Source organism: Mus musculus, chromosome 1 (assembly GCF_000001635.26).
Source record: "Mus musculus strain C57BL/6J chromosome 1, GRCm38.p6 C57BL/6J".
Classification (NCBI taxonomy): Eukaryota; Metazoa; Chordata; class Mammalia; order Rodentia; family Muridae; genus Mus; species Mus musculus.
This window is the reverse complement of record NC_000067.6, coordinates 158104465-158226360: the sequence shown is the minus strand read 5'-3', so window position 1 is coordinate 158226360 and position 121896 is coordinate 158104465. Positions and strand designations below refer to the sequence as shown.

At 41.5% G+C, this 121896-nt stretch overlaps 1 long non-coding RNA gene across 1 annotated transcript; it reads right to left on the bottom strand.

Annotated features, from left to right (window-relative positions):
• Positions 1-1082: 1082 nt before the first annotated feature.
• Gm39686 lies at positions 1083-78666 on the bottom strand. Its single transcript, XR_865666.2, has 3 exons — positions 78496-78666; positions 73047-73142; positions 1083-1161 (listed from the first exon to the last, which is right to left on the bottom strand). It is a non-coding gene; the product is annotated as a predicted gene, 39686 (long non-coding RNA).
• Positions 78667-121896: the final 43230 nt, after the last annotated feature.

Here is a 121896-nt window from a genome sequence, read left to right as displayed (position 1 = left end):
AGAAAGGATAAAATCAACCACCAATAAATGAAGTCTTGTCTGTGTGTTTGGAACACCACACACATACATACATACACACACACACACACACACACACACACCATCACCACCACCACCACCACCACAAACAAAGTGAAGACAATCTGCCCTTTCCCTGGCATCACCAAACATCTAATTTTGTTGGATATAAAAACACAACATCCATTAGATGGAACACAGGGTCCCCAATGGAGGAACTAGAGAAAGTACTCAAGGAGCTGAAGGGGTTTGCAGCCCCCTGGGAGGAACAACAATATGAACTAACCAGTAACCCTAGAGCTCCCTGGGACTAAACCACCAATCAAAGGAAACACATGGAGAGACTCATGGCTCTAGCTGCATATGTAGCAGAGGATGGCCTAGTCAGTCATCAATGAAAGGAGAAGCCATGTCCTTGAAGGTTCTATGCCCCAGTATAGGGGAATGCCAGGGCCAGGAAGTGGGAGTGGGTGGGTTGGGGAGCAGGGGTTGGGCGGAGAAGATAGGAGATTTTCAGAGAGGAAACTAGGAACGGGGATAACATTTGAAATGTAAATAAAGAAAATATCTAATTTAAAACAGAAAACAAAAAAAAACAAAAATCTCAAATGCTCTCCTGAAGACTGTCAATACTATTCCCAAAATCCATCTGATAGCAGAAGTCCCCATACTGAGGCCTTCCCTGGTGCCATACATCTCTTCTTTGACCCAGACAAGTATGCCTTAAGGAAGGCAGGGACACTTATTGTGGAAGGACAGAGCACAGAAAGACAGGGCATAATTTTGCTTTCAGGGATGACTTCAACTCTATGCTCAGCCTTGTTTTCTGACTACAGATCAAAGATATATAAGTCCACCACACACAGGAAGTGATTTTTGAGATGTCAGAAACACACCTGAGTACCAAGGGTCTAAGTTGAGAGGGCAGCAGTGGCAGGATGCCTGCAGCAGCTGTGCTCACATTCCAGAAGAGCCCAAAGTAGCTTTTGGAATGGTCCAGGGACCTACCTTCCAGCAAACATGGAGACTCTTGGTGACAAATGACTAGAGCATCACTGAAAAGAGGGGAGTGTGTGCAAGTAAGACAGACAGGAGAAGCAGGGCTCAGGCAAGAGGCTCTGAAAAAAGCGAGGTCTCATCCAGCTAGAAAAAAAAAAGTAGAGTAAACATTTTACTCATCTACCACTTAATAGATATTGGCTGGCTCACTTTGGAGCTTTGTGATATTTATTTATAAGTGTACACTGGTGAATATCAGATGTCAATAAGTAATTATGAGCTCTGCCAAAAAGAAAAAAAAATGCAGAAAGCAAACCCAGGCTATTCCTCAAGCTAAGCCAGAGCAAGATTTGAGGGGCGGCGTTTTTTGAAGTAGGAAAACATTGCTCTCATATATATTATTTCAAAATAAGGTTTTCTGAATAAATAAGGAGGTGGGAGATGAAGACTTAAACCTTGTGATTCTGAAAATCCGTTAATATTTCGGACTCTAGCTTTGTTCATTTGTAATTGAAGGAGGCAGGGGTGATGCTGTCTGTACTTCTGAACGCTGGGAACCCTAAGGCTCTTCCCAAAAGCATGATGGATGATTTTGAGGTGTTCAGTGCTTCATCATTTTAAGGGAAGAGAAATTTTTTATTCTCATGTTTGAGACATTCTTTGGGAAATGAAAACCACAAAACAAGCCAAAAGTAAGGCAAAAAGGCCAGTCACCACAAGCTCTACTCACTCAAGAAAAGAGAAGGGGGAAAAAAAGGTTTTTAAATCAGAGGGGCTATGAAGACAAAAGATCACCTAAGGAACACTGGTAAATTGGGGGATGTGAGTCATAACCATTTTTATAAACAGTTGTGAGTGCCTGACTCGCCAGCAAGAATGACGCCACAATAGGATCCTTCTGCACACGTTTATTGGGAGAGCATTGATTGCTTAGGCGAAAGACCCTGAGCCCAGAAATGGTGCTGCTTATATAGGCCTATGAGTGACGTGTCCATACCTGATTGGTTATGCTACCAGTACCTCATTAATATGCATCGGGCCAGGCAGTGACTCAGCAAAAAAACTCTTATGCACATGTGCACATTGGTTGTTTACCCATAATCGTGGGCGGTGGCCAGTGGTAGCCAGCGCCATCTTGTAATGGCGTTTGCGACTTCCCACAGTGGATGTTCTAACAAGGTTCTGGGACCCACAGCCCTGCACCTAGGACTTCCCTATTGAAGAATTCCTTGGAAGTTTGCTTTTTTTGTTTGTTTGTTTGTTTGTTTGTCTATAAGAAAGAACAGTCAGTGTGATGCACTAGGGGTGGCTCTATATAAGATGGCCAGAGAAGTTAGATCATTATACCAACCAGTATATAACACACCCAGAAACCCCTGTTGAAATCCAGATTCCCAGATGCCTCCTCAAACTCACTGAATCAGAACCCCCGGGGTGGTGCCCTGTAACCATGTTTAATGAGTGCCCTGGTCTTTATGTAGATGACCCTCTGCTATGACCTCAATGAACACTTGAGAATTTCTGGTCTAGGTGATATCATAAGCATCCCTCCATCCCAGGACTAGGAGAAGAAGATATCAGATGAGCAGAGAGCTGGACAAAGAGAGTCCATCCACTGTACCTTCATTGATTTTATGCTGAGCCCCTGGTATGGCAGCATAACAGCCAATAAGGAAGCATATGTGTGCATTTCTGAGCCATTTCAGAGCAAGAATGACTTGGTTTCCAATAGAAAGGCACCAATGCATCACCAAAACCATGAGAGACCAGACCTTTTTTTTTATCTTTGAAGTTCACACAATAAAAGAAATCCTTAGGTTACATATTTTAATAAAGCACTTTGCGCACAGCATCCATACAGCGCACGAGTTGGGCATCCTAACCATCTTAGTTCATAGATGGGGAAACTGATTATTATAAAAGTCAAATTAGTTCTCTAGGGTTACTTAATTTACATATAGGGGAGCAAGAAATAGAATTCAATGTTTGACATCCCTAATATGATCCTATCTCTCCCATTCTTTAGACGTATTTTACCTATTGAAGGCAGTATAAATGGCCCTGTGAGATTTCTGACAGAGTTTGATATTTTATCAAGGTGGCAGTATCTCCAGAGTTGAAGAAAGTGTCACCTTTATTAATACAAGGAAACCCAGGTCCCTGTGGAGAAGGGCTGGCGGAGTGCTCAACGCCCGTGATCCATCACTGATCATGAGCCCCATTGACCTAATTCCTTCAACTAGACCCCACCACCCTACAGCTTCTATCACCTAGAGATGGTCCATTTGGACATTATTCCATCAGTGACTTTTCATGGCAGTGAAGTGGGAGTGCTCATAATCCAATCACCCCCAAACATCACTGCACCAAGCAATCAATACCTATTTCTATAGGGCATTTCTTATGCAAACCACAAAACAAGGGGCTTTTATACAGACAGGAGGAATAGTATTATATATATATATATATATGTATGTATATGTGCCACCGTTCTTGGTTAATGTGGTGAGAGGACTTGAACTTGTGGCTTTGCGCATTCTGGTAAGATTTCTACCATTTGACCCATATTTCCAGCCCTACATTAAGCAGCAAGCTTGTTGCTGTTTCTTACAGCAGCCCCTGGAAGTGAAAGCAGCATGACTGAAAAGTCAGGTTAGGAATAAATGCAATTAAGTTGTTTAACACAACATTCCCCAAACTTGTTTGGCCACAACAGTATTTCCCTCGTACCACTTATTAATAGCAAAATAGGATTCACATGTGTGCATCAACTCTGGAAAATGATGCCTAAAGAAAATTCTTTGCTAATTATTAGGGCTGTCGCTGCTGGTTTTGGAACAAAGAAGAGATTCATTAATGTTCTGACCAAGCAGGAGCCAGAAGCCTGTCCTGGTGACTCTGTAGCCTCACTGAGACTAGAGAGTGTCTTCAAAGTACGTTTTCCTGAAATCTGTGGAAAGCGGAAAAAGCAAAGTTACATGAAGCAAAAAATAAGAGAAAAGTGGAAAATTGTGCTTGAATTTAGAAGATGAGTTGATTAACAGAGATCTGATCTACAGGAATCCCATTGGCTAGTCTTAGCCACTGTCATAGTGCCAAAAATATATACAAATGTTGGCACCCTAGACCATGCTAGATTGCCTCCAGGCTTCTCTACAGGGAGGAAAACCCATCTGTATCCATCAATGGCTCTTGTAAAATGACCAAGATCTGGACAATGGGCTTTCGGCTAGGGAGAGGGAGGTAACTCATTCATTAGTTCAAGAGACAAGAATAGAGACTTCACCCCTCACCATTCAGCTATCCTGATGCCTCACTGTCACCATGCAGCTATGTAGAATTGAGAACCACACAGGAGATGAACCCAGGTCAAAGCAGCCTTCCCATCCAGGCCGGGACACATCACCTTGTTCTGCAGGAGCCAATGTACTGCTCTAAGTACATTAATGGGAGAGACACATGTTATTACAAGCTCCATTTCCAGCCTCCATTCCCTAATATCTACTTGTTGTTATGGCTATTACTAGTGTCTACACACCTCTTTCACATGAACGAGCAGCCAGAAAGTAGCACTTGGTCTGCTTTATGGGCATTTGCGTTATGTAGGCCATTAAGACTTTACCGCCCAAGCAAAGAGGTTTAATTCCATCTTTAAATAAGAAGGCTCTGGCATTTGTCAACCTAAGCTGGGTAGTGTATGGCTTTTTCAAGGAAGGCAAAGAAACTGTGTCCTGGTCAATGAACAAAGAGGTCACAATGACATTTCAGAAATCCCTTTATAGGCTATTCTGGCTATGAATTCTTGGAAAAGAAACTCAGAAAGTCTCTCTCTCTCTCTCTCTCTCTCTCTCTCTCTCTCTCTCTCTCTCTCCCTCTCTCTCTCACACACACAGAGAGAGAGAGACAGAGAGACAGAGGCAGAGAGAGAGAGAGAGACAGAGAGAGACAAAGAGAGGGAGGGAGAGAGAGAGAGGTAGAGGGAGAGAGAGAGCCCTACAATCGAACATACATTTAGAGAAGAAGGAACAGAAAGACACGTGATACACAGTGATGCATGCACAAAACACTGACTGCCAGCTCAGGAGTCCAGGTTTCAGAGTAATTACTTCAAGCTAGGCTGCCCCCGCTCCTCACTGAGCTGATTCCTCTTGACAAGGAAGGGAAAGGGGCCACAGAGGGAGCTGGCTCATTGTCTCCACCACACTGGTAAATATTGTATGAAACCTGCTTTATGATAGGAAGAATGCAACGGAAAGCTATTGATATTCATAATGTGCCAAAGCCAGCCTCCCCTGTAACAGACTTTAAAAGCATTCACAAAAGCCTTAGCAAGGGGCACTGCTCTAGGTGTGCCCCTGTTCTGGGGATCTGAATGGAGTCTATTTTTTTCTGTGACCTCAGGCTCACATGGGCCACTTTCTTTCTCAGAGCCCAGGGAGCTGCTTTTTAATGGCTGAACCCATGAGCCCCAAGGAACAGCTTTAAGGAAGTTTCTATAATTTCCATGAATTGATGAGGAGCCTCCACCTCTCACTGGAGCAGAGGACCGCAAGCTCCCCAGGGAGCAGAGAAGAGGAAGGGGAATGAACGCATTCTTGGGGGTTGGCAAAGTGGTCAGAGGAGGGGAAATGTCAGTTTCAAAACTGAGCAGCAGGCTGCCCCTCCTGCCTGGCTGGGCATGCAGTAGCTTTGAGGATGTTCCTAGCACCATGACAGCTGGAAGCAGGTGAGCTGGTGCAGATAAAAGAACCCACCTCTGTCTCTGGAAGCATGAAAACAATCTCCACTAACCTTTATATGAGGCATTTAGTCTTTTCCAACCATTGTTTCTGCTTTTTCAAAAGCCCCAGATAGAGCCAGCCTTGTAAACACTAGTGCGCCAATTAAAAAAAAAATGCGAGCATGCTAGCCCAACGGTGCCAGAGCCCATTGGTCTGCAATGGGGCAGCAATCAAGGGGAAAGAATTGAAATCTAATGGACCCCCCTTGGGGATCACCTGCCTCCACACATTGTTCCCTGCAATCATCACTGACCCCAAATGGGACCATCTGATGGGGAATGGGCTGTGTAGCCTACAGACAGAGTCAGTGCCATATGGAACAGGCATTCCAATTGCCCATTACAATTCATAAAAACAATTCAGGATTCTAACTCTATTTCCCTGGCAATCGAGTTGAACCATCACTGGGCCTAGTATAATCGGATTCTGCTGCTCTATTTATTAAATATAAGTTGCTAAACACATGGCCCAAGAGATGGTAATAGGACTTAGACTCTAGCTTAGTGGGTCATCATTTCTCAGGTCTGCCTGTGGATATGAAAGGCAATTGTATATATGTAGCAATTGTCAGGCTATGGCTATGCCGAGCCTGTAAAGAATAGATTGTCATAGAAGTGGCTTTTCTTAATGGCATGTAGCTGGTAAGAAGGAATAACTTAAAGAGGTCAAGATTGTGGGTTCAAACCCAGTGCCAGGTAGCTCTGTGTCTTTAATTCAAAGTTCTAGTGAACACCTACTATACACCATTTCCAATGTTCCTTTTGGTAGTGAAGGATGAACAATATGTCTGCCTAGAGGCTGTGGCACAAGGCCAGACATGTATAAATTTAATGGGGATGGCATGTGGGGGACTCTCTAGAAAGTGCCAGTGACCTGGGATGTGGGAGACACCCAGGACTTGATGGCAGTGACCTTAGCCAAATTGCCCAACAGTAGAGATTGGAAACTCGAAGAGTCCACCTCCCATAGATATACAGGGCCTCAAGTTGGAGGGATGGGGTTACCAAACAAACCACAGTCAAAATTTCTAACTCGGAATTGTTCCTGTCTAAAAGAAATGCAGGGACAAAAATGGAGAAGAGACTGAAGGAAAGGCTGCCCAGTGACTGGCCCAACTTGGGCTATCTCATGGGGAGTCTTAGGGGCATCAAGGCCTGACACTATGACTGATGCTCTAATATACTTACAGAAAGGAGCCTAGCATGGCTGTCTTCTGAGAGGCCCTACCAGCAGATACTTACACCCAACCATTGGACTGAAGTCAGGGACCCCTGTGGAGGAATTAGTGGAAGGATTGAAGGAGCTGAAGGGGAGGGTGACCCCATAGAAAGACCAGCAGTCTCAACTAACCAGGACCCCTGGGAGCTCCCAGAGACTGAGCCATTAACCAGACACCATACATGGTCTGGTCCAAGGGCCCCAGCACATATATAACAGAAGACTACCTGGTCTGGCCTCAGTAGAAGAAGATGGGCCTAACTCTGGAAAGACTTGAGGCCCCAAGGAAGGGGGATGCTCTGTGGGGGGTGGAGTTGGGGGAGCATCCTCTTGGAGGCAAGGGGGAGGTGGACTGGGATGAAGAACTGGACAGGGAGGAGGGTGATAGCTGGAATGTAAGTAGATAAAATAACTAATAAAAATACAAATTTAAGTCCTTATCTGTTTGACACAGATTGCTATATGTGGGAGCCACAAAGGAGGAGTAGCTAAGCTACAACCACTCGTGTGTGTGTGTGTGTGTGTGTGTGTGTGTGTGTGTGTGTAGAACCTTACACTTTATAATGCCTGAACTTCAAACAAAGCTTCAAGATTTGCATTTTATTTTTAGCCTGGTGGAAGATGAAATCATAAAGTTCAACTGCCCAAGAGTTTTCAGCCCATGGATGGGAGTCATGGAAAAATACACTGCCTTCTGAGCCTCACTGGCTAGCTGTCAGTCACACATAAAGAGCCTGCTGACAGATAAAGGAAGTACCTCCCAAGCCCCAAGCTCAGACCCCTGACATGTGACCCAGCCAGAGCACTCTCTCTTTATTAATTATCTGGGTTGTGGTCTCCATTATCTATGGTTCACCACACAAGACTCAGAAGTACTGGAAATGCAGAGAGAAATACGTTGTAAACAGTGGTAGACTGAAGGCATCTGCATACCCTGCACTTCCCCAAAACTCTAGAAATAACAACTGTCCTTGTTGTTATTAATGCTTTCTATTGATAAAAACATTCGGACCAAACACAACTTGGGGGAGAAAAGGGTTTCTCTGGCTTGCACTTCATGTCACAGTCCATCATTGGGAGGAGTCAGGCCAAGAAGCACAGGCAGAAGCAGGAATCTGAGACTGAAGCAGAGACCATGGAGGAGTGATGCTTATTGGCTTGTTCCCCATGGCTTGCTCAGCCTGCTTTTTTGCACTACCTAAAGCTACCTGCCAAGAAGTAGCAAGACCCAGAGTGTGGTTCTTTCCCTCATCGGTCATTAATCAAGAAGATGCCCCACAGAGCTTACAGGCCATATGATCAGTGGCACTTCCTCAGTAAAGGTGTCTTCCTCCCAAATGACCCAAGTTTGTGTCAAGATTTAAAACAAACAAGCAATTAGTCAATGCAATAACAAAGGGGTTTCTTTAAAAATTGCCTATGTGTAGTTGGGTGTGGCTCAGTTAGTAACGGCCTACCTAGCACCCAAGAGACCCCAGGTTCTGTCCTCAGCATTGCAAAAACGAACAAAAGCTGGGCATGTTGTAATCCCTGCACAACACTGAGACAGGAGACTAGCTATATGTTTGAGACCAGCAAGGGCTATGATGAACTACAGGCTAACCTGGGCTACATAGCAAGCTCCTGTTTCAAAAACCTAAAGCATGCAAACAAAAACAGAGGCCAACAAGCATAGGGATTAGGTTAGCAACATGAGACTCCACTTGGCACCGGCTATAACCATATTCTCTTCTAAAAAGACACTCGGCAACCTAAGCCATTGCCTGCTTATACTATGTTCATATACCCCTCTCTAACCAAACAATGCATCTATCAACCTGCTAACAACCCCGAACCCCTTCCCATACTAGGCTGTATGCATACATGATTTAAACAATGAAAATACATCACTCCTCTACTAGGCTTTTGACAGCACCGTATTTCCATTCAAACATGTCCTAGAACATATCGTTAAAATAAGAGAGATGTGCCAGTCCAACCTAAACTTGTTTTGCATGGTGAACAATAGGCAAACCACGCACACTGAGCGGCTTATGGGGAGAATCCCCTATTTGCCTTCTTACAGCTAAGCATAATTGTTCACACATATGATTAAACCAGATGCATGATTGGAAGAAACAAGTACATGAAGAAAAGTCTTATGTATTCCAACGTATCAATCAAGAGAGAAACTTTCTCATGCTACATGGGTATCCCCATGTTAGGTGTGCATCCTTAGTGACCAAACTCCTTATTCTTTTGAGCATCATTGAAGGAATCCTCAAGCAGTAACCAGGGCCTTGAATGGCCTCCCATACGTGACTCACTGTCACTCTTGAAGATGTATTTGTTTCTGATCGGCACTATTGGTTTGCTTTGAATACATTTTCCTTATTACTTTGGAATCTGTGTGAGTCTTACTTTAAATTTTTTTTAACTAAGAGGCCATGGGGCTGGAAGCACTTGCCCCAGCCTCTGACCTTGGATAACAAAAATACCCACCAACAAATTTTAAAAGGTAGAAATTTATAAGAACAAATCAAAAATGAAGGGGGAATTTAGACACCGAATTCTGGAACTAGAAGCAAATGAACAAGTTTGCAGGCCTGTATCTCAGAAGCTTGAGCAATATAGACTCCAAACATGTCTAATTTAAGAGTGCAGAGAGAGACGGAAACAACAGCTCTGTTAAATGTCTGTATGAAGCATAGAAGTCCAAAGGCCCACAGTGCTGTCTGCCTCTCCACTGGTGGGAAACTAGACAGGATGTGTCTGGAGAACTCTAAATTGAGCAGCAGGAGCCTCTGTAGAGTGAGCAGAGGGTTTACATATGTGTGGTGTGTGTGTGTGTGTGTGTGTGTGTGTGTGTGTGTGTGTGTGTGTGTGTGTGATGGTGTGTGTATGTGGGAGGGGGAATTTGATGGTGGACCAAGGTCCACCCTGCCCTGTTCTGAGAACTCTGTCTTCTGGGTTTGCATCCATAAGCAAGAAATCTACAAATCTGAGACATTACAACACAATGCAAAGCAAAATATCTACAGGAAAACTATCTATCAGTAAATCAGGGGCAAACAGAGAGCATTCAGGCAGCATCTTAACTTCTGAGTGTTAACTGTTAGAATGCATATCTGGAAGGAGTATGGGGAACACTTGAGAGTTATGTGCAGGAGGATCAGGTTCAAGGTCAGCCTCAGCTATGCAGAGAGTTCAAAGCAGCTTGGAATACGAGTGAGAACCTGTCCTCAAATGAAATAACAACAACAAAAATGTTCTCACAGTTTACTATAGCATGAATTGTTTCAGGAAGCCATGAGGAGCACAGAACACAGAGCCCCAAACAAACTGCTAACCACAAACAGCAAAAGTCCAGAGAAAAGATGAAAAGAAGAATGTTTGCAAGAGAAATTCCTGTAATTATCATCTTCAGAGAGATGAAAGAAGATACCGCCTACATAACAATCACCGCTAATGTGGGCTGCCCACTCCTGCATGCAAGGCTCTGCTCCCAGTGCTATCAATCTATTAGAGTCCATAGAAAAAGCCGGCATGGAGGGAGGGCTGCAATTATCCCCATTTCAGAGTTTGGAAAACTGAGCTCCGTGGGGGTTAAGTATCATGTTGAGTGTTCCAAACGGGGTGAGGCATTGGTGCTGCGATTTGTACCAGAGCAAGCCACTCCCTCGGAATGCGACCTCGGCCAACACCACATTTTTCCTTCTCAAAAACAAAGAGACTTAAAAAAAAAATAAAATAAAGGACATTCAGAGAACAAACAGGGTGAAAACTGCAATCACAGATGAAATGCTATTGAGAAAGGAGATTGAGAAACTGGTTCAGAACGAGAGAGAACCTAAGAAAGGGTACAAGAAAAAGAAACGACACACACCAACAAGATGACTTAAAAAAAAAAAAAAAGTGCCAGAAAAGGTATAAAGGAGAGAAAAAGATGAAGGAGACAATTAGAAAATAATGCCAGGAGCTGCTGGATCTAAGTTTCTAGAATGAAAACACTTTGTATCTGTGAAGTATTATGAATGAGTCACGAGTCGTAGATACCTTCTTAGTAAGTGTGTGGGTGCCGGGGAAACTGAGTAAAAGCCACATTTTCTCGAGAGAACAAGACATTGAAGAGAAACCACTGGGCTACGAACAAACCCACTTTCTCAGCAATACATTGAGAGAGAGTGGAGGGCGATGAGGATTCTCTGCTGTCAGGGAGAAGAGACGAAGATTATCTAAAATTCGGTACCAACTCATGTACCCCTTCTTTTGAAAAACTACTGGGAGACTGAGAGTAAATCAATAAGGAAGGAGAAATGGAATCTAGAATATTAGAAAATCCAACCAAAAGTGGAGACCCAGAGGACTACAAAGGAAGTTGTCTGAGTGTGGCCGAGAAGCCAACCTCAATAGCGCCATCACATGGTCATAGACGGTAAAGGTCCTGGAAGGATGCAGGCAAAGAGAGCAGAGACCAGTAAGATATATGACAGAGAGCAGGTGACATAGGAGCTGAAGAAAAGGACAACAGGCAAATTATAAGCTAAATTTTATAAGTGAATTAGAAAAACAAAACTACTCCCTGGGATCCAGCAGTGTGAGATTATTACATTTGCTCTCAAAATAATAAAAGGGAGGCATAGCCACTTCCATAGAAATTGTGATTAATGAGACTGGAGATGTGTGTGTGTGTGTGTGTGTGTGTGTGTGTGTGCCTCGTGCGCGTGTGCGCGCATCAGATGGCCAAATGCTAGTAGGGTAATCAATAGATTATGCCTAAAATTGAAAAACTAGCTGTGTGAGCATGTTATTTAAAATTATTGAGGTAACTGCCAAAGGAAAGATTAAAATAATTGAATGTGATTGCCTCTAGGGAATATGAACCTAGATTTGGGATGGAGCATTAGGTTTCATTGCAAAATAGGTAGAACTCTTTGAATCTAATGAGCTATATATACCTTGTCAAAATTGAAACAATTTTACAAAGAATTATAATTATCTTTCTGAATGCATTAGCTAGTATATACTAAACAGTGCAGATAAAAGTAATGTATCCACTTACTTTATATGTATGGATGTTGTGAGAGATCAGGTAAGGGTGTCAAATCCCCTAGGGAGGATATCAGAAGATGTCAAATGCCTGGGATTAGAGTTACAGATATTTGTGAACCACCTTGTAGATGCTGGGAATTGAACCTGAATCCTCTAGAAGAGCAGATAGTGCTCTTAACCACCTAACCATCTTTCCAGCCCCTAAACACTTGTTTTTAACAGGGCAAGTTCAGTTCCTTTAGACTGGGAAATAGTCCTAACCGCTCAGCAGAGAATGGTACCCAGACTGCCTGGGCTGAAATTCAACCTTCAGTGGGCTGGAGCCTGTCTGGCCTGGGTGTTCCCACTTCCACTGGCCACAATCCAAAGAAAGCCACTGTAATAGGTCTTGGGGGATGCAACAGGAGAGACTGGTATAAACAGGGTTTCTCTGTGTGAGTCAGACTGAGCCGAGACTGCGTTCCCAAAGGATGAGAGGCTGTTTTCACATTAAGTGGGACTGTTTTCCTGCTGTTGTAGCTTATTTCCCAGCAACAACACAACCTAGGGACTGATGACAGAAAATGCGGGTGAAATGGAAGCGAGGCAACTTTTCTCACTGGTCTGAACTCCACAACCACTTTTTTCTCAGCCTTATGAATCAGGAATTCTAGGGACAAACAAACTTCATTTTTTGTGGAATCAGATGTGAGGTACAGACATAGAAATCAGCTACTGATATTTTCATACTGATGTAGAGAACAGGAACAGTAGGAAGTAGCTAAGACACTAGTTTAAGCCCTGAGTGAATGCTGGTTCCCTTTGGAAATCCAATTTGGTCCAACTGTGACCCAAATCCTATTTCATCCATCTCTGTTACAATTCCTGATGAGTGGTGGGGTTCTTTGGTATCTCCCTCTAGGATGCTTTGAATGAGAATGGCCCTTATAGGCTCTTATAGTTAATGGAACTGCTTGGAAAGAATTAGGAGGTGTGGCCTTGTTGGAGGTGGTCTGTCAGTTAGGATGGGCTTTAAGGTTACATATGCTAGCCAGGTGTGGTGGCACACGTCTTTAATCCCAGCACTTGGGAGGCAGAGGCAGGCAGATTTCTGAGTTCAAGGCCAGCCTGGTCTACAGAGTGAGTTTCAGGACAGCCAGGGCTACACAGCGAAAACCTGTCTCAAAAAAACCAAAAAACCAAAACACCAAACCAAACCAAAACAAACCAAAACCAAAACCAAAACAAAAAACCAATCAAAACAAAACAAAAACAAAAAACAAAAAAGGTTACATATGCTCACTCTAAGACTAGTCTCTCTTTCTCTCTCCCTCTCCCCGTCCCCCTCTCCCTCCCCTTTTCTTCCTCCCTTCCTCCTTCCCTCCCCCACCTCTCTGTGCATGTGTGTGTGTGCTTGCCTACAAATTATGAGTCAGATGTAATGTCTCACTCAGCTACTGCTTCAGCACCATTCCTCCCTACCTCCATGCTCCTTGCAAAGATATTTATGGACTAAACCCCCAGAAACTGTAAGCAAGCCCCCAAATTCTCCTTCTATAGGTTGCAATAGTCATGATGTCTCTTCACAGTAGAAGAACAGTAACTAAAACAATATGCAAAGGGGAAACATACTGGTGAGGATTGTAGGCGATTTCTTCCATCAAGGCCAAGGTGACTTCCATCCCACTGCTCTATCATTCCTATTCCTTCTGCTCTTCCTTGTTCTAACACATAGCAAGGCACAAACCTAAAGAGCTGTATTTTGGAGTTACCTTCTGTCTTGGCTTCTGGTTTCCCAAGGAAGGGACCGCTATTTGAGTCAGCTTCTTAGGGGAATAAGAATAACTCCTTTGATAGGGGAATTCCGGGTCAGTTTGGGAGGAAGAAGTGATTGTTTGTGATCTGTTTCTTATGTCCTTTTGAGTGGCAGCTTGCTCACTAAGAGAGTTCATTCACTTATTCTTCCTATGGCAACCAAACTTCAGGTATGGGTCCGCTGGGGAAGCAGAACCCTCTTGCCCCAAATATTCTGCCATGCTCTTTAATCTGGTTGGTTTTGACTCTTAGCAACAAAGCTGAAATTTTGATCTCATACTGCATCAGTATGACTTGAGTGTGCACATAGGCTATCTCCTAGCAGCTTCTAGAATATACCACACTGCTTCACTCTCTGGGGCCATCACATCTGCCTTCACTGAGTCTTCATTGATTTCATCCTCAGCTTCACAGTTCTGTAATGTTTCCTTACCTTTCTCCTCCCACTTTACATACGACTTCTTCAGAGAGATCTTTGCTGACCACTTTCCCTAGAGGAAACCCATCTCTGCTGTGATTTACCAACTACAGCCTCACTTGCTATTTTTATGTAATTAGATATGGTATATATCCTTGAAGATAATTCTCTGCTTCCTGTATGGTCATGTGTAGCATTTCTCCCTACAATGAATGTTTATTTGGAGGTAAGGACTTTGTCAGTTCCTGACTATATCTCCAGCACCTATAATAATATCTCATACAAGGTACATCCTCAATAAACACTTTTGATCAATCAGTGAGATTAACCCTTTCTACAAAAGACCTTAGGTCTAGTTTTGAAACATGGGACAGCTCTGTTGCTATTATTGAAAATGGCACCATGAGTGTTATTCCTTTGAAGGCTGATTTTCCTCTAGTTCACTTGTTGACCACTTGGCCCCTATAACAGTATATAGGATAGTATCCCATTTGCAGGCTAACATTTGTAACATTGTTATTTACACACTTTATTCAGTCTACCATTTCTCTCTTTCATGAAATGCAAGGCTTCAATGTAGACCAAAGCTGGTGCCTATTATAACCCAATGACCATATTAGTTTCCACTCATGTCCATTTAAATCTATCTCAGGGTCACTCCCATTTTCCTACTTTATTCTTACTTCCAATCTACAATTGATTTTACTTTCATAACTCACTACCTTTTTGTCCCAAGGGAATCTATACCGTTGTCACTTAGCTCTTCCAACCTGAAAATCATTTTTTCATTAGCACTTTTCTTTTGTGGCTTTATTTTGCATTGAAAAGTTAATATCTATATACCTTGAAGGATTTTTAAAAGTCGTGAAAACACTACATGAAACCATAAAAACACTACATTTATATTTTATTAGAAATAATTTCTTCTGTCTGGTTGGCCAACCAGGAGATCTCACCTGCAGTCATAGGATAATTCTATGCTGTCTCTCAAGGATGCATAAATGAAATTCCACCATAGTGTAGTAAGGTGTCCATGAAGCCATACATTTTAATGATATGATGCTGTCTTAGATGCTCTAGCCAAGACAAGGACAAGAAACAAGGCAAATCCTTGGAAATGTTCATTACTCCGTCCAAGTAACCGTGCCCTGTGTGGCTCTTGGGTAGTTCAACATTACTCTTAGGCAAACTAAAGCAAAACAAAAACCCCCAAACCAAACCAACCAAGAAAACAAAACCAAAAACCAATATCAAAACCTAGAGTGAGTTTATCCTTCTGCTTTTCTATATTTAAAGTGTATGGATGACTTGCCTTTGTGACTCATTCAGACACATGCAGCCATTCACTGTAAAATGACTTTTGAGTCAACAATGGAGCCAATATATTATGGTGACCCTGTAAGATTATAATGGAGCTGAAAAATGTCTGTCACCTAGATATGTCATAGCCATCATAACAGTATAACATAATGGGCTACTCAGGTGTCTGTAATGATGCTGGCATAAGAATCCCATTGCACTGCCAGTTATGGGAAAGCATCATGGATACAGTTGTATGCAGTATATAGTGCTTGCCAATGATAACAAATGACTGTGTTGTTGATTTATGTGCTTACTATAGTAGACTTTTTAAGCATTGTTTCAGCTTCATACTCTTTCCATGGAAATCATTTTTTTGTAAACAGTATGCAGATTTATCATACATCTTATGTATACTGCATTCTTGAGTATGCTGAATGACTGACCCAGAGATTTTATGCTTGTGTAGGCAGAGTCTGGCTTTCATAGTAACAAAATTGGCTAAGAATAGATTTCTCAGGATATATCCATATCCCATCATCAGTAAACATATGGCTATATATATGAATATATGTTCATATGTATATCCATATTATGTAAGAGAGAAGGGGTAGAGGGTTTTTGAAAACCCAGATATCTGGTATAAAACATGTTTTAAATCAGGAGATGCTTTCTTTGGGGCATATTCTTTGGTCTTTCCTCTGGAAGAAGATTGAGTAGTATTTTCTAGACGTCAAGGAAGATATTTGTCACACTCTAACTTCCTTGGATGGAACTTGGGAGCCCAGTGCCTAAGGAGGAAGTGTAGACTATTCTGACTTGCTACATAAATGGACTCATATGGTATATCTAGTCTTGCCCAGGTAGACTAGGAAAACCGTTAACTACTGGTTGAGTTAGTACACACCCTGCTTCAGAAAATTAAAAAAAAAAAAAGGAAAATGTAGCAAGACAAATATGATGGGCCATCTTCCCTTATTTTGGCTTAATTTGACAAAGCAGTATAAATGCTGCCTCATGTATTAAATTCATGATGTGTACACACATTTATAAACAGACATACACAGAGGGAGGGAGGGAGGGAGGGAGGGAGGAAGGGAGGGAGAGAGAGAGAGAGAGAGAGAGAACCCTAATCCTATAAAAGATGCTTAGATTCAGTAGAATGTCCCTCTAGGGACAGTTGTACCTGACACAATCCCTTTCAGCCTCATTTATTAGTATCCATTAAGCCTCTCCGTGTTACTCTTACCAGAGTCTTGTGTGGTGACTGACACAGGCTCTGGAAAACAAGTCTTAAAAGGAGAAGGCGTGCCTGATGATATGCTTAAACGGACACTGCTGCTAGAGGCAACCTGAGGCACAGAGCACAAGTACAGTATTGATCAGAAAGGCAGAGACGTGGAGGCCTTCCGAGGCCGAAGACAAGAGGCTGGCAGAGACAACTGTAAATACCAGGGCTGTGGTCTCAAGGCTCTGTCATCCGATGGCTGCTTTTTTGGTGTCATCCTAGCCTACGGCAGAGAAAGACGATTTCAGAATGAGCAGAGGGGGACCCAGAGAATTAAATGACACATGAAAGTTGGCCTGCGAGTTCAAAACGAAGTTGGGTCTGCAGATACAAAGCCTGGGATGTGTGGGTGAGGCACAGGTCTCTGACTCTCTTCAACCACCCGGCTACTTTCCCCACCAACTTTCCTCAGCTGATCAGAATCGAACTTGATGGACCATCTTGCTGCAGGTGTTCTCGGAGCAGAAAAGCGCTGTAACAGAAATCCTCTGAGAGGTTGCTTTAGTGTTGTTGACTTGACAGAATCTACAGTCGCCTGGGAGAAAGCCCTCTGGGCTTGCCTGTGGGGGATTATCCTGATTATCTTAATTGAGATGGGAACAAGCCACTACTGAGAGTCGCCTTTCTCAGTCTGAGTCCTGGACTGAATGAAAAAGAGAGAGGGGCCTGGGCCCAAGTATTCCCTCTTTTCTCTGCTCCTTGGCTATGAACTGGATAAAATCAGCTGTCTTGGGTTCCTGTCTCTGTGACTTCCCTACGGTGATGGACCTATGAGCTAAAATCAACCATTTTCCATTTAATTTGCTTCCATCAATATATTTTCTCAAAGCAACAAGAAACTAAGACAGGACATCAAAAGAAATATCTCCACAGACGCTTTCTCAGCACTTCAGAGCCGGGTAGTTACCCTTGACCTTAGGTCTCATCTGGTTATATGATTCCCATCTCAAGTGCACTGATCTAGGCGAAGGTGGGGCAAGAGAGGACAGAGACAGAAAGGACATATTGATGATCCAGTACCACAGATCAAAATTCCAAACAAGATGCTAATAATCAGGATGAAGATAAACATTTCCCTGGGTCTCTGGAAGCAGAGAAGAGTCCCTAGAGGGGATACTGTGGCTAACAGGCTAACCCGATGTCCCAACACAGAGGAGCACACAGTGGTGGGATCAACATTCCCAACAAAGGAAGGAGGTAATTTTAATCAAGGAATGAGGATAAGATGAGAATTAGATTACTATAATTGTGAGAAATGATCTACAAGAGCTTGTTCTTTCTGATTAGGAGCATCATCAATAAATTAGAAGTTGATAGCATAAGGCTTCTATATGAAAGTGGCAATAAAGATGTTTATTTTTATTTAAGGCAAAAATTCTAGTATGCAAGTTGTTTCACCTTGGAATGTTCTGGGCACATGAGAAGGCTGTGAAATATGTTGAATAAATGTATGAAATGAATAAACCATCCTGCCTGCCTGCCTGCCTGCCTGTCTGTCTGTCTGTCTATTTTATGTCTAAATGAGACTAGGTCTTGTTATATAGCCAAAGCAGGTCTCAAACTCATGGTCAGTCCTCCTGCCTCTGCCTCTCCCTTTTTAACCAGTTATAAAACTTTGTAATTAGACATTATATATTGCCATCTAGTGGATATGTTCTTAATTGTAAGCAAAGTACCAAAGTAAAAAAACAATTATGGACTATAAACAAAATGTTACCAAGGAGGAGTTTGTGGGGCTGGAGAGATGACTCAGCAGTAAAGAGCACTCGATGTTCTCCCAGAGACTCCACGTCCAACTGCCAGTACAATTGCCAATTCACTGACAGCTCACAACCTTCTGTTACTGATGTTATGGGAAACTAAACTCCCCTTTCTGGCTTCTGTAGGCACCAGCACACATAAGGGTCACAAACATACATGCAGAGAATACATATATTCACATACGATAAAAAAATTTAAATTTAAAAAGGAGTATGTATCGTTTTTTATTCTGTTTATATTTATAAAGGAATGTGCTAACAGTCGATTCTATGAATCTTTTTATCTCCATTCTAGATGGTTCAGGAAAGCCTATCTTAGAAGTTTCACATTCTTTTCCTGGACTTTACCTGCAGCTTTAGAGCATTTTCTCAGTCTTAAAACTCTGAAGCAGGCAAACTCTTTTAATGACTCTTGACTCATATGTCACAGGAGGAACCCAATACATTCCAATTTAAACTTTTCAAAAGAGTTTATGGAAACATTCACTCTCCAGCCATCCGCAGAGTACACAGGTCTGGGGCCTTTTGAGCCACTTCTCGCTGGCAGTGATGAACTTGATTTCTGTCGCAGGACATAGGGAGCTGACACAGGCCTTCTATTCTTTACTTTAATGAATGCTATTTTCATTTGCTTTACAGAGCAGTCCCTATGAAGACTAGCGACAAGATGAAGCGCCACTGGCTTCCTTTTTCCCTGACAGGTTCAAAAGTGCCATGCAGGTGGCAAATGAGACTTGGCTTCCCATTAATTGGTAAGAAGAAACTTTCTCTCCTGCAGTTCAGATTGTCATTGGCTTCTTTAGCGCCCATCGAGGGCTTGTGGATTTTACCATTGTTATATTTATCATTGCTGCTGCTAATGCTGGAGGCAATATTTCTGAGAAAATGATAAAGAGCAGATATCAGAAGCCTCCCTCAATAAGTATCTTAAAATAGCTAAAAACCTTAGGATAACTCTTAGGGTGAAGAGTGATACAAATTCTAACTTGGGCAGAGCTCTGGATCTGGGCAAAGAACTTACTCTCGAATTGTCTTAAAAGAGCTCTAGAAAGTGATGCGAGTGATCCGGATGTTGCTGATGATCTCCATGTAGCATCATCAGGCTGGTTAGATGGCTCAGAGGGCAGAGATCAAGACTGACAACGTGAGTTCAAGTCTGGGGAACCACATGGTGGAAAGAGAGAACCAGCTCCTACCAGCTGTCCTCTGACCTCCACACGAACCTGCACACACACACACCTGTACACACACACCTGCACACACACACACACCTGCACACACACACACCTGCACACACACACACCTGCACACACACACCTGCACACACACACACACATACACACCTGTACACACACATACTCACACACACACCTGCACACACACCTGTACACACACACACACACACACACACACACACACACACACAGGGTAGATAGATAGATTGATATATAGATAGATAAAATGTCACCTTACTTGTTAGAATATACCATCACTTAGCAAGCTCCTGGGACATAGGTTATTTTATCTTTGTTAATTTGGTCCATGGACTGAGTCTTTGGATTATTCTATAACCTTGGGCAAGTGAGAGATCTTCCCATCTTCCCATAGCACATGGATGGTAAAGCAAAGAGTCATTCCCGGATTATAATGGAAAGAATCAGAGTAAAGCAAGACACAATACAAATTTGATGTGGTCCTCCTTCCTAGGCATTCCAGCAAATAGATCCAAAGACGGACATGGTGACTGGATGAATTTGAATCCACGAAGGACAAAGAAGGAAAGAAGAGAATGTAGTTTTCTGAAGCCGGGAGGCCTTTCCATGGGTGTCCTCAGGGAGTTTTGTTGTTGCTGTTCTGTGTTTGACAGGCCCACCCCAGATATTTTATAGAACAAAACGATGACAGTAAAGTAGGAGTATTTGCTGGTATGATGACTGTCTTAGTCAGGGTTTCTATTCCTGCACAAACATCATGACCAAGAAGCAAATTGGGGAGGAAAGGGTTTATTCGGCTTACACTTCCATACTGCTGTTCATCACCAAGGAAGTCAGGACTGGAACTCAAGCAGGTCAGGAAGCAGGAGCTGATGCAGAGGCCATGGAGGGATGTTCTTTACTGGCTTGCCTCACCTGGCTTGCTCAGCCTGCTTTCTTATAGAACCAAGACTACCAGCCCAGAGATGGCACCACCCACAAGGGGCCTTTCCCCCTTGATCACTAATTGAGAAAATGCCTTACAGTTGGATCTCATGGAGGCATTTCCTCAACTGAAGCTCCTTTCTCTGTGATAACTCCAGCTGTGTCAAGTTGACACAAAACTAGCCAGTACAATGACTTTGTGATACGTCAATTGGCTAGCCTCAATGATAGTCCCCAAATTCCTGTTCTGGCACATCCCTGTCTAAAAAGAACTGCAAAGGGGGGTAATTCTAGGCGTATTAGCGTGGTCAGAGGATTTTCAGCCATTTGTCATATATGTACACCTCTCAATTATTCAAACACTATCAAAGGCACTACTGTGAAGGATGTCACAGACGTAATTTAAGCTCCAAATCAGTTGATTTTCAGCTAATCAAAATAAAAATTACCCTGGATGGATTATCCTGGTTTAATCAGGTGAAGGGGCTTTGAGGAGAGACCAAGCTCTCTCTGAATATGAAAGACTGCAAGTAACAGGGAAGACAGAAACCTATAAAATATCTCAGCAACCTGAGATCTCCAGCCATTGCTGAGAATCTGCTCACTCATGTTTTCAGGACGAGAGAGCAACTTCCACTCTTTCCCCCTGTATCCTCCCTGTATCCTCCCTGTATCCTCCCTGCATCCTCCCTGTGTCCTCCCTGAATGTCCTGCTGTCTTCGATGAGGAGGATTTGGGGCTGTGTGGCCTGGACTCACCTATCCTCTGGTTGTTGTCCACCTAGAGTCCTCTGTCAGATGCAAATGTGGGGTAGACTTGAAAAACCATCTCTGTCAAGCCAAGTAGTTTTACAAAAGGAATTCTCTTCCTGAATGGTAGCAGGCCCTGGCTTTGAACAGAATTGTTATGCTAAAAACATAGTCAGGGAAAAGTTCATATGCCTGACTGTGAAGAAGAGGTGATTCCTTGAAGGAGGCAGTACACTTGACCATTTGGGACATATAAAGGGAAATACCACACACCAAATGGCTTGATCGCAGACTTATGCAGTCTTGCTGTTGGAATCACAAAGCTCACGTTCACATGGAAAGCAAGGTCACAGGGAAGTCTATGGCAGAGCATCCCTTCTTAGCTTGTAGATGGTTTTCATTTGATTTTTGACTTGTTTGTCTTGTTGTTCAATGTATAAGTAGAGAGCCAGAGAGCTCTAGAGGCTCTCTGTCCTTCTTAGTCCTACTGGACGGTGGCTCCGTGCTCATGAACTCACATAATCACCACCAGAAAAAGATCCTAACTCGAAATAATATCACATAAGGAGTCAAGGTATCAACGCATGAATTCAGATGCTCATAGCTGAGTTGGCACCACCATGCAGTAAGAGGAAGAGGAAGATGAAGCTGAGATGAGGGATGCCGAAGTATAAGCCACTCCTGTAATGGGGCAAACATGGGAGCTCCTGAAGAGAGGTAGCCTTGTCCGGTAGCTCCCGAAGCTGCTGCATGCCTCAGCATCCAGTATTTCGCTTCCCCTTTCCATCCCCAGCCATACAGAATGTCTTCCTGAGTTCACCCAATAATAGGTCAGTCCTGGTCCATGCAATGGTTTCTGAAAGAAAGTTCTGTTAATATATTTTTACTGAAGAGCCACAAGGAAAACAAAGTTTCCACCACACACTCCAGAGCAAAGTACATCAAGTGTTCTTGCTAGTTGTAACTCTTCTCTGTTTCCACCGCTGTCCCCCCTGAGAATTCCCTAAAGTTATTCTTTCATTTTTCTATTTTCCCAAGCACTTCTGTCCCTAACCTCGGGCTCTTATTTAGTATAACATAAATTTTCCACCCCATCTACCAGGCTCAGTGATTTATCAGATAACACGTACTGATCTCCCATAGTGGAGTTCCACGGACACATTTTTCTCCATCTTGCTTCAAGAAAAGCAGAATTTCTAAAGGGATTGATGTCCCCACAGGACACATACACAGCAGCCAAGAGGATACCTCCAAGTGGAAGGTAGGCAAATTCAGGAAGAGGAGAAAAGGAAAAAGACCTGTAGGCTTGGAGTCACTCAAGATAAAGACACTTCATCTCCTAAAGGTTAGATTGTATTGTTCCAGAGAAAAGAATTGCAGCTCACATAGTGTGGGCTTCCTTAGTCACCCCCTCCCAATCAGCAAAGAGAAATAGGCATGATTACAGCAATCTGCTGGGACTTGGGTTCCTAGAACACAGAATGAGTGGCTACCCCTGAAGGAACTCCCTCTGCCACTCATAAAAATGGCTAATTTAACACACCATCAAATTAATAATGGAAAGTTGCTTTGCCACAGCACCGAGGGCCTCCCATTCATCTGCTCACTGTTGGGAAGTGTCCTCCCTGAGCCCTTTCCTCATCTCATTACAAAAGAGCCACTCTCAGGGACTCAGCAAGAATTGTTCCCTGTGGAACTCCCACAACTCTGCCTGGAAACAGTTTGGAGGTGATGTGTGCAAATGTGCTATGCTAATGGTGACGACAACAGAGGAATGTAAATGCTGCCTAGTGGGGTGGCAAATAACTATAATCCCAGCATTGGAGAGGTAGAGACAGGAAGGTCAGCTGTTCAAGAATATCCTCAGCTACATTGTAAGTTCAAAGCCTTTTTTTTTTTTTTTTTTGTAAAATCATTTAGCTAGGTACTCTTTAAATCTGTCTTGGGTGAACAATGACCATGATCATCTTGGTGCCTTGATAATTTTATATATGTTTAAGCCATACCTGGACACTCCTCTGACTTTTAAAATATGCATTATCTCATTTATTCCTTGCCACGTCAACCCTAGTTTTATGGTATTTCAATATTTCATTATTTATCTGATGTGTATGGGTGTTTTGCCTGTATGTTTGTCTGCACCATGTGCATATGGTACTCATGAAGTTCAGAAGGGGGTGTTAGAGACTCTAAGAGTGTAGTCTCAAATAATTGTAAGCTGCCATGTGGGTGCTGGGAAGTGAACCTGAGTCCTCTGGCAGAGCAGCTAGAGCTCTTAACCACGGAACCATCTCTCCAGGTCCAAACACCCCTAGTTTTTTATTTAAAATGTAAAGTAAGGCATAAGGAAATTTAGTAGGTTATCCAAATTCTGCAGTGAAGGGCTGGAGCTAGGACTTTAGCCAGGAAGTGTGCCACTGGTTCTGACATCTAGCTGTGAATGCCATGATGCCCCGAAAGCCCTTGAGATTGGCAACATGATAACCATTATTCAACTCCAGCCTTTTTAAAGTGTTGGTAGGGTTTGTGCTTGGATTTCTGATGACCAGATGAGAATGGCTGCCCCAAGGTGAGCACAGACAAGGAAGAAACAGGTAAAGGTATCTGACCCACCAAGGATTAAGCACTTGACCCTCTGCTCATGCCAGTGCTTGGAAACACCTCATTTCCCACATTGACCATATTTACATGTGAAGTACTGCAGTGGTTTGAATATGCTTGGCCCAGGGAGTGCCATTATTAGGAAGTGTGGCCTTTTGGAGTAGGCGTGGCCTTGTCGGAGGAAATGTGTCATTACGGGGGTGGGCTTTGAGGATCCTATGCTCAAGCTCTACCCAATGTGGAACAGACCCTCCTCCTGGTTGCCTTGGAAAGACAGTCCCCTCCTGGCTGTCTTCAAATCAGAATGTAGAACTCTCAGTTCCTTGATGTCATGCTTCCCAGCACGATGAAAACGGACTGAACCTCTGAAACTGTAAGCCATCCTTGTAGCTTTAATGTTTTTCAAAACCTACTTTTAATGATGGTTTTTCAACATTTTAACCTCTGTCTTAGGCTACCACCCACCAGAGATAGTGGAAAAGAAAGGATATAGGGGAAGTGGACCTGTTTAGAAATGGTTTGTTTTAGAGCAACTCCCATCTGTGTTGTCAGGAAATCAACAGTTCAGTTCACAGGTCAGCAGCGGCAGCTCAGTTCACTCATACATACTTCACAGATACACCAGCAGTCCAGTTTGGTAGAGTCAGGATAGCTAACATGAATCAGCAGTGGTGGCAGGTACTGCCTAGCAGAGACAGCCATGCCTCAGCCTTGCCATGAGTCAGCAAAAGGAAACAGGGACAACAGGAATGCCAGGGAAAGTTCTCTCAGCTGTGCTTCTTTCAGGAAAGTGAAAATCAGTGAACACTGGAGACCAAGAAGTGTCTAGCTATGTAAACAAGCCAAGCTTAGCCTTGGTCACTGTCTGAAGAGTCCTTTTTATACTCCCTCTGAACATCACATGTCTTCCACAGGTCTTGCCTCAGCACATGTCTTATCAGCACATGAATCTGTCTCAGTTGACATCACTCTACCAATCAGCTTGAGTCTGCAGAAGTAATAAGAAACTGGAGCACACTACCAGGGGTTTTTTGGTGCATTTCTTTCTATAGAGTCCCAGCAAATGGAGTTCAACTATGCAATGTAAGGCAGACCACATACATGGGTGTCACTAGTGAAGAATCCTTCATCAAATGTCCTTTCATGTGTTGACTTTGACAGAACATTCTTTCACCTGTTTCTGCTTTAGCAAAACATCCTTCATGTGTCTGCCTTAGCCTTCCACCTATGTCCATGTCAGCCATATGTTCCTTCACATGTTTGCCCCAACTAAACTGACTTTCCATAGAACCCTTAAGTTTCCACTTCACATCCCCAACTAAATGTTTGCTTTAATAAGAGTTGCCTTGGTCATGGTATCTCTTCACAGGAATAAAATCCTAAGACAAGTACCTATAGAACCAGGCTATAATGCAAGGAACATTGTCCACTGATCACCTGTGGGTGGGCAAGCTGTATTTTTCCACATAACTGTAGGACCCTAAGAGGGGAAAAACAACATTTAGAAGGCTGCCTTCCACTTAGGACTCAGAAATGGCTCATAGCAACAGCTTTAGGTTAGCTCTGATTTCTACTTGTGCTCAGCACATTTTCCACATGAGGAATGGCCTCCCCTTTCTCTTGCTAACTTCAGACTCAGCCTTCCAGAATAGGCATCCACACTGGCATCTTCTCTGACCTGGGAAACACTGTCAACTTTATCCTATTTTGTGTCTGTCTGTATCCACTTCCACCTCATTTGAACCAGTGAGAATATTGGAGAAAATGGAGCACAGTTTTTAGATTCTCTACTGTAATGGACTGAACTCATAGCTCTAGTACTATTGCACAGTTGATGAGTTGCATTTAAAAGAAAAGATGTCACATAGGGACCATGTTCTTCAGAAGCATTTTTGATATTTAGGATTTATAGAACAAGACCTCTTCTTACCCATGGCTAGAGTTTGGGCCCTTTGGAGCTTAGACCCACACTTGGCATCCCCAACTGATGTTCCTAGATCATAAACATTAGCAAAAGCATCTCAATAAGAAGTGTCATCTGGAAAGGACATCACAAACTGCCACTGACATCCAGTGACAACTTAATTCCAGATAGGTTTGCAGAAACCCACAAATGTTAATCTTTGTGACCTCAGTACTTGGGAATGAAAAAGATCAGGTCTAAACACTGGAAGTCAGTTTGTGAGCAAGAATGAGGAATGTACAGAAGAAAAATGAAGGAGAGGTAGGAATTCCTCAAAAAGAAAAGAAACAGGCAAGAAGGATGTCTTGATCTTAAGCCAGCCTTTGGGAGACCTCTTGAGTATATTCCTGTTAAGACATAAATATACATTCACACATTGGGAACATAGAGAATCATATCCCATCAGTTTACAATCCAAGGAAGCTACAAACTCTCCTTATGTTTTCCACATCTGATTTGACATTCTGAGCAGCGTGGGTTAGATGATTTTGATTGATATCTTATTCTGAAGAAACTGTCTTTGAATTATCCAGTTTTTTTTTTTTTTTTCTGTCAAGAGAGTTTAACCATAGTTTTCAAAGAGAACTTTTCATCTTCAAGTTCAGGAAGTTTGCTATGGTAGGTGGAGCACATACTATGTTCAACCAGTAAGTGTGCCGAGACTCTCTCCAGGGTATATGTTGAAGGCAGGGGGTGGAGCAGAAGAAGGAATATTTTATTATTGCCATCAGAGACTGTATGAGGGTAAAACAGAAACAGGTGACTCTGGGCCAACCCCTGCCACTGACCAAGGCATCTGCAAACCATGCTTATTTTCTGACTGTGAGAGAACAGGCTTAGATGTCTCTGCCTGTCCATTTAGCTCTCATATTCTGGGCCATAGGAAGGGGTGGCCATTGATATCTTTCCTAGGCATGGCTTGTTTTTCTTTGTTGACTTTATGCACTGGCAGCCCTGTGCCCTTACCCTAATCCTAGGATAAGGAGACGATCATTTAGCATCAACAAAACCCTTCTATTGTATGTGGCATTTACTCATATCAACAGCAGTCCTTCCAGACAAACTTGCCATTCACTGGTCATAGAACACCATGCCTGCACATATTTCCTGCCTGTAGACACTTCCACCATGTGTTGACCCCACGTTTTCACAGCAGGCTTGTCTGTCCTCTGGCTGAATTCCTTTTCCTGGGTCCTTCTGTCTTGTAGAAGGTCTTCGGTAGGCGTGAGGAGAAGGAGTGAGCTCCTTCTTCAGCTCCTTCATCTTCAGCTCCATCTTCAGTGATTTAGTTTGACTTTGATTTTGAATCTTTTATTTCTAAATATGTAGGGTTAAGTTAACTTTCATTTTTTTTTTACTAATAAAGAAAGAAGGGAGGCAAGAGAGGAACAGAGATAACCAAAAGTAAATAAAAGCTAACCCATGTTGTATTTTGTTGACTGTATTTAAAACTAGATTTTGTTGAGGATTGAATCTAGTCTGGCTACCTATTTAGAGTCTAAGACACCCAGCCAGGTGCCTGGAGAGGGACCTCCTGTCAAAGATCCCCCTCCCTTCTTTTAAGACTTATCATAGTTCATAAATTATTCCATTTGGATTTTTCCAGAATATGTTTGTAATCTGTTTTTCTCATGAGAAAATATATAGATGAAACATTGCCTTGAATCCAAGCTTAAATGGATTTGGAAGAGTCACAGGGTTGTTTCTGTATTTGTTTGGAGGGGAGGTAGTAAAGACTGGCCGGAGGAAGAAAGGCAGCATTCTCCCTTTTTCTCCCACTCTTTCCTGAATGGGTAAAGGTGTTGAAAGTGAAGAGCTGCTGCCAAGCTTTTCTCTTAAAACACGCATCTGACTCCACTGAGTAATGAGTGAAGAAGTTGATGATGTCACTGATTAGCATACTCAGTGTATCCAGACCAGACCAATGGATGACGTCACTGACTCGCCTAGTAGGTGTATCCTGACCAGTGGATGATGTCACTGATTACTCAGTGTATCCTGACCAGTGATTCCAAAAGCTGCTCTTCTGCTGCATGTTTGCTTACTGACTCTTAGGTTAGGGGATATTTAGGTTGCAACGGGAGAAGGTTGAAAATAAGCTCTTCCATTCTTCAGCAAAAATCAATGTGAATCTTTTTTACTATTTATTCAAAATATGTCATGTTTAAAAAAAAAAAAAAAAGAACCTTTGGAATTTTTCTATGATGTTGTCCTTGGGGTCCATAGTTCAGAACTGCTGTAGTCTAAAATAATTTCCTGGCTCTGATGTTAAGAGGACAGAGTATTCTGTCTGCAGTGGAGGGTTCTGAAGAAAGCCAGAATCCCTTTCAATATAGGGACTGCTGGTACATGACAGGGGGCAATGATACGATCCCTATATAAAGATAAGAAAATAAAGAAAATCAGAGTAAGCAAAATCTCTAGATAGATACAAAAAAACAAACAAACAAACAAAAAAAAACCCTACCAAACAAGGAAGCTTGATAGAACTGAGAGAAAATGGGGGGGGGGGGGACATGTATTTTTAGTTCTCCCCTCCTGAACATTGTTTTAGACTAGAATATACAAGTTGACTAGAGAACACTTATAAATAGGAAGTGGGTCTTGTCACCCACAAAATCAAAGCTCTCTCCTTTCCATGGAATTAGTACCATTGTTCACAAACACTACCAAAAAAAAAAAAAAAAAATCACCTGATACTTTTGTACAAAATGTAGTTACCATTGCCTGTTTCAAAAAGATTGGCATGGTACATTTGGGGTTGCATCTGGCAATCTGTATTGATTTTGTAGCATGTCGACTCTTGCAAAGCACAGAGGTAGTCTTAAAGCTTTTGATGAAGATGCCAGGAGCCTGGGTTCTTCCCGTAGTCTATCACTAATTCATTAAAGAGACTTGCCTAGCTGAAGCTTCCTAACCTGAAAAAACTCCACAAAAAAACCCTCCACTCTGCTCACCTGACTGGCTCTTCCAGCCTGAGATAGGAGATGGTGTAGGCTTCGTGTGAAGAACAGCACATTGCAACGTGACTGAAGAGTCCCTTTATCAAATTTTACACCCCTCATCAATCTCTCTCCCAAATTAGTCAGGAGAGACCCTGTCTTTTCCCAGCTAATTTTGCACATGACATTTCAAATCCTCAGATATTAATTAGGAGCCTGCCTTATACACAGAGCTGTGGTACTCTCGACCTCTGTAATCTTGGGCAAATTATTGAAATTGTCTAACATTTTATATCCACCCGTGAAATAGGATGCTTTTACCTACTGTCCATAAGGCTGGGTCTGGGGAATGACTGCCACTTTCTGTGAACCTGGTTCTTCTCATCCACAGTCGTTCATCCTCCTCACTCACCTTTCGATCTCTTACAGTAGAAACGACTTCTTTTGGTGGAGGCTAAAAAAAATCTCCATTGTACGGGGCATAAGGTAAGTTAGTAAAAACTTACCCAGCATGAAAAACAAGCTTTTACTTTGTCAAAATTCTCAACAGAGAGCTCGTTATAAAAAAACACCCAGAAGTGAGGTAACAATGTCTACTCCTAGGTGGGTGGTAAGAGCCATGGAGTTCCCAGGGCCTCTAGCAAATTATCTTTGTGAGCACTCACAGCCCCTCAGCAAACAAAACTCAGGAATTCCAGAGGTGCCTGTAACGATGTCAAAACAGCAAACAAGTTATATCCCATAGGGTCTTTTCTGGTCTCACCTATGGGAGGGGTTTTGTATTCATCTGGCAAAGAGACCCAGGAAAGCAAATGGGGGTTGGAGATGCAGGGTCATGTGGAAGAATAACTGACCCATGTTTTGGGTGGGATTTTCAGGAGTAACCATATGGGACATTTCATTCATAATTATCTCTGATATCCAAAGAGAGCCAATTTAGCTGGTGGCAGGCACCTCTGGGAACATGAGTTTTCTTTCTATTTTTCTTTTTTCCTGGGGAGTCCTTCTTGTTTAAAAATGTATCAGTGGGTCTGTAACAATCGCTATCAAAAGCATGTAACACTCAACTGGAAATTGTTCCTTTTTCTATTGTTGTTGTTGTTGTTGACAAGTTCAACAATACAGGGAAATGTCCATGAACCCTCAGCCCAGGAATGTGTTTAAAGGAGATAGGGACATGCTACCTGACAATCGGCTTAGTGTGTTGACAGTTGTGTTGAAGCCACCCTATAGCCCAAATGCCTGCTCATAGAAGAGACATTTCAGGCCACCAAAGGCTGACCAGTCACTTCCCTGAGTGTCTGCCTGGGAGAAATAATGAAACTTAAACCCAGGACTCTCTAGGTGTCCCATGAAGCCTTTACTAACTCCTACTCTTCAGCCAGGACATCACCTGCAAGTCTGTAGGGAGATTATAGAATCTCCCTTACTTCCCCATATATCCATCCTTGCCTCAAACCTTACTTGTTACCTCAGTGTCTCTTGAATACACTCCCTGGTCACCTCATTTTTCACTCCTCAACTGGGTAGGATACCTCTCCTCTGTACTCTGTTATAATGGCCTGCACATATATGGATTATTTTCCATCCATCCATCCATCCATACATACATACATACATACATACAACCATCTGGTCTTTCTCCCCCATAACATTGAAATCTCCTGAAGTCAGAGGATAAGCCTTACTCTTCTCTGTTTTTGGTATTACCCTCTGTACAAAAGAACTCAGTAACTGTTAACCGGCCAGTTCATTAGATGGGTAGATGAATAGATGGACTATGTCAAAGGTAAATATCCTACACTGAATTATTGCCTTCTGCTCAAAACTGTGCATTTTGAAAGGGGGACCTAACATACCTTACATTTTCCTCCATCTGAGATGCTTAGAGTGAGATGTTCTATTTACCAAGGATGCTGTGATGGTTTGATTGAAAGTGCCCCCAGCCCCATACAGGCTCATATGTTTAAATACTTTCTCCAAGTTGATAGAACTGTTTGGGAAGAATTAATGGTTACCATCTTGTTGGACAAAGCATGTCAATTAGGGAGGCTTCAAAGTTTCAAAAGTCTAGTGCCAAAACTCCTGCACCATCTCCATTATTCTCTCTCTGCCTCATACCTGTAGATCAAGTTGGGCCCTCTCAGCTGTCCCTGTCACCATGCCTTTGCTCCATCATGGACTCAACTATCTGAAACCATAAGCCCTCAAATTAATCACTTTCTTTTTCTAAGTTGCTTTGGTCATTGTGTCTCATCATAGCAATAGAAAATTAAGTAAGACAGATGCTTTGCATCTATTAGAACAAACAGTCTAACTCCATCAGGCACAGCAGTGCCTCTATCTCCCTTTGAAGGGTATGAGATCTGCTATATGAGCCCTTCAGACTGGAGGATGGGGTGGTGAGACATGCCTGCTGCTTGGCAAAGCCTGTATAGTGTAGGTTTTGGCTTTGAAAGACGAGAAGGCTTCTGGAAGGCAACCTAGTTATCCATTTGTAGTTTACAAAGTAGAAAAAAGGGAAGGGGTGGTGGATTGTAAACATGGTAAGGGATTGGTGCAGGGGATTGCAGTGGTAGAGAGTGACTGAATTGGTGGGACCCAACAGTTCACAAGGACAAGATGACAAGAGTTTCCTTTTCTGGCGATCCATTAGTACTAGGACTGAGAGCTGGGGGAGAGGCATTGATGAACCTAAGAATTCAAAGAACAGCCCACCCCTAGCATGCTACCTTGAAATTGGAGATTGTCAAATTGCCTCCCATTCCTGAAAAAGCCTAGGCAGGCAGCTCCCGCTGGGATGCACATGAACCCTAATGCTTCGATGCTAGAAACACAAGCTCATTCCAACTTGTCCGTCTGGGCTGCAGTCCTAGCAAGCGCGATGAAACTTTATGAGGCTTATTACAAGCAAATTACATGGGAAACTGCAAAGCACTGGAAGGAGGGGGGTGGCAGTGGGGTGCTGAGCACACTGCTGGAAATGGGAGCAGGTAAAGATACTGGGCATAGCCTGGACGAGGAGTGCACTGGAGCCCATCACGGAGCAGCTGGCACCTCCTCCCTCCAGGGCCCAATTTTCCAAGCAATGACTTGAGCGTTCACACCTGCACTGGCTGAGGCAGCGGGCCCCGGCTCTGCAGAGTTAATGGGGCAGACAGAACCCAGAGATGCTCTTGGCCATGACAATGACTGCTCTCCTCCTTGGCCCTACCTTCTGTACTGATGGAGCAGATTCCTCTCCAGCTGCATGTGGTCTCCTGACTGCTGGGCTGTGCAGAGGTTCTCCCAAAGATTGGCTCGGGGTCAGAAAAGAATGCCATCACTTTGCCGCCCCTCAGTTGAGAAACTTCATCTCACCTCCTTCTCGAGCTTCCTTTTTTCCTCCCCAGTTTGTGGACATTAACCACTTAAAGCTCAACTCTGTTTCCTGTGAAATGGAAGCTTTGCCAAGTCTCTATGCTTTTTTTGTTTTTGTTTTTGTTTTGTTTTTTGTTTTTTTTGTTTTTTGTTTTGGCTGATGCATTCAGCTGGAAACAAACCTGAGACAGAATAACTGGGAATCTCTATCCCAGAAGTTGAGATTCCTGTGGGTAGTTGTAGTTCCTAAACACACTAGGAAAAAAAAAATTACACAACTTTAAATCTAGAATTGATTATTCTTCTTAAATTCTTTCCTATAGCAATTGCTAATAGGAAGCCTCTATAACTAGACTTCTCTGTTTTCACCATAAACACGTGTACACACACACACACACACACACACACACACAAACATATGCTCACTCAGAACCTTCTGATTAGATGCCCAGAGAGGCCTTTCCCACTGTGGGCAATTTAGGAGAGGAATGCAGGGTGAGTTCAAGCCAGGGAGAGGTTAGGGCAGATGCCTTGGACCAATCCAAATGCAGGAAACCAAAGAAGCAAAGGGAAGATGCTCTGTGAATGCCATTACATAAATTTCCCTCCCAGCACAGCCTGAGGTGCTTTAGATGCAGTTTCCATCCAATGGGAGCTCCTTAAGCTCTGCTACTAATGCTGGAAAAACATTCACTTAACAGGCTTGTCCAAACAATTCCCGTTTTAATTCAGACATGATGAACTGCGGGGGAGAAGCAGAGCCCCAGGGCTGTCCGCCTCAATACCATCACTCCTGACAGGGCACAGAGCCACACACTCGCCTCAACGGCCCATTAAAAAGCCTGGTGGGGAAACGATGCTATGGTCAGGTTACAGAACTGGGCAGCGAGCAATTAAGGCCTTCCCAGTTGTCCTGTCTTCTCTTCTCTTTTCTTCACAATGCCCACACGGCACATGCACACAAACCCGGCTCTATCTCTTGCCTTCTCTTGAATGTTCCCCCACAAGCTCTTTCTATACCGCCTACCCACCTTCTTGCAGACGAGTTTGCAATGGTTTTTGCAGACTCCAACTTGCAAGAGAAACCAGAGTCACACAACTACTTTGTGCTCATCAGGTCACAGCTACACCCGCAACTTTCTTTGTCCATGCATGCTCATTCCAAATGCATTGCTTTGCTGTTTCTTCTCTCTGATCTTGAAGCTGCTCCATTTTTCCTCCCTCATGCAAGAAAGGCATTTGTGTGTGTGTGTCTTTCTTTTCTCAGATTCTATCTTCTACATTGCTCCTCCATCTCTTGGTAGCCAGATCCTCCCCCAACCCTCCCTGCAGGACGATTCTTGAGGCAGACTTATAACTATTTTATTGCTTCGTCTCACTTTTCAATTTCTGTCCTTCCAACTGAACTAGATTCCCCTGAGTTAAAAACCTGGCTTTGGATTATGTAACAAGTTCCTTGGGGGATACACGAAGATTCAGCCTGTCATGTAGCAGTAAGCAAACTGCCAAAAAAGTGTGTGTGTGTGTGTGTATATGTGTATGCCAGCTTACACAAAGTCCTAATTAAAAAGAGATCTAACTGATGGAAAGTAGTGGGAATAAAGGCAATTCAAGTCTGGCTAATGTTAGTTTCTTGTCCAACAGTCATTTTGAAAGTACTAACAGGATTAAAAACAAAAACAAAAAAAAGAACTACTATTGGGTAAAATATGCATCTATGAATTCCTAATATGTGCTTCCTGAGGTATGTGCTATGTCAACTACCGTAATATTCAATGCAGTGATATAAAACGTATTCCATGGGTGTAATTAATTAGCCAGTCTACCTAAACCGTGTGATGGGAAACATTTGCTATTATGAAGTTTAGTAACATTGTATATCGCACTGTGATTAATACCACTCAATTATCTAAATATGGCTGCTCTCTGCTTATAGTTTGAGAGATATGGAAATCATTGTAACACATTTCACACATATTTCCATATATAACACTTTTCTGTGATATTTCAAAAAATTTGGAAGCTGTCCGCATATGATTGCTCAAATGGAAGCTCATATATGTTGAGTTCAATTCACAGGCTGGCTTCCAAAAGGAGCAATAAGATGCACAGGGATTTGCAGGTGGCTGAAGGGCAAAACAGAGCTAGAGAAATAGCAGAGAGGATCTTTCCCCGCCTGTCTTTGTAGCTGTGGCCCTAGACATATCAAAAAATGAGAAGTTGTTCCAAATAGTTGCTAAGTGCTTCCTCTTGGGAGAAGTTTAGGAAGCTAAATGGGATTTACACAGCAATGTTTGAGATACTGTCGAGAGTAGAGGTCAAAAGATAATCTGATAGTGAAGGGGAGATTCATAGTAAATATTTTTTTTGTCTTTAGGGACCATATGGTCTGGGTTGCAAATGCTCAATCTGCCACTATAGCATGAAAGGCTCCGCAGGAAAAACCAGTGGGCGTGGCTCTGTCATAACACAAACCTTCAGTTTGGAACATTGGTATTTAAATTTCACTGATTTTTCACATGGAAAAAAAAAACCCAAAGAATAAAACCTCAGCTCATCATTAATACAAGTATAAACTTTAAGTTCTGCCTCACTCTCAGACACCTGCCCATCTCTGGAATACTAGCCACATGACTAGACTCTGGAGTCTCTGGCCTCATGGCTTCTCTGTCTTCTTTCCTTTCTTCACTGCCTAACTCTCTCCTGATACCACCTCCAATAATTTCCAGGCTCCTTGCTATGTAGAATGGCAGTTTCTTATCTTTCCTTCTGAAAAAGCCACAGAGGTTATGCCTTTCTGCATACCCTCATCAAAGAAGCTGCTGCTTGTCCATAAGAGAGGACCAGAGGCTTTGTTGTTGTTCCATTTACACAGTCCAGTGAAGAGAGTGGTATGGGGGGGGAAGCCTTCATATGACTGCTGTCAATGGCTGGGTTTCTTTGCATTTTCCTACAACACACCCAGAGTCAACCCTTTTGGAATCTGCAGTGACATTAGCACTTGCTAGTCACATGAGCACTTGAAGAAAGCACAGATACTAACAATGACCTGTACATCCCATTTCCCATGCCAGTTCCCTGTTGGAGACTCTAGAAAGCAGTACTTGGCAGTGGGAGATGCCGCAGCCCGTCTTTGCACTGCTGTAACAGAAGGCATGAAACTAGACAACTTCTAATAAACAGTCAGTTTTGCTTTATGGTTCTAGAGGCTGAGAAGTTTTGGATCATGGTGTTAATATCAGGACAAAAGTTTAGAGTGACTAGAACATGGCAGAAGGAAGAATGGCAAGGAACTGACAAAGAAAGAGAAGTCACTCTCCCAAAGTCTTTTAAAGAACGATATTAATTTACTCATGGTCTTAGAACCTTTATTATAGCCTAAACATCTCCCAATCCCTGTTTTGTTTTTTTGGTTTTTTTTTTGTTGTTGTTGTTTTTGTTTGTTTTTTGTTTTTTTGTTTTTTGTGGTTTTTTTTTTTGCATTTAGGATTCAAACACACACACTGTGGGAAATATATTCAAACCATACAGACAAAGCCAAAAACTCAGAAGCCTGCTGCATCTCTGTTTCCAATGTTTTTCTACAAACACAGAAATGACACAGAAAATTGACTCCCAAGAGTCATGAACATAGCATTGGGTCCAGTTTTGTCTCTAGTCAAACTTGACTTCAATCAGCTGTAACATTTAGCAAAGTTAAATAACATATAAGGGGTCAAGAAAAGTATCCTATTATCCCTAATTTACAGAGAATACTGAGATTCAAGTCAGGAGGGAATATGCCCCAAATCAGGGTGTGAAATCCAAACACAATAGAAAATCTAAGTATGTTACTCAGATTCCAGGCTTTTGCCTTTAATAACGGACTTTTGCATAAATGCAGCTACCTCTTGGTCTTTTGTGGAAAATCGCAAACTTCTACAACCAGAACCTTTGCCAAAATGCAGCCATACCCACTAATTGAATGTCATACTCCAGGGATCACCTCCTTCCACCGTGAAGTCCAATTAGTAGAGAAATTAGACTAGATCTTAAATAATCACAGCTACAGCACCATTAAATAGAACGAACTGAAAATAAGAGATGCAAAGTCTCCTTTCCTGCTCTGTCACAGTCCTTCTACATCACCCGTGTTGCTTGCTGAATGAGCCTTGCCTGCAAAGAAACCAGAAACAGGTTTCTGAGCTCTGCTTACCGTTTGAACATGCTATGGGATTTAACTTTGAAATCAATACAAGCCCCATACTCTCTCTACAACTTAGCTGTCTTTAACCATGCCAGCACAGTAGTAGTAGCATAGCTGTAGTAGCAGGCGGCTCTGGAGGGCTGTGCTGATGGCCTGTTACCCTTTCTCCCTGCTAGCAGACAAATAGCAGGTCAGTCTTCTGCCTAGAAAATGCATCCCTCTGGGAGACCAGAATCTATATCAGTATTAAACAATCGGTCAATTCTAAGAGCACTATTGGAAAAAACCACAATGTTGTACTGATCTGCATTACAATTGGAAAAAGGTCAGAACAGATTTACTAAAAGCTTGCATTACAGGGACAAAAGTCAGGAATCGATAGAAAAAATTTGATATGTGGAGAGAGATTCTGATGAGATAGTGTCAGTTACTATGAACCAAATAACTGTCATATGAACAGTAGCTGAGGCTGCCAAGGCCCATCCAAGAGAATTCTGGTCAGAGTATGTAATTATATCCCTCCAAAGTATGAATTATATATTAAGCAAAAGTTCTCAAGTGTTTTATGAACCAAATTATTAAAAACCAACTGCTGACTTTGTGTGTTTTCCTTTACAAAAAACCAGAATATATGATCTTGGCCTCTGAGGATGGGGCGAGTATGAAATACTGAAATAGATTTAAAAGACAGGCTTTGTGGACCATATGCAACATTGTATCTAACCAACTTTGCCACCATTTAAGACCCAAAGAATACTTTTTTTTTTCTCTTTTGGTTTTTCGAGACAGGGTTTCTCTGTGTGGCTCTGTCTGTCCTGGAACTCACTCTGTAGACCAGGCTGGCCTCGAACTCAGAAATTCACCTGCCTCTGCCTCCCAAGTGCTGAGATTAAAGGCGTGTGCCACCAGGCCTGCAAGAATACCTTTGAGTGCATTGTGATTACTAGTTGAATTGATCCCGATTCCTCCAGAGCGCAGTGAAGGAAACTTTGTAGTTAAAATCATCCACCACCTGCCCCAACCTCAGGAGGAACATATTATAGACGACTGCAGGCAGAATCCCTTTTATAAGTCCATGTATTCCTTCCCTAACACTTATTTAAACATTTACACTGTTGTGCCTTGTAATCCAGCTATCGTGGTAGCCTCCAATTTAGCAAGGGATTGACATCAAAATAAACTATTATAACACAGTCGGATAATTCATCTTAAAAAGAGGTGTAGAGAAGAAATAGTCACTACTTACAGCGGGCACACTAGGAGGTTTGTAACTACATTATATACAGACAATAGAAAAATGAGTGAGTGGGCCAGCAAGAGGGCTAAGTGGTAGAGGTGCTTGCTGCCGAGCCTGACTGACCTGAGTTCGATCACTGAGTTCCATCCAGTAGTAGCAAATAATAGATTTCTGCAAGTTGTCTTGTGACTTCCACACCTACACTGTGGCACACACATGAAGTAAATGTATACGGATTAATAAACAAATGTAACATTTTTTAAGTGAGTATAAGAGCCTGGATTAATTGTCTTCGTATTCCTGGAAAATCTCCTCAGAGCAGGTCATGTTTAACGTTTCCAGAAAATCTTTTAGGGAAGAGGGTATATCAGACAGAAGGGACAGCGTACATAAAGGCGTGAAGAATTGAGAAAGCATAGATTGGGTATATAAGAAAGTACCAGTGCACAAGAGGTGCCCTGAGAACCTCAGGGAGAAGATTCCCTAAACAACACCACCTGCTAGAACAGCAAGAGGTCCCGCTCCCCTTTGCTCTGATTGCTTTCCTCCAGCGGGAAGCAAGCGTTGCATCCCAGCTCATCCGGTGCAGATCCACACAGAACTCCCCGCACCTCTCTTTCCTTCCGTACAAGTTCCATGTGTCTACTTCTCTGATAACCTGTCCTAATAGGAGTGGCAGAGTGAACTCGATTTTGCCAACCAGTGGGCAGCAACAGCCCGCCAGGCAGCTCTGCATCAGGTCTCCATTTACAAACTGGACGGCAGCCAGCCTGGGGGAAACAGGCTGTGAGGTCTGAGGGTTCAGGCATATTTTACTTCTGCCATGACTTAGTTGTTCCCCTAAACCTCTGCTAGAACCTCTGACTAGCAAAACAACATTTCAAAATACAGTCCTTTTTTATTACTTCTTTATTTTTCACAATATAATTATAGCATTTCCCCCTTCCCTTTTCGAACTCCAACCTTTTCCATATACCCCTTCTTGCTCTATTTCAAGTTCATGCCCTCATTTTTTATTGTTGTTACTTACATATATGCTTATATATTGTTAAATAGATAAATGCAACCTGCTCAGTCTATCTAATGCTGCTCCTATATATGTTTTCACATCTGACCATTGGATATTGAATAGCCAGTTGGTGAGCTCTTCCTGGGGTAGACTAGATGGATTAAAAGAAAGGAGACTGTGGCTCTCTTTGGGTCTATCATTAACTAGCTACAGTACTTCTCTGTTACCTCTTATTCGCTCTAAGCCTCAGTTTTTACAGTTGTTTGAACAGCTAGATTAGAGTTGATAGCTTCCACAGATCTTTTCCAGGTTGGATTCTCTGGATATAATGGGTAGAAACTGTCAACATAATCACAGTTTGGGTAGCTCTTGTGTCACGGGAGATTATTTGAGAGCAAGAGTTGGCAAACTACATCCCGACAAGCTAGGAATACTCAGAATATCTTCTAATGGACTGACTGCAAATGGAACAAAGAAGAATGTGTGACAGGCATGAACCGGTGACTCACAGAAAAGGTGTGTTGTGCTCTGTGCTTAGGACAAAACTGTTCAAACTAGAGTTCTAGACTACTGAATACTCAAAAGCAAATCTGTATGTCCCAAGGTGCTTTAGCCTCTAGGACAATTGTCTTCAACCTTCCTAATGCTGTGGTCCCTTAGTACAGCTCCTCATGTTGTGGTGACCTCCAACCATAAAATTATTTTGTTGCTGTTTCATAACTGTCTTCTTTTTTACTATTACAGATTATAGTATAAACAAATGTCTGATATTGGACACACAAAGGAATCAAGGCACACAGGTTGAGAACCACACTGACTTATAGCATCATATAGAACCTAGCCAGGCACATGTCACACAAGGTAGCTGATCACTGTGTTTGTGACATGAAAGAAAATACAAATTGCTTCAGTGTGCATTCCATGATAGAACACAGTAGTAAATGCTTTATATGGCTTGTTTCACCTAATGTTCATAACTATTTCAAGACATTAATATCATAATTTTATTTTAGAGACAGTGAAGGTAAAGATGACTATGGTCAAGGTAGCAGGTATGTCATTTGACTCCAGTACTCTTAACAGTTCCATAGTATTCCATTTCAAAGTGAAAGCATTGTCATCTCGGCTCTCAAGGGTCTTCAAACATTCGTGAACCAGAAGACAGCCACACACCTGGGAACATTTTGCTGTATAGATTATGTATATGTCTTAGCTCTTCTGCAGACTGCTATAGAGATCCACTCAAGCTATACCAGATTACTATAGCAAGGCAGAAAATAATCTCAACTGATAGAAAAGAAACCTTGTCATGTTCAGACATGTTAGAGCTAGGTTCTTGCCTCACAGCTTCTCAATCCCAAATCAAGCTATTGGGCAGCCTGTTTTAATACCTAGGTTGCAAGCACTTCTTCTACATCCATAGTGTTGTGACAGAATTCAGTTCTTTATAGTGAAGCATTAGGGTCATCGTTCCCTTGTAGGCTGTAGCAGGGACTGTATTAGATGCTAGAAGCTACTCATATTTCTTATCCTGTAGGATCTCTATCTTCTATGCCACCCAGGAAAATTTTTCTTGCCATCAATCCCCTGTCACTTAGAAATCTTCAGAAAGAGAACAGTCTCACTTAAAGGCTCACTGGATTAGGTCAGTCTCAAACAGGCTATTCCCTTAAAGTCAACTGATCAGCCACCTCTCAACTGAACCCAGAAAATCCCCTCCCAGCTGCTGCCCAGTTAATGTTCCCCAGGCTGACTTAGGGAGGTGTGTGCAGGGGCTGGGACTCTAGGGGGAAAAAAAATCTTAGAATTCTACACACTAGGAGAGCAGAGGGGAAGGACAGACCAACACACTGGAGCTGCACCACGAGCTTCCCCTCTTGCAAAGACAGTATCTTTCTCTGTGCTGAAAGGCCCCAGCAGAGAAGACACCGTTCTGGAACCTTCTGGCAGAAGATGATTATACAGTAATTTTTAATCTGGGTTTGGAGAGGTGAGAGTAGGCGCTCATAAAACAACGACTCCGCATGTTAATGTGCTCTACAAAGGTAGAGAGGCTGCAAACACTGGTACCCCATGCTGGCTCCCCATCTTTCTCCCCTTAATAAGGTCTCTGTGGAGAAGGTTCACCCCAGAGGGTATGTGCTGGGCAGAGTCTGACTTTGTGATTTCCCCCACAGCCCTGTGTTCTCTGCAGAATATGCTGCTCTCACAGTTGAAGTTGATTATTGAATAATGAATTATCATTCTTTTTTAATTTCCCAGCCCTCTTCAGAAAGGCACTGCTACTTTTCTACTTACTGAAACCAAAAAATAATGGAAAGGGGGAGAAAAGGCTCGTTCACATAGAGAGAGCCAAACAATCTTACCTATCAACCCTGTTTTGATCCCAGAGATGATAGTAAAAATTGTTTTAATTAATTCTCTGATTTGGAGTAATTTCATTTCACAGTTGACCAGAGAATAGCATCATGAACAATGAGAAGCTTCACTAGGTAATCATAGGCAAGGCACGTGGCTGGACCCAGAAAACTCTTAAGTTGGAGGCAAAGCTTACAGCTTGTCTAGTATATGTAGGCTTCTGAGAGCAACCTGGAGGAAGAAGAGGAAGAAGAGGTGGGGGGACTATATAAGCAGCGCTTGTCAGTAGTGGTCTCAGCATTCCAGAGGCTGAATGGAGGAAGACTGTGAGTTCTAGGCCACCCTTGGCTACACAGAATAAGGGGAGGAAAGAAAGAAAGCTCTTGCCCTCTTGAAGTTGGAGAGCAGCTTGATCCCTATGGGGCAGGGACTAGGTATGAAGAGGTAATATTGGAATGGATACTCTACCCCACCAGACCTCCCACTCTCTCACGTCACATCCCCTTGTCCTTTTTAAATATTAAATAACCCACTGACTCATACTGCCCATGATCCATACTGCCCAGAATGGGTGTGGGGCCATTCCCTGGAGAAAGATCAACCTTCCTAATGTTACAACTCTTTAATACAGTTCCTCATGATGTGGGGAGCCCCAACTATAAAATTATTTTATTGCTACTTTATAACTATAGTTCTTCTACTGTTATAAATCCTAAGGCAAATATCTCATATGCAGGATATCTGATATGCAATCCCCATGAAAGGTTGTCTGACCCTCCAAAGGAGTTGTGACCCACAGGTTGAGAACTACTGATCCTAAAGCTACACCCCTAAAGGAAACTGACCCCTTATTCAGAAGTCATCAACTGTATATAGCTTCTGACTCAGGGTCTGTCCTCTCTTCTTATGAGGAAGATACTCTTTCTGACGTATCTATATGCCCTTATTTTCCACTAATCATTTCACTAAGGGCCTTGTTTCCAAATAAGGTCATATTTTGGAGGTATTCATGATAAGGACTTCTATGTGTGAGATTTGTGGTTGGAGTGTAGTGATAAGCTACCAAAGTTACTTACATGGGCGTCTGACTGAAGAAGGTTTGGATTTCTTAGCAACAAAATCAGACACAGCCTGAAAGTGACTTTGTGGAAACCAGTCTTGGAGACAAGGTCATTCATTAGGTTACTACCTTCAAGTATACCCAAGAAAGGATATGGGATGTTTCCAAAGTTTGACTTTGTGATAAGACTGCCTTGGTTGTCCTTCTGCAAGGGCTGAACACAGAACAAGTATCAGTGAGGCATTACTGGAAGGATGTGTGAATATATATGAGAATACAAGCTGATCATGAAGTTTATGAGCGTTTGCTATTGGGAGTGTGACTCTGAGTATGTTGTTGAATATAAATATGTCAAAGTAAGAATGTTTAATGTACAAGGAATAAGTGAGAGCATGCATGTGTGAGATCATCATGTGTGTGAATGAGTGTGTCTGTAATAATAGTATTATGAAGGTATAAGTGAATGAGAGTGCATACACATGTGAATGAAGTAGGTGACAGTGTATGTATCTGAGAGGTAAGTATGTGAGAGTGTATGTGTGAGAATGTGTGCCCATGTGAATAAAATAAGTGTGCATGTGTATGAGCGAATTGGAAGCACGTGTTCATTCGAATAGAGTGTATGAAGGAATGTGAGTTTTTATGTGTTTGGTGCTAGAAAGAATCAAAACACAAGCCATATTACCTGGGTCCTGAGTCACCTTTTTCACCCCTAAAATGTATTATAGGATTTTGTCTGAGGCAGGGAAAGAATCCTAAAATAAACAGGTTCTAAGGGTTTTGAGTGTGGAATAAGGCTAATAAAGCATGTAGTCCTATAAACAGAAAGTAATATGCAAGTTAAGATACCAACAGTCAGGTATAAGGTTCCAGAATTTGACAATGAAGTCAGTTTGTGCAATCATTTATTTTTATAGATACACATCTGCTTGGAATTTTTGCTCACAGACCATAGGTTTTTTTTTTCTTTGAGATGTCATATCACTGAATGGATCAAAACTGAATTTTAAAGTGTAATAATATGCAGCGTCCAGACCTCTGGATTTCTCCAAAATTTATTCACCTTAAGGGTATTTCTCTTTTTCTTTGTCCTAGAATTTTATAATGCTCCCCTTAGGGGAGGAACCAGCTCACTCATTCCATATATATTCTCCCACCCCTTCCTCTGGATAGACCTCTGTCTCCCTCTTGGCATTTATCATTTTGTAGCATGGAACAAATTTTCTTAAATTTTAACTCATTTATTCTTTGGCTCCTTAGCCAGAATGTAAACTCCAAGAGTGGAGAGAATTTTTGTTCCATTGTTTTTCACTTCTACACATCAGGGCCTTAACTATTACCTACCACAGCAGAGGACATGGAAATGTTTCTTGATGAATGACCACATTGGACCAAAGCCTACTATGCTCTAGGCAACCTGCTGAACACAAGAGATGATACAGGAAAGGAACTCTTGACTCTTTCTTCAATTCCCAGTTGTGTAGAAACGGACTTGCAGGCAAATGGTTAATGGTCAGGTAGTTGGCATCTAGCTGTAGTCTGGGAATGATATGGCAAGGGGAAGTACCCTACACTGGACCAAGTAGAAAGACATAGGTGAGACTTCATAAAAGGCAGACATTAGGAAGTTGATGTGCCCCAACTGTTACTGGGCAGATAACATGTAATGTGGACTCTCTAAACAAAGACATGAGTCGGTTGATAGAATGGGATTGGGCCAGGTTTCATCAAAAAGATAATTTAAAACTCATGGATTACTTTTTTTTTTCAGGGGCAATTTTGTTTACATTTTTAGATCATTCATTGTAGCATATGACTGGACTCACAGAAATATCTGCAGATACAGAGGATGACGGTATCCATCAGGGAGTAGAGAAGGTTAGGATACACTATGTACTGTGCAAGCTAAAGGCTGGGCTTTTGTTTGATCGGAAGTTGGGAAGTCCTTTTCAAAGACAGCAGAGAGATTCATAATGCGATCCAATTGGCAACTGTAGCAGAATACAGAAGAGACATAAAGGAGAAATAATAGAGACAAGAGAGTTAGGAAAGTCTGAAAAAGCCAGCTGGCCAGGTAGTCAGATGTGGGGACAGAGCTGGTACTTAAAATGACTAGAGGAAGCCGGGGAGACAGGAAGACAGCCTTTATTGGGAGGAATCTGACTTTCTGGTTTAAGCTGTTGGGTTAGTTGTTATACCAGTATTCCTAGGGCATAATTTGAAATGACCATCCCCTACAGAAACACTTATGAAATAATAAAAAAGCAAAACAAAACAACCAACCAACAACAACCAAACAGTTCTTTTAGCTTGATACCTGATTAGAAAGTTTAGGAACACCAAGAAATAAGTGCAAATAGAGATCCAAATACAAAAAAAAAAAAAAAAAAAAAAAGCTGCATCCTCTATCCTATGCTTGTGAAAGACCTTGTCCCATTGTCCCTCTGAGAGCATTTTTCATCCAACTAATTGCATCCTTACCTATCTTCCAAGTAAACTTTAAGTCCCTGGCAGTTGGGAACAAGAGATTGTATAGCATCCCTCTGCACCCTTAGAGATTTGGGGGAGAGGAGCAATGTACATGTCATAATAAGGTCACAGACCAAGAGGGTTGGTGTGGAAGCTTTTCTGAAGAGAATCCAGGCAAACTTGGCCCTGGCCAACAGGCATATGACACGCTTGCCATGTGTCCTAGGAAGCTCCCACTGAGAAAGAAACTGTCTTTTCAGATGGGCTATTACTATAGGGTTACAACAGGCAAAAAAAAAAATAGCATAGACCCCCTTATAAGAGGAAGCAGATTGAAGATAATCTGCCACCTACCTCTCTAGTTCTCTTCCATTGCAGACAAGGCTCTGAAAGGACGCTAAATCTCAAATTTTGCCAAAGAGAGCAGTGCAGTCTGGGAGGACAGGAAGCTCCTGTCATAAGTACAATGGGGATGCCACTAAAACCTGCAGGAAGGGGGTCCAGGTGACAGGAACTGGAGGGTGGAATGTTTTGAAGTAGACAAAGATTAAAGTGGAAATTCGAAGACTGAAGAAGACAGGAGGAGAAGTAGGAGTGTGGCCAGGACCATGACTTCTAAGTCCTTCTACATGTGACATAACATTAAGGAACAGGATTGGTCCCTGTACTGGGATGGCACAAGAAGGGTTTTGGCTTACACAGGCTACTTCCTTCTGGCAGCTAGATAATCTGCATCACACAGATGAGCAGAGATCTCAGCCTTCTGATAACTCAAGGTCACAAAAGTCAATTTCAAAGGGTTTATGTCAATCATGTTTTGAGCAAACCCCTACAGGTATAGGAAATGTCATTTACCTGCTACTGACAGGAATGTGGACATGGTTGGGGCTTCAAGGCAATGGAAGAAGCTGACAAAAGGCTGCTGACAGCCAACCTCCAGGCCACAACACAATAGGTGAGATGGGAGATGTGGTACCTGGGGGATTTGCAACAGACCAGTGTTGGTCATTAATCCTAAAATCCGCTGTTAGCATAAGGCACTAGGTGTCCAGTGGTTGCTGCATCAGATGTACAAGGAGGAGTATACTTTCTTCTTTCTGATGTCTACCAATCTTTAAACATGTTGCATTTAAATAAAACACAAATGAAACATGTGAACAGGCTGTGTTTATAGTACAATCAATCGCAAACCTCTGAGATGGTTTAATATTATCCCTGTCTAGGCCACAGAGAAGTAGCCGCTCCTCTCCTGCACTGTGAATTGGGGAAATGCTGTCTATAGAACCGAGTTCTCCACAGATTGTGTCTCCTCCCACTCCTATTATTTCAGGCAGTTTCTCTGCGTCTCTCTGCCTTTCTCATGACCTTGGAAGCTGGTTTGGTTTCATATTCTGCCACCTGGCTGTCAATGTCATCATTGCTCCATCTCATCCGGAAATGTTCCTTAAGCTTTGTATGCTCTCCCTGCTCAACTGAGAACTTACTCAACCCTTCAGGACAGAATCAGGCTCAATTTTGTCCCTTCTCCAAACATGTCCACATTCTAATCCTCAGAGCCTTTGAAGACTCTCTGGTTTGAAGGATGGATCTTTGCTGATGTTGTTGTTTGTGTGAAGGATGATGAAGGGAGGAGAGTACTCTTAGCTCTTCCACTGAGCCTGACATCTAAGAACAAGTGTCCATATAACAGAGAAAGTGAGGACAATCACATAGACAGAAGAGTGGGAGGCAGGGTGACATTGCCAGGGTAAATATTGGATGACAACCAGTTGTGTGCTGGGCGTGGAGAGTGTGGGGTGGGTGTGTTTTAAGCCTTCTAGGTTGTGCTATTTTGTTATAGAAGTCACAAGACTTCTTTCTGATCTAGGAAAAAATTCTTGTGATATTAATTATAAGAATGGAGATCTGTGTTGGGCATGTGTATACTCCAGTCTTCAAATCATTCTTTAGTATAGGAGTTATCAGCTCTCCCACCTGCTTCACCCACCTATCACACCAATGCAGAACCCATGACATTAAGAATTTACATGGGGGCTGGAGAGATGGCTCAGTGGGTTAGAGCACTGACTGCTCTTCCAGAGGTCCCAAGTTCAATTCCCAGCAACCACATTGTGGCTCACAACCACCCGTAATGAGGTCTGACACCCTCATCTGGTGTGTCTAAAGACAGCTACAGTGGACTCATATAAATAGAATAAATAAACCTTTTTTTAAAAAGAATTTACATGTTTTCTGGGCACTCTATACAGGATTTAAACCCCACGTTTTTCCATAATTCCAAGAAGTGGCTTTTATGGCACTTCATTACTACAACAGATAAATGGAGACATTTGTCCTACAACAATTATGACTGATTTCTGACATTTTTTTGAACATCCAAGTTGTATCAATCAACATTCACACACACACACACACACACACACACACACACGCACACGCACACGCACACGCACACACACACACACAATGTCCAGTGTACTGAGCTCAGACACAGTACCTGCCAATGCTGAGCAATATCCTGTGTGGAGCCATCATGAGGAAATGGTTGGTTGTATGTTAGTAACGTCATCATATCAGGTCTCTGGGGACTTCCATCACAAAGTCTAGGAAGGGGAGCATTGGGGCTCCATGGGAACTGGATAAACAGCTCACACTGTGGGCAGTCCAATAGTGGAAGAGGTTAAGGAGGGAGAAGAGAGGCTCCTGGAATCACACTAAGTGTGAGTAACTGGAAATACTTTGGCAAGTATATTCTGAGCTACAGAAATAAAATTGAAGCATGAATTTCAAATATTAAGCTTGAGTGCTTAGATAATTGAAGTTAATCTCTCTGAACTTCAATTTGCAACTGTAAAATATGAGGGTAGAATGACTGTATATATTATATGGAACAGTGTCTGGAACATATTTGGTCCTCCATAGACAATTATTAGATTAATATTGTTGTTTTAACTGTGAGTTGAATATGGTTTATCCTTTGCTTGAAGACACAAAATTTTGATTCAAATACTCTCTAAGAAGATATCATAAAATTATTCCAATCCTTCAGCTTAATTTATCTTTTTATAGTTATATAATGAATTGCAATTCTACACTAAAAATAAGCACCCTTTCAAATTATCTTTTAAAATAACTTATTGCAAGCAAACATAAATTCACCCCATGTATAATATTCTTTCAATTGACTTTGAGATATGGAAGCAGACTTGTTAGAGGAAGAAAATCTATAAAGGCTGTGCTCATTCATCCACCAGATATTTATGAAGAAACCTCTCTGGAATCAATGCAAAGTGCAGTAATTGCCCTAAGAGCTATGGATAAAGTGACGTGGGGTTATAAATAGAAATACAGAAAAGTTGGATAATTAAAAAATTAAGTGTGAATTCATAAGAGGGAGAATTCCTTTTCAATAACATGCAGAGTCAAAGGTAGAGGGATAGAATGACGGAGGCAGGAGTCCCACCCAAGAGGAAGGAGGTTCTGAAAAGGAGGTGTAGCCTGAGGGTTGAACCTTAAAGAGTGAAGTCTGGGTTTTATGAGCAATGGCCTTGTCGTGGAAGAAAGATTCAAAAGTCCTGGGTATCTGTGAGAAACAGCAGATGAGTCTGTGGTAAGGGGGCTAAATGCATCTAACACGTCAGACTGAACACGAAAGAGCAGATGGTTAAGAGGACTCCAGTATACTTGAACACTGGGAACCTTGTTTGTCACTATCAGGTGTTCTTAGGTCTTAGTGGAGGATGGTGGATGGCTCGAAGTTGGCATGCTGGAATTTTAGTGTACGGTGGTAAGAGGGGTCGAGAGTCTGTCTATAAAGCCTTTTCAGTAACAATGAAGTGAAAGACAAAAGGTAGTTAGTGGAGAGACAATCAATGAGATGGGATAAGTGTTTTAAAAACAAAACAAAACAAAACGAAGTGAAAAAAAAAAACAGGCATGACTTTACAGTTTTAAATCTAAAGGGCTCAAGAACACTCTTTCAGTGGCAACCTTAATAAAGAACAGAGGAAATGGCCAGTTTCTTGGAGGAAGGTATATGTTAGTTTGGTAGATTTCTATTTATTTATTCTTTTGTTTGTTTGTTTGTTTGTTTGTTTATTAGGTATTTATTTCATTTACATTTCCAATGCTATCCCAAAGTCACCCACAGGCTCCCCCACCCACTCCCCCACCCACCCACTCCCACTTCTTGGCCCTGGTGTTCCCCTGTACTGAGGCAGATAAAGTTTGCAAGACCAATGGACCTCTCTTTCCACTGATGGCCGACTAGGCCATCTTCTGATACATATGCAGCTAGAGTCAAGAGCTCAGGGGTACTGGTTAGTTCATATTGTTGTTCCACCTATAGGGTTGCAGATCCCTTTAGCTCCTTGGTTACTTTCTCTAGCTCCTCCATTGGGGGCCCTGTGATCCATCCAATAGCTGACTGTGAGCATCCACCTCTGTGTTTGCTAGGCCCCGGCATAGTCTCACAAGAGACAACTATATCTGGGTCCTTTCAGCAAAATCTTGCTAGTGTATGCAATGGTGTCAGTGTTTGGAAGCTGATTATGGGATGGATCCCAGATATGGCAGTCTCTAGATGGTCCATCCTTTCATCTCAGCTCCAAACTGTGTCTCTGTAACTCCTTCCATGGGTGTTTTGATCCCAATTCTAAGAAGGGGCAAAGTGTCTACACTTTGGTCTTAGTTTTTCTTGATTTCATGTGTTTAGTATCTTATATCTTATAAGATACTTAATCATATCTTAATTGTATCTTATATCTTGGGTATTCTAAGTTTCTGGGTTAATATCCACTTATCAGTGAGTACATATTGTGTGAGTTCTTTTGTGATTGGGTTACCTCACTCAGGATGATGCCCTCCAGGTCCATCCATTTGCCTAGGAATTTCATAAATTCATTCTTTTTAATAGCTGAGTAGTACTCCATTGTATAAATGTACCACATTTTTTGTATCCATTCCTCTGTTGAGGGGCATCTGGGTTCTTTCCAGCTTCTGGCTATTATAAATAAGACTGCTATGAACATAGTGGAGCATGTGTCCTTCTTACCAGTTGGAACATCTTCTGGATATATGCCCGGGAGAGGTATTGCGGGATCCTCCATTATTACTATGTCCAATTTTCTGAGGAACCACCAGACTGATTTCCAGAGTGGTTGTACAAGCTTGCAATCCCACCAACAATGGAGGAGTGTTCCTCTTTCTCCACATCCTTGCCAGCATCTGCTGTCACCTGAATTTTTGATCTTAGCCATTCTGACTGATTTGAGATGGAATCTCAGGGTTGATTTGATTTGCATTTCCCTGATGATTAAGGATGTTGAACATTTTTTCAGGTGCTTCTCAGCCATTCAGTATTCCTCAGGTGAGAATTCTTTGTTTAGCTTTGAGCCCCATTTTTAATGGGGTTATTTGATTTTCTGGAGTCTCCTTCTTGAGTTCTTTATATATATAAATGTATATATATATATTAGACATTAGTCCCCTATCTGACTTAGGATAGGTAAAGATCCTTTCCCAATCTGTTGGTGGCCTTTTTGTCTTATTGATGGTGTCTTTTGCCTTGCAGAAACTTCAAAAGGGGGAAAACATTGAGTTTATAAGAGACTTTGACCCCGGAGATTGAAGAGAGAGCTCTACACAGAGTGATGGGAAGAAGCCCTGAAAACCCTTGTGATCTCTAGGAAAGAACAGAAAAAGGAGAAGGAAAAGAATAAGATAAGCAGCCCCTGGAGGACACCATCCAATTTCACATGGTTTACAGGAATCGGTAACAGGTGGAAAAGAGACACTAAGAGTTTAGGAAGAAAAAATAGCCCAAGGTCTCTAAAGTCATTAGTGTTCTCCAGAGAGAAAAAAAATTGGAAGTAATGTGGATATACACATATTCTGATAAATATTAATAGATAGGTATAGATATCACTATAGATTGATATAGTTACAGATACTTATGAGAACAGGTTTATCATAAAATTGACTTAGGTGATTATGGAAGCAAGGGAGTCCATAGTATGTCATCCATGAACCGGAGAAACAGGAACATTGAATTTGACTCAGTTCTAGGCCAAAGGCCCATGAACCACAGGAGTCAAATAGTGAAACTCTGTTTTCTAAGCCAAAGGCCTGAGAAGCCAAGGGACCACTAGTGCAAGTCCGAGAGTTCAAAGGCAGGAGTTCTAATGCTCAAGAAGAAATGTGTCCCTGCTCTAGAACACACAAAGGATTCTGCTTTTCCATATCTTTCTGTTCTATCCAGGTCCTTGAGCGCTTAACAATTCCTACATACATTGGGTGACAGTGTGTCTTGTCTACATGATCCACATATTCAAAATGCTAATTTCTTCCAGAAACATTCCTAATAACAAGAAATGATACCTTACAGCATCATCTGGTATCCTTCACCCAGTCCAGTTGTGACTTAAAGTTGATACCACACTGTCATTGTTGGAGTCTCGCTTAGACAGCCATACTGTTGAGGTATCATGAATGTGACTTCTTTGTCATTTGAGAGAAGCATTCTCTCACAGCAGACTGAGACATGCTAACATGGAAAGGGAAAATAGCATGGGATAGCATCAGTAGACAAAGAACTACAGGCAACTAGTGATTTCTGAGAGAGGGAGAATTAGCCTAGCCCAGAGATGAGCCCTCTAATTGGTTATCCACTTGGAAATGATCATCCTTGAGATCATAGACATAAAAGCCATATGGACTCAGTAGGTTGTACTTATATATTATGTACATATGTATATGTATATGTATATGTATATGTATATGTATATGTGTGCATGTGTGTGTGTATGTGTGTATGTAATAAAAAAAATCCCATCAATTTGAAAGGGGGAGGCATGGGATGGATTAGAGTGAGGGAAGTAAAGGAGGAAGTGAAGTAGTATAACTATATTTAATTTAAAAATAACCTTAAAAGAGGTTAAGAATAACATCATAGCCTCTAATGTCTTTGAGAAATGTATAGATAATTCATAGAACAACATCTTAGAGAAAGTTGGGTGTTGGCCAAAGCTGTTTGCCTACTAGAGATGCCAACCTCACCTACCCCTTCACATCTTCTTAATTCTGATTCATCTCTGATGTTCTGAGAAGTCATTTCAAGACATGCCCACAGCAAAGTGTTTTCACATCACAGTTTCACTAAATTCAGTCCGACTATCCCTGTTATCCTATGGTAGACTCTATGTGATTGTTCTGGGCCTCAGGGCTGATACAAAGGCATAAAGGAAGTGGTCAGCTTCAGTCAGTATAATCCATACTTCTCTCCTCCAACAGGAAATAAATGAAGATCTTTAGTCTTAGTATCTAAAATCTGTTGCCATAGAACACAGGGTCTTTTTTTTTATAGGCTCTTAGTCTCATAGATAAAATAATTTAGCACAGACTTAGAATAAAACTCAGAGACAATTGTATTAGAGTGTGAACAAAAAGAAAGAACGGAGCAAGGTAGTTGGAGACTGTAGAGCTGCCAAGATTGCAAGGATGGATAAAGGAAGACAAAGTCACACTGCCTGAGTTAGAGGTTTAGAAATCAGGCTGGCTAAACAACAGTTTAGTTGCTTGTGTGTGGTGGGAGGGAGAGTGTCGTCAGAAAGAGAGAGAATGCCTGGAGAATTCTTAGGACTTGGGCCAATATCTGAATGAAAAAGAGTGTGTATGGGGGTGGGGTGGGGTCTGAAAGCAGGAGAAAGTGCTACTTTCTGCAGAGAGCATGCTGGCAGAGCAGCAAGCATCCCATGCAACTGTCAATGAGGGGCTGTTGGTGGATGTGCTTGCTGCATACACACGTCATTAAGGCAATGGTTCTCAACTTATAGGTCAAGACCCCAACTGAGGTCGAATGACCCTTTCACGGGGGTCACCTAAGACCATGGGGAAACCCAGATATTTACAGTATGATTCATAACAATAGAAAAATTACAGTTACAAAGTAGCAATGGAATAATTTTATGGTTTGGGGGGGTCATCACCACATGAGGAACTGTGCTAAAGGTCACAGGGTTAAGAAGAACCACTGCTTTAAGGGAATAGTTACTCTTCTCATTTCCTTAACAGAAAACCTCTCAGATGTTTTACATTTTTTAAAGGTTTTTAAGTTGCAATTATCCTTTGACTTATGGTTCTGGTAGCGTATGTCTCTGTGTGTGTGCGTGTGCATGTGTATTGTGTGCATGCATGTGTATATGCTGTGTATCTCTCTGTGTATGCAGGAATGTGTGCACATGTGTTTGGGCATCTGGGTGTGATATGTGTATATGTATGAGTAAGTGTAGGCTTATGTGTATATGTGTGAGTGTATGTATATGTGTGCATTCATGCATGTGTATATGCATGTGTGTGGTAAATGTGTATGTATGTGTATCTGTGAATATGTGAGTGTGTGTATGTGCCTGCCTATATGCTTGTGTGTGGTGTGTGTCTCTATATGTGAGTGTGTGTGTAAATGTGTGTGTGTGTTTGTGTGAGGTATGTGTTTACTTACAGACCATGATGCGTGTTTGAAGGTCAGAGGACATGAAACTTGTGCAAGTTGCTTCTCTCCTTCAACCATGTACATTTTAGGGATCCAACTCAAACAGTCAAGAGTCAAAAGCTGGTGGTACCTTTGTTCCCTGGGCAGTGTCCCTGGTCTGGTAACATATTTCTGGAAGTTTCTGGAACAAGAAATTTTCCTGAGTAACAACTTCGACTCACTCGATTGACTGGTGCCTTTAGAGTAAGTTTTTTGTTTGTTTTTGTTTGTTTGTTTGTTTGTTTGTTTGTTTTGAGACAGGGTTTCTCTGTGTAGCCCTGGCTGTCCTGAAACTCACTTTGTAGACCAGAAATCTGCCTGCCTTTGCTTCCCAAGTGCTGGGATTAAAGGCATGTGCCACCACTGCCTGGCTTTTGGAGTAAGTTTTAAGGAAACAGATAATAGCATATTTTTGTAATCTTATGCAGTATTTGTGTAGTTTGGAATGCTACATCTCTTCCTACGGTCAGAGTTATAACAGACGCCCCATTCTTTGCACCAAAAATCATATAACAAAGCAGATTAAAAGATCCAAAGGGAAAAAATTTAATTTGTAAAACAGCAGTGATTTACCAAGAGGTAAATCACTTCTCTCTGCAGTGTTTAACAAAGCTCTAACTACCTTCACCTTCCTCCCCTTTGTGCAGTGTTTGCAACCTAAAGAGGGAAAATGTGATCCTTCTTCTATCCTTTAACATGGAATTTCACTTAAAAGGAAATTGTGCTTCCTCCTTTTCCCTTAAAATTGGTGTGTTACCAAGGAAACAGGAGGTGGGGTCCACAGCTGATTCTGAGGGAGAAGTCCATCTTCCATAGTATTCAACCCTGCTATTGTCTGATAAACTACCTAGCAGGCTTCTCAGGCTTTATACAGGCCCCAAACTATTTGACATCTTAAGAAAATAAATGATCTTCCAAAATAAGAAATGGTTGGGAGGGGGCGCGGGAGACACTGTAAAAACAAAAAATACATATGTTTAAAATCTACAGGAGTAGTTATATTGAATATCAAACATAATTCAGATCAACCGAGTTTGATTTAATGTGGGTGGTATGTTCATTGTATAGGCACATGATATAGAAATTTGCTTTATGTTGTTTGAGGCTATGCATCCAATAGTGCATGTACCCAGAAGGTATGAAGGATTCAGTTCTCCCGAGAGAAGGCTACTCAAGGAATTTTGAGCTGATGACATCATGCACAGTTTACAGGTTTTCCTGCTGGTTTATCTAATAAAATAAGCACCAACAAAGTTAAGGCAAACTTCAAAGTTCACCTGGAATAAGTGTCTTTCTCAAGATGGATTATCCTATTAAATTCATCATTCTTTGATCTACATAGTGACTGATAGAGGCAGGTCTACCTTCATATTTTTAACCTTGGAGAACATGAGATACTCATCTTCTACCTTAGCATTTCTGTGATCTCAGCTCAACCCTCACAAATAAGTATTTGACCTTTATTGAAAGTTTAAGTATCTATCAATAGACAGATACATAAAAGCAGTATTTCTGCATTTTATTATCGAAAGTTTTCATAATGCTTTCAAAAACACGATGAGACTTTCCAGACAATTAAATGTTTTCACGTGGCAACTTGCAACCTACATCCCATCTTCATGCTTAGTTTTGTTGTCTTTGGAAACTGCATTAAGAAAGAACAGCAATGTGTCTCCTGCTGGGATACAGTGCCCAGATGAAGCTGGGGGCCAGGAATGAAGCAATCAGACGAAGATAAGCAATGTCTTTTTCTTGAAAAAAATTTTTTTCAGTGGGATCTTATTATTCATTTCAGATTTTAAAATTATTAAAAATAGAACTACATGCATAGCATCCATCTAATTTATGAAAATGACAGTCCAGAATCCTATTTCAGACCCAATTTTCAACACATGGAAGTTGTCTAGAGCATTTGACTCATATTAGGATATTCTTGCTAAAATTACCAGTCTGTGGAGAAAATTAACCTTCTGAAATATGCCATAGGGACTACCACTATAGGCCTTCTAACCTAGCATCTACTTTTCTACAATATGTAGCCAAGTTTTCCAAATAAAGTAATTTAAATAAAGAAGCATCATATATGTTAAGCATATATGTATATATGTGTACATATATGTATATATATTTAAACTATATACACTTTCATGTATTAGTGGTACAGTCATTTTATATTACCTGCCAGACATTGAATCAATTTCTTTACATCTGCACATTTCTTGCTGGTTATTTGGAATCACTAACCTCGCTGGTGTTTTATTAACATGTCTCTAAGAGAAGCCAAGGCAACTGCCTTCCTTGGCAATCAACTACCTTCATGCTATTTTCAAATTTTATTCATGAAATTGCACTTCTGAGGACACTATGAAGGTGGGTAGGTATTACAAAAAAAAATAAAAGTGGAAAGGGGAAAAGATACAGTCAGACAAACAACCACATCCAGCCCTCAATGTATGAGCAAGTGCAGTTTTTGAATAATGAAATTTTTTTAAAGTGTCATTCAACCTTATGTATTGTTCTAGTGATAAAGATATATTAGAGTCTGTCCCTTCCTTACTGCCACACCAGAGAACCCAAGCTACAGCACAGACTTCTCCAACCACCTCTGACTTGACGAGGGACAGCAATCATAACCAATGAGTCAGGGTGCAGTCTGTAATTGCCCCATCTACATGCTAATGTTCTGCTCTATGTAAAGTGCTTACTGGGTTTTGTTTTGTTTTGTTTTTTTAACTTTTTAAACTACTTAGAGGCACTTACACATTTGGAGGAAATTCCATTTTCAGAGACCAGGCTATCATGTTAGTTGGGTGAATATGCATTTTAAGAATAAATGTTAATGAGACCAGGTGAAATTTGGCCATTTAAACAGCTGATCCACCTCGTGAATGCTGGGACTCTGTGTACAAAAGGAGGTTCCTAACTGGGTCATCGATTTGCATAATTGAAGTAATCCCCATGTTGCTCTGCTTCACTGACTTGAAAGCTCTCCAGACTGTGGACAAGTGTGCCCATGTCAATCAGCCCTGGGCTCTTCCTCAATGCCCTGGCTCTTCCTCAAGCCTGCTGTGCTATCCTCTCAAGTCGCCTATCAACTTCCCTGTGGAAAGGTGTGCTGGCTATTCTAGATCACCACATATTTTCCTGTGGTGTTTAGTTTAGGACAAGATACTGTTAGAAAGACATTAATTTTAAAGTCATTCATTGACCTTGGTCATTCAGCTCAAAGAGAGACAAAAGAGGATAAGCAGGAGCCAGTCAGTGAGGTTTCTGACCTGACTCTTGTGGGTAACCAGATGTATGTTCAACGATAACTAAGCATGCCGTGTCTTCTATCCCTAGGATATTCTAGGCTAAAATGGCCAAAAGAACCCAGGTTAGACCTAAGGGAAAAGGTCTTGTTCAATGTCTCCAAAATTACTTCCCCACTAAAATCTCAAAACAGTATCATTCTAGCCCAAAGGACACAAATAATTACATTCACATTTATTGTCCTTTGTGTCTTAGGCCTTTCCATTCAAGTAGCAAATATTAAAACCAGAAAGTGCAAATAAAAACTTATGCAACATAACTTCCCCTAACACTGTTTGATCCACAGATTCTGGGCTTGAGACCCGAGTTCGAGAGAGGCTACTGTACATTTTACTTGAAGGAACCAGGCATTGTATAGTGACACTAAATAATGAGAGACCTCAAGGAATTCTAAAAAAGAGGAGAAAGCTCTGCAGAGAAAGATGGATTTCGCCCAGGGATCCCAATTTGCTGCAATTTCAAATATTGTTTTAGCCCTCAGGACAAAGAAAGTGATACATTGCAACTGTCAAAAAAAAAAAAAAAAGACTACTCCATTTTTTTCCCTCTATTTCTTCTTTCCCAGCAGGGGTGGGGGCCACATATTATGATTTAGGCTGAGCTGAACAGGAAAATAATGCAAGGCAGTAAATAAGTAAGCTCAGATAATTAGGTGATTACAACAGGGCAGATGTGAGCACAGAAAGGGAGGAGTGGTCACCATGGAGATACTAACACCCAATTTTCAGCAAATTGTTATAATATCATATATAAGACATGCGAAGAGAAAGAGAAAGCCAGTGCTCACAAGAACTATGTGAACTAATGAGACATAGGAAGCTATGTCCAAGCAACCACTGTCGTGGTTATACCCTGACATTGTCACCAAGGGGACCAAGAGCACAGAGGAAGCATAGCAACAAATTCATACCAGGCAGATTTGAGCCAATTACCTTGTTACTTAATGTTGAGGGTTCAACAGATCTCTACAAGGTGTGAATATAAGGACTGCCCTATACGTTGTAAAGACTTTATGAAATAACACCTGGTTTGGTGGGTAGTTTTCACGTCAACTTGACTGGATAGAATCACACAGGAAATACACCTCTGGAAAAGAGATCCACCCTGAATGTGTGTGGGGGGGAAGGGGGGCACCATTCCATTGGCTGGGGTAAAAGACTGAATTTTTTTAAAAAGAAGATGGATGGGAGGGTGAGTCAGGAAAAGTGCCTGCCGCGCAAGCATGAAGACCTGAGTTCAAAGGCCTGGGGTCCACTTTAAAAGCAGAGCAGGACAGCACATACCTGTCATCTCTAACTACTGAATAGTTAGCGACATTGGGAGATGAAGGCTTGGTGGCCAGCTAGGCTTGACAAATTGGTGAGCTCCAGATTCAGTAAGAGATCCTGTCTCAAGAGATAAAACAGAGAAGACTCCCAATATCTACCTCTGACCCCGACATACACACGTACACATATGTGTTCATTGCTTCACATATGCTTTTACATTCTTAACTAAACATGAGGAGAGAGGAATCGGAACATCAACAGTTATTTCTTTCTTCTTCCTGATGTTAGACATCATGTGAGCACCTGCTTTATGCTCTTGTTGCCGTGGCTTCCCTCCCATGATAGACTGTATCCCTTCAAACTGTAAGCCAAAGTAAACCCTGCCTCTCTTAAGCTGCTCTTGTCTGGTCATTGGTCATAACAATAAAAGGAAATGATAACACCATGGGAAATTGAGCTTTGGTAAGAGCTCATTTAGAGTGCTACTCTTCACTCATGGTTTTAAGTACTCATGTTTAAGATCATTGTCAAACAATTCTGAGGATATCAAATGGAACATTTGTAAAAATAAAAAAATATATTTTCAATTTAGAGTAGTTATGACCAACATGATAAAAATCTCCCATCATCCCACTTTACCTGTCTAGGACACAATTCATCCCTTTGCCCACCACATCCCGACTCTATAGGTTCTGCATTCTTCAGGCACTTTTATTCAATTATAGTCATCAGATTGATTATTATGGTTATTAGAATGCTTTTCCTCAACTAACTCCTAGTTTACTTAACAGTGATAAAACGCAAGAGTAGAGATGCAAAGGTTGTATTAGGGTATAAGCCATGGATGGACAGACACTGTCTGAACAATGTGGCTATGCTGCAAGACAAATAGGAAAGCACAGCACTGTCATGAATTTCAAGTGCAGTTTCAAGCATCCCCTAAGGGGCCGAGAAGGAAGGCATCCTCAATGGATAAAAGAAACTACTATACTCATGGTTTTTATTATCTCATCATCAAGTCAAACTATAGGAAGCATCATTGGTTTAGGTAAATACATTTGAACTTAGAGTCATGAACACATAACAGACTACAAATATCACTAATGTTGCTTTACAGTAATCGTCTTAACAGATGCATTTCAAATTGCTTTGAGCATATACCCAATAATTTAATATTTTATTATTAACACAAGTAATACTTTAGTTTTGTGAAGCAGGCTCTCGGTAGCTTGGACATTCTTAATTTTAGGATCCTCAGGCCTCAATCTTCCTAGTGCTGTGATTATAGGTGTGTGCTACCCACCCAGCTGTAGATTCATGTGTCAGCACATCCCATAACATATTTTGACAAGTGATAATTTATATTGGCCTTTAAAAAAAGAGTTATTTTCAGCCAGGTGTGATGGCACTTGCCTTTCATCCCAGCACTTGGGAGGCAGAGGCAGGTGGATCTTTGTGAGTTCAGGGTCTACCTGGTCTACAAAGCAAGTTCCAGGACAGCCACAGATGTTACAGAGAGAAACCTTGTCTCAAAAACAAAAGAGTTGAACTGGAAACTTATGGTTTCTTTGGAAAGTCAGTTGTGTCAGATGGTGTTTTGCTGGGGCAAACACGTGGAGGAGTGTTTTCCTGAAGCAGATACAAGTGAAAGGATGGTTTGCTAAAGCAAGCATGTGAAAGGACACTTAATGAAGGATTCTTTGCTAACTCTGCAAAGCTGATCTCTGTTTGTCATGACTCTACAGAGAGAAATGCACCGAAAAACTTCTGGTGGTGTTCTGGTGGCTTCTTGTTACTTCCCCAAACTCAGGCCGATTAGCAGAGTGATGTCAGCTGATACAGATTCATGTGGAGTTTTGCTAAGACAGACTCACTTGTGGTGAGGTAAGACGTATGAAGGATGTGTGATATTCATAGGGAGTATAAATAGGACACTGATAGGGGGCTGGCATAGCTAGCTTTGCAACACATCATTGGTTGGCATCTTTGCTGACCTTCACTTTGTTGAGAGAGGCACGGCAGAGAACTTCTGGTGTCCCTGTTGGTCCTTGTCACTCCCACTGACTCCTGCTGATTTGGCTGAGGCCTGGCTGTTTCTGCTAGGTTGTGCCACTTCTGCTGATTCATGTTTGCTATTGTAGAATCCAAAATAAGTTCAAGACTACCTAGCCCCTTTCCCCCTGAAGGGACTTTAAGAAACATAGTGGTCAAAATGACTAAGTCTACAGCTGCCAAAACAAAATGAGCTGTTCTCAGAAAAATAACCATAACAAGATAGCAGTTCCCAGAGAAATTCTCCTACCTCACCCCACACTAAATTCAGAGAAAAACCACAAACCACCCTGACCTTGCTAGAATTCCCTGTGATGTTAATAGCTGTGACATTAATAGCTGACCCAAATGTACTGCTGCTTTACTGACCAAATCAAAATAACACACCATGAGGATAAGCAAAGTGAGTCACTAGGCCAAAGGGTTACTTAGGGTGCCATACAAACCAACCAATGCCTGAAAAGATTACTTGCTACACCAATTAAAATAAGCCAGCCAGCCCTGTTGCCTAAATCTGCCCCTTACAAGGTATAAAAAGTGTGTTCTTTGTTTGTGCTGAGAGGGGGGTCCCCAACATGTTGAATCAATTAAAAAATCCTCTTGTGGTTTGCAGTGATGACGGTCTCGGTGATCTTTTTGAGTGAGGGTCTTTTGGCAGACTCCAACACTATCCCAATACTGTTGAACTGGACTGCTGGATGATTTATGAATTGTTTACAAGTGCATCGAGCTGCCGTTGATTTCTATGAACTGAACTGCTAATTTCCTGACAATGCAAATTGGATTTGCTCCAAAGAACAATTTCTAAACAGGCCCACTTCCCCTGTATCCTAATAACCTTTCCTTTCCACTATATCTGGTGGGTGGTAGGCTAGAAAGGAGGTTAAAACATTTAAGAACTCATATTAAAAATATGCTTTGAAAAATATAAAGAACAATGAGTTATTTTCATTTTAGGTATACAAGTGTTTTTCTTGCATGTATATATGTGCATCTTATATTGCCTGTACTGGGAGAGGTCAGAAGAGGCATCAGACCCGATAGAGCTAGAGTTCCAGACAGTTGTAGGCCACATAATTGGTGCTGGGAACTGAACCTGGGTCCTTGTCAAGAACAACAAGTGCTTTAAATGCTGTGCCATCTCTTTATCTCTTAATTTGGCTTTTTGCATTACCAGCTGTGCTAATGAAAGCATGATGCTTATCTGCGGTAAGACTTGAGAGAGTCTCTTGAGAGATGGCTTAGTGCCTATGCAGAACCATCTCTCGGCATCTTTTCTATGAGCTCTAAGGGTTCCTACAAAGAGCAGATAAAGAAAATCTCAGTGCATCCCGCTTAAACTTCTAGCCTCGCATTTCAAAGATCGCCCCCAAGACTGATACCAAATCTAGAAGAGAGAAAGTGAGGGGTGTTCTTTTATGAACAGGGGTTCTGGACAGAGTTAAGGCATCACCAAGCACATTGATTAAAAAAGAAAGAAAGAAAGTAAGAAAGAAAAAAGTCAGGAAGCACTGAGAGCACATGTGCTGAAGCAGAGACCACAAAACTTCATTATTTCCCCAGGAGAAGGCTGGTGAGAGGTTAAGGAGCATTTTGCAAATTATAATTACATTTAGATTACTATTATTTATGTCAAAGGTCAGAATTCCTTCAAGTCAAATGAGCAGCTAATGGGCTACTTTGAGATGTATCCTTATCATTAAGTTTGAGAGTGGGTAGAGACATTTCCCTGAGGTGTGCTGGAAAGCAAGACAGCTTTGGTTGGTTTTGTATTTATTATTGTTGTTTCATTTGCAACTGATGAATTATTCCTAACAAATTACTGAAGACACTAAGGATTACCAGGATTTTCCTTTCCTATCAAATAGATCAAATGTAGAAAAGTTCATATTTTGAAAGTTTTCTCCTTCTTTTCTGATCATTTCTTCTGCTCTATCTTGACCTTCTCACCCTCTACTGAAGCTAAGAGAGACAAGGCTCACAAATGAGCTGAGAAGGTTGGAAGAGAACAGTAGTGGGAACAGCCCTTCCCTGTGCATTTCCAGGCCTCAGAGAGGAGCTCCAGGAAATAAATCAACACCACACCTTCTGTTCCTTTGTCTCTTTATATGTAGCTGCTCAAATTAGCTTTAAGTTCCCTGAGGGTAGGGATAAGGTCTATTTTCAAACTGTGTTGAGAATCTAGCACCTTGCTTAATCAATGTTAAATAGTAACAGTGCATTTTAATTGGCCTACTTTCAGAGTATCAGATTAAATTATTCTGCTAATTAATTGGTTGATCTCATATTTCACTTATATTGTCAGGTTATTATTTTTCCCTTTAGGGCTCAAGACACGACTGACAGTTCAAATACTTCTTCATTAATTACCTGATCTTAGATTTTTGCATAATTTTATGATAATTATTTTGATACCTTATTTATCAAGCTCCAGCACATACTAGGAACAGTTAAGAACACAGAAGCCCTTGCAAAATCTTCTTAGAAATATGTACATGGGCTCATTGCATACAATCCAGTGGAAGGTGTTCTTGGCTTAACTGAGAAGAGTCTTTAATTAGGTTTAATTGGTCAGACATCAAACTAGTTTACCATAAGTGGTCAATGAACATTTTATAACATTGGATCAACTTTCCTTTTTACCAGCCAAACATTTTCTGTTAATAGACTCATCCTGTCTTCCCTAGCTGGTTTGGATATTTAACTAAACCAATCACTATGTTTTAAAAGGAAATTAAGTAAACAGGTAATATTTTTAAGAGGAAAGAGAGGAGAAAAGTGTTTGAAAACCAGCATAGGTCAAATGACTAAATGAATGGTGTGTGTGTGTGTGTGTGTGTGTGTGTGTGTGTTTGCCTGGGAATAGAAGTGGTGAGATTTAAGAGCTTTAAGTAACACTGAAGAGTTTACACAAGTAGAAGAAAGGTCAATGCCATGAAACAGAACAAAATCCAAGGAGTGGATATGAAGGGAAAGGAAAACTTGCACAATATCAAAAGACTATAAACAAACTCTTAAGATACTATGAACAGTTGGGGCCTTTAGGGTACAGATAACTTGTCCATTGAGGAGTTATAGGATGGGGATTAGTTTTTGTCTGCTCTGTGAATTGAACCCAGGACATTGCACAACCTGCTATGTAAGTATTCTCCCACCGTGCCCTCATCTCCTATTACTTTTAAAAAATTCAACTGATGGTTACAAATGCTTATGCTACAAGATATTCTTATAAGGAGGCATGAGCAAATTGAGAGAGAGGATGGTGGCCAAAGAGCTTAGTTCTTGGTGTGCTTGTAGTAGTTGGAGCAGCAACAGAAAGAAGAAAATGTTGTGTCCCTGTGGTGTCAAGGAGGTAAGGCCAGGGAGGTGGGAAGTGGCTACAGCCTGCCAGGGATTTATGGTAGAGGGTGGAGAGCTATGAGTTCAATCCAACTCCAAAGTAGCCTTTGGAGGGTGGTAAGTGGGAAGATGTCATCCAATTTGCATTTTAAAAAGATCACTTTGTCAGGTGTGTGGAGAATGGATTAGAGGGGGAAAAGAATGGACTCTGAAATAACAGCTAAGAGTCCATTATGGAGTGATACTGATGAGGAATGTGGGTGGGTAGATTTGAAGAATGTTCTGGAAGTAAAGCTACTGCTACACCACAAGGGAAGGCTGAAGGACCAATGGCAGTGGGTGACTAGCTCAAGGAAGGCTTAAAAGAGAAATTGGCACTTTAAGTGAATGGTTGAGTATAATGGTTTCTAAAGTCTCTCTCTGACTATAGTGTAATTTATTGTAAATACTGTATTGGAGGTGACAACTCTGGAGCCTCCACCTAGCTTCTGCTAGGAGAAGAACCACTCTTTATATTGACCCTGGGACTAAGGTAAGCCAGCATCTATGAAGGCAGAGGTGGTCTATTGCTTTCTTTTCCAGTGAACCCTAGTGCCTATCACAACACTCAGAACCATAAGCCAAGTCCAATAAAGACTGATCAATGAAATGGCAAAAACAAAAACCAAACAACCCCAATCAACTAACAAACAAACAAAAAAGTATGATGTAGAATAGAAAAAAAGTGTAGGTGGTATTCAAACCAAACTGTCCTCACTGTAGCTTTCTTCTTGTGATATAAGGATGGAACACAAAGAATAAATAGTCATGTGTGTAGGAATTATGGCCTACCAGTTGAAACAGGTCAGAACACGTCATCTTTCAAATTCAAAGAAAAAAATCAGGAATAAAAGTATACTATGATTATACAAAGCCATCTGAACAACTGTTCTCACATTAAGGATACATGTGATGCATACAACACCTGGAATAGTTTGTTCCAGAATGTGTTGTGAATCCTCAGAAAATGTCAGTGAACACATAACACCTATGCTCCCCAAGGACAAGGAAAATAGGCTGGGAGGGGGGGAACTGTTTGGCCTAGCTTAAGGAGATACCCACAGCTCGTGACATCCTGGGGTCCTGTGTTGCTTATGGGGAGTGATCTGTCTGGCCAACATCTCTACTTATTTGTGTGTAAATGAAAAACCCATGTTTAGCTTTTAAGAGCTTTCTTCAAATACATAATGTATATAGTTGGATATAATGCACAGAATTGCTTTGTAGGCTCCACAGTCGCGGCAGAGGTTTCCTCCACTGGCTTTGCCTTTTCCTCCTGCCACTCTGGATCACTGCCTTTGTTTTGCCTCATCCTCCGAGTTTTATTCGCCACTCTTGTACTATGAGACAGAGGGGAAAACAATGACAACCAAACAGTAAACTTCACTCCCAGCAAACAGAAACTGTTGCCAAGGCAACTGAGCAAGAGAGTCCCTGCATCCAGCTATCACAGTGTGAAGTGAGTTTCAGATGAGGAGATGGCTTAAGGGACAAGGAGCCCCTTCAGGAAAAGGCTGACCTAATAAAAGAACCCACGAATTGCCATTCCGAGTGATGTCTTTTTTTTTTTTTTCAATAAAGAGAGGAGCTTGCAAAAGCCATGAAAGACAGGCAGGCTAGCAAAATAAGATGAGATTTCACAGGGGTCTGGGCAATTAATCCAACTACAGGTAGATCTGAACCATTGTGCTTCTGGGTACAAGTAGAGGGGAGACTTGGGGGTTAGGAGCAACAAGAGAGGGGACAGGGCATAAAACACGCTTCTGATACTGTGTACACTATAAATAGGAGGGGCTGCCTTTATTTGTGCAATGCTTTTTTGTCCAACCCAGCACAGACATCAACTTAGGCTTCCAAATACCCCAGTGAGTGGAGGATCAAGGAGGGGATTATTTTACAGATGGGAAAGCTGGCACTCACAAGCAACATATGTGCCAAGGCCCCTTCAGAAGGAAGCAGTACAGCCAGAAACAGGATGCAGGTAAAAATAACGACAATGAATGTTACCTTTTTTTTTTTTTTAAATTGCTTCTTAACATCTCCGTTGGATTTAGATATAGTGCAGGACATGCCTCACACGTGCGTGTGCACATGCACACACACATATACACACACATACACACACACACACACACACACACACCCCAAAGTCAAAACCCAAAAAACTTTAAAGTGTCAAATTTTTCTGTTTGCCCAAAAACAGTGTACAGGTATACTGGGCACATGGTTGCAGCCCTAAGACCCTGTGACTGAGGGGATAAGCACTCTCAATTAACCTGGACCCCTGGGATCTCTCAGATACTGGAACACCAACCAGGCATTATACACCAGCAGATATGAGCCCCCCAACACATATACAGCAGAGGACTTCTGGGTCTGAAGATACACCTAACCCTATAGAGAATAGAGTCCCTAGGGAGTTTAGAGGTCTGGTGGAGTGGTGGTGGGGGGTGGGGACATCCTTGTGGAAACAGTGTAGTGGGGAGGAGGTATGGGATGTGGAACAGTTGGAGGGTGGAGCAGGAGGAGAATAAAATCTGGAATTTTAAATAAATAAATAAATAAATAAATAAATAAATAAATAAATAAATAAGAAAGCGCCGAGAGTGCTCTTGAATTTGTGTTCCTTTTGTAACCGAAGAACTTGTAGGAGATTCATTTTTGTACCTTCCAACCATGTGGATTCTCCATCTGGGAATCTTAATCAATCAAACAAATGTTTATTGACTGCCTACCATGTTCAGATCTAGTGCTGCAAATGGATAACAAATGTTGCCCGTGGTACTCGCTTGATACGACTGTGTATCCATCAGAGTGCTTCTGCAAGATGTGAAGAACACATGTAGAACAAGATAAGTGAATGAGCAGAAAATGAAAGCTAAGTCACCATAGATGCTGATGGGGGACAGTGTGTTCTGTCTGATTCTGCAGGTACAGAGGCATGACATTGGAGGCTTGACCCAGGTTAGACTTTAGGTTGCTTGACAGAAGTCAGGTATATGAATAGAATGAGATAGTACTGGTCATAGACAAACCAGCCACAGACACTTAGCATTTTACAATATTCCAGCATTTGTGCTTCAGACATAGGACTTGGCATATGTTTGTTTCTTTTCTTGGTGCTATGATAAGAAACCCTGATAAAGGGAATAGATTTACTTTGGCTCATAGATCACACTTAGATCCCATGGTGGTGGAGAAGTCAAGGCAATGGGGTCTTTAAGCAGCTGATCACATGACATCAACATTCAGGAATTAGGAAGTGATGGTGCTTGTTTTCAGTTCACTTTCTCCTTTTTGTCCCATCTGGGACCCCACAGCTCAGAGGACAGTGCCACATGATTCTAGTTCTCATCAAGTTGACAACTGAGAAGAACCATCACAGACCATTCTGTTGAATATGGTTCTTGCTTCTTTACACTGGGTCTTCATAAAGACCTATGGTATTTTTCACCATACCTGTCCCTAGGCTTTCACATGGTTGGATGAGGGATCATTCATATAAGATGAAGGAGTAAACCACTGTCTTAGTTAGGATTCCATTGCTGTGAAGAGACACCATGACCAAGGCAACTCTTATAAAGGAAAATATTGAATTGGGACTGGCTTACAGTTTCAGAGGTTTAGTCTATTATTGTCATGGTGAGAAGCATGGCAGCATCCAGGCAGATGTGCTGGAGGAGCTGAGAGTACTACATCTTGATTTGAAGGTGTCCAGGAGGCTCTCTTCCACACTAGATGGAGCTTCAGCACTAGGAGCCCTCAAAGCTCACCTACACAGTGACTCACTTCCTCCAACAAGACTACACCTATTCCAACAAGGCCATACTTCGTAATAATGCCACTTCCCATGGACCAACCATATTCAAATTACTATAGCCACATACTAAAGAATGCCTTGGACAATAATAACTATATAATAGAAACTCTCATGTTGTCTCAAATACAGCAAGAATTCATAGCTGATCATAAGTAAACCAGCCCACTGAGTCCTCACACAGCAAATATAGGAGGGCTGAGTCTTTGCTATATACACACTCCCCAGGTGGCCTCAGGACAAGGCCCTAACTCTCTGTTTCCTAGCTCATAAAATATGAATAAATTAATTATATTTATCTCAGTGGCTTTGGTAAGGATCAAATTAAATAATGCATGCAAAAACACTTTGCCAAGTATAAAGCAACGTACAAATCTCAGCTATTATTGCCATCAATAGTATAATTTAGCATATCATTAATTTATGTCATCCATTACATATTTTCTTATCAAAGTACTATTGAAAATCATAGTCCAATTAGGGCTGAAATAGCATCTTAAGATGAATAAGCTAAGGTAGGAAGGAGAATAATTTCTCCTAAGGTCCAGCCACTAGGGGTAGAGTCACATGTTCTGTTTTCAGCCTGTGTTCCCTCTACAGAATAACCACTCCATGGCCCCTAGGAGATGTGTCTAGGATGGAAACCATAGGGTTGCCTTTCCCCTGCACTTTTGTCCATACTTCCACAGAACCACAATGTCCACCCCCCTTCAAAGCCTAGATCTTGGGCTGAGGGACAGCTTAGCGTCAGAGCAGCTGCCTGGCATGGAAGAGGACTTGATTCAATCCTTTTCACCACACACAAAATAAAACTTCCTTCTGCTGAGGACTGTGCCTGGGGTCTTCCTCAGCAGGAGACCCACCAGATGCTCACATTGTGCCTTTTCCACATGGAATATTCACAAACGGATTCTTTTCAGAGGTAAGCATATTGTGTGCCTGTGCTCGGCAGATTTCTGTCATTATCATGAAATGCTTGAGGGGCTTGATTTATCAAGAGAGAAGGTTTACGCTGGTCCCATGGTTTTAGTTTCCTGTTCATGACTGGCCAATGATGAGGGTGATGGCGGTTAGCAATGGCAGAGGGCATGCAGTGAAGCAAACTTCTAACCTCAAAAATAAGAGAAGAAGAGAATAGCCCTGTGTTGCAAATTTTCCTTCAAGGCTATATCCTCAATGGCAAAAGGAGTAATCTCCTTGAAGGTTCAGCCACCTCCCAGTAGCATCACTCTGGTTTGAAGCCATCTACACTGGCTTCTAGGGGACATTCAACACCTAAACTATAGAAGTCCCTGTTTAGATTTGATTCCAAGGGAACTGTGTAGTATGTGCTTCAAGTCTTGCCTTACAATATAATTGTAAGGGACCTTATGATATAATGGATGAATAAGAGAAAAGGAATTGGTGTAGAATAATATTGTAGCTTACTGAGTCCCATTATCTCTAGATCTCTCACTCCAGTCTGGTCTGTTTATTCAGTCTGGACTTGCTGTCCACTGGCTTTTTTTATTGTTTTTCTTTTATACTATGTTTGTTCATAAAGGTTTCTCTATGTCACTAACACTCAATATTTGCACGCATATATCTGTATGAATGCCGGGCTCCATCACTAAAGCACAAGCTGAGAAATTTTGATAATTAGCTCATGTCTATTGCTGATAGGTGGCTGCCTGCGGTTGCTTGAGGGAAATGGCAACAGATTGGCTGAAAGCAGTAACTAGTCCAACTATTACCGTCACACTGACACACAGAGATGTAGAGCGGGAGGTGGGGGTGGGGTGGCAGGGACAGAGAGAGACAGGGAGAGACAGACAGACAGACAGACAGACAGACAGACAGATCTAAACAGGGACTTCTATAGTTTAGGTGTTGAATGTCCCCTAGAACATGAGGTGAGGCTACATCAACTTCCTATGATCAAGGCACACCATACCTTCCATGACAACATGACACTCAGGGAAACATGGAAGTGGGTAAAGCAGCTCCGAAGGGTTGCTAGGTCACTCCTATGTAACCAGTTTCACAGTTCTGCTGCATGGCCATGAAGCATTCTCCTCATCTCTTCCTAAATCCCTCCAGAGACTGCGTTTATGCTTTTAGCATGTAGCATATGTTCTTTCTATTGTGCGCTGAGTCATTAATTAAAGATTGGTTAAGCAGCAATGCATAGTCTCTCTGGCAATAAAGCCAGAAACTTACCACCACTTTTCTTCCTCAATAGCTTGCTGTTTAATGAAGGAAGTAGAATAAGAAATTGTTAAAGATAAAAGCGATGGTTAAGAAAGACTAGAAACCCAGTGGGGGGGGGGGGCAGATAATCCAGGAAGGGCAGGTTACCGATTACCTTGAGATAAAGGCACCTAGAGCACAGCCTGAGGTGAATGGTTCTTTGGAGAAATAAAGGAGAGCATGGAAGTGTCTTGGGAGGCACAATCTTGTGAATGATGTTACTATTCTATTCATAGTTCTTGCACTACTAGCTATATTGTAAGGTTCACAAAAGATAGACATTGAACCTTATACACTGTGTGGCTTCCTTGTACCTTCAAATAGCCAAAATCCGTGTATAATGGACACTCAAATCATACCAGATGCTGTTAGAGAGAACCCCATCTTGATGTGTTGCAGTTGTCAAACTAAAAGAAAAATAGCATTCCTCAAGCTGTATATGTCACTGGCCCACTGACTTAAGTGACAAGAAGGTGGTGCTAGTGCACACTTCTTCAGGAATTCAATCATCCTGCTTGTCCTTGAATACTCTAGTAGAGAATTAAACCTCTCTACTCCCAACCATACTATTATTATTACTATTACACACTGTAGATCTGAGGAGATTGAGAGGTAGCGAAAGCTGGGAGATCTGTCAACTCACAAAGTGAAGGTACCGTAGACAACAACTTCTGCCAGGCTCTCAGGAGAGTGGCAACTTGGTGGCTTGGAAAAAAATAACCTAGAAGGAATCTCTCTCTCTCTCTCTCTCTCTCTCTCTCTCTCTCTCTCTCTCTCTCTGTGTGTGTGTCTCTCTCTCTCTCTCTCTCTCTCTGTCTCTCTCTCTCTCTCTCTCTCTCTGTGTGTCTCTCTCCCTATCTATCTATCTATCTATCTATCTATCTATCTATCTATCTACCTACCTCTCATTCTTTCTCTCTCTCACCTCTCTCAATCTCTATCTACCTTTATCTCTCTCCATCTATATCATCTATCTCTCTCTATATCTATCATTTCTATTTACTCTCTATCTAATATATATTATATATAATATATATATACACAGACACATATATATTCTATACCTTGTCCTATTAAGAAATTACATAATCACCTCTGCTATAGACAGCACTTCCTGGTCCTCATGACAGGGAAGGGGTGGGTTATAATATGCATAATAAGATAGATGCTTACCACAAGCTCCTCCTAGAAGGGGAGGAACAAACAGACATATCTAGTAGACCTGTCTCCTGCCTACTCAGCCTACCCAGGCAGGCCCAAGAACTTCTTGGGACATATCTCTCTGTTTCCTATTTGACCTGTCTATGGAAGAACACTGAATGAATGATTTGATCACAGACCAATGATATAAACATTGAGGAGTGTACACGCAACTTTTCCAAGCATGCCTATGTATTCTGAGCTGTAAGTTATGCTCAGTAAAACAAAACAGGCTGTATGAGCAGCAGGACCAGGGTTCTTAGGAGAGCTGCCTGTAAGTCATTTCCCAAGTCTTCTGGAGGAAGATTCTTTGCAAACTTGTCTTCAAACCACTAAGAAATTCTTTGAGAGAAATGGAAAACATATATAGGAGCTCTTGAGAGAAAAGGCCTCTATTTCCCTTCTGTACGTGGGTTCTCCCTGTACAGTGTCCCCACTCAGGGGGCCCTTCTAGCCAGTCAACACAGAGTATAAGAAAGATCAAGATATGGACTAAAACACAGGAGGTCAAAGGTGTCACTTAAAAGAGTAGAGAATAAATACAAAGCCAGAAAGCTTTAAAATTACTCACAGATAACGAAGAAGAAATGGACAATGAAAGGGTTAAAACTGGGGTTAACTCTTGAAGTGCCATTTTGTAAAAAGATAGGAGTTTTTAAAAAGGAGATAGAGGAATACACCTGACTAGAAAACAAAATGATCAGAGTTATCAAGGTAAGAGATTAAAACATGAGTGATGAAAGATGTAAGATGGCGATAAAGCTCAAACTGCTAGAAATGTAGAGTTCTAGGGAAAACGGGGTGAAGAATCATCAGAAAGAGCAGACTGTGCAAAAGGGAGATAAGAGGAGATGGTCTGATAGAGGGTCTGAACCCTCCAGCTTCTGAACAATGGACTGTGAGAGCTACAGCCTTTCCCTCTGTACAGTGCAGACAAAGGCACCTAATGTTGCTGAAATGTCTACCTCGGTCCTGTAGAATATACATGGATTATTCTGTGACAATACCAAGCTCAATTTTCACTCTGCCTAGGGTAGAAAAAGAAGCATAAATCCTCTAGAGAAGGGCAGGTCATAACTAACTTCCTCACTTCCTGCAGAGGCCAAGAACTTTGATAATGGTGCCTCTTCTCAGTTTCCACTCTAGGATACTCATCAACTCTAAAAAGGAACACTGGGGTCTGTGGTGCCAATGATGGGTCACTGCCAAAAGAGGCTGACTTCTATCATCACCTATTCTGACTTTCACTATTGTCCTTTTACTAGCTGCTTTTCCCTGTGATAGCAACAAAATGACCAACTGAATCAAGTTAAAGGAAGAAGGGTTTATGCTGGCTTACAGTTCTAGAGGACCAATCTATCATTGTGGAGAAGACATGGCAGCTAGAAGAGGAGTCATCCAGTGGTATCCACAGTCAGAAGGAGAAAGACCTGAATGTGGGCCAGGCTATATAAAATATCAAGGCCCACCCTGGGTGACTAATTTCTCCCAGCAAGGAACTACCTCTTAAGGGTTCCACAACCTTCCCAAACAGCTTATAGGTTCTGTAATCACAGAACCTCTGATTAAAAATAGACATAGATAGATGAGAGAGAGAGAGAGAGAGAGAGAGAGAGAACACATTAACACATGGGCCAAGAGAAGGGTATGGAAGATGGTTAGCCAAAACTAAGGATTATGTGAGGCCTTATAGAAACCCATGACTTTGTAAGCTAATTAAAAATAATAAAAAAGAACTCGAATAGAGGTGCCCTTTGTAAGTGAAATTCGCCATCCTTACAACTTAGAATCCCTTTAATAGGGAGCCTTGTTGAGGAATTTTCTACAGTAGGTTGTCTGTGGATGTGTCTATGGGGATTGTCCTGATTGTCTTTATTGATACAAGATGATCCACCTCAAATATTTGCAGTGTCTTTTGGTAGAATCTTAGATTTAAAAAACAAAAACAAACAAACAAAAAGACACAGAAGAAAAAAGAGTACCTGTCTTACTCTCTTGTTGATAAATTAATTTACCCTGTGGCTCCCATTGATTCTTTCAGTAATATTAGAACCAGAGCTTTTCTGGACTTCCAATGTGGATTGACAACCAATGGGTCTCCAGGAAACTTCCAAACCTTTGGTGCCAGATTGAGACTATTGAGGTAGCAGCCTCACAGACTGAGCAATATCTGGGTTTTTGAGCTTTGAGGTGCATGAGGCAGCTGTTGTTGGACTATTTCAACTGTATTTCATAAGCCTGTGTAATAACTAATAAATCCATATAGATAGATGTTAGATAGATAGATGATAGATAGATAGATAGATAGATAGATAGATAGATAGATAGATAGATGATAATTAGGTGTGTGTGTGTGTGTGTGTGTGTGTGTGTGTGTGTATAAAAATCCTGATAATAAGTGACTCTAAGTCTTCAGCCCTAAACAGGACATCTATATAACCTCCCCCAACAAACCCTTGGGGAACATTTCATAAAAGAAGGTAGAGAGATTGCATGAGCTGAGGAATGAAGAGCAATGTTATGAAACACTATCTCCTGATGCGCTATGGGCACTACATTCACAAACTCCCGAAAGATGTGGTTACCTTCACACAACTCACACAAGATCCGGCCACTAACATTTCCACATGGAGGAGGGCATGAGCTTCCCTTCTGGCTGAAGACCCAGGAGTCGTTAATGGCTGCTGGGGAACAAGGAATTATTTTTCTTCAGAAGTGTAGCAAGATGTTCATAAATATCACAACACTCATATGCATGCGAACAAACCTAATTAAACTCAGTGAGCTTAAAAATAAAAGACACGATGGATATGTGTGGAAGAAAAAGGGCTCCAGAGAGATTTGGAGGGGATATGAGAGGGAAATAGAGAGTAATTCTGATATTATATATATAATGAAATTGTTAAAAAGATAAAACTTATTTTAAAACTTACAAGTACCCAGATTGGATCATCCCTATTAAAAATAGTTCTGCAGCCAGGCATGGTGGCACACGCCTAAGTCCCAGGACCTGGGAGGCAGAGGCAGGCGGATTTCTGAGTTCGAGGCCAGCCTGGTCTACAGAGTGAGTTCCAGGACAGCCAGGGCTACACAGAGAAACCCTGTCTCGAAAAAAACAAAAAACAAACAAACAAACAAAAAAGTTCTGCACCATAAAGACAAGCTGAGTAGAACAACTTGATCTGTTTGCGTCCTTTTTACCACAGTCCCAGTTGCTTTTCTTCCTTTATGTGCTTGATTCTTTTTTTTTTTTTTTTCCATTTTTTATTAGGTATTTAACTCATTTACATTTCCAATGCTATACCAAAAGTCCCCCATATCCACCCACCCCCACTCCCCTGCCCACCCACTCCCCCTTTTTGGCCCTGGTATTCCCCTGTACTGGGGCATATAAAGTTTGCAAGTCCAATGGGCCTCTCTTTCCAGTGATGGCCGACTAGGCCATCTTTTGATATATATGCAGCTAGAGTCAAGAGCTCCGGGGTACTGGTTAGCTCATAATGTTGTTCCACCTATAGGGTTGCAGATCCCTTTAGCTCCTTGGCTACTTTCTCTAGCTCCTCCATTGGGAGCCCTATGATCCATCCATTAGCTGACTGTGAGCATCCACTTCTGTGTTTGCTGGGCCCCGGCATAGTCTCACAAGAGACAGCTACATCTGCGTCCTTTCAATAAAATCTTGCTAGTGTATGCAATGGTGTCAGCGTTTGGATGCTGATTATGGGGTGGATCCCTGGCTATGGCAGTCTCTACATGGTCCATCCTTTCATCTCAGCTCCAAACTCCGTCTCTGTAACTCCTTCCATGGGTGTTTTGTTCCCAAATCTAAGGAGGGGCATAGTGTCCACACTTCAGTCTTCATTCTCCTTGAGTTTCATGTGTTTAGCAAATTATATCTTATATCTTGGGTATCCTAGGTTTGGGGCTAATATCCACTTATCAGTGAATACATATTGTGTGAGTTTCTTTGTGAATGTGTTACCTCACTCAGGATGATGCCCTCCAGGTCCATCCATTTGGCTAGGAATTTCATAAATTCATTCTTTTTAATAGCTGAGTAGTACTCCATTGTGTAGATGTACCACATTTTCTGTATCCATTCCTCTGTTGAGGGGCATCTAGGTTCTTTCCAGCTTCTGGCTATTATAAATAAGGCTGCTATGAACATAGTGGAGCATGTGTCCTTCTTACCTGTTGGGGCATCTTCTGGATATATGCCCAGGAGAGGTATTGCTGGATCCTCCGGTAGTACTATGTCCAGTTTTCTGAGGAACCGCCAGACTGATTTCCAGAGTGGTTGTACAAGCCTGCACTCCCACCAACAATGGAGGAGTGTTCCTCTTTCTCCACATCCTCGCCAGCATCTGCTGTCACCTGAATTTTTGATCTTAGCCATTCTGACTGGTGTGAGGTGGAATCTCAGGGTTGTTTTGATTTGCATTTCCCTGATGATTAAGGATGTTGAACATTTTTTCAAGTGCTTCTCTGCCATTCGGTATTCCTCAGGTGAGAATTCTTTGTTCAGTTCTGAGCCCCATTTTTTAATGGGGTTATTTGATTTTCTGAAGTCCACCTTCTTGAGTTCTTTATATATGTTGGATATTAGTCCCCTATCTGATTTAGGATAGGTAAAGATCCTTTCCCAATCTGTTGGTGGTCTTTTTGTCTTATTGACGGTGTCTTTTGCCTTGCAGAAACTTTGGAGTTTCATTAGGTCCCATTTGTCGATTCTCGATCTTACAGCACAAGCCATTGCTGTTCTGTTCAGGAATTTTTCCCCTGTGCCCATATCTTCAAGGCTTTTCCCCACTTTCTCCTCTATAAGTTTCAGTGTCTCTGGTTTTATGTGAAGTTCCTTGATCCACTTAGATTTGACCTTAGTACAAGGAGATAAGTATGGATCGATTCGCATTCTTCTACACGATAACAACCAGTTGTGCCAGCACCAATTGTTGAAAATGCTGTCTTTCTTCCACTGGATGGTTTTAGCTCCCTTGTCGAAGATCAAGTGACCATAGGTGTGTGGGTTCATTTCTGGATCTTCAATTCTATTCCATTGGTCTACTTGTCTGTCTCTATACCAGTACCATGCAGTTTTTATTACAATTGCTCTGTAGTAAAGCTTTAGGTCTGGCATGGTGATTCCGCCAGAAGTTCTTTTATCCTTGAGAAGACTTTTTGCTATCCTAGGTTTTTTGTTATTCCAGACAAATTTGCAAATTGCTCCTTCCAATTCGTTGAAGAATTGAGTTGGAATTTTGATGGGGATTGCATTGAATCTGTAGATTGCTTTTGGCAAGATAGCCATTTTTACAATGTTGATCCTGCCAATCCATGAGCATGGGAGATCTTTCCATCTTCTGAGATCTTCTTTAATTTCTTTCTTCAGAGATTTGAAGTTTTTATCATACAGATCTTTCACCTCCTTAGTTAGAGTCACGCCAAGATATTTTATATTATTTGTGACTATTGAGAAGGGTGTTGTTTCCCTAATTTCTTTCTCAGCCTGTTTATTCTTTGTATAGAGAAAGGCCATTGACTTGTTTGAGTTTATTTTATATCCAGCTACTTCACCGAAGCTGTTTATCAGGTTTAGGAGTTCTCTGGTAGAATTTTTAGGGTCACTTATATATACTATCATATCATCTGCAAAAAGTGATATTTTGACTTCCTCTTTTCCAATTTGTATCCCCTTGATCTCCTTTTGTTGTCGAATTGCTCTGGCTAATACTTCCAGTACTATGTTGAAAAGGTAGGGAGAAAGTGGGCAGCCTTGTCTAGTCCCTGATTTTAGTGGGATTGCTTCCAGCTTCTCTCCATTTACTTTGATGTTGGCTACTGGTTTGCTGTAGATTGCTTTTATCATGTTTAGGTATGGGCCTTGAATTCCTGATCTTTCCAAAACTTTTATCATGAATGGGTGTTGGATCTTGTCAAATGCTTTTTCTGCATCTAACGAGATGATCATGTGGTTTTTGTCTTTGAGTTTGTTTATATAATGGATTACATTGATGGATTTTCGTATATTAAACCATCCCTGCATCCCTGGAATAAAACCTACTTGGTCAGGATGGATGATTGCTTTAATGTGTTCTTGGATTCGGTTAGCGAGAATTTTATTGAGGATTTTTGCATCGATATTCATAAGAGAAATTGGTCTGAAGTTCTCTATCTTTGTTGGATCTTTCTGTGGTTTAGGTATCAGAGTAATAGTGGCTTCATAAAATGAGTTGGGTAGAGTACCTTCTACTTCTATTTTGTGAAATAGTTTGTGCAGAATTGGAATTAGATCTTCTTTGAAGGTCTGATAGAACTCTGCACTAAACCCATCTGGTCCTGGGCTTTTTTTGGTTGGGAGACTATTAATAACTGCTTCTATTTCTTTAGGTGATATGGGACTGTTTAGATGGTCAACTTGATCCTGATTCAACTTTGGTACCTGGTATCTGTCCAGAAATTTGTCCATTTCGTCCAGGTTTTCCAGTTTTGTTGAGTATAGCCTTTTGTAGAAGGATCTGATGGTGTTTTGGATTTCTTCAGGATCTGTTGTTATGTCTCCCTTTTCATTTCTGATTTTGTTAATTAGGATTTTGTCCCTGTGCCCTTTAGTGAGTCTAGCTAAGGGTTTATCTATCTTGTTGATTTTCTCAAAGAAACAACTCCTCGTTTGGTTAATTCTTTGAATAGTTCTTCTTGTTTCCACTTGGTTGATTTCACCCCTGAGTTTGATTATTTCCTGCCGTCTACTCCTCTTGGGTGAATTTTATGTGCTTGATTCTATCTCCTGATTTTCATTTCTGAATTTTGCTCTTGTTAATTTCTGGAAAATGATGTGGTTTAACTCTCAGTGTACCCTGCCCCCTACCTATTAACTGTTTAGTTTTTTTCTTTTTCTTTTTCTTTTTCTTTTTCCTTTTCCTTTTCTTCTTTTTCTTTTTTTTTCTTTTTCTTTTTCTTTTTCTTTTTCTTTCCCTCCCCTCCCCTCCCCTTCCCTTCCTTTCCTTCTTCCTTTCTGAGATGTAGCCTAGGAGCTCCTTGAACTTCAGAGCTCCCTTACATATTTGCCTCCTAGTGCTAGCATTCAGGCATGTACCACAATGCTCTGTCTGTTGACTCTCTTTTGTATCACTGACTGAACTCAAAGTCTTTTGGTTCTTTAGACTGTACCTTGCTGGCCCTATACTATCTATATATGAGATCTCAGTTCTTCATAATACTGGGGACAACTGCTGCTGTGTCTTCCAATGATAGCATTCTAATTCTAACTGACCATCTAAGAACACTGTTCATAGCATAAGGGAACAGTGTGTGTTTGGCTATAACCTAAACCCATTCTAACTACTAAGAGCAAAACAGAATACATGCTGTGTGGAAGGTGGGGTGGAGAGTCATGTTCCTATGTGGGGCAGCTCCATTTGTCCTCTAATACCAACAGGCTTTGGAGCAGACAGACATCTCATATCTTTCTTGTTATTTATTGTTAACCAGTTATTTGAAGTGTGACAACAACATCCGAGAGGAATATATGCTGACATTTAAACGCAGAGAAATAATGGAAAGTGAAGACTTCTGTTAACACTGAGACAATGTCCACTCTGAACTGTCATGCCTGACAAGGAGTCCATCCTCTTCACCTGATAATGATGTCCCATATATCAACAAGGATTCCCTGGGTAATGCAAGCAAAGCAGAGTATCTCTGGTGCCGCAAGTGACAACACAGTCCAATATTCATGTTGCTTAATGCTCTCAAAATGCAATTCTTACAGCTGCTTGCAAACCTGCATATGGAAACAATGCCAGACTAACATCAGCTAGACTACATTAAATCTCCCTCTCGGTAAATGAAACTTGCCGTTAGAGCAACTAATGAGGTCCCATGTGTTGGATCCAGAGGGATTATTATTATTATTTTCTTTTTCTTTTTTGATGACTTAAGGCTGGACACAGAAAAGCACAATTTAATGTAGGCAACTGTGAGGTATTATTTTAGGGCAAAAATTCCAGGGAGAGAACAAGTCATGTGAGTACTCACAGCTTTGGAGAGGGGCCAGGAAAATCATGCCAGTGCTCTGCCCAGCTGGCTAAGACATGCACAGCCACATCCCGAATCCCGACACATGCTGACCTCTTCTGGACATCTAGGTCAAGGTGGAGGAGGGAGTATCTTTTGTTCTTTAATCCCAGGGCTGTTTATTTCCCCTGAGGCTGGATTAGTGTCCTTTCAAAGGAAGAGACAGAAAAACAGTAATCAGTGTGTCAGGTTATCAATTGAGGGCTCAGGGCTTTACAATTCAGCACAAAGCTTTCACCCAAGGGAGGACTTAGGGATGCCGTCTTTTCTAAAATCCCAGACATGCTTTTAACCCAGAAGCACTGGTTCCCAGCTTTAGGAAATACACATACTCAGACATTCACAGGGCACATGCCATCCTTCTGTTTGGAGCTCATTTGAGCTACACCTAAATCCAGGTCAATAACTGTAGGTTTATTTGTTTGAGTTTGGTACCTACGAAGCTGCCACCTAAGTCAGGCTTTTGATAATGTCTCCATTTCTCATTCCAGGGTTTTCTTTAGGAAGACAGAAGATCCTCATCCTCCTTAGTGATAAAGGGAACTGGTTCCTGTCTTATCTTTATAAAGTCTGTCCTCATTTCAGATTAAGACAGCTCACCTCTCATCCTCTGAAAACTCAGCTTGCACACGACCCTGAATTCTGTCCCCAGAACTTCTCAGAACCTCCTCCTTCGTGGGCATATGCACAATCAATGCCCCTCCACACACACACACACACACACACACACACACACACACACACACACATACACACACACCTGTGCATTCTGGCTTTCAACCTCCTGCATCATCTGCTACAAATGACTTTGTACACTTGACTTGCAGCTTTTCTGAAACAGCACTTGAGTTAATTTTCTTCAGGAATCTTCATTGGAAACCTTGAATGAGGCTTTGTACTTTTCACAGGTCCAGAAGCCTGTTCCCTCCACATTTCAGGGACTTTCCATCAGCAGAAATAATCCTCCCATGTTCTTCTCAGCACACATTTTAATAATCTGCGTCAACCCGATATCTGCTCATCAAAACAGTGAAGGGAAGCATGGGGATTCTTGCTCCATGAAGGTAACTAGAGGTTGCAAGCCAATCACCAATCACTGAATAAAGTGGTAATAATAATAATTAATAATAATAACAATACACAAAAAGACAAACAAAAGATAGCTGTGACTATAGTTTAATGTTATCAGACTAGTGGACAGCAAACCAAACTCCTTTTAAACTCTGTTTCTCAGTCACACTGATTCAGAAAGAAAAAAAAAAAAGGTAGAGTCCAGGAAGCCACACCCCGGCACAAATGAAATGAATGTTATTACTAACAAATAGAGAAAGGTAGAGCTGGACAATTCAGCTGGCAGGAAGTCAGCTAGCATAGCTGGGCAGGATGGAGGCATTTATTAGATTGTGGGGATTCGGATCGTATGGAAAGAGTATGCAGGAGAGCCAGGAATGAGATGCTAGAACTATCATTCCTCAAGGAGCCATGGGAGGGAATTGGCTGTGGAGTTTGCTGATGACTAAGTGTTTGCTGGGGTTTCACTTATGAACTCAGTGATGAGGACTGTGCAGCTGCTTCAGTTGTAGATGTCTCTGAGCTCTGGTATTGCCCAGCTTACGTAAATGATAATTTCTACTATATCTGCCCTATAGACTTAATCTGCGTCTTGTGGATCCCTTATAGTCTGTTCTTATTCAATAACACTGTCCTTCCCCCATATTATAAAATTAACATATGTTTCTTTAAGGAACACGGAATTACACAATCTGTAACATTATTGTAGAAGTTCTGAATTTCTGCTCAGTGTTTCTGCAGAAGGATGATGAATGTGTATATAAATAATTCATACGTGTGTGCATATGGATGCATAAAATTCATATTATATGGTGAGTTCAGTTTGTAACAATAGGTACAGGGTATGAAATTTTTTATTTAGATAAATAGCCTTTAAAAACCACATGGAAGAAAAGACTGCAAATTGAAATTCACATAGCATCAGATTAATCATTTTAAAGTGACCAATTTGGTGGCAATTAGTATGTTCATATTGTCAACCTGTATCTTTATCTAGCTTCAAAGAACTTTGTAATTTCCAGAGAAAGCCCAAATGCCCTAGGCAGCCTTTCCTCATCTTCTCTCCCCACTGAGCAGCTGTAAACAGCCAATTAGAATCCTGTCTATGCATTTAACTATTCTGGATATCTCATATAAGGGAGTCACAGAACATGGGGTTTCTTGTTCCTGATAACATTCTTTAAGTATGCTTTTTGAGATTCTTCTTCAGAGTAGCAATTGTTATAACTTTATTCTTTATGGCTGAAGAGCGCTCCATCATTTGTGTATACCACACTCATCCCTAGTTATCCATTAGTGGGCTTTGGGCTATTTCTTCCTTTTCAGCTATGAATATTTTTGGGTGCCTGCTTTCAGTCTGTTGGAGTGTATAGAGTGTAGAATCATTCTCCAATGATTCTCTGTTTAGCATTTAGAGGAAGTACCAAGTGGTTTCATTGGCTGCTGGGTCATTTCCATTTCTACAAACAGTGCATGAAGGTTCTGATTGCTCCGCATCTTCACCAGCACTTGTTAACTTCGGCTTGTTTTCTCCCACTACAGATGTCCATTGCATCTACTGTAGAGAGTGAGAAATGGAAATGTATTGTGATAATAACATTATTTCTTTTTAGATTTTAAAAATGTGTATGAGTATTTTGCCTTCATGTACTTCCATGTGCTTGGTGGGCACAAAGGTTAGAAGAAGACATCAGATCCTCTGGAACTGATGTTATGGATGGCTGTGAACTATGTGAGTGTTAGGAACCAAATATGAGTCCTCTACAAGAGCAGCAAGTGCTCTTAACCACTGAGCAGTGTCTATGGCCCCCAAACAACAAGTTTCCCTACAATGCACTAATCAGTCTGTACTCTGTTGTCAGCATTCAGGTTGCTTTGATATAGTTTTGACTATAAATAAGTATGTGATCAACTCCTTCCACGCTATATAGATCATTAATTAAATCTCATTGTTCTTTAGCAAAAGTTCCTGAAAGCTATGGACTAATTCTGTAGGAAAAAATATGGAGGTATTAAGAGCTGGAGCCAGCACGCAGGTTGTCTCAACCTCAGCTGGACTTTTTGTTGGCTGTTTTGATACGTTTGAGTCAGGGTTTTTACATGGCAGATATATAGAAGAGTAATTGAAACTCAAAGGCGAAAGCATAGAGTCTGAAGCTGTGTGTGGCCCATGATTTCAAGGTCACTTCTAAACTTACTTTATGCATTCTTCCTTGCTTTGGATGGTGGGGGGGGGGGGTGCTTGGAGCACAATAAAGTTCTGTGTTCATATGCACTACCACATACCTAGTTCCATCAACAACTTCACACCTCTTGTGTACAGCCTTCAACAAAGCCCCCCACAGCTCCATCAAACCTTCATGTGCTAAAAGTCTGAGAGAAGTGGGTTCAAATCAATTGCACTTGGTCCATTGCCCTTCTGTGACATTTTCCTCCACTTCCATGGCACTTCTCCACTGTGCTTAGGTAGCAGAATGACAAGCAAATCCAGCCTGTCACTGGTAGCCCTCTATTTAAGTGACATTTTCAATGAGATTCGAGCTGCTGAGAGAGTGGGATCCACTGATACGCTTTGAAAATTTTAGTGAGATCTCAAAAAGAAATATATCCAACCACATACACTGCATAAAACTACAGTCTGTTTCCCCTCTAATTGGTAATAAATGTAAATGTTTAGTTATGCCTGGCTAGGGAGCTATGAACAACACATCTGTCTGACTGCTTTTTCAGTCTTCACGAGGACTGCAACACTTCAACCATCTGCAGCCTATGGAAGAAGGAGGGAGGAGACAGAGAGAGAGAGAGAGAGAGAGAGAGAGAGAGAGAGAGAGAGGGAGGGAGGGAGGAGGGAGGGAGGGAGGGAGAGAGAGAGAGAGAGAGAGAGAGAGAGAGAGAGAGGAGGGGGGCTGAAGTAGAGGAAAGGTATAAGAAGGGAATGGGGAATTCATTATTCAACAAATATTTGCTGAGAACCCATCATGGCTGGGGCACACAAAAAGGATGCTGAGTCTGAGGAAGATAGTAAGTGTCCCTCTGGTCAAACTCTAGATCAACCGGAGGGATGTCAGGCCAACAGAGATAGAAATGTTAACTTGATTATTGAAAACAAGTACTAGAGAATGAGGCTTGGTTCCAGGAAGATTTTTTTTTAAAGTGAATTCCAGCAATAAACACATCCCCTCAACCCCAGCAGAGAGCATTTGAGGCCTGTGTGGCACAGAGATGGGCTACTTCTCATAAGACCTAGGGAGGACCAGACCAGCAGGCTTCCTGCAGGCCAGCTTGGCCAGGCAGGAGAAAGAGAAGAAGGATGAACATGAGTGTGATGAAGAGGAATGGGGTGAAATACACAAATGCTGTGGATCCGTACATCAGGGTCCTTGAGATCCTTAGCAGACCCGGGCTCTGCCCTTGTTCTCACGCATTCAGATTTCATTGAAAGGGATTCAACATAGGCACGAGGGTTTCAAACGTGACTCCGAGACTGGGAATCACTATTCTAATAAAATTGAGGGGAAAGGAGCTGCCCCACCCTCACCCTGAAGCAGCTGGTACAAAGGTAGAGTAGAGCAGGACTAATTCCCACCTTCTAAGAAATGCATCAGAGAAACTATGGTGCCTTTTGCACTGAGGATAGAAGGACCTGGGCTGGGGCTGGGACTTTTCAGGACCACGAGCCAGGGATCTGAAAATAGTCTTAGAAACTGCAAAGGAGCCATAAGAAAGATTGATGATAGAGGGACTTTTTGAAGTTATGCAAAAGAGAGAGTGGGAGAGGGAAAGAAATGGGGAAGGGAATGGAAGAGAGAAGGAGAGGGAGGGAGAAAGAGAATGTGGTTTTTGTTGTTGTTTTAAAGAGGCACACACATAGATAAGAACTGGATTGCTTGTTAACTAGCATTCTTCTGGGTTCAGACTTAGGATAAGTACCAAGCCTTGCTTTTGAAAAGAAGACTGCCATGGCGAGTCTTATCCATATGTGTAGCTTCTACTGGGCACTGTGCTGCTGGGCGGGGTGGGGAGTGGTGCTAGAGACCTTGCTGGTGAGTAGGGAAGAGATTGAGGATAAAAGGCCTAGCACCATTGCAGAGCCCTGAACACCTGCCTTGGGTGTTAGATGTTGCTGCTATCTGCTGTGCGAAGACTCAGAAGTTTAGGCAGCACAGATCTTCCTTGCCTTTCATGTTAGTAACTGTGCTGAGGCTCTATAGATATTAGACTCCTTTCTGCAATACAATCATTAGTAATTGGCAGCAATAAGCAATGCTGAAAATATCTGAGCACTGCATCTTAATGAGTTTTATTGATAACCAGACCAAATGAGTTCTCTGGTACTAAGTGTCTTTGTCCATTTTATACAGTTACAACACAATATTTGATATTGGATAATTTCTTTCTTTTTTTTTTTAAATTTAACTTTTAAGATAGTGGCAATCACCAAAGAAGAGAGGCTCATGGAGCTGTTTTTCTGGAGGCTGGCAAGTTCAAGCAGAAGCATGCATCAGGTGAGTGCCTTGTGCTGTCGTAACATTGAAGACAGGACTGTGGACACGAGTGATGAGCAGTTACATGAGAAAGAAAGGGGGTGAGAGGCAGGACTGTCTCATAATCTCTCCTGGAAACCAGCTCACTTCTGGGAAGATGGGATCTCCCCAAAGATCACAAGCTTTGGTTAGGTTAGACCTGCAATTATATAAAGGTCTAAAGGTTAGGCCTAAAGGCAATGACCTCAAGGTTAGACCTGCAGTGACCTAATTGCTTCCTGGAGGTGACAACACTTCTCAACACTGACACACTGAGGACTAGATCGACGGCACTTGACTCTGGGGAGACAAAAGAAGTTCAGATGATAGCACTAAAACATACAAAGAAATAGTGTTTGGTTGGTTGGTTGGTTGTTTAACCTTTCTCCTTCCTCATAATTACTCCACGATATTCATTTTAGAATCCCATTTTACAGACAAGAACCTGGGGTTTGGAGCAGTTAAGTAGTTTTATAATGTGAGCATTTAGGAAACGGCAATCAATGAAACCAGTGGTCTCACTACATATGAGGCTCCATTTTTAAAATTTTTACTACGTCAAGGAAAAAGAAAAACAATATCTTTTGCCTTTAGAGGCAAGGCTTTATTGGCAGGCCTGGTTTCCAAGTCCTTCAGAGACATATGGCTGCAAGTTGTCTTTGCCTTGTATAGAAATGTGATTGTAGTTGTTTGAGAATTCTTTCTATGCTGTATTCTCTACAATAATCTCTCCTAAAATATAGAGAAAACTCCTTACTTGAAGGGGAAAGTAAATTAACACATTCTCAGTACATTGATTTCCCAGAGGTCGTTAGGAACACTCATCAGACTGTGGAAAAATGAGAACTTTGGAAGTCAGAATCTCTTTCTCCCCTATATAATTGCTTGTCGAGTTTTCTAGATTAACAACCTTCTTGTACACTTTATGTGTCTGCCAGAAATCCATGGGAAATCCCACCAGGATTATTGGCCATAAATTCCTAAACTTTGCATGTATACCTTACATCCAATGGCTAACTTCTAACCAAATGAATGAGTGAATGAATGAATGAGTGAATGAGTGAATGGATTGAAAAAGTTTAGCACCATGGAGTAGTGGAGATGCTAGGCTTTGTTTATGGATAACTTGGAGGGAAGATGGAGCTTGAAAGATAGAAAATGGCAGGCCAAGCAGGAGGCTGAGAAGGGAGGAGGTGTCCCCATCTCTCTCAGGGCTTTGGTGACAATACTTTGTGTTATAACTATAGGTGCTTGATGCCTTCGCTCATCTTAATTTCAAATTGGATCTTTATTTTGAATCCCTGAGACATTGCATGGTAGCAGTCTGCATATCATTTGTCTTCCCTCTCTTCTTGGAGGTCCTGTCTTGGCAGCACTTGCAGCTGACTTGCAATTATCTTCACTTGCTTTTTAAAGAGGCATTTGACAAGAGTTCCATGGTAAAGAGAAAAAAAAATTGGTCATTACCCACTTTTCTATGCTTAGCACAAATAGAAGTGACATCTCAAAGTAGCTTCTCTCTATTTCTCAGCCTCAGTTATACCTAGGGCACATCTATGGAGATCACATGCTATGTGGGACACTGTGATAAAGACCCTTGCACATGGATAGATAAGTAAGACCTAAGCCCTGCTTCTAAGTGGATACCCTGTGTTAGTAATAGCACAATGGAGTTTCTGCTATTTAATAACCATGGACACAGTGCTATGAAAAGTTTGATTACCTTGACCTTGGAGACCTGTATTATCATCCATCTTATTTAATATCTGCTTAATTACATATAAAAACTTGAGAGATAGCATAAGATGGCAGTTCGGTCCACACTAAGTCCTCTTCATATTGCTGTGCACACATGAGAAATTATGCTAGAGATATTTCCCAACCTAAGATTTAAAACCATAGGAACTTAATGACCAGAAAGTGTAGGCACTTTCATGTTGTCATGAAGGGATATTCTGATACTACTTTAGGCTTAGCAGCTTCATATCTAGATTGAACGTTTAGCCTCTCTGGTGGGTCTTGCAGATCAGTGAACATTTATAGAGTAGCTAGGAAGTACTATCTGCTTGGCTAGGGGATAGGAGAAGGTGAAAAAAAATAAAGAAGAAATATTCCCTGTCCTTTAGAAGCTTGTACCCAAATAATTTTAATAAATGATGCTGGGTGCTTACACAGCAAATAATAACCCAGGGCAACTTCATAGTAGAAAAGAGGGTTCTTTAGCATAAACAGAGGATTCAGAAAGCCTCCCAGAGAAACTACTGATCTTCTAGGCCTTGAGAGTGAGTTCTAGCCCAGTGAAGAAATGTGTGAATGGAAGGCCTGGTAGAGCAAAAGAAAAAAAAAAGACAAAAGTATGTGTTGTTGGAAGGTGGTGGTTCTTGGTTTGTTATTTTAAGTTAAGGGGGTTTGGGCATTACCACTCCACAGCTGTCTTTAGTCATCATGACTGCATCCTAGACTGGACTAGAGAGGAATAAGGCATTGAGTGAGAATCCCAGCTTAAGATCCCAGCTAAGGGGTTCTTGAGGCCTGTGCTAACATTGTAAGACTCTAGATCCAAGGGAACAAGGAAGAGATCACAAGAGAAAGCATCCATCCAACCATCATGTTGGAAACCCAGAATGTGTCCATGCAGCATGAGAGAAGGCTGAGACAGATCTGCTGTGATTATTTCAAAAGGAGGAAAATACAATGACTCTGAGATTTGGGGCTTGGAAAGACAGATAGATGATGCATTATTTATAGTTACTGGAAAGGGATGAGAATCTTGGGGATAAAGAGAAGAAATGCCAGTTTGGGATATGTGCTGAGTTCAAGACGTCTAAGAGATGAGTGCAAAGGCATTAAGTAAGAAACGAGATATACATATCTGCAATGCAGGGGAAAGACTAGATCTGGAGACACAAGCAGAAGCCTTGTTTCCAGACTCACATCTTTCAGACCAGAGGTAGGAAGGAGTAAGCAAGAAGTAAATAATGCATGTTTAAGGTTGACTGCTTGTGGGACACGGGAGAACTATTTGCTCTAAAAGAGAAAAGAAAATCTTTTAAGATTCCTTAAGTTCTGAATTACAGTAAAACACTTTAGACCAAGGCAGAAGTTGACTTGAAAGTATTTCCCCACTACCTATTTTTGGTGGTATTCCATTTATTTTTAGGCACTATTGGAATTAACTCTGTAGAATCTTCCTTTGGAGTTTATCCAGGGGCAGGTGACCTGGATAGTGAAGTATCTGGAAATCCTTTAATAGGAGGATTAATTTAAATACTTGTAGATAGCCAGGACACACACACACACACACACACACACACACACACACAGACAGACACACACAAGCATAATAAATCAATAAATATAAATTATATGCAAATAGAGTTCACCTTTACTCAACAAATAATGATTAAATGCACATGTTTATCAGCTTTTGCTATAGATACAGAGATCTAACGAAGCACAAGATAGATAAGGTCCGTCTTCTCTCTAAGTTCATGTATTCGTGATGAGGAGACAGATAATCAACAAGACTATGTGCCGATGAGTACTGTGAGGAGAGGAAGGAGGGTAGTGTAAAGAGACAGGGTAAGTTCCAGAGACCAAGTTGGTGTATTCAAAGGCAGAGAAGCTTTTCAGAATGGGGGCCTGGAGGACTCCCTAAAGATGAGAAGATGGGAATCTTAGCAAAAGATTTCTGTGCAGGGTGAAAATAAAGCAAAGATTTCAAAGATCAGGATTGAGCCCGGGGTGTTAGGACAAAAGAACTGGCCAGTGTGGCTAAAAGGAATCGAATGGGAGGGCAGTACCAGATAAAGTTGGTTAGGTAGACAGAGCGAGTTTACACAAGGCTTCCATGGGCCTATTTGAAGTATGATAAGCAATGTCTATGTAAATTATGAACAAGCAGGATTTGTCCTGGTAGTGAATTCTCTAAATTATACTGGTGTGTGTGTGTGTGTGTGTGTGTGTGTGTGTGTGTGTGTATGATAATTTGTGTGCTTGTATGTATGTACAGATGTGTATATGTATGTCTTTGTGTATATATATATGTATACTTGTATGTACATGTTTGTATACATGGTCTGCATATACTTATTTGGGTACATATGTATGCTTGTGTGCACATGTTTGTATACATTGTGTGTATATGCTTATGTGTGTGCATATGTGTATAAGTGTGTACATGTGTGCATGTATGCATGCACATGTGTATTTGTGTGTATATATGTGTGTGTGCATGTATATATGTTAACATGTAGATGTATGTGTGAACATGGAGACCAAAGGTTGTTGTCAGGAGTCTTTCTTAAGCCAGGAGAGGTGGCACATGCCTTTAATCCCAGCACTTGGGATGCAGAGGCAGGCAGATTTCTGAGTTCGAGGCCAGTCTGGTCTATAAAGTGAGTTCCAGGACAGCCAGGGCTACAAAGAGAAACCCTGTCTCAAAAAAAAAAAAAAAAAAAAAAAAAAAAAACAAACAAACAAAAAAAAAAGGAGTCTTTCTTAAAAGTTCTCCATCTTAGTTTTTTGAGACTAGGTCTGTCACTGAATCTGTGCCCCACAGATGGCTAAAGTGGTTAACAGGGATTTTGTCTCTTCCTCCCTAGTTCTGGAACAAGATTTTCCAAGGGAGTCTTCTCCCAGCTCCTTAATGAAACATCACTTTGTAATGAGAAGAGTGTGGAGAGTGAATACCACGGGAGAATCACGAGGGGAAAAGGGCTATGTCTTGGATCAAAGTGATCAATGCTGTAGTTGAATAATAGCATGATAAGAAAGCTTGTAAACATAAATGGCAACACTTCATGAAATAGATGGTGAGAAAGCAGAAAAGTGGGGAAATGCGAATGATTTGGCTTTGGGCATGAGTGTTCAGGGGCTGGTGCTGCCCTTGAGTAAGGGGGAGAAGCTAAGGAGGTACAGATTGCAGATGATAAACAGGTTAAAGATGGTTGTTTAGTACAGACTCACAAGTTGTTATACTGTGCAGGAATTAGACACAGGAAGCCAGGTCTTAGGGAAGAGGCCATGACTGGAGGAACAAGAGAGTAGAAATGAAGTCTGGAAGGAAATCAGAGACCTCCCAACTGGGTTTTTAGCATTTGAGTAGAACCAGGGAGGGGAAGTTGAGCTCTCTTCATCTCTCGCCATCACGGTATGAGTGATGGAATTTTACATACCAGAAGATGGCATAATTAATACTAAAGGAGAACCTACTTAAAGAAGGGGAACTATTTCATTTATGATATATGAAAATAGATTTTTTTCTATTGTAGAATGGGCTGCCCTGTTCTCTCATCAATGGGACTAGATAATTCTGGTCTGTATATTTCCTCTTCTGAATGCTGAAAACTACCCTTGTAACTGTAAGGCAAGTGTTCCAGATTATGCTGGATCCAGGAAAGGACAGAGTGACAGTTATTAGCTGCCTTCAGACTCCTTCTCCTGTCTTAGATACCCCTTTAGACTCCTTCCTTTACTGTGAGGGCTTTGCTTTATTCTTGGGTCTTCATGAATTTTTTTCTTGTATCCTTAATGCTCTTCTCATCTTTGACTTTATTCGAATTCTGTGTCATGTACCACCCTCAGACCCACACTAGTCAATTAGTGGTGGCTTTGGTCTTGTTAGGATAAATTGTCACTTTCAAGTTTTTGTGTTCCAGTTTCTCTCACTTTCCCCCCATCATTTCAGCCATGGTTAATTCCTAGTTATGAACCCAACCCTGTGACTTCTCTAACTGCAGCATTAAACCTTGTCTACAACTACAGATCTTCTGAGATTTCAACACCAATTTAGATGTTTAAATAAAGAAGGCACCTGCTTCATATATGAGGTATGGAGTGAATGGCCTTTCAGGACACTTTCAGCAGCTAAGATATTGGGAGGCTTGCAAATGTACCATAAAGAAATGAATCTCATGTTCTCCTTTATGGAATGATTTGGAGAGCGAGTACTTCGTGAACGTGAGTCCATTTCTTTTTCTGTAGCATCCGACTCTCCACATTCTGAAATTCTGTTTTTACAGTTCCTCTCATATGTTTTGTTTTAGGTTGATGGAGTTCTTGTTTTGCTGACAAGATATTTTGCTCAAGGCTCGCACACTGCTACTCAGGCATAATTCCAAGTGACAAGATTATACACTGGAGCGTACAGTTTCTCCTGGTCAAAACTGACCTTCTCAGTTTCTTTTGCATGTAGTGAGCACTCAGGCAGCATTTAAGGAGTTGAACGGAGGCCTTTAAAGACGTGTTTTCCTTGACGACGCTATGGTTTGTGTTGCTCGTTATTCAGATCTAGTGAAGGAGAGAAAAGAAGGATGTTCTTGAACTCTACTGTCTCCCTCCTCAGCTACTCACCCGCTAATAAGTACATAAGCAGTAACTGCTTTTCTATTTGTAACAAGTGCCCTGATGAACATTACAAACAAGACGGAGACAGGGAGTGTTTCTTGGTGGGTCCACCATTGGCCACATAAGCATGAGGACCCGAGTTCAGATCCCAAGAACCCATGTCAAATGGGACACAGTAGCTCACATTTATAATCATAGAGCATCTATGTGAGGCCAGCAGTATATACCTCTTGCATATGCAACAGTATACAACAAGAGACCTGTCTCAAAGTGAAGGGCAAAGATTAGCATCTGACATTGTCCTCTGACCAATACATGCATGCAGACACACTTACACACATGAACACACACACAGACACACAGACACACACAGACACACACACACACACACACACACACACACACACACACACACACTAGAAACCTGGAAGTAAATTTTTGAAATAGTTAAATACCATTCTAGAAAACAACATGATTTGGTATTAGTATAAATTGGGGAGATACCACACTGCTTGTCCTCTGTTGCTGTCCCAAGGTCACTCTTACCTAGATGTAGACTTGCAGTGGCCCAGGGTGGGGGAAAATTGAATCAAAACACAAAAGCCCAAGCTTTGTAGTCTGCATGTTTGTCTTGTCAGACACACGCAGGATCTCTAAAATGTTTCAGAGGCATCTATTCTCCGATCTTTATTCTTTGTGTTATATTTTGTCTGACCTGTTTCATTCATTTTTGCTACCTGCTAGGGTTTTGGATGCTTTTAAATGTATAAACCTGGTCTAAGATGTGATAGAAGGCAAAATACAGCAGTGCTTAGAAATTGGCATACACAAGTTTTATTTGGCCTACAACAGCACAAACATCAGGAACTTTTAAGGCAGAAACAAATGTAACTATAACCAGTTTATGGAAGAAGCTGGAATAAGAAAGGAAGCAGACAGAAAGCAACTTTACCCATCACCACCAAGGCCCCCTCTTCTTTCACACGTTCCCTACGTGTTGCTTTTCCCACCAAGGGAAAAATTCCTGCATTTATTTTTAAAAATCTGACTTTTCAAATATTTCAGAGTCAAATCCACCTTGATAGTAGTGTCCATCTCTTACCCAGTGTAAATAAATCCGCCACTGTTCTACCCTCTCTCCAGATGGGTACTCAGCAAGGTCCAGGTCTGGGAATGAAGGGGTCTGTGACATGTAGCCTGCCCACTTCTTTGATCACTGTCCAAATGCTGCTCATGGCCACCTCTGAGACTGAGCCTGTAGGTGGGATGAGGAAGGGGCTATGGTGTCCTTTGGCTGGTGAGTGTAGACCATGTCCTTGGGTCACCTGTATGTCAGAAGGACAAGCAGCTCTTTCTCTAGCGGGTTGCTTGGTAAGGTCTTTCAATGTGCCTAACCTGGAGGCTTCCCACCTATGGTTCTACAAATGAGAAGCATCTTCTCCCCAGGGTCATTTATGATTCCCTGACCCATCAACAGTCTTTGTTTGGAGTACTTCATCTCTTCCAAGTATCCTGCTGAAAAAAAAAAAAAGGCCTTCTAAGATTCCTGTAATTCTTGCCGGGCGGTAATGGTGCATACCTTTAATCCCAACACTCGGGAGGCAGAGGCAGGCGGATTTCTGAGTTCGAGACCAGCCTGGTCTACAAAGTGAGTTCCAGGACAGCCAGGGCTACACAGAGAAACCCTGTTTCGAAAAAAACAAAACCAAAACCAAAACAAAACAACAACAACAAAAGATTCCTGCAATTCTTTAACTCTAGTGAGATTGCTATACAGCAACAAGGAAAAGAATATTTTGCTAGTGTGGATTTGGGGAACATAGGGCATCATCAATGAAGCTTCTAGCCCTTTGTCCTTGCTCTGTAAACATTTTCCGTCATTGCAGGTAGGCACTGGCTAGGTCTCCCCAGAGTCCAGCGAATACACATCAAGCCCGTTCTCATGGGCTTGAGGTAGTGGAAAGCCCCCCTACCCACAGAGATCAGATGAACGTTCCTAAGGTGTTCATCTTAAGTCTTCACCAAGTTCTTCCCATGCCCTGAGCCTTCCCTCATCCTCCTATAGTCAGGTGATGGGACAAGAGAGCGAAGCACATTTTGGTCCATCTCCTTTCAAATTCTACATGGACAATACAATACCTCACATCAGAACACAAGAATCATCTTCAGGGTCTTTTGATAGAATAGGACAAAGATGAGCTCTTTCTATTCCGAGCTCCAGAAAACAAAATCTCCCCTACCAACTACCAATCAAACTTTACCTTTGCTTTGTTCCCCTCATCTGTCGAATTTTAAAGTCAACGTTGCCTGTCTCTTCTTTGTATTCTCTCCCATTCTGGTGAAACAGTCCCATCGGAATCAAATAAATTCTATAATCCCCGAACTGGGAGGGGTGGGGGGGGGGGGAGAAAACTAAACTGATAAATTGTCCCTTAACCTCATACACTTCTCCAGTTTTTGCAACAAATTTTCTGCTTTTCTTCACAGTCAGATTTCCTGAAAGGTTTTTCTACACAAACTGTCTCCACTTTCCACATTTCCAATTTACTCTTCAGCCAGAGCTGCCTGACGTCTGCCTCCATCACTCGTCAGAAACGGCTGTTGTCAAAGTTAACAACCTCGCGTTGCCAGATGCAATTGACGCTGTTCCTTCCTTACCTTTCTCGTGCTTCGTCAGCAGCGGACTGACAACTTCCTACTACAATTGCTTTCTTAAATGGTCCCCAGGACGCACGCTGTCCTAATTTCCTCTCGTCTCACCACCTTCTTATTGCCCTTCATCCCTTCTCTTTCAAATGGAGCTAAACTTCCGGCCTTCAGGGCCTCGTTCAGTGCAGTGTGTCTCCCACTCTGCTTGGCCACACTGTACCTTCCATCTAGTCTAATGTGTCACAACCTAGTGATAAAACCTAGACTGGCTATGCCAGTGTGCTGGCCTTACATACCCCGTTGTCTATTTAATATGGTATTCTGTAGCCACTGGACTTCAAACCAGACATAAGCATTTCTGATGAAATTGTGGTGCTACCAACTTGAGTGTGTCTAGCTCTGGCTGGACCCATCTTGCCCCACTCCTTTTCACCCCACCTTCAAAGTTTGACACTAATGTGGCTCCATCATTCCTCCCACAAGCTAGAAAATTAGTCTAAGCACTCACCATTTCTACCTCAGACATCTTGGCTGTCTCTCGAACTCTCACTCTGACATTCACACCTACATCACTTTCTTCCCAGCCTCCAGAACAAGTTTTAAAATGTGACAATTTTAATATTTTTTGCTTTGTTTGATTTAAGTTTTTGAAAAAAAAGTCCCAGTCTGTAGCCTAAGCTAGACTAGATTTTATTGTGAAACCCAGTTTGACCTCAAACTCATGACTATCCTCCTGCCCCAGTCTCCTAGTCCAAGCACAAGGCACCATACTTGGTTTTACTTGTCATTCTCTGCCTCTCTACATATGGCTTCCTCTTCCTTGCAATTGATGATGATTTATTTGCTAATTAACCCTTGTTATCCTAGTGCCCTATAAATAAGACCTCTGGGGACAAGTAATGAGCCTCCCTTGCTCATAGCAACTTCCTTACCACTTACTTTAGGATCTGGTTGTGAGAAGCATGCAGGAAGTACATACAAGGACACCCCACCCACATGTGGCCTTTCTAATTGCAGTGTGTTTGAACAGCATCTCCAGAAAACAAAACAAACAAAATCAGAAATACAATGGAACATTAGAGCCTTTCTTCCCATAAGAGCAAAGGGATGTTTATTTACTATGTCCCAAACACCATTGTCATCTTTGGAGATATACAATCCACAAAAAACACAACATTTCTCCCTTCAGAGAGCTCATGTCCTCAGCCACAATATATTCAACAAATAAAAAGATGATACGGTGTGATTCCACAAGACATCTGCTATGGAGAAAAATGAAACAGGCCAGTGGACAAAATACAGCAGCAGCGACAAGCGCCCTTTAGACTCAGTGGCTAGAAGGAATGTCCTCTCTAGAAGAAACATGCACTCAGGGATAGGTGGAGAGAGCAGTTTCCATGAGTGAGCACAAGGTGAGAAGAAGGAAAGGGTTTGAGAAGTGGAACTAAAAGAAGACCAAGCCCACAAGACTGATGAGAGGGGAGGAGGGTCTGGAGGCAGTGAGGTTGCAGGGTAGCCAGAGCTCAACCCTTCGAGGCGGCAAAGGACATGGCACACTGTTGCAACTTCATTCTAAGTGAGACAGTAAATGGTGTTGGGATTACAGCAGGGAGGATGGCATGATCTCATTGGTACTTCAGACAGACAGTCTCTGGCAAGCTTTGAAGGAACTGGCCAGAAGCACCTGGAAAGAGGAAGGCCAGCCAGGAGGCTATTGTAGTAGTGCAGATGAAAGGTAGGCTGTGGGCGTGGGGGAAAGTCCCACCAATGGAGGACATTCTTTGAAGGTAGGATCAAGACAGCCTGTTGGTGTGTCTGCTGTACAGAGGGGCAAGTTTCAAGCAAGGTTCCACTGAGGTCTGAGTAAGTAGTTTGCAAGAAGTGGGGGGATGGGAGAACGACGAGGAGTCCTGTTTTGGCTAGGTTCCAACTGTTCTGAAAGCTGGGGTAGCTACTTTGACAATGCACCACTCTCAGGTTCATTGCTATGCCTGATAGCAATAGTGGGAGTTAAGTGTGCAGATCAGTTACTGCCCATTCGAACTCATTATCAAGTTTTAATGACAGCAAGTCTCAGATCAGATTTTACAAAACATGCAGAGATAATGTCTTTAACATATAGGGACAGGGCCATTTGTACACCTGCTCTGGAAGCTTGTTGTCTTCCCAAATCACAGTCCTGCCAGGTGTGCCAACTGCTGCATTGAATGAATCCACTCAGCAGAAGGTAATGTCCCAGAGCAGAGTCAGCTAGCCAGACACACTTTGCTCTCTCGGCAGGCTAAGAAGAGGGATGCTTAAGGAATGAGCTATATGTTCTATCTTTAAAGTAAATCCCATAGTTCTTGAGGGATTCAAAATATATGTTTTTACATATAAATATAAAAATATATTTTTATATGGGCAGGTAATGTTCCTAAAAACATCTCCATATCTTGGTTATCTCTAATTTAATCTACAAAAGCCCATTTCTAACATCCATTATGCTGATTAACAAGCCACTAATTTCACAAATGGAAACCCAGTTTTGATTCAGCACGCTAATTAGCAAAATGTCTGGTGTTGATCAGAGTTAAAGATAGCTGAAGTGCTTGTGGTAGCTGCCTCTGGAGGAAGGCCTTCCTGCAAGGAAGCCAGCTGTAGTGCCAGTTCTTGATTAGAGCAACAGTCTTCAGCTAAAAGGAACAAATACATACCTTGGAGTATGCTCTGCTGCATTTCATAAAGCCATGGTAGATATCCATGTTGCCTAGGATGCAGGCACACAGAGGTATCATGTCGGTCCCTGGCTACTCAGGGAAGCTACCCGGGACTTCAAGGGACTGCCTTGAGTCAACAAGATTTGAAAACTATGAAACTAGATGAGAAGGAAAGTGATTCAAGGACTGTGACCTGGGATACTTCAACCTTAGGAGGTAGTTAAAGGAGGTGGAGACGACTTAGGAGATCAGGGAGTATCTATTTACAGAGTGAAATACCAGCAGAAATGAGAATACAAAAGGGAAGACTGAGCAAATGTGTCAAAGGTTCTGAGAAACTAAGACATGAAAATTGAGGAACAAACACTGGATTTACCAGGTGGACATTGCTGATGCCTTTGTCTGGGTGGTTCCCATACAACAGTGTGAGAAGAAGGAATTGAGGAGACACTTAGGGACAGTTTGCCCCACTAATTGAGAAAGCATGGAAAGTAATAGTAACTAAACCACAAAAGGCAACAAAGAGGTCTTTACTTATATTGTTTTTATTATGTGATGTAGTGTGTGTGTGTGTGTGTGTGTGTGTGTGTGTGTGTGTGTGTGTTTGTCTGTGTGTACATGTGTGTCTGTCTGAGTATGTGCACATGACTACAGTGGGCCAAAGAGACCAGGGGTGTCACATTCTTTGAAGCTGCAGTTACAGGTTGTTGTGAGCTGTCAGACATGGATGCTAGGAACGGAACTCCGGTCCTCTGAGAGAGCAGCAGGTTCTCCTAACCACTGAGCAACCTCTCCAGCCTCACACAGAAGGTTGTGACACTGCCAGGAATATCTTACTAAAGAGGGGTGATTAAACAGGAAAGGAGAGCATGCATTCCTGATGGTATGCCATGGGAGAGCATCGGTGCCACCCGACAGAGCATATTCCCCCCACCCTAGAGTCCACAGAATTCCTTAGTAATCTACTCGTCTATGAGGAAGAATTCAAACTCTTAAACTACAAAACCACTTAGAGAGGCATTCCTGAGCCCCTACATCTCCACACCATGAGCCAAGGTGAGAGGCTTTTTCCTCTGTCAACCACTGGCAGTGGGGTTGACCTGAGAAATGTTCTGATTGCATAACTCAGGTCTCAGACTAGTCCTGGGTATCAGCAAGTCCAGAAACAGCCTCTAGGCAGATCAGGAGTCTGCCAGTGGCCTTGTGGAAAGTGGAGAAGCTTGCTACTGGCTATTATCTTGCATCTACCAGGGGAGATAAGGTCATGTTCAACCCATTAAAAGGGACAGAGCTGTGAGAGGAGGAGCTGGGTGGAACTGGAACATTAGATGCACTGCAGGTTCTGCTTACTGCGACTTAGGCATTCTCTGGCTTTTTAAATCAGCCTGAGCCGGGATTTATGATGCTCAAAGCTAAATGCCTCTTACCCACTCAGTGCACTATTATCAATGGAGTAGAAAGAGTATTCCTGGATGGTCTCTTCATACAAGACCTGGTCACCATGCAATTACATCCCTCTCTTCACTCAAGGCCTTGTGCTCATCATCTGTCTTCACTATCTGGTACACATCCTACCACATGGAAGAATTATTGAAGCAAAGGTTATGAGCCAATTAATATATGATTCCCTTGCTAATTCTCAGAAAGTCCAATTTACTAAATTAAAGTTATATTTATTTAACATTCTTTAAACCATTCCTGCCTCCTCATAACCCCCTTTTACTTTCATATCCTATAGATAAGTAGATGAAGGATGGGTGGATATATAAATAAGTAGTGAGTAGATTGATATAAGTAGATAGAAGATAGAAGAATAGATGAGATAGATAGATTTGATTTCATTCAAAACAATGATCTCTAGTTCCACTTATTTTTTTCTAACTATTGGAACATTTTGAGTTGAACTAAGAGATAACCATAAGTCTTTGGAGATGATAAAGGGTAAAGTGTTAATAGTGTGTGTCAAATTGACAAGGGATGAATTTTATTGTCAACTAGACTTGATTTTTAATCAGCACATAGACACAATTCTGAACACATCTGTTGGGACATAGAAAGAGGATTAATTAAGGCCTTCCCTGAATGTGAGCAGCAGCATCTCGTTGGCTTGGGTGCTGAAGAAAGGAAGGAGGCAGCAAGTGGAGCTCCAGTGCTCAGTGCCCTCTGCTTCTGGAATGTGGATGCACTGTGCCCAGCCATTTCATGGCCATCACTAGGCCTTCTCCACTACGTGATGATAGACAGCATCACCTCAAACCCCTCTAGTCACAAGTTTACGTGCCAGTTTGTCAAAGCATTGAGAAAACTAACAATTTCAAATCTGTAGGTCTTTAAGAATAAGATCATAGCATTTGCAAATAAGAATAAATCCCTTTCCTTTCCTATTTATACCCCCTTTAGTCTTATGTCTCTAAAGATCTTGAGTACTGTATTGAATATGAGCACAGAGTGAGAACCCTTGTTTTAATCTTGATTTAGAGAAAGTTCTTCTAGATTTTTCTTATTTATTGTAACACTGGGTACACAAACACACACACACACACACAGACACACACACACACAGACACACACACACAGACACACACACACACACACACACACACAGACACACACACACAGACACACACACACACATCCTCTACTGAGCTGAGAAATGTTCTTTTAATTCCTACATTCTTCAGGGCTTTTATCACGAAGGGCCATGTCATCATTTTTGTCAAACGTCTTTTGTGCACCTACTGAAAAAAATCATGTGATTTCTGCCCTGAAGTCTATTTTCATACGCCATAACATTAACTGGGTTACACATACTAAACTATCCATATCCATATGTCCCACAATGGAACAATGTGTACTTGAATCCAGTTTTCAATTAGTTTATTGGGAATTTTTATGAATATATCTCCATATATACTGGCTATAGTTTTCATGTATGTGTGTAAAAATGACAGAATCAATTGTTTTATTGGTGTTTAGCCTTTACATTATTAATTTCTGTTCCATTTTATTATTCCTTTTCATCTGTGGTTTTGAAATTTGGCTTCTTGTTTCTTGAAAACCTGAGTAACACCATTTGGTTATTTATTTCAGATGTCTCTTTGTTTTTAATGTAAGCATGTTATTTTCAATTGTTTCATTCAACTGGGTTCTCATTGAGTCATTTGTTTATTAATTGCTATTTTGAAGTCTTCGTCTTGTGTTTCAATTAAAGTGCTTTTGGAGGGAAATATTATAACTGCTGTGTTGGCTTCTGGGGGAATCATAGTGTTTTGGTTGTGCATCTTTTTGCTTTTTACAGGGGTCGAGAATCTGAAATTATCACATTTGTGGCATTTCTTCTTTATGTGGATATCTGGTCTTGCCTTGGTTGGGCAAATATTTGGATCTTTGATTGCTGTGTGGACAGGTTGTGAATCAGCAGAGTAATGCCTGGTTTTCGAGCTCAGGGTTCAAACTCAGATTGGTTCCAGACATGAAGGTCTTGTTTGAACTTAGACTCCATGTAGTTCCAGATGGATGCAATGAGTGGGCTGGGTGATAGGTTAGCATGTGAAGGAAGCTGACTGACTCTGGAAATCTCCCAAGTTGGGTTCAGCTTCAAAAAGGTGTCTGAGGCAGAACTAAGGGCATCCTGGGTCTGGTCACAGATGGCAGTGAGTCCCAGGGGAATGAGGAAGGGCTGGAAGGAGATTTAAGATGGCAAGATTGGAGAAACAAGAATGGAGAAGAAGGAGAATGAATACAGGCCACCTACCTGGGTACCCATTAAGTGTGGTGGCTGTGGGGTCCTTGGAATAGAGCAGGTTGTGATTGGTGGAGAGTCACAAAGAGAAGAATAACTTAAAATGAGAACAACAGAACTGGTGTTGGAGGGTGACACTTGGTCTGTGCTATGTGTGACAGCAAGTCCCAAGGAGAGAGAAATGGTCTAGAAAGCCAGGGTGAGGCACACAACAACAGCAGGTCTAAAAATGGCCTAATGAAACCAAACTTCAGGAAGGGAAGGAGGGTACGGGTAGCCTGCCCTGGTCCCTACCAAGTGTGGTGGCTGTGGGGGTTCCCCAGGAAAGAGTGATTCTCCTAGGAGAGAGAGAGAAAAAAAAACCTTAATGTTCTCTCATATTTCTACAAAGACCCACTGTTAATTCAAGAATGCCTTTCTCAGTCTCCAAGTATTTGTACAGTTTCTGTTGCTATGGGTTTCCACTTTTACTCCACTATCGCCTTGATAAGAAAGGAAATGATCTTGACTCTTGTATGAATTACCAATTATTAAGAGGAAGGCTACAGAAAAGAAACAAAAAGAAGGAAATCCTTTTCAAAGAGAACAAAGCTAATAACTAAAGCATATCAATGTTTAGGAGTAATTAGTGTCTTCAAACCCCATTTCTTATTGCATCTCTACTTGCATCAGGGACAGAGAACCACAGCAAAATTGAAGCAAGTGACTCCTTATGGGGTCTCTATGAGAGTCCAAATGTCATTTCGTTTCAAGTCTTCAAGTCTTGCTTCCAAAGCTTACCAGTAATTTGACCTTGAACAAATGCTCTGAGTTTCATTTTTCTTCTATGTGATATGGGGATGATAATATCTCAGCAGGTTGCTTAAGGCTCAAACAAGGTTGAACATAAAAGGTAACTATTGGAGTACCTGGGTCAGAATAAATGACTAAGATCGTGCAGGGTGGGGGGGGGTGTAGGAGATAAGCAGGTTGTTATATTTTGTTCCTTTTAATTGAGAAAGCTTTTCCTAAGAAAGCAGCCCTCAGCTGTCATTCCCTGGTAGTTAAAATCGTTGATTTCTGTCTCTGCTGGTGTCTGAACTTAGCCTAGATACAGCCGTGGAGATGAAGGCAAGCCATCTCCATGTTGTGACAGGAGCATTATAATTTTCTAGTTAAGAAAATAAACTGCAAGACAGGAAGTAGGAAGCTCAAGTAGGAAAAAAATAATGAAAATATCTGTTTTCTGGATGCCTCTTTTATTTGGGGTAGTGTTTAAGTTACTAAGTTTCTAGCCATTAAGTTATTGAGGTGGATATCACTGCCCTTTGTCACAAAACTGCACACCCCACCCCACCCACTTAGAGAATGCTCCCTAATGCTGTTTAAGTAGATGGGTCTTTAATTTCTAATCCATGACCATTTTATTCTAGACCCAGTGTGGATGCAAGAGATCAGAGTTAGTCCCTGCACACTGGAGCAGAGGCCTACAGATGGGACAACGCAATTTGTTGACTTTTAATTTTTTCCTGGACCTCTTCGTAACTTATTTCATTCCTTGCAGTTGGCGCAACATCATTCCCTGACAATGCATTCAGGCCAGTCTACAGGGAAACCAGAAAAGATGAAGTAGGACTCTTAGAAATCATGTTCTTTACATGAAACTAGATCAGGCAGTGGGAGGGGGTGAGCTGAAAATAGCCTGAGGGAGTGAGAGACAAGCCTGTGAAACAGTGAGAGGCAGCCGGAGACAACTGAGATTAGCAAGGAGAGGGCACTGTGCACAGAGAAGGGAAGACATGGTATGATTTTTTTTTTCAGGATTCTGTTAAATCATCCACTCATTCCCCAAGGCAAAAATCATTCCCCAAAAGGCAAAGTGTTTTAAATTATGTCAACTTAGTTAAAGTACCATCCCTTTGGTAGACGACCTGCCCCAGCAGAAACATCCATTATCTGAGGGAAAATAATCAATTATTCTACCAATAAATGGACAGATAGATAACACTTATCTCTAGATTTTAAATTAAAGTGTTATTATATGAAATTGGAAATGTACAGAAAAAATATATAATGACCAAAATCATAAAATCATCCATTCAGTTTCATAGGTATTACTATTATTAGCATGCATATACTTAGATTTTCTGTTAGATGAGTAGCACAAAGGCTCTGTCTGTCTCTGTCTCTCTGTCTCTCTGTCTCTCTCTCTGTCTCTCTCTCTCTCTCTCTCTCACACACACACACACACACACACATTTATGATGTTTCAAGGTAACAAAATTGCAGAAACAAAATTCTCCTAATTCTTCAACAAGACGTATATGTTTCTAGGGCTTGTGAAGTTTGCCCAATTACCTGATGAGAGTTGATTTCAGATCCGTTCACTCTCAATGACTAAGTTTTGCCTTATGCCTTATCCCTCCTACAGTCAAGAATCTAAAATATTTATGAAGGGGCTAAAAAAGATGACTTAGTAGTCTAGAGCTCTTGCTACTCTTACAGAGGATACAGGTTCAGTTCTCAGGAGCTGGCAGCTCCATATACATAAAATTTTAAATTATCAAGCCCATGGATATATTAATACTAGAATTAGTAATTAAGTTTGGAATAAAAGAATCTATGTTTGCTACTAAAACAATTATACATTGTGAATTCATGGCTGTTCAATAAATTCTGATCTCATGGAAAGACACAATGGTGGACTGCTGTTTCTTACATAGTGTCGTCAGGACATAGGTCCCAGTAGATGATGAGTTCTGCTCCAGAATGCTTGATTCACCATTATGAATAATTGCCTTATGTTGGGAGAGGTCTGTTTTATAATTTCTGGAATCCAGGGAGGCAACACTTTGTGAAGATGATTTATCTGTGCCTTCATCCTTAAAGGAGGAAAAGATAGAATAGATATACATTCATTGAGTGACTAATATGTCTATGTACAGAGGTAGGCAGGTGACCCAGGCAAAAGAAACATGGTATCAGGTCTTTATTATGCTTTTGATTACCTAAGGGCCAAAGTGCTTTGTAGCAAAAGCAGCTTCTAAATGCATTGTTCAGTGTCACTTCATCTCTAACTTCTCAGTCTTGTAAAATGTAAATAGTGTTAGTTTCTTATTACATGGCTATGACAAAATACCTGAGGAGGGCAACTTAAGGAAGAAAAATGTTGTTTTGGTTCATAGTTCAGGGATGTAATTATTCCTGGTGGGGAAGTCATAGTATCAGGAGCCTGGTGTTTGAAGTTAGAGAGCATGGAACACTAATACTTAGCTCATTTTCTCCTTTGTATTCAGTCCAGGACCCCTCCCATGAAAAGATGCCACCCACATTTAGATAGGTCTTTCTAATTCACTTAATCCAATCTATAAACTATCATAGACATGCCCAAAGATTTGCTTCCATGGTGACTCTAAATTAAGTTGACCATCAACATAAACTATCATATACCCATACAGAGTCATATGTGCATAATTAAAAAATGCAAATGTGTGTATTAAATGTGACACATAAACATATACATAATATATAATGATGTATGCAATATTTGCTGGTAAATTTTTACTTCATTTGCTTTGTGCCTCCAGATAGTTCCAAATGGATGTGGCTTGCAAGCCTTTTCTTGAGTTCATTTAATTTTCCAGGAAATACTACCTAATTCTTCACCAGACTAGCTGATGTTCTGGGAGATAAATATAGGGGAGGATAGTGTGCACTTTATAGACTGTAGACTTTACCCTCTGTCCTCGTTTTAACTATAAATAACCTCACCTTCTACATCCTTCTGGTGTGCTTGGCTCTAACTGCTCTTCCTTTGACATACTTCATCCAGGTCTCTCATTCATACTCCTTATCGGTCTCAAGGAGGTAATGTTGCAGATGGAATACCTGTGTCTTTTTGTACCAAGGTACATTTTCCTATGTGATGCTGTTTGAAGGAGGGGGCTTTGTGAGGATGGTTAGATCAAGCTAGTGTACCATAAAGAGGCAATTGCTGGCAGGAGCCTGGTATGGCTGTCCCCTGGTAGGTTCTGCCAGCACCTGACCAATGTGCTTCACTTGCAGTCAACCATCAAACAGAGTTTGGGGACCCTGGTGGGGGATCTGGGGGAAGGACAGGAGGAGCAGAGAAGGATTAGAACCCCATAAGAAGAACAATGTCAACTGGCTAGACCACCAAGACCTCCCATGGACTAGACTACCAACCAAGGAGTGTACATGAAGGTATCCATGGCTTCAGATACATATGTAGCAGAGGGCCTTGTCTGACATCAGTGGGAGGAGAGGCCCTTGGTCCTGTGGAGGTTTGATGCCCCAGCATAGGGGGATGCTGATGCAGTGAGTGGGAGTGGGGGAGTGGGTGGGGGAGTATCCTCATAGAGGCAAAGGGGAGGGGGTGGAGAGGGCAGATGGAATGAGGGTGTTGTGGAGGGGTAACCAGTAAGGGGGATATCATTTGAGATATAAACAAATGGAATGATGAATAAAAATATATAATAAAAAAGAAAGAGACATCAAAATTTTGTTTGTTAGGAAGACTACAAGCAGGCATCATCTCTTGGCAGGAAAATCTCACCAAACACTGAGTGTGCCAGCCCTTTGGCCTTAGACTTCCCAGCCTCTAAACTATGAATAAAATTTGTGTTGCTTAGAATCCATGCAAGTTAGAGGTACTGCTGGATAACCCTGACTCTCACAGTAGAGTCTACAACCTATAAGAACAACCTATTTACCCTGTGTGCCAAGAACATGAAGGTATCACCAGAGTCTCTGCTTTTGCCCAATCAATTATTGCTTAGGCATGTGCCTCGAGGAGTCTGTATTCTTTATATGTTGTCCCATATGTTACTGAACTTTAGAGCTCACACATCTTCCCATGTGTTTAGCAGTAAGTTGTACCATGCCACTGTGCTTACTGTGAGAGTAGATACGTGGAAATGGAAAGAGCAGAACTCTAGGTTTAAAGCTGATAGAGGTGGTGGGTTCAGCAAGGTCTCTGAGAAGGCACAACAGTGAGAGAGTCAGCAAAGAAACTTTCAAGAAAAATCGAAAGCCTTCTATTTCCAAGAAAATACCTTAGAGACAGATGCACTGGGGGTGGGGGTGGGGGGAGGCCCACGAAAACAAATATAAATACCTAATAACTGGATTTGAAGTGTTCCAAAATAATTGTCACCCAGGACATTCTAAGTTCATTGATGAGTGTCTTACCAGTGGTGACCTTTCAGCTAATCTGTCACAAAGCTGAGCTTATGCTTTGATACTAGGTATGCTGGGAGAAATGGCAGCCAATTTGCACATCCCGGTAACACGGATGCTTTTCTTACTTCACATGCCTTTTGGCAAATTATAATGAGTTACACCACTTTGTGTCTCATCAACAAACCCATCACAGCACTAGAACCTAAACAAGAATGCAGGATGATTATTTTCTTCAAGAATAAAGTCCATTCTTGATGCTGGCTGAAGGGCCAGGATGCAGAGGCTGGGCAGCCCAGAGAGAAGCAAACACAACTGGAAAACAAAACAAAACAAAACAAAACAAAACAAAACAAAACAAAACAAAACAAAACAACCTTGCACTCATAGTTTCATGCCTAACCTAATTATCATCAGAGAGGATTCACCCAGCAAAAAAGATGCAGAGATCCACAGTCAAACATTAGGTGGAGCTTGGGGGAATCCTAAGGAAGATGGGGGAAGAAGGATCAAGGACAGAAGAAGGAGTCAGAGGGGTCAAGGACACTATAAGGAAAGCCACAGAACCAACTAACCTAGGGTCCTAGGGGCTCCAAGAGATTGAACTGCCTACCAAGGAGCCTGTATGGGACTGACCTAGGCCCTCTGCACATATGTTACAGTTCTGTAGCTTTTTTGTGGTACTCTAGTCAGTGGGAGCTGAGGCTGTCTCTGACTCTCTTGCCTGCTTTTTGGGATCCTTTCCTCCTACTGAGTTGCCTCATCTAGACTTAAAAAGAGAGGCGTGCCTAGTCTTACTTCAACTTTGATATAATATGGTTAGTTGATATCCCTGAGAAGCCTTTCCTTTTCTGAAGATAAACAAAGGAAGAGGAGGAAGAAGAGAAAGAGGAGGAGAAGGAGGAGGAGGAGGAGGGGAGGAGGAGGAGGAGGAGGAGGAGGAGGAGGAGGAGGAGGAGGAGGAGGAGGAAGAGGAGGAGGAGGAGGAGGAAGAGTTGTGGAAGAGAACTGGATAGAAGGTAGAGAGGAAGGGGAAGGAACTGGGAGGACAGGAGGAGAAAGTGCTGGTCCAGATGTTGAAATAAGAATCACTGTGGGAGGACTGGGAGTAAGGCTACAAATGTTGTTAGCATGTTTACAAACTGGTCTGCAGCCAGTGCTGCTGATGTGGCTTATCCCATTTGCACTGGACACTAACCCCCACTCGGCTGTTATAACAAATGAACTTCCTTCTGTGCCTTAGGTAAAATCGACCTGCCTCCAGGGAACTGATAAGTCAACTGACCATTATTAACATTCACCCTCATTTCTTAAAGTGATAGTGGTGACTAATACCACAGCTCTCAGCCTTAAAATGACTTAGGGTTTGGGACAGCAGCATAAGGCACAAGGGAATAAGAAGGTCATTTGGGAGTTAAGAATTGACATGGTTTAGACTTCTGCAAGGATGCAGGAAAGCTCTATGGCAAGTGGCAATAATCCAGGGTTCCAGTCAGTCAATGGCAGCCAACCAGAAGTCATGAACCCCAGAACATTCATAGGAGACTCTGCAGCTTTTTCAACCAACAACACCGATAGAGAACACTTACCAGTAAATCATCATGTCAGCCATTCACAGTTTTGAGTCTTAGATCTCAGATCCTTGTTCATATCACAAGTGGATTTGCTGATTCATTCATCAGCCATAAACATGGAGCTGGCCGGGTAAGTTTAGAGCAAAGTCCTCTTGCTTCAATGTTACTAAATCAAGGCACTGGCTCTCCTAGGGAACAGTAATGGTTTCTTAGTCAGGCTCTTAAAAGTCCCACACTCTCAGAGTGGCAATCCAATATTTGTTCCTGCTAAAATCTGGCCACTGACCTATAATATTGCAAGCAATAGGGAACTTGAATGAATGTTAAAATACATGTCTAAAAGTGTGTTTTCCTCAAAGCCTGGAATCTCTCTCTCTCTCTCTCTCTCTCTCTCTCTCTCTCTCTCTCTCTCTCTCTCTCTCTCTCTCTCTCTCTCTCTCGTGTGTATCTGTGTGCATGTGTATGTGAGTCTGGGTCTGGGTCTCCATCTGCCTGTGTGTACACATGCATGTGCTCATGACTAAATTCTGATGGTTTTCTCTCACCACACTCTCCCTTGATGTAGTCAATGTTCATGGTTTTAAGTCTCAGCTCTATGCTGCTGGTTCTCAAGTACACACTAGTCTTGTACCTTTGCCTTCTCTGGCCTGAGGAATTACACCCACAGCTACTTGCTTGGCATCTCCATCTGAATGTCAGATGCACATCTTAAATTCATTATGTCAAAGACTGGAACTCTTTGCTCTCTGTTGCCACTAACCTTTTCCATGCCATTCTGCCTGCTCTCTAGATTCCATCTTTGCCTTGAACATAGATTTTCCTTCCTGCGTCTTTTCTCACAAATGATATTCCCCCATTGTAAACAAGATGATGGCAAATATAGCTTAATAATGATGTCATATTCTTCAAGATCCTTTAAAACACAGTATTTTTGGAGCACATGCTTTTAGTATCTTACTAAAGGAAGTCCTTATTCTTATTCTTTAAGCATATCACAAACTTTAATTATTTAATGTGCTTGTTTAGATAACTGCTGCATGAATTCTGTAAGTACAGATAGCATTTTGCACACTGCCACCATTTTCTGAGGTTTGAAACTAAGGTCAGTAAACAGTTAATACCCAGTAAATATTTTATCATAATATAATATTCACATTTCTGCTGTGTGTTTGCTGGGAATGACCTACAGCCTTATTTTATTGCCTTTTTTAATTTGGTCAATATTTTTCTCTCACATGATGGACACTTTTAATGAAGAATTTCAGGTTTAATCACTCTAGGAAAATTTATTTTGTTCACAGGGAAGAAAAACAATCCCATATATGAAGATGTAGATGTTGGGTGCTGTCAGATGAGCTTCCCAGCTCTGAGTTTTACCTTTTACCTTCTTTAATAAAATTAAAGTTGACCGCTACATGTCAAGAGTTGTTTTTTTTTTTTGATCACTTGAAAATGATCAAAAACATAAATGAGAAATCCACCCATGCGTGGAGTTCTGTGTGTGTTTTAGTAATGATTCCTCGTGTCAGTATTAAAAATTTCTTGTTCAGTTGCAGAACAGCTTCAATTAACTTTTTCAAAATTGGTGTTTCAGGATATCCTAATCCATTCCTTCTATAAAATATATAAAAATGAGTAATTGCCAGCTAGGTTGGGCAAAAAAATCTGAGGTAAAATTCCTTCCTTTTACAGCGACACCAATTCAGATGTAATTATATTGTTTTCTGATGTCTCTCGTTCAAGGAAATAAAACAAATTTGTCACCATCCTATCTTTAATGTCTCTGTAAACAAGCTCTTGATTTTCTTCCTGTTGCCAAGGGACCCACAAAATCTTCTAAAAACTTTGTAATTCAAATGTTGTACCTGATTACATATAAGTATAAGTATAATTTTATTAATGGTACCTATTAAAGTAGGAAATTTTGGTCACTGAGTGTGATAGCCTTTCTTTTTTTTTTTAAAGCCACATATCTTGCTTTATTCATACAAACACATAACAACTTATGAATGGAACTTTATGACCAGACAAATGGAGGCCATGAATGACTGCTGTTGTCTTACATTTAAAAGTGTGAAAATTTCTGATTTTCTTTGTGATTCCTGTTCATTTCTTTTTTTTCTTTTCTTTTTCCATTTTTTATTAGGTATTTAGCTCATTTACATTTCAGATGCTATACCAAAAGTCCCCCATACCCACCCACCCCCACTCCCCTACCCACCCACTCCCCCTTTTTAGCCCTGGCGTTCCCCTGTACTGGGGCATATAAAATTTGCGTGTCCAATGGGCCTCTCTTTCCAATATTTTCAATTACTATTTCATTTCTAAGTAGTTACCATGTAAGGGGATATTTTTCAAAAAGCATTTTTTAATTCCCTGAAAACTTTTGTCTTCTGTATTCATGATCCCCACTTTCAGTTCTCCCTTATTCCTTCTTCATGTTTTTGAAAGACTCTCAAGTAATTCCTGTGAAAAGCCTTCTTCCTATACACCATCATTTTGGTCCCCCAGTCCCTCTGAAGAAAACCAAATACTTTTTATAAAGGTTCTGGCTTGTAATTGTTGTATACATGTCTCTATCCCTACAGTTTTCTGACATGTCTTTCAAGATCGCATTAATCATTTAACCTAGGATTAAGGTATTCCTGTGAAGAACAATTGCACCAATACCAAGTCAATCGTCACTCTTGGTAGCTTGTGAGGCTAGGCCTACAAACATGTTTATGCTCTGAGAATCCCCTCTATATGCATTCTTCAGTGAGGTCCTCATGGAAACCGAAGAGCTAAGGGTGAGCAGGGTGTGCTACAGAGCAAGTATTTTCTCTCTCCTCCCCTTAAGGGAACCATTTAAGAAAACACATCACCTCTTAGGAAGACCTGGCCCTGAAGGCGAGCAAAGAAGCCTGTGGGTGTATATGACCTCTTGCCAAAGAATAAGAAATGGATCTTGAACAAAAAATGAATCTTGAAAAAAGGCAGAATCTTAGCCTTTCAGGAAGAAGGAAGGAGAAGGGGTAGATGAAGTAAATGATAATAATACCATAATATTGATGTCAGGCTAGAGTGAAATGCCTCTTAGAAATAGCTGTGTTGCAAACAGGGACATTGTCAAGCTGCTGTAATTAAGATCCATGTATAAAATCCTTGAAAGAACTGAATTTGACTAGTACTTAGAGCCCGTCATGCCTAGCAAAGGTTATAACATACTAAAACTATCTTTAATGAATGGAAAAGACCACGTTGAATGCACCAACTATAGAGCTGGGGTTACCCAGGGCAACCCCTATCAATACTATTGAAGCCACCTCTGAAGGTAGGGACTCTGATGCCCATCCCTCCCTGGTAGGTCTGTCTCTATGTGTTTTAGTCAGTCTGTATACACATTCACTAGTGCTTACATCTACCTCAATGCTTTCTTGCATGTATATCCTTATGAGTTTTTATCTGTACATTCCAAGCAGTTAGTCACTAAAATGGGAACATATTTATCATAAACGCCTTAGTCAGTGCTTGGCTAGTCTTCACCTAGCATCCCCGAGTGCCTGGCCAGCTGGTTGTCACTGACGTGGTTTAGTATGGTCACATACTAAACACATGTTCCATGTTGCTCATCCTCGTTCTGGAACTAGCATGGTGGCCTTGCTGCTTTCTGTAGCGATGGCAGAGAACAAGTCAAAGCCCAGCCACACAAGCATTTTTAAGGCTTGGCTTGAGTCACATCTGTAATATCCCACTGACCAAAGGGGTAAAGCTTTTAAACCATTAATGAGTTCTCCCACTTGCATTAATCTACCTGATTAGCCTAATGAAGAGGCTCTCCATCCCAGTGGGAGCACACAAATGTTTAAAAGCACCTCCCAGTTGGACCATTATGTAACACAGAAACACATATTTAGTTTTGAGGAAAATACTCTGAAGCTTTCTTAGAAATTCAAATTACTCGGAGGCTAATTATGGGATGGATCCCTGGATATGGCAGTCTCTAGATGGTCCACCCTTTTGTCTCAGCTCCAAACTTTGTCTCAGTAACTCCTTCCACCATCACTGGAAAGAGGCCCATTGGACAGGCAAACTTTATATGCCCCAGTACAGGGGAATGCCAGGGCCAAAAAATGGGAATGGGTGAGTAGGGGAATGGGGGGGGGGTGTGGGGGACTTTTGGTATAGCATTGGAAATGTAATTGAGGAAAATACATAATAAAAAAAAGAAATTCAAATTACTACTCGCCGCGTTAAATCTCTTCAAAACTAGATGTGCAATGGGTCTAGAACTTCACTCTGTTTGCTTACTAACAACAGATGAGCTTTTTACAATTTAATAGATACCAGCATTGGGTTTGAGGGTTAGAAACAAGGAGCATTTTATTTCTCGAAGTTTTTATGATCACCAGGTTCCTTTTACACAGGTTCCTTGAACCTAATTCTCAAAAGGCAGCATGCAGAGGGTCAGGTGATACCTACACACTCAGTTTGTGGTGCAATAGTATAAGAAAACCAAGTTTAGTGGCCCTACCCTCTTAGAACAGTAAGCTTAGCTGTCTTCTTCTATCTAAGGTTATTGATTAAAAACATTGAAAGGATGGTCAGGAAGATCAACAATGCTCTTTTTCAAAAGACACACACACACACACACACAAAATCTATGAAGAACTGTGTCTAAATGATGCAAATCATTTTCTCCCTTCTATGCTGGCCTTAGCCAAAGCTGAGACACATACATGACTATACTTGAAGTTTTGAAAACTAACACTGCCTCTGTGGGACCTAGAGTCTTACACATAGAGTAGTACATGGCAAATAGTAGTCAACTTCCACGGTCTAACTTCTGCACATTTGCTCAATTCAAATCTACACTGACTACTTAGATAGTTGGTGTAACACTTATCTTTGAGCTCTGTTAATCCATCTGTAAGGGAAGAAAATCTTCAACATCCTTCTTCCAGACCCTCTTTGTTTCCCAGACTTATCTCCTAGCACCCACTTTCTGGAAAGTTGACCCCAGGAAATCAGAAGCTAAACTGAATACCCCAACCCTGGGTCAACTGATGCTCTGGAGCACTTGTGGGGGTCAAGATGAAGTTACTCTTATAAGTTCTTTCTCTTGTATTGTTCTACTACTGTCCTTTCTCTGGAGAAATCCCCTCCAAACCACATCCCTGATGCTGGTTCTACTTTTAGGAAACCTTACTCAGTGTTGTCGTCAGAGAACTGGGATCAAACATGGCTAAATACAGGTGAGAGAAACAGAGTCAATGATCCCGACTCACCTGACCCCAGCATTGTCTCCTAACTGTCTTGACCAATGTAGTGATTCCTTTTGCCTTAGTTGACTCTTGATCAATTTATTCCACCAGCCCTCTAAGCATCCTATACTATTTTAAAGTTTTATTTATTTATTTATTTATTTATTCTATGTAAGTTTCATCTCCCCATCCCCTCATATCCATCCTTTATCCCTACAACCCCCCCAAATTAAAAAAGCACATAATCAAACAAACAAACAAAAGTAAAGAATAGAAATGTGTCTCATGTAGTAAAATATAGTAGTATGTCACAGTGTGTCCCACACTATATCCCTCTGCCCACACATCTTAACTTACAAATGGTCATTGCAATGATTCATTAGTCTGGCTTGAGATCTCTAGCTTCTGTGACATCATCAATACTGTATCCTCAAGGGGCCTCCTCCCCATTATCTTGTTGTTGCCCTGTGTCATGGAGATCCTGTAGCTTTGGATGAGCAGAAGCCTCAATTCTTATATTTTGCTTACCTTGCAATCCTTTCTAAATTGGGCCGTTCTGTTTCTGCTAGGACTGCTAGGACATGCCAAAGTATTGCAACACCGGATCCAGAGATTTTATATAGCTTTCAGCAAAGTCAAATGGCTTTCAGGTATAGGAGTGTGTGTGTATGTATGTGTATGTGTGTGTGTGTGTGTGTGAGAGAGAGAGAGAGAGAGAGAGAGAGAGAGGCAGAGAGACAGAGAGACAGAGAGACAGAGACAGAGAGACAGAGAGACCATTACAACTAACAATAAAACATCTTTGTCAGGCTATGTGTGCAGGAAAAAAAAATGTCAGAAAATACCATGATTCTCTGGAAACCTTCTTAGTTTTCAGCTCACTGGTTACCTGTTGCTACCCTAACTTACACAAAAATTTATGCAGACATCACCAACAGTGCCCCTGGCAATGGAAGCACCTGGAAAGCTGCCTGCCACATTTACTTCTCCTTAAGCCATCAGTAATGCTAGGCTGCTGTTTCTGGATTAATCAGCTTCTGCTCTGGTTGCAAGATGTCTCTGAATTGTGCAGTGGACTGCTTGGGTAAAAGAAAAAAATACAAAAACAAAACCAGATATTTCTTAAAACAATATATTTTTAGTAATTTTTAAAGTTATTTAGTTTCTTAGCTATTTAGTTTTCATTGAATTCTAGAAAGTGACCCAGAGATCATTGAGTAGAACATTGTTCAACTTCCAGGAGTGTGGAGGCTTTCTAATATCCCATAGAATTCCAAAGTGAATTCATATGTTCTTATTTTCTAGGTCACATGTCTTATCCAGAATTCATTCTGACTGTCATATTTCTACTGAGAATTGTTTTCACCTCTGCCTCCCACCTACTTCCAGCCAGCAACATCTCTCCTGAGTTCAATCTACTGGGCTCAGGTCTTGCTTTTTTTTTTTTTTTTTTTTTGTCAGTTTTGCCATCTCAATAAAAAAATATTCAGAACACAATGTACTGTCTCTCAGTATGGGACTCTGATTGGCAGCATTTGTTACTAGTACCAAAGATATATCTCTAAAGACAAACTTGCCAGAGGTAGGTCACAAAAGTCCAGGTTACAGCAGCAACTCCATTTCCACCTATGCAGGCAGAAACATATCCTGTCCTCACTAGTGAAAAAAAGGTAAGGAAACAACGTCAGTCTGCAGATAACCTGAGTTACACACACATGCGTCTGTATCCCACCGGCTCTCAAATTAGGCACAAATAAAATAGCATTAAAATGGTCACCAAATTTCATCCTATCCATTCTAATAGACTTTGGAAGCAGGGAGGCTTCTACACAGAGTCCTATTTTAGAAAAAGAAAATCCAGTCCCCAGGATGCCCATGTCCCTACTCAGAATATTCTTAGTCCACTAGAAAGCATCTGCAAACTGAGAGGCCTGCTACCACTACTCTTTTTTTTTTCCCAGAAAAGAAGTTTTCAAGCAATTTGTTCTCAACATCCTCTTCCTTCCAGGTGTCTCCAAGGGGACCAAGGACACGGAGGAGAGGCAGGCACAGATGCCACTTGAGAACAGCCTCATTTAGAGCCTCTGGATGCCTCAGAATGCTAAGACATACTTGCTTGCTGCCCTGAATTGTGTTTCTTCAAAATCTAAAAATATTTACCCTTTTGTCAAGCCTGAGAAAATCAAGCTTTAAAATCCCCTCCCCCAATCTCCTCTGCACACCCTTCCTAAAAACATTCACAACATTTCCCAGGCGGTCAGGCATGAATAGACATACAGACTGTTCTGTGGAAACCAACACGATGACAACAGTATCAGACTCGAGCTCTGGTAGTCAAGGAACTAAATTAAAAGCAAAATAATCCACCTCCACATTTGATAATAGGACAGGGAATTGTCACTTAGTGAAGCCACGTCAGAGGCATCAACACAGAGTAGAAGGGCTTTTCTTTAACCTCATTTTACTTTGGCGTGTGAGCATAGCCAAATCCTAAATTAAGACATGTATTTATGCTGCCAGAGAAAGGATATTTGTCTACATTTTTTTTCTGAAAACAAAATGGATTATGAAGGATCGTTGAGTTTGTAATAATGGATGATCTAGGTATAAAGGCATGGCATAATATCCAGGCTAGGCAGAAAGCAAAATAACAGTGTCATGGTATTTATCTACCAATGTCCAGAGAAAAACAGAAAGGGAAAGCAATATAGACACTGGATATTATTTTGCAAACTGCAGATCTGGACTTTGGAGGGGGAGGTACTGTGTGCATATCTGGTGTTCTCTGCATATTTTCTACTGAACTTTCATTTTTTTGTACACACATATGTGATTGAGACATCTCAGAGTTCATATCCTACATGCAAATTTAAAATTTACACCACACCTTTTCTCAATAGCCATAACATAGAACTCTTGCTTTCTGAGTGCCTTGCTCCTCAAACAAGGCTGACTGGGATTGGCTTTTCCTCTGTAACAGGATTCAAACCCTCCCGTCTTGTTTTCTCTTTCCCATTCTACCATCTGGGTTCATACCACTCAACCTATTTCATGAGTTATTTTGATAATCCTTTAAATAATCACTCTGCCTCCAATTTCATCTTCATTCTTTTTCACACCTCTCCTGCTGCTGCCCAGATAACTTTTGAAAATAACCCATCAATGATATATTCATTCTGTCATAGTTTTTTATTGTCTTTAGTTTCAGACTCACCTTTGGTGGAACTGGCCTTGCTCATATCCATCCAGCCTACCATCCTATTGTGGCCTGCCTTGAATTAACCACATGGGACAACTTAAAGTTCCTTGGGTGAGATACTCACTGCTATTTCACCATCTTCCCTGAGAAACTCCTTCTTTTCCCCTGTTCCCTAACTGGTTCCCCCTCTTCTCCTAAGAATCTACTCAGTTTTCAGTTGATTTGGGATCATCACCCCATAGCATTATTTTACATCATGTCCCATAATTTTTTAAAGGATTTCTCTGGCAAGCCCAAGCTCTTAATAACAGGTAACATGTCTGTACAATTTTTTCTTGCCACTGTGATTAAACACTCAATAGAACTATTACTAGGAGGGAGAGACGGCACATTCTGGCTCATTACCAGAACAGTTCCTTGTCACAGGGAAAAGCCTAGTAGCTAAGACAACTTGGTTTCTGGTGGTGAATAGTTGGGGTGTAGCTTGCTCACATTTTGATGGAATAGGAAACAGAGGACTAGAGTTAGAACCAGGAGCAGATGTTATCTTCAAGACCTGCCTCCAGTTACCAACCCTGCTAGCTAGGTCACACACTTGGAAGATTCAACAACCCACTGAAATGGTGCCACCAACTGTAGAGCACAACTCCAGAATACAATCCTCTGGGGGACATTGAAGGTGCAAATCTTAATTTTGATCAACCTGAGTAATACCTAAAAAAAATAGCTCAGTAGGAAAACACTTTTAAAATTCTGATCATTTGTAGAATAGAATACTTCTCATAAAAAGATTAAACTCCAGATTCTGATATTTCAGTATTTTCAGATTTCTAGTTATACACTCATTGTCTTTTCATGAAACATATACTGAAAGCTACAAGCATCTTTGATTCTGGTCATACCCTCTTTCTCCATTGTTAACAAAGAGCTAGAATCTGGGTGTCCCATTAGACTTTCAAACTCTACATCTAATCTCTCATCATGTATCAATTCTAGGATTTCTTTGCTTGCTGAACTGAAGAAAACATGGATTACAGTGTCAAAGAACAGGGTATGTCTATCACAATAGGACACATGCCCTCTCTAGACTGTGTTATTGGCCTGAAGAAATTTAAGGGGCTGGAATCACAAAGGATGTATGACAGAGTAATCTCTGCTTGCCTTGGAGCAGTGAAGGAAACGGTGTCTCCGGCACTAAAGGGAGTAGCCGGTTCCTAGAACCCCTGCCTTCGCCTCCGTGGAAGGGACTCAAGTTTACATTTGATTTTCCACAAACACAAATAGGACACCAAAGTAAATACCTTCCATTCCTGTCACAGATGTGCACTCATTGGAACTCTATCAGCTACACAACAAGCCATCTGCATTTTCTATACATACCTATTCTCAGGAAATCATAAAGTTGCTCTTAAGATTTGTTCCATTCTGTCAACAGTAAAGGGGGTATTCATTCTGATTGTGATAGCAAGTATTGGCAGAAACACCCACCAAGGTGATAAAAACACAAACTGATTTGTAACCTCCTCCACCAATAAATAGCATCTTCAAGTGTAGCAAAGGATGTCACCTAAGCATGAGAGGTTGACCAGGTACTGTGGACATATAGATTCTAATTCTAATTCATGGATGATAGGATAAAGGAAAAATACCCAGACAGTGAGGATTATTAAGCATTAGAACTACTCAGAATGAGGAACGGGCTTTCTATTGTTGAAAAGAAGAGTAAGAAAAGAAAACCCTTTATTTGGAACATCACTTGTTGGCCTGACCAAAGGCAAGGAGCTGAACTCTGTGGGCCTAGCTCCTCATGCATCTGGTCCTGTGATCTTAGAAATATCCCTAACAAAAATGTGTCAAATATGTAAAGCGATTTACAATTACTTTTCTTCTGAGTTAAAAAGAAAATCACTGGCAGGTGTTTCATCTAGCTGCTAGATTTTCAGGAGGAATTAGGCCATTTAGAAATCTGTATAGTACTCTTTAACCATCCTATGGCACATGATTGATGCCTGGAAATAGAGCCTAAAATAGAAACCAGCAAGGCACGTGTAGAGTGACAATTTCTTCCAACTTTGACTAAAAGTACATATGGATATTGCTTGCCATCCTGTGCCAGTGCTTGGAGATAGCTAGGAGGTACTTGTTAGAAGTTTAGCAGTAGATCCCAATATATATTAGGATACTGAGGCAGGAAAATCAAGAGTGTGAGATCAAGTTAGACTGTACAACTTTCTTTAAAATATTAAGAGTTTGGAAGGCAGGTAAAACCAATATAAAACACGACGAGATAACCATTGAGATCTTCTCAGACTCATAATGAGAGAAGGGACAGAGTCAAAATGTTCTTTCTACTCAAGGGAGAAAATGAAGAAAAGGTATTTTAGAGAGAGTCCCTTAGAGTGAATGCTCTTGATTTCATAAGGGAGGAAACAAAACAATAAACAAATGGTATTCTACACATTAGAAGAAATAGCCCACCAAATCCTAAGTTGGGTTTATGGATATTTGACCAAGATAATGAGAGCCCTGCAGAATGTGAAATCATTAATATATTCTGCACTCAGCACTGTCTGCCTACTACTGCGTACATTTGTTTGGATACCCCTACATCTGTTCAGTAATTACTGGCAATGAGGCATAGTGTCACCAGCAAAATATCCTGCTGTTCTGAGCATATATTGCTTTAAAAACATAAATTAGAAGTCAAAATATATGTATTTGACAAATGCATATGAAATATTGCATCTAGCTGGTAAGGCGATAGATTGTTTTAATTAATCTTTCTGTTCATCTTCAGTTCAGAATTTCAACATACTTTTCTGATAATATTGTTTAAGTAATAGAGAAACAACATTTAGAAAATAGGATGACTGATTCCAGCTTATAAACCGAACACAGCAAACTGATCCCAAATTACGCCTTTGCTTCCAGCTCAGTGAGACAGTGTTTCAGGAAGCAGTAAGTGGGAGGATGAAGGTAACACTGGTGACCCATTTGTTGCCTCTTTCTCTGATCTCCATACACTTACAGCTGAAGAGAGCTCACTGGATTTAGCATCCTAGAGAAGTTAACGGTCACTTCAGAAACCACTGGACTCTATTCTAACCCTTATGCCCTCTCCCAATCCATGCCATTCTTTAATGGCATCAATACAAAATGGTTAGATTTACTCTCAAAATGCAGCACTGTGGAAGACTATGTAGCAGTTATAAATAAGAATAAAATCCAAGTATACTGACATATAACTATCTCTAAGACATATTAATGAGAGAGAACAGTTACAGTATGATATATGCATTATGACATTATTAATGTTAACAACAAAACCAGCACTGTATCTTCCTTTACATAAGTAGTTTATTGAAAAGTCTGATTCACTGGGGGTACAAAAATAACATTGAGCTTTTTTCATTCACTGTTCTTATCTGGTTTAATTTCTCTTTCTGTGCCCTTATGCATGAAAGGGCATAGGCACAGCACTCCAACCATTCTCACGTGTTAAACACTCAGGCTGGCTCTACCCATTTATCTGAGCTTAGATGATCAGTCTCATAACCTCCATTCTCACCTAGTTCAGCATCACCACAACCAGAAGAATTTAAGATGAGGCAGGAGAGGGCTCTGCTATTCCATCACTCTTCTCTCTTTGTGTATTCTTGCTTCTGCTGCATTAGAATAAAGGAAGACATGGACCATTGGAGCTGGTGGGGTGTGAGCTTGTTGACACTATCTGGCATTTGACACCATATCAGACAGGCACCTTTCTTTAGGGTAGGCTCTTTCTTAACCAGGTAAAGAGCTCTGATTTGTCCCCTTCGATTCACATCAACAGAGTATCAAAATGACACTATTTTGAAAAGTATTTTTATGTGCATGGGTGTTTTGTTTGTATGTATATTTGTGTACCACACAGTGCAGGGTTACAAAGGATTCTGAGCTACCACATGGGTACTGGGAATCAAACCCAGGTCCTTGGGAAGAGCAGCCAGGACTCTTATGATCTAATCCAGCTCTCCAGTTCCCAAACCATGTTCTCTTGAGGGAAGGGTCTCCTGTCTTGGAGTTCAGCCATGTTGGTCAAGAACGCTCAAGCTGTCTTCCTTTTATGTGCATTTAAGGCACAGAACTCATGGTTACTCCACGTTACCTTCTTTTTCCATGTCTGATTCTGTCAAATGCATCCTCAGTGAAGCAATCTACTCCCCAAACAGACATCCAGCATGTACATTGCAAACCTGTCCCACACTCTTTTCAGACACTCCTCAAATATAAATATAGCTTGATTGGAATTTTCTGTTTTACTTACTTTTGTGTCACTGTGACTAAACACCTGATAGGACAACTTGAGGAAGCAGAGGTCTATTTTTCCTCACCGTTTCAGACATTCTGACCACCATAGCAGGCAACATAGGGTAGACAGCCAGGGTAGACAGCCAAAGTGGGTATGTGGAGCCTGCTGATCACATGGTAGAGAATAAGATCAAAGAGAGCAGAATGGGATCTGGGGTAGTTACAACTTCTAAAAGCCTGCTGATAGTTACCCAGTTCTACCAGGCAAAGACTACCTCTGAAAGACCCTACAAGCTACAAACTGCCACTGCATCCAAGGGACTGAGCATTTAAATCCTGAGCCTCTAGGGACATTTCAAATTCAGAATGGAACACTGGGGTTAAGCTAAAAGACCTCCTCTGGACGACTAGGGTGTAGGAAGGGAGAAACCACAGTACTGGGTTTCAAAACAAAAAGATTGCTATCTTCATTATATAATTTGAAAAGGAAGTTAGAGGATGCTGGTAGCAGGATCTCTTGAAGCATCTGGCAGGGAAGTTACTCAAGGATCCCTCAGTCAAATTTCCACTCATCAGCCTATAACATACTGCTATAAACAAAACTTATTGATAATATTTTCTTTGGGGGAGGACCATGGGATGGTGAGCAGTGGTGAGTAGGTTTTAGTTTGCCTGTGTTATTGGGTTTATGCAAAGAGAATATGTTCATATGTTCCATTTAATGATTTAGGATATTGACTGGCTTCTAGAGAACCGTGGGTATTTTAGACAAGGTAGGCAAATTCCCAAGTCTCAGTATTGACCAGCAGACTGTGATGAACACCACTGACTGCACTGATAAAGTTCTCCCAAAGTCTGATTAAAGCTATGCACTTTTTCCAAGAGAATAATTGGTGACTAATTGGTGCTTCAGAACACAGCACAGACCCTTTCCCCCCTCCTTGCTAATGGGACACAATGACAAGTCAATGTTCCTTTAGATGTTCTACCTGCCTCAAGTCTGTGCGATCATCTGCTAGATTCTGACTAATGAAGGCAGCAGAAACCCTGCAGGGTGGAAGGGGCAGCTTGACAGGAGCACACACAGAGATAAGATGTAGTGCGGAGCACCACATGGAGTTACCAGCACAATGTCAGGGCCTCTTGACAAACATTTAGATGGTGAGGGAGGGGCTTAGCCAACAAGCAACAGGCCTGGAATAATCCTCTTCTGGCTGCTATTTTTCATGTCCACAGGAAAAATAAAACCAAGCTTCCCTAAGGCACCTCTTTTGGCAAAGGGAGAAGGTAGTATTACCAGACTCTTTGAGGGTAGCAGCAGGCTTGTGAAAACTAACTTTTACATCTTTGCCAAGACCCAAGAATCTCCATGGGTAGCTGGACAGGAGAGGACTCTACTACCTCTAACAAGCTTTGTTGACGTTGAATAGATGATTCAAATGAGAAATAAAAAGGAGAAATTGGAAGGTTTCAAATATAAAATGAGGGCTGTGATTTCAGTTACAGACAAGTTTGCCTTAGGGACTCTTGCTCTCTGAAGATGGCTCCAAAATTGTCTCTGTGACCTTGTCCTTTCGCATCAGGTCACAGGAGAATTGTCATCCCTTTGTTTTCAAATGGCAATGTGTTCTTTCATCCTTAACAACTTAGTTTTTATTATGGTGTCTCTTTGATCAAAGACATACAAAGCCTGATGCTAGGAAGGAATTTTAGAGACAATCCAATACAGCCATTTCATTTGGACCATAGGAAGAGGAGGCAGGCAGAGTTAGCTGCCCAGAGACCCCCAGTACATTCATGGCAGATGATGCACACATGTGAATGCATGCATGTGAATGGATGGATGTATATACATATGTATTTGTACGCATGCAAGTATATGTATATGATTGTATGTGTGTGTACTCTTGAAGATATGTGATATCTTGCTTTCTCACTCCTCACCTTATTCCTTTGAGTCCAGGTCTCTCATTTGAACCTAGATCTAGGTTGGCAGCCAGAAACCCACAGTGATCCCTGTCCCCCACCCCCACCCCCAGTACTAAGGCAACAGGCATACATAGCCATGCCTGAAGTTTAATGTGTGTGCCAGGATCTGAACACAGGTCTTCCTGTTTATGCAGCAGGTTCTCTTCCCCACTGAGCTACATCTCTAGCCACAGAGAAGCAGTTCTTGATGGTAAGTTTTACTTGCACGGTTGCTCCCAACATCAGCACTCATGGAGGAGAATAGTGAGCCTACGTAAGGCATTGCGCGTCATCACATTTACTTCCACCCACACGGTCTAATTTGATTCAAAACAACTCTGAGTTTTAAGTAGTACAGCCACAAGTATGTTCACGTAGATACAAACTATCAGCCCTGTTTCTTAGCTTACCACTATTGCTATATCATAAATTACAGGTCTTTGTAGTTTCTACAGATTTCTAATATAATAATTGACTACTTTACACCTGGACTTGATGCTTTTATTCATCTCCACAGGAGGAAAAAAAAACCCCACAGATCAGCCATGCATTTATTTTCAGCTATATCGGCTGGAATTTTATTATGAAAATATGCCATCGTATATTAAAATTAACAGCCAGAAGCCACACTGACTCAAAGTACAATATGAGCCTGCTTTCTGTTCTCTCAGCAGTTAGGGCTGGATGCCTCTGGGGAAAGGTTTCAGTCTTAGATAGACATCAGTTAAGAGCCGAGTGATGACCTATAGATGTGGCTCTCTAGCCCCTCTCCTGTGTCTCACCCTTACCTCTTCTCACAGGAGAGCAACCTCACCCACTTCTGTGAACAGTAAAATAAGTTATACCAGACAGGCCTTGACATTGGACTAGCTCGGCCT